The sequence below is a fragment of the Amphiura filiformis genome, chromosome 1 (genome assembly GCF_039555335.1).
Source record: "Amphiura filiformis chromosome 1, Afil_fr2py, whole genome shotgun sequence".
Lineage (NCBI taxonomy): Eukaryota > Metazoa > Echinodermata > Ophiuroidea > Amphilepidida > Amphiuridae > Amphiura > Amphiura filiformis.
Window position 1 is genome coordinate 94,758,088 of NC_092628.1, and position 121,332 is coordinate 94,879,419.

The following is a 121,332-nucleotide window of genomic DNA, read 5'->3' on the forward strand; positions in this document are numbered from 1 at the left end:
GATGATATAGCAGCTGAACATGTCTACTTGAAACAGCACTCGGTACTTGCAGATAAAGTGGAGAAACTATGCGTAACTATAAACCAATATGAAATTGAGGATTTGGCGACTGCTCTCCAGTTTAACCCAGGATCCGGTCCAGTGAATTCATCATGGTTTGGTGACCTGGTTGCGTGTGGTACTAGACAACGTGAATTGAAATTTGTTTCAGAATTTGGTGCATTTCAGAAAGCCCAAGGAATTGCTGTAACCCAAACTGGTTTAGTTGCAATAGTTGATGCTGATGCTAAAGAAGTTAACATCTATCGGGATGTCAATGGTGAATACCAACAGCAATTCAGTCTTGGCTCCCCAGCTGATAGTCATGATGATGGGAAAATAACTAACCCATTTGATGTAGCTGTAACATCAGAAGGTAAATTCTTTGTTACCCATAGTGGGAATATTGTAAAGATATTCTCACCATCAGGTAGATATGAGAAGACATTGACAGATGTCGGGAGTAGAGTCACCACCACCCCTGATGACATAATAGTGACCGGTGTTAACGTACAAAGAGCCATCACCGTCCATCAGTCCAATGGAGAGTTGATAAGGACACATCAAATTGACTATGAACATATTGCTGCTATTTCCAGCAATGGAAAGCAGATTGCATTCACAACAGGCAATAAGGGTAATTCAGTTCTTGTGATCGACGTTGTAACAGGTCATGAAGTGTGGAAAGCGGAAATGACAATACCCCGCAGTGTATGCTATGAACCCAAATCCAATATCTTATTGGTAGCAAGCTATAAGAAGGCAAGTCCTCGTGTGATAGAGCAGTACTGTAGCTGCAACACTGGACATCTACTCGCACGTCTTGCCTGTAATCTGCGCAGCCCATTCTCAATGACTGCTTCACGGGACAACAAGATATACGTAGCTGATAAAACTTCTGTTAAAGTGTATAGCGTAGAATAGATGTTACAAGAATAAGCAAAGAGATAGTTATACCTGGACCTTCAGGCTGGTATGCACATAGAAACAAGTTTTATTTTAGTCCTGGTTGAACCTTAAACCCTATGCGCAAAATATTTTTGATTTTCAAGTCTGGATCTATTAACCCTAACACGCCTGAGTACTGCAAAATACTACTTGATATATGCACTGTTCCTGCGTGCATCCCACATGGTGTAATGACGCAATCGCCCTAAGTGATATATAGGTATGGTTTCGCTGGCCAGCGAAGCCCAAGACCCGTGGCAAAGTGTCGCAGAGCCAGTGCTTGGCATGTGGGGGGTCTCGGGTTTGAATCCCACCCAGAGCAAACAACTTCTTTCTTTCTTTTCTCTCTTTATTCCTTCCTTCTTTCCCTTTCCGTCGCCAAAAAGCCCCTGGCGGGTTAGGGTTAGGTGACCACTATCGAAACTCAATATAGGCTCGGTTAACCCTAACACGCCTGAGTACTACAAAATACTACTTGATATATGTGCTGTTCCTGCGTGCATCCCACATGGTGTGATGACACAATCGCCCTAAGTGATATATGGGCTGGTTTTGCTGGAATAAAGTTGAACTTCTGGTTTAGCCCATTTCCACTTGAACAAAATGTTCATGGTGACATTTAATAGCCAAGAATGGGTTATCCATGCATTTCTACAAACATTCAGTTTGATGGGCCAAACTCAAAGCGCCATGGAGTTTATATGGTCTCTCCATATTTAATTCATCCTTATTATTTTTATCTTATTTTTACTAAAACCTTTTTCACATCATATTATTTAATATGATATATTTATTGTAGGGTCTAATTTTGACTCGTTCTTGAGTCTATCGCTGATCTTTTAGCGACCCTGGTTCTTTTCATAATATCACATCGATTTGGTCTGACAAGACTCGGAATGACCCATTTCCCCATCACACGCAAGATTTGCAGATGATAATGACAGGAGTATAAACAACATTGAAGCGATACTTATCGTTCTTGTCCTTTGGCTTTATTTCCTTTCTCCTATCTTCAAACATATATTATCTATCCACTAGACAGAATCTTTACGCTATCTTTCCGCAATCTTTGCGGTAGAAAAGATGTAACTTCCGAGCATTCAAACAACCGGCATGATAACATTCAAGATATTTGCTGATCTCTGCCTGAAGTTATGGTCCAAAATAGAGGCGCCAGCCAGGTAAATTTCAAGTCAGAAGGTGGTGGCTACATACCAGCCCCTTAATTGCCATGTGTCAAACAAGCAAGTCCTAAGCACTTCATTTAATTAACAAACAATAAATTTTGATCCAAAAATGGCAAACTAAATTTGGGCCAAAACATTGCGAAATTTAACAATAATCTTTATCTCCAACTTTACTGATCCTGTTGAAAGCTGAATATAACACTTATTGATTCAACAATGGCGCTTTATGGAGATTATATACTGTCTATAATGATTTCTCCACTAATATAACTAAGTATAATGTAAGAGTTCACACTGTAGCAGCGCTATAGTCACATTTCAGTCATAATATTGTTCAAATGATGCTTTATAGTTCTTTGACTGTGGTATCAAACAATTTAGCAAATTTCACTAAGAATCACTGGTTCCATGAGTTATCTTGAATCCTAATCAATAGTGTTAGTGTCCTAATCACAAATGTCCATTGTCCAAATAACATAATCCACATCGGTTCGGCACTCCAGATGAAACATTGGAAGAAGATCATGCGCTGCTGGCCTACTGCTCCAACGCTGCTCCTTACTGCGGGGTTCCCTGGAATCCGACGGTCCATGATGAACTTGATGAATTACAAACTCGCTGGATCCATTGATCAGCAATTCCGAAGCTCATGCTCCAACATGAGTGGTACAAACGTTTGCTGATCCTCAAATTATGGTCGGTAGTTCCGAAGCAAATGGCTCCATACAGCCATAGGTGGCACAAACGATTACCGACGCTATTACTATACTCAAAAATATATTTTATATTTTTGATTTCTTTTTATTCAATCTTTCTTTCATACAATAATATTTGTTTTTTGTTGGTGTTTATGGGTGTTTCGTGTCAGTATGATTTTTTCTTCTTTTTCTTGAATCAAACCGAACAACGGCGTGGCAACTCAAAAACAACATGGTTGCCAATTACAAGTACAAGTACAAACACAAGGAATGCTCTATTTCCATGTTAGGCAATCAAATGTTCACAGATGACTTCCATCAAAGAATCAAACCTTGAGAATCAATTTCCATTACAAAACATATCCTCTCTTATCAATCCAATGCCTTCCAAAACATTCCACAAACAAATTGCACAACAATTGTCCATGTCCTGGCCAGAATACACAGACAAGGTTGTGCACCATTGGAAAATAGACAAATTCAAAAGCGTTCCATAAAGGCTCTTCACCAAATCCTTAATAATCTTACTCCGACAAACCCATTAGATTTGTGTTACCGTGTTCGCATCTCTTGCGCGAGTGCTGCATCGCGTACTCCACGCACTTTTCTTAAGTGTCTCCTAATGAATAAATTTGTATTGCCTGCACCAGATGTCCTTTGCATTGAAGACCTCGCACTGCAAAGTGTCACCTAGTGAAATCTGTTATCAATAGGCCATGATCTTGATGATTTTTAACAACAAGACACCTGAGACATTCCCTACGGATACATCAAGACAAAGTCAATCTAACAAACATAAAAGACATAGGCTCTGGACTTCAAGTCTCCAGAAACCATGGAAACAGACAGCTTATTCTTCTGCCTCCAACAACAGGCACAACTTGCTGATGGGCCTCCGTAGGTTGGATGACTTGGTTCGCACATCAACCTGTCGCACTCGACCATTCTTGTCTGGCAAGGTTGTGACGTTCTTTCCCATCAACCAGGAATTCCTGGGAGCTGACTCATCTACTATGAGAACAACGTCTCCCGTCTTCAGATTCCTCTGTGGCTGCAGCCAGCGCTGTCTGCGCTGAAGTTCAGGTAAATATTCCTTCAGCCACCTTTGCCAAAACAGATCTGCCAGGTATTGGATCTGACGCGAAAGTCTACGAGCGTAGATGGCCTTCTCGACAAAGCACCCAGGTGGCATGTCCGCCCTCGGTTTCAGCAACAAGAGGTCCCGGGGCGCGATGACATCCAAGTCATCCGGATCATCCGACACTCTTGTGAGTGGCCTGCTGTTCAACGTCGATTCTATCTCACACATGAAGGTATGAAGTTGCTCATCCGACCTGCATGTCTTCAGGTGTTGTTCATTGAGGATGGCACACATTAACTTCCTTACAGTACGAATTTGTCTTTCCCATACTCCACCGTGGTGGGAGGCTGCTGGTGGATTGTATCGCCATTCAAATGTGTGGGATGTTGAGAAGTTCTGTATTTGGTCTTGGTCTAGTTCTTGCAGAGCGCGCTGTAACTCATTGTCCGCACCGACCAAGTTGCTTCCGTTGTCAGAGTGAATTACTTTGACTGGTCCACGCCTTGCTATAAATCGCCTAATCCCATCAATACAGGAACTAGTGTCCAGGGTGTGAGCGACTTCAATGTGGACTGCTCTGCTATTCATGCACGTGAACAGCATACCGTATCTCTTCCTAGTTACTCTGCCCTGCTTTATATGGAAGGGTCCGAAGTAATCTAATCCAGTGACTGTAAAGGCTGGGTCATCACTCTTTACTCGGTAGGCGGGAAGATCAGCCATCTTCTGTTTGCTAACTGGCATTCGGTGTTTTCTGCAGATTATGCACTTCCCTAAGACTGACTTCACCTTAGCTCGAGCCTTCACAATCCAGTATTTCTGTCGTAATTCGGCGAGAACGTGGTTACTACCCTGGTGATGAATCTCTCCATGAATATGACGGACTATGAGAGTCGCTATGTGATGATCTTTCGAATGATAAGTTGATGCTTCGCATTCTGCGGTATCTTGGCGTTTTTCAGTCTACCGCCTACTCTTACCATCCCATCCATCACCTGTGGGTCCAAATTGGTAAGCTTTGAGTCTAGTTGCAGAGATTTATGTGCATGTTTTATGATTGCACACTCTGCCTCTTCCAACTCCTGCACAGTAAGTGCGTCTGTGAAGTTGTGACTCTGTCTCTGTTTGGTTCTAAGAATCTTCTTAAGTCTCAGCCACCAGGCCGCTGCTCTTCTGAGCCTTGTCCAGCTGGAGTAGTGCTCTATCAGCTGGTCTATAGCATTATCTTGGCTCTGGTCTTCAGCTGTAACAGCGTGGACTTCCACGTCTGTGGACTCTGGAGATTCTTCTGATACTGCCGGTTCTGCACCCGGCCACTCTTCCTCTGGTTCTGACAAGAACGCGGGGCCCTTTATCCAGTCTGGTCTTTCTACCAGCTGCTTGACTGGCAGGCCTCTATCACTCATACGTTTGTTGAACTCAGGGGTCACATAAGACTGGAACTGGGTCTCCATGGTTTCCAGGCTACCTTCTGTTACACTGCAGAAGTAGGTTTGAACTTGCTGGCTGGATCTTCCTGGAATACCGTACACTGCCCATCCCAGGGGTGTGAGTATAGCGTATGGCTCACCAATTTCTCCTGTGGCTAATTCCAGCGGCATGCTGGCTGCGGAGTGTTGCTTCCAATCATCATTGTTACCTCTGGAATACATGGGTACTCGCTTGGTATTACTGGTAACTGTATATCGCAAAGGTGTGCCCATCTTCTCAGATCTTCTTGAGTCGGTGCATCCTTTGCGGAGACTGGAATCTTGTCTTGATATACACCTGTGGTAACGGGATGAAATTCTTCTGATTTAAATCACCCACTAGCAACTTATCCAACACCACCTTTGAGTTCACGGTTTTCTTGAGGTCAAAGTTCCTATTAGCAGTTTTCTTTTTGAGTCCTCAGGTTCATTCGCTGTTGTAGTAGCGAAGAGGCGAAAACCGCATCACAACCGTTGTCCAAGAAAGCATACGTGGCTATGAAACTATCGCTGGCTTCATGCTTCACCAATACTGGTATTATGGTCATTAATGGTGAGGTATCACTACTTGTAGCTGCTGAAGCTAGAGTCTTGGTGCAACCAGTCACTACATTACTGCCACTAGCAGTTACCTCTTCATGTGACTTATTTTGTTTAGGTGATTGAGATTCTTGCTCTCGTTTGTCTCTGTGCATCGCAGTTGGATGTGTTTTCTGACATTTACTGCACTTCAACAGATCCTTACACTGCTTCTTAGGATGTCCTGCTTCCAAACAACCAAAGCACAATTTTTTGTCAAAACAGAAGGCTGATTTCTCCTTAGGTTGCAACTTGGAGAATTTTCTGCATTCCATGATCTTGTGCTTGGTGCCATCTCCACAGTAGGTGCATGACTTGTTTGAAGCTTTCTTCTCTGTGACCTCTTGAGCAGTTGTAGTGAAGGCTTTCTTCTTGTTGCTACTGAAGGATTCTGAGTTCCCTATTCTACCAAACACTGGATTCGCAATTATTCTCGCCTGTCTGTCGACAAAGTGAACAAGATCGCTGAACTTCACTGTATTTCCTTGTTCTTCTTCAATAGCATATACTTTATTTCTCCATAGATTCCTGTGTCGGTATGGCAGTTTCGCAACAAGAATCTTCAGGGTGTTAGAATGATCTAACTCACTTAACGCATCCACTGTCTGCATCATGTTCTTACACTCGGTAAGAAATAGTGAAAAGGCATTTAAGCTTTTATCTTCATCTTTAACTTCTTGCCAGGATTTGGCCTTCTTCAGCATTGCTTGTGCAATTTTATGGCCACTTCAAACTTCTTGGCTAAAGTTTCTTTAGCTTTCTCAAAGCCTTCCTTTGGATCCTCATAATGAAGATAGCTCTCTACATATTTCTTGGCATCTCCATCTGTATGCTGACATAAGAACTCCAGTCTTTCTTTCTCATCATCTGTCTTGTCCTCGACACCAAATGCGAAGGCTCTCATAAATGATGTATACTTTAACGGATCTCCATCGAAAGTCTGGATCTTCGTCTCTGGCAATAAAGCTCGCAACTGCTGTTTTATCAGCAATCTAGTCAATTCACTAAGCTGTTCAGCTTGGTCTGCAGAATGATCTGCCTGTCTTTGCTGTTGAGGCTCTGTTGGTACACTAGTTATTGGAACATGTGGGGGACCAACAGGCTGTGTGGGTACACTAGTTATTGGAACATGTGGGGGGTCAACAGGCTGTGTGGGTACACTAACTGTTGGATAATATGGTGGGCCAAAATATGGCTGTTGCTGTGGTCTATAGTCCATGTAATATGGCATAAACTGATCATACTGATCTACAGGTGCTGGTGCCTGCATGTGTCTATATGGCTTCATAGGAGGTGCATCATCATGCACATGTCTTGGGCGGAATGTATATTCCTCAGCATAACTATCGTCATCAAGCCGTGGCCGGTTCACATCACGTTCAGATCTGTGGTCTTCCAACTTTGGCTGTCTAACTTTCGGCCTGACTACTGGGTCCATATTTCTAGGTTTCAACGAAGCAGGAAGTCTATTTGGTAGCACTGGTACTTTCAAGTTCACCTGTACTTTCTGGTCTGACTCCTGATGATGAGGTACTATATTCCTATCATCACACTGCTTTATATTAGAAGCCAATTCAACATGTACAGTTTCTCCCTGCGGTTCAGGAAGTATGTCTTGTCCAGCTGCCATAGGCCTGTCTACATGTACATCTGATGTAGGCCTTTGCATTCTGACATCAGATTTTTGCACAACTGGTTCCTGAATTTCAACCTTTCCAGGACTATCATCTTGATTATCAAGCCAACTTTGTACAGTTTTTCGGCTGTCTATAGCAGATGGTAGAGTCAAGCTTTCCTGACTACTTTCTGATGTACTGAGATTTTCATAAATTTCTAATTTGGTTTTTTCTAATTCCAATTCTGCATCTATCTCTAAAGACTCCTTTTGCTGTTGCAATTCAAGCTCTTTTTTCTCAATTGCTTGTCTTTTTTGAACTATTGTTTGTTTACTCATTAACTCTGCTTTACGCAGAGCAGCCTTGGCAATAGCACTGCTAATACTACTCTTTGATCTTCTGCTAATTTTGCTAGCATTTTCAATCCGTTCAATATCACCTGGATATTTTGCAGCCATAATGAGTCTATTTACAATAAACTGATTTGTTTACAATCATCAGAGATGATCCCTGAATTAAATTCACCAAACTTGCTTCAACTTTGCTTGTCCAGGGCACTTTCCAGTCAAAACAAAGATTAGACTTATCTAAGTCCAAAACCATGCAAGTTAGACCTAGCCTATTTAGGTCCACTATCAGCATGAACGCAAGTCTTGGCCAAGTCTAGCGCCCAACCTGCTGCAAATAATTTTCCCAGCGTAGAGCTGAGGAGCAGAGATAGCAGAGATTTCAAGATACACACCGGTACGTGTGTATAGCAATGCACTGATACACTACAGTGTATTGTACATGCACATAAACTTTTTGTGAACTTTCTCGAAGCCACTGGCTTTATGTCTTGTGTATAAATCGAGATAACGATCATATACATCCTTTTTCTACTAATGTAGGGTCTAATTTTGACTCGTTCTTGAGTCTATCGCTGATCTTTTAGCGACCCTGGTTCTTTTCATAATATCACATCGATTTGGTCTGACAAGACTCGGAATGACCCATTTCCCCATCACACGCAAGATTTGCAGATGATAATGACAGGAGTATAAACAACATTGAAGCGATACTTATCGTTCTTGTCCTTTGGCTTTATTTCCTTTCTCCTATCTTCAAACATATATTATCTATCCACTAGACAGAATCTTTACGCTATCTTTCCGCAATCTTTGCGGTAGAAAAGATGTAACTTCCGAGCATTCAAACAACCGGCATGATAACATTCAAGATATTTGCTGATCTCTGCCTGAAGTTATGGTCCAAAATAGAGGGCGCCAGCCAGGTAAATTTCCAAGTCAGAAGGTGGTGGCTACATTTATACATTACTATCTTTGTAAGATTGTAAATTATCCTTTTATTTTTGATGATGCATCTTGGATGAGACGCAACACTGTCGCTATCAAAAATAGTAAGTCCAGATGAACATTCAATATTCATTTTATTACTTTTATTTTTGATATTCATATATTTGATTAACATTATTATCAAGATTGTAAAATAATATTTTTTTATTTTTGATATTCATATATTTAATTGTATTATCATTATTACTACTATCATTATTGCCATTATAATAGTTATTATTGCTATTGCAAATATTGCTATTCTATTGTTATGATTGTATACTAAATATTTGTAAAAAGTATGTTTGCATTCATGTCAATACCCTTGAATTGAATACTTCCATGCAACTTACCCGGTGAGTGCAAGAAGTAGTCAAAACTGAAATAATACAATGTAAAATGAAAAACAAATTGTTGTATTTCGATTGCAATTTTCCCAAGTAACTGAAACTGGACATTGTACATGCAAAGTATGTCCAGAAATACCGGTAATACCCATAGAACACGTCACAGCCAAAACAACTCTGACAAAATGATTTTGGCACTTTTGTAACAAAGTGTGTAAAATGATATTTGGGTTAAAAACTAGAAATTTATAAATGTTTCTCCAACTTTGATATGGCTAATGGGAACTTATTAAAACGATATTAATTACATAATTACACAACTGTCTTTTCAATTTGGGCCCCTCACTCCTGACAGGGGAGGCTGGCACTTGCTTAAATTGAGATGTTTTATATAGGGACAGCAAACTAATTAAGGTACCAGTTATGTTCACCCCTGTATATCCTAAACAGACAAATACATGTATGTCAAAATTAAAACAATACATGTATCCTTTAGGTCTGAGTTAAGATCTTTTTTTTAATCAGTTAAGGGATCTTAAATGAGCGTTTATTGCGTTTCGACAGTATTTTTGGTGGGACATGAGAGCACCTCGGACCTATCGAATTGCATTCTGAAAACGAAGCATGTCTTTCTGATATCAAATAATTTTCATTTTTGAAAATCACAATATAATACAAATTTTTTGACGAATTATAAAAATTTGATATTTTTCAAATTTTTGATATATAACAGTCCTCGAAGTAAATTATATAAATCTAATGATATATTCTTCAAGTGTATGTAGCAGGGAGGGAAAAGCCGACGGTCAATTGAAAATTTTGACCTTTCATATTGAAGATATGGATTTTTTCCCAAAAAGACCTAATTTTTTTTTGGTGTTTTGGGAAAAAAATCCATATCTTCAATACAAAAGGTCAAAATTTTCAATTGATCGTCGGCTTTTCATCCCACCTACATACACTTTAAGTATAAATCATCAGATATATAAAGTTTACTTCAAGTACTGTTAAATATCAAAATATCAATTTTAATGATTTGCCATAAAATGTGTATTAAATTGCGAATTTCAAAAATCAAAATTATTTGATATCAGAATGACATTCTTCATATTCAGAATGCAATTCGATATGTCTGATGTGCACTGATGTCCCAAAATAAATACTGTCCAAACGTTCATACCCCAGCCCTTAAGAATTAAAGAAACTGTGATCAAATACCGAAGGAAGGACCAAAATCAAAAGTTGAATTTGAATGTTTTAATCAATGGAAAGCATGGATATACATGCAGCTTTTGGCTGCTTGCTCTAATCATGACATATCTGTCTTTGTTTCGGACATACAGGAGTAAAAATAAGCGGTACCTTCATTCTTTTGCTCTGTATTAATGAAAGCAGGAATGCAGATTATTGTAAATGGAAAAGGAAATTTATAATTTGTCATGGTCTGACAAATTTGTGAGGGCCCTGTGGTAATTGGTGTATGTTTCCTTCCCCCACTGAACTCAAGTACATGAGGGCCCTGTGGTAATTGGTGTATGTTTCCTTCCCCCACTGAACTCAAGTACATGAGGGCCCTGTGGTAATTGGTGTATGTTTCCTTCCCCCACTGAACTCAAGTACATGAGGGCCCTGTGGTAATTGGTGTATGTTTCCTTCCCCCACTGAACTCAAGTACATGAGGGCCCTGTGGTAATTGGTGTATGTTTCCTTCCCCCACTGAACTCAAGTACATAGAATAAAGTTGTGAAAAAAAGATGATTTTGCTACGATTTCATTTTACTTAAGTAGAGAAATTAGCAACATTACACATTATTTGAATGGGGGCTTCAACTTTGTCAATATTGGTGTTTTTTTTGCCAAATATTTCATTGAAAAAAAACACCACAATTTTAATGACTTATCCTTCACTTTTAAGCAATTTATACACAACTTGTAATTTGTTACACTTTCACTGGGATCAATGAATGGGCCTTTAAAGTGACATGACCTTAGTCTCCCGCACAGGTGATGTAGATTTCAAATGGAGTCACCCATTCAGGTAACCTGATTTGATACGCACACCCCCTATGTGGGAGATTAAAGTCATGTCTTCCATAGGGGGTGTATGGATTTCAACTGGAATAGATCAGAATAGAGGATGGTGCTTTAGGTTGACCAAATTAATATTATTTAATTTTTGCCAAATTTCACAAGCTTTTTCTTCAAATCACACTGTAAACAAAGACAAGTCAAAGGAAACTATTAAATTTACAATCTACTTTAATTTGAATACTACTTTTTACATCTGTATTTACAATAAATAGAACTATACAAACAATTAATATTCACCACATTATCGGGGACAATTCACCCATTGCACGGTTCCGCCATATGCATGAATGGGAATTGAACCCTTGATTGAACCAGTCATGTAACATTGCGTAAAGTTACGCAATACTTCCTTTCACATCTATTGCCAGTTCGAGGCTCTCCTCGCATATAGCGAAACCCTGCAATAGGCGAATAATGATTCTCTTCTGTATAATTTCAATAAAGTGTACCGTATAAGTAGTAATTTTGGTGTACATATATTTTTGCGATTTCCAACAGTAGACTTTTGTACATGTTGATATTTACGCGAAATTCATGCCCTACCAATATTATTGTATGATAAATTTTAATCTTTGTGTGTTGTTAAATTTACGATATAATCTCAATTCACAAAAAGTAAAACCCTCACCAAAATGATCGTACAGTAAGTAATAGATCCTCATGAACAGGTCAACCTGCTGAAATTTTAAAAACCTGTAGAACAGAATTATGTGGGAATCAATTCTCCCATGTTTTTGAAACAAATAATAACAAGTAAGATTCTCTTCAAAACCTTTTGCAAGAATCCTAATTTCTGTTTGCAAATATGCATTAAAATTCTCTGGTAGTTATACAAATGATGTGATCTACAATCCGCCACACCTTAGTGCTGAGTTTCATCTACAATTGTTTTTGCAAAACATACACTCTCTCTTGGGCAGTGTTTCCGATAAGGTCCAATGGCGTGCGATTGGCACAGGACTTGCAAGAATTACAGCAATGACTTCCAGGAAGAAAAAGGAAAGAAGGTTTTCAGTCCAATTTGACCATTATTGCTCAATCTCAATAAATGGTCAAATTGGTAAACACCAAAAAATTCTCTAGCAATACTCTATTAGGAATGGATCAACATTATATAATGACTTTCTTTTGTCACTTTTAAGCGGACATAATTTGAGCAAAATTTCAATATTAAATACTTTCAAATACTTCATAAATAATATTCTTAGACATTTGAAACATTGTAACAATATTAACACAATAAAAGAGTTAATTGGTATGTTATGTTGACATAATAACCCTGACTTTCATTCACCAAGTCCATTTTTAAACAGATCGGCAAATCGTCACCTTGCTACGATAATTGCCCAACTCATTTTTTGTAATTTTGAGAACAAGTACAAAATATGGTTCAAGCATGTATCAGTTAAGTAATTACCTAATCATTTCTGATTATTCCATTTAATTGGTCTCAATAACATTTGTTCTTGTGCAAAGATTGGTGAATAAATGTTTGAATGCATACTTGAATCATATTTTGTATTTGTTCTCAAAATTACAAAAAATGAGGTAGCAGGATGATGAAATAATATTGTATGGCTTCTAATAACACTAGATGACATCAATATCATTTTATCGCTCTTTATCTGATTCAAATTGAGTTCATCACATTGACATCACATTTCACCTCATCTTTCAGTTTGATGTTAACATGTATTTTCTGCTGGAGCATATACAATGCATCACACAGGGATGCCAGTTTTCCGGATATTTCCGGAAATCCGGACCGCACGTTTAAAAAAAAAAAAATTCGGTCGGCGGTCGCAAAAAAATCTCCCGTTGGAAGGAAAAAAATCTGAGGAAATCTCCAATTTTAAAATGAAAATTCCTTAGAACCCTGACTGGATGACTCAACTAGATAATGGTACTCATTTTAACATGCATGTGGTCAAATTTTTATATTATTGAGAACACCTTTTCATGCCCAAAATTGATGAATTTTAGTCCATTATCGGACCAGCATATTATACTGAGTGTGTCGGCTTTTGCGTTCAAAAACTCATCTCTTTTTCCTCAACAAATATTACCCAAGTAAGAAGTATGTAATGTGTATTAATGAACGATGACGTTTGAGATGATGCTGGACTGATGATGCTGATGCCGTATAGGCCTATGTATACTCTAATATCAAGTCATGTTTAAGTCTAAATGGAAATGAACTTCGGTCAAAGGTTTGATATGAACCTTTTAGCTGTATCCTTTGGCTTTGTGTAGCCGTCGTTGTGAACATGGGGGTGGGGGGAGGTTGGGTGGGGGTGGTTGAGTGTGTGTAGGCCTATGTATTTCCTTTTTAGGCCTACTATTTTAGTGGATGCCAAGCACAAATTGTTAATTATTGTTTTATTTTTCTACTTCACAACCTTCACAAACGTATCCTACTTCACATATATCAACATCAGCCATATTATTGGTCATGTAATAAAGCCAAAAAACATTTTTTAAGAGTGTCTCTTGTGCATAAAAGTATAGGAAACTCAAAACTTTAAAGCATGTTTTCTGGAAGAAGGAAGCACTTTTTATTAAAAGTGTAGAACAAGCCAGGAGCTTTGAAATGTTCTTTTTACCCTCTGAAATGGCCTTTCCTGTAGTGCTAAATGTGCAGAAACCATCTGGCTTCGGGGGGCTTTGCCCCCTCGACCCCCAACAGGACCCCGCCAGGGGCCCTTAAGCGGGCCCCTGGACCCCACTCCGTGAAGGACGAGAGCTCCGCTCGCTACGCTTCGCATTTAGTAATTTATGACATTTTTTTTTCCTTCCCAACTTCAGGAGGCCACTGGTATCCCTGATCACACATTGTTCATACCATAATATTTTGCAGTAAACCTTTGACAAGAGTGTATTTTAAGCGTACATCGAGTATTTAGTGTGTTGAAATGAATTTGTCTCTGATTGGCTGTTGAGGCGATCTGCTGTTGCCAAGTGGAAATTTATGAATGAACTTTGTTAGCTCCGACTTTGCAACATCACTGTAGTACACGCTCGTCAAAGGTTTACTGCAAAATATTATATAGAAAATCACTCGCACAATGTTGGATCACATTACTGTCTGTAGTGCTCAATGTATGAAAAGGGCATTGCATCTTTCCTTAACCCAATGTTTGCTAGTCACTTATGTAAGCAGAGAAATCAAGGCGTCAAAGAATTTGCTTTGGTCTTCTGTCTTCATTTCGATAACTGCAAGAAAGTAATACCAGAAAGCAAAAAAGTTGGCATAATTTCACAACGCTTGTAGAAATGTTGTTAACAGAGTCTTAGCTAGCCACCTGTCTGCCCATCATTTCATCATCTTTGACAGATGCTATATTATAATTGTAGGTGTTGACAAAGGCTATTGACCTTTTTAGTAGACCAGCTTTGCAAAACAAGGCCATAGCAACATACATTTGAACTCTTTGAACCCCCAATGGGCTGAAGAAGTCTCATAAATGTTTTAAAGGTCAAATTAAGACAGGCATTTTTATTCAAATGATGGGCAAACCTCAAATTCTAACTAAGACCCTGGTTGTTAAGCCTACATAATTCAAATAGGCTAATTAGCACCCCACATGGACCTTTCTAATTTCTACCTGAATATTACAAGCTCCATCAATTCCCACATTCCTCAGGAAGGGGGGGGGGGTGGAAGTACTTGAATAGTGCTTAATGGTTGAGTGGATGAATGAATGAACAAATGAATGAGTAAATAAATGAACAAATTAAAAAGCATTTATCTAGTTTCACTTACTTGAAGGGTCAAATTTGTCATGTAGTGTACGTGAACCAGTCTTTTCCGCAGCTTGTTCAAATGCCCTTCCAAAGAAGCTGTCAAAGAGTACGAGAAAATGATCATTATCAATCTTCCATCAAACTTCCACTCTTAGGGTATTTAGAATAAGTCCACCATTGGGTGATTCCAGTTGAAATCCATACAACCCCTATGGAAGACACTGCATTAATCTTCCACACAGGGAATGTGCATTTCAAATGGTTACCCGAGTGGTGAATCAATTTGTATCTGCACACCCTGTTGGGAGATGAAGGTCATGTTTACCATACGGGGTGTATGGATTTCAACTGGAATAGTGCATTTTAACATAAACTTGGACATGGTCACTGTGCAAGAGGTGTCTATATCATAAGTATAAAAATTATAAGGAATCAAGGAGAATTGTTGTTTTTGCCTTTTCTCTTTTTGTTGAAAGAATCAAACGTTTACACTCCAAACATCAATGCACTGGTTTTTTTTCAACGTTTATGTACACTGGCTGCTCTGAGGAAAGATTAAAATTTGTTCATCCTATCAACCCAGAGAACCAAGTATAATAACTTTCATCAATTTTAGTTGTACTTACTTTTTGGAAGACTGTTCTAGTTCTGGTAGTGGTGGGATCCCTATGACCAGTGATGTTCCCTTGTCTAGATCTAGAGGTGCCGTCATGACTAGGGGCTGAGTCTTGGCTCTTTTACTCTTCACCTTTGACACACACACACAAAAAACATGTTTCACACCAAAAAGACTTCAACGTATTTTAAATTTTACTTGAGAATGGTGTTATTGAATATTTTTGAAAAATGTCCATTCCCGATGTTTGTTATTGGCATATATCAACATTAAGTTAGGAATGCCAAAAGTTGTCAATAATACTTGGCAGGTTGCTGCAGAAAATCATGAGTTCAACATTACGTGTAGTATACAGTTGGTTCCCTTTGGGTCCGACCTCTTTGGAAAATCTCAATATTTTTGTAACAAATTATGTTTTAACTGGACATAATTATTGTGAGTTATAGCACTAGCCTTACCATTTTAACATAGGCTTCCAGAGTGAACCTAGCTAGTAGATTTAGACAGTTGGGTCGACTGAAATGCTGCACATCTGGTGTGCCGTCTTGCACGCAGGCATATAGGAAGGGCCCGGCTGACATCACTTGGGCCATGTCTAGTAGAGTCTGTACCTGGTTAACAAGAGCTTTCATCTGCCGCTTGGATAACTCTAAAGCATGAAGCTGCTTGTCAATGTGACTCCTGGAAATGTGAGAAATAAATCACTAATTAGGGTTATTTTGAGGTTTTTGGATTGTCAGGCAGTCAGAACAGTATAATGATTCTTTTGTTGTCATTGATGCTGGGCTGGGTATCATGCTTACCATATACCAAGACACAATACTGTGCTTTCAAAATGTGAACACAACAAGAGTGGGCTGGGCAAAAATCCAATCAAGAAAGCACATCATTTCTAAAGACTAAGGGCCAAACCAATAATCGTAGTCGTGGGATTAAAATAACTTTGGCTGGCCCTAACTAAAGGAGTTGTATGTTGTGGCTGATGTATTGTATTTTTTGCTGTAATGGGTCACATATTATCATTCATTTTGCATGTATTGCATTCTCTGACTATGTAGATTGATTTTAATATGTGTAACAATTTTGCATAATCTATTAGATAAATCTCACCTGGATAGGCAATCTAGAGCATGTAAGAAATTTTCCTCTTGAGTCTTGTCTTTCTCCTGAAATTCAATGAAGTAAAACAAGTTAAGGTGGTTAATCGTGTGAAAATGTGTGTCTTTTTCCAAGTTTCTCGTCCCCCCACCCGGGATTGCATAAAAATTGAGATTCTTTTTCTGATAAGCTCATTAAAATTGTATGCCTGAGTTGTTTTGTTTACCAAGGTGCAAACAAAACTGCTAAAAAATGGAGCAACATAACTCAAAATTTGTTAACTGATTGCTTAAACGTAGGCCTTCATGTAAGATAGAAAACACAATATAAAAAAACAGACCACACACCTTAATCACATTAAAAAAATTACACTGTTTCTGGATATACAAATACACACATTTCAAGAACCCCTGCAGACAACCCTATTGCTTTGTTTTCTTTCAAATTTAAAAAAAAATCAAATGACCTACTTTCTTGGTGTCAAGTTTCTCATTGAAAGACCCTTGATTTCATACAGGTGTCTGCACATCCATGTCACTACCAAATGTTGAGTGTCCCCTCAAGGGCATCTTAAGCCTTTTAACACAATAAAGACACTGAAAACATGACTTTGATCCAGGTAATACTTACAACAGCTTCTAATGATGCTCCGATTGTGTAGGCCATATCAAAAGCACAATACTGCAAGGCAAAATGCAGGAAATATTAAATTTCACAGCTCAACACTGTTTGTACAAAACATTTGCTTTGGCATCCCAGTAACATTTTGGGATGTAATTGGAAACTCATTGCTTACTTATCTTACTGGTATGCTGGTAACTACTGGAAATAGGCCTCAAAATTTGAAAAAGAGCATTGTTTTAACCCTGACGCTAAATGTGGTTTTTGGCTATCAGAATGAAAAAGGAGAGAAAATTAACTAATTTTTGACTTGGCACCCCCGGGGTTCGAATCTTAGACCCCTCGGGTGCCACGCACAAGATCAACGACTTGTAGCTAGGGGGGTTTGGCTGGCCCGGTCAGCAAATCCCTGGGTATATGACTTGGGTTGATTTTGTCATGCACAGTGGTTTCCTTTGTAAGATTTTTACGAGTTTGGGTTAATATTGATAATTTAAACTGGAGTTTTGTTTCATCAAACCTTCTGTTTGATGCATGAATCTAAATATCCTGCTTTGATTTCTTATTGAAACATTACTATCACCTAAGTATCAGAAGATCAATTTAATCTACTTTCAATCTCATGAATGTATGATTTAAGTCACACTGAGGGTGAATGGTTGCTTTAAACAGTTACACCTCATTACATCTCCCTTCCAGTTGTAAAACCAGCCACGTGTGAATTCCTTACCTTGTTTTTGAATCCATATTGAACCTGGAAAGAAGGTAAGGTAATGCTGTCTAGCCTGTAAGATAAAGTGAAAGAAAAAAATATGGCAGAAACAAAGATAAGTAAACATGTTATTAAAATAGAAATCATACATATTTACTTATCCTTTACATAATAGGAATAACCTGAAGGAATCAACAATCAAACACATCAGTTTAATAAAGTCTCATGAGTCAAAAAGTTGTTGTGAACATTTGAAAAAAAATGGTTTGAAGACTTGTTTATTTGTTTGTTTCATTTCTTCTTTTGCCTGGGTTACTCATTCAGTGGATGTTTTAAGGGCAGAGTAATGGGAGAGAACATGGACCTTTTTAAGCATCATTATTTCTGAATTGTATCTCCAAAGTATATAAAACTATACATTTTTGGAAAGGAAATGAGTCAAGGAATCCCATGGTGACGCCAGATTTTTCAAAATCTCGAGTTTTTGATAAAATCACAAAAATCACTTTTTACCCCAATTTTTTGTGACAACTTAAAAAAAATCAGTTCGAGTAAAAAAAAATCAGTTAGCTTTTAATGAAGAAGAGACATGAACTTAGGGAAGGTTTTTTTATATTTTTTTGAAATTCGTCTCTTTTTTCGAAATATTGACAAAACATGTGAAAAAAGCAATTTTGTCATTCTATTCAGCTAAAAATTGCACGTAATGGTGTATATTTTTGTTTAAAACAAATATTTTGAAAAAATGAGAAAACCTTCCCTAGACTTTGATGTACTCTAAACAATAGTGCAAAAAGTTTACCTTTTGCTTGCATATTTTTCGAGTTATCTTGTCACAAAAATCGTGCAATATTGTCAAAAGTGAACTATGAGAAATCGACGTTTTAGTAAAAAAATGTCAAAATTATGCACAAAATATCCTTATATTTTAAAACGGCAAGACTTTCACGCTTGTAAAGCTGTACCTGGTGCATGGTCATAATATGCATCTTTTTGCCACATTGAATTTATAATGTCTGCTTTTAGTGCGCCAAAATTCAAAATAATTAAAAAATCTAAGTGGCATTTTGACTGCAAATTTGTGTTTTGTTTACACCGCATTTGCGGCGTTAAAAACATACCGAATGCGCATTGATCTGCGTTGGACATACGCTGCAGAGTTGCGCAGCGTCACGACCGACACGAATCGAGCGCCAGTAATCACAATATTTTCGCATTCACGCATTTCTGACTCATTATTTCCGCCAATTTACTAAGCTGTCTTGAGCCATGTGACTTTTTAAAGTTGAAGAGAGTGAAATAAATCAAGCAAAAATACGTGTAAATATTAACAAGTTGTATTTTATCAGTTTCAAGTAAAAGAATACAGCTTAGTGTTGATAAATATCAAGAAAGCTCAAATTCGGGCGTGGACGAATGTGTCTTCCATTACTCTGGCCTTAAGGTATTTTCTGTTCTTCCATGAGGCCCAGGGGACTTGTAGAAATGTTAAACTACATCAAGTTTATTTAGAAACACACATGGTTTTCAGGTTTTCGGGAAAAAAATCTATATTTTCAATTGATCGTCCGCTTTTCATCCCAGCTACATACACTTAAAGTACATATCATTAGATTTATACAATTTAATTCCAAAATTGTTAAATTTCAAAAATATAAATTTTTAATCATTTGCCATAAAATGTGTATTACAAATTGTTGCGAATTTCAAAAAATCAAAATTATTTGTTATCAGAAGGCCATTCCTCGTTTTTGACATGCTCTCAGGTCCCACAATAAATATGTGAAAATGTTGCTATCCGAGCCCTTAACCCATTCCAAGATATTAATGAAAATGTACCCATCTTACCCAAATTTCTTAGCTGATGCTTCCAGTGTTTCCCTGATGTTATCCTTGAGGCTGACATCCATGGCAGAAAACTTCTGTTTGCACTGTGCTAGAGGTATACCCATGTCAGCCAGGAACTCAAGCAGTCGCTTGTTGCCCTTCAGTGTCCATAACTTCAAACTAGACAAATGCCAACAAAAATGGGGAAATTAAATGGTTGGCAATGAATCAACAGTGGTTATGGTAGTCATAAACTTGTAATTGTCTAGATGTGGTATGCATGAATCTGGAAACTAATTCTTATTTCAAAGTCAATTCCCCTAAATTTTACAGTCTACACAGAAGACACATTGTGGGAATCAATTAATTCCCACAAAATTCTTTTGCAAGAATTCAGATTAATTTTCAAATTATGCAATGAAATTGTAACCCTGCTTTGTATTATTACAAGTTTTGAGTAGAGCTGAAAAGGCATGTTTTTAATGACTTTTAAGTCATTAAAAACATGCCTTTTCAGCTCTACTCATTATCCATATTAAAATATGGATAATGCATAAAATAGCTACCACTGTGCTAGGCCAAGAGCACCATATAATATTATTTAAAGTTCTAAAAAGTTAAGCAATTGATTCATATAACAACTATGCAGCAAACACAGATTTGTCCATTTTATGAACCATGACCAGAACACAATACAGCACTGCACACACTGTCCTGCAGAATTGACGTCTAAATACACAAAATTAAAAATTAAATAAAGAAACCAAAGAAAGTGTTTACTTACTTGCAAGCAGTATATGATGAATGTTTCAGACTGTCAAATAGGGACCAATGTCTGTATAGCACTAATTGTAATCTGATAAAAATTAGGTTAAGAAAAATAGGTGTATTCTGTAAGGAAATGAGGAAATCAGCTTTTTATCACGTAATGTTATCTAATATTTCTCAATACCCTGCTAATTTACACAAAGGAAGAACCAGAAAACAACTCAAGGTCACTTCTTTTATGTTGACGACTTGCTGAAAATTTTTTGAAAATACTACACTACTACCCTATTCTTTTTTGTACAGGACCATCAGAGTAAAATTGCCTGAAATCAGGTCCTCCAGCAGGAAGATACAAGAACTGGTTCTATCTATACTGAATACCAAACACTATATGTAGGTAGAAACATCAGTAAAGAGATTCATTTGGTAGGATTGTTGAAATCATAAACTGAGTATTTTTGTTAGCCAAATCCAAATAGAAATTACTCACGAATCTGAGCTTTACATGCCATCATGGCTGATGGCGATCACAGATGAACTGGTCCTCGCTTTTCCCTGATGACTTGGTTTTTCCGCTAACGGGATGCATCCAACAACCCAAGTCTCGCGGAAAAGCAGTGACCAGTTCATCTGTGATCGCCATCAGCCAAGATGGCGTAAAGCTCAGATTCGTGATAATTTCTATTTGGATTTGGCTAACAAAAATACCAGTTTAGGTAGAAACATGACTATCAGCAAAGATTTCCAACTATCAAAACTGTATGGTGGGTGCATTATGATGCGGAAGTGCACACTACTGTTGTTGATATTGTAAGGGAGCTGCACCATCAGTGTTGGTTGGGAAGACATATTATGATATACCCTTCATGCAAGCCTACACAAAATTAGCCTATTGTCAAAATTTTATTGAAGGATTAAACAACTTTATTCCATAAGCTGTCTAATATCTATCTTGATAGTAAACTTACTCTGTATACTTTATAAGAAGATAATATCTGTACTATGTAATTTAGTGGTTTAAATTAGGGGTTCATTCATATATTTTCATGACCACACACCACACTCAAAATATCTGGGTTCCTTGTCCAGAATTTGAACTTTGTCCAAGTCTATGTGATGGCCGGGAGACTCGATGTGGATGTGTTGGGAGGCCATTTATATCAGAGTGAACCAGCCATCGCTGAACAGAGACGGGGCCGATACAAGCTACCTAGAGTCTACGACCCGATTTTGGGGTCAAGTGTCCAAAAGGTTGCTGACTAAATTGGGTTGCCAGTCTGCTGATGAAAGTCGAAGTGTCGACTGAAAATTCCAGATACGCAAGTTTTGTGTTGTGATCATAGGTCTGGTTTAAACCACTAAATTATGTCTACTACCAACACAGATTAACTTTCATTCTAAACTGTACTATGATTATGATTAGTATCACTGGTGATGCAATGCAAAGTGTCAAATAATCAAGACAAATTCTGCTGCATGACTTTTTAAAAGCTTATCTATAACTTAAGGTGAAAACTACTCATGGCATAAAAACCAGATGAGCGTTAATGAGGCAAAGGATACTCTGGTGTGAATGATATCCTCATAGAGTTGATTGACACCGTGTCTTCTTCCTCCTCTCCACGGTGATTATGTCTTGATACATGCCTATTCAGCTCAGTCACGTCAGACACATACTTTTCTCTAGATAGTATCAAACACACATAAAGAAATTCAAAATCAAACACATAGTAACTTTATCAATTTTGTGATAAATCAAGTCAAGAGAAAGATAACGAGCGAGACAAAAAGAAACAGATGAAAAGATTTTTGTGCTATTAGTGAACAATTAATACTGAACATCATTTCTCTTTCATCATCAACCAAGCAAATAGGTCTTGGCAATTATAGCCCTGTGGAAACGGAAAAAATGACTCAAATGATTCAAAGACTTTTCAATTATGTTTAATATATTCCAGTACATGGATGTTGCAGACATACCTGTCTATCTTCTTTGAAAGCAGTTGATCCGTTAGTCCAACAATTGCCCACCTAAAGACAGAGAACATAACTTTGTGAAATCTTTATAGACAGAAATATCTGAACTCTTCAATCATTTTAGTTATTACAATGTAAATAACTCAAACATTATTAAGAATGTTTGCCAAGATATGAAACAGCCCAGTTCATTGGGCATACATCCAGTTTGGCATATAAAGTTGACCTTACAAATTTATACCCTATTTTGTGATTAGCTGTACATAAGAATTAAAGTTATAAACTTATTATTATCATCATTGCTGTTGTGCAAATTAAGAATTACAACACCCCCCCCCCACACACACACACAAAAGAAAGGAAAACGTTCCCCAGACATACTTGGTAGTCTGAGCATTTAGTTTGGCTATCTCTAATCTGACTTTACTATACAATATAGCTAAGCTACAAAAGGTAATCAGTTTGAAATTTGAAATATTAATTTACTCAACTTGTAATATAACGCACTTAGCCACTTACCACAGTAGGTCATTAGTATCTTTGGACATTTTCCAGGCTAGGTTGTGCATCACAACAGCAGACTGAGGGGGAAAATGAGTTTATTGAATACCATGTTACATGTAAGTCAGCAACCACAATGAATTCAAAGTCTTGTATTTACATTGAGAACTTCATTAACCCTAGTGAGGTGACCATCTTTGACAAGGAGAGATGATGGGGAGAGATGTTTGGGTCTGGTGGCACTCACTTGAAATGGTTGGCCACATTGAGCCCATTTTGAAACTACCTCAAATTTCTGATAGTCTCTTAACGAATGACCGTTTTTCTCTCAAATTCACTACAAAAATCCCTTATTGGCAAAATTTTGCCTAGTCTCACAGAAAGACCCACTTTGGGCATTTTCACCCAAATGACCACCTTTTTTGGTGTCAAATCCAGGCCAGGAAATAAGTGAGGGCCAGGGGCCATTTAGCCCCTGGTCTGGTGCTTCTTATTTCCCAGCCTGATTGAGTGAGGTATCAAAATGTACACAACAAATTTTCCCATCCATTAAATAGTCACTGGTTCATTGAAAATAGCCCCTGGTTGCCTGTAAAACCCTGTGAACCAGCGCTTCTTATTTCCCAGCCTGGTCAAATCTCTCACCAAAAAACCTCTAATTTCGAACTGGTTTCCGTACATCCCTGTTGCTTCCAAAGCCAAGTGCAGCTCCCCCCAGGTTTGGGTATCAGCCAGCAGCTTCTAGCATTGGTTTTACTTTCATTTTTTTCCTAAAATATTTGATTTTGTCAAGTTGATTATATCACAAATTCAATCATTGGAATGTAGGGTAACCGGAACAGGATACATTGTACTAACAAATGATGACTGCAAGCACTATTACAAATCCCAGTATTTTTTGTGTACTTACCGAGCTACCATAGTATGAATACTCTGTGTATTCAAACATTATTTTGTTCCTCTTGTCTTCCCACTGCCGTTTCTTCTGACGTCTTTCTATTTGCCTTTCAATAGTAGCCTATGACAATAACAACAAAACAGGATTCAACAAAAACACCAGCAAAACAAGTTATCAACAATGTATTACAGGGAGTAGACATTTATTGTTCTTTCTATCATGATAAGAAACTATGTGAAGAACTAGCGAGTAATTTGTAAACATATGCACAAGTCCCGACTACTGAAAAATGGCATTTCTGATTAAAAGAAACCATGTGAGTTGGCAAAACCAAATTAATTCATTCTTATTTAACTTGGGTGAATCTTTCAATGCGCTTGCACTATTCTCCCAAGGTGACAAGTTGCGTAAAAAGGAATCACCCTCCAGACAGGTTTCAGGCAAGTCTTTTAAGGAGAGCTGTCAATTATTTCCTGCAAGTCTTGGTGAAATGCAAACAAGATGTATATCAGAGGATTTTTTGCTGTTGCCTAATACGAGCTGATCATAGTATAGATATGCAACTTCTTACCTCATCAAATCTTCTCCTCTTTCCAGATGGTTCTGTGCTGTCATCACTTTCTATACCAGATTCATCTCCATCAGACTGAAAAGGCAATTAATTCAATAACTATCTATTGCATTACCATATTTCACTATACCTCCCAATAATAACCCAAAATACTCCAAAGTAAAAAAGAATTATTTCTTCTAAAGCATTATTTATCCATTTAACAAAATCAAAATCCGCAATGACATTATATTTGTAAGAATGGAATCATTAATTCTTGGGGTGAAACCAGAGCTTGTCCTTAAAATTTGGTAAGTGATTATTTTTTGTTCAATTTTGCCTGTACCCATCAGCTTTGATTTTCATTGAAGTATGCTTCTTCCATACATATCTCATATCTGCAACACTTGAACTCTTAATTGAACACAACTGATAATTTTACAACTGTTTTCTATCATTATCTACAAATGAGGCGGATCTTATCAGATGCCAGTATATTGCAATCTCTGCGAAAATGGTCAAACCAAATACACATACGATTGGAGACCAGAACAGCATCTGAAGTTGGTTGTATCGCAAAACCTTTTTTTATGTGTGACTTACTTCTTCATTTCTAAAAACTTCCTCATAAGCTGGAATGTTGTCATCCTCATCTGGTGCCATTAAAAGCCGAATCTGCAATATCAAATCCAATCAAGAATATAAATATATAAAAATACTATATATTTAACAACCAGCAACAAACATAATTGTTTTAATCGTTGTTGACATTTCTTAGTCATTAGTACAAATATTTGCAAGCTTAGACCCCATTGATGTCATAAGTTAGCTCTAACCCTTACTACTTGGCAAGTTTTTGTATGATTAGCTTCCACCATGTAAAGTTGGTGTGTGTTACTGCAGATATAAACATTTGGGATACTGTGTATCAAACATTTATGATATGGACAAATGGAAAGGAAGAGACCAAGATGAAAAAGAAAAGAGGAAAGCTTGATGAACTTAAGGGCTGGGGTATGAACGTTTGGACAGTATTTATTTTGGGACATTAGAGCACATCAGACATATCGAATTGCATTCTAAATACGAAGAATGTCATTCTGATATCAAATAATTTAGATTTTTTGAATTTCACAATTTAATACACATTTATGGCAAATCATTAAAAATTGATATTTTTGATATTTAACAGTACTTGAAGTAAACTTTATAAATCTGATGATTTATACTTAAAGTGTATGTAGGTGGGATGAAAAGCCGACGATCAATTGAAAATTTTGACCTTTCATTATTGAAGATTAGGGTGCATCAGAAGCCCCTCATGTCAACCATATTTTTTCTACCTAGTGTCAAACTGTGCCATTTAAATAGAAAATCATCCCTCGAAATTTAAATTCAATCAGAGGTCGGAAGGGGTCCACCGTGAGCTTAAAATTCGGACAGAGGCAACCAGTAAAAGTTCGGCGGCAGCTATTGAATTATATATACAGTTATACATACATATTAATAGCTGCCTTTAGTGAATGTTTTTATATTACCTCATATCTCAGACAATACTCAATAAAATGCAAATCCATTTGAACTAAGCAAAAAGGCAGCTATTTTCAGACATATTTGAAGTTATAATAATAGCTGCCATGTGCATGTTTCTCTATTTACAGCCATTTCTGCATGGAAAATGGGTCCATTGTGTGCTGCGAGCTTAAAGTTTGTGCATTATAGGTGTCTTTTACTAATGACAAAACAATCAGGCAGCTATTTAGTTTTCATTACTTTATACTGAATATCACTGTGGCTGCCATATGAATAACAATCATGACAATGTAATAAATGTACTACTATGTTGCTTATCAGTCCATATGATATTGGCAAATTAGGTAGCATCATTCAGTTTATGCTCTCTCAGATTAGGTGTCTGTTTTCTATCTTGCTCCACCACTTGCAAGACATTTTGATTATGTTCCTCACTCTGGGAGGAGCTAGGAAATCTGCACTGAGTTTCACGCCACGTTCTACTGCATCATTTACCACACTGACGGCTCTAACATTGCTAAGCAATTGCAGATAAACTGAGGACTCGGGCCAAGTGTCAACATTGTCTGCTAGGAATTTGTTATTGATCTGCAGGATGTTCATAGTGAACATTGCCTGCAAATCAGCTTGGACGACTGTTGACTAAGTGATATTCTCAGGGTCAGGGAACTTTGGCTTTCCAAAGCCTGCGCTAAGTGAATACATGGCTTTAGTGCTGCTGCATCAGGTTTAAGATGAAGTAGCCTTCTCGCTAAAGCTTGTCTCTATTGTACTGGTATCTTTCCACTGAAGACAGCAAGTGGTGCCATCTCTTCGGTGAGATACATGTACCACAGATGTCTGTTCAGGGCTTTGTGGGTTTGCGAGCACTTGTTGCAACACCGTAATTGATATCGGCATACTGCAGGAGGTGCTTGTACAACTGAAGATCGTTCCATGGCGGGTCAGAAGCAACACTGCATGTTATCCAGCAGGAACTTTAGATTATTGTTGCAAATACAACAAATTCACATATCTTTAGTAGCTGGTGCTTTGTTGTCACAGTGCCTTGCGGAAGCTGTTCAATGTGATTCTGCATTAGAGAGATTTTACTATACAACAGTTTGGACATACATGACTGCTTGAAAGTAATTGATTGGCCCGAGTCCGTAGCTTTACTGCTATTGCTTAGCAATGTTAGAGCCGTCAATGTGGTAAATGATGCAGCAGTAAAGTGTTGTGAAACTCATACAGATATCCTAGCTACTGCCTAGAGTGAGGAACATAATCAAATGTCTTGCAAGTGGTGGAGCAAGACAGAAAACAGACACCTAATCTGAGAGCATTATCATATGGACTGATAAATATTAAGCAATTTATTACATTGTACATTGTTATTCATATGGCAGCCATAGTGATGTGCAGTATAAAGTAATGAAAACTAAATAGCTGCCTGATTGATTTATCATTTAGTTAAAGGCACCTATCATACACAAACTTTAAGCTTGTAGCGTGTGATGGATCCATTTTCCATGCAGAAACAGCTGTAAATAGAGAAACATGCACATGGCAGCTATTATTATGACCTCAAATATGTCTGAAAATAGCTGCCTTTTTGCTTAGTTCAAATGGATTTGCATTTTATTGAGTATTGTCTGAGATAATATGAGGTACTATAAAAACATTCACTAAAGGCAGCTATTAATATGTATGTATAACTGTATATATAATTCAATAGCTGCCGCCGAACTTTTACTGGTTGCCTCTGTCCTAACTTTAAGCTCATGGTGGACCCCTTCCCACCTCCGATTGAATTTAAATTTGGAGGATGATTTTCTATTTAAATGGGACAGTTTGACACTAGGTAGAAAAAATATGGTTGACATGAGGGGCTTTTGATGCACCTATTGAAGATATGGATTTTTTTCCCAAAACACCAAAAAAAAAAAAGGGTCTTTTGGGAAAAAATCCATATCTTCAATATGAAAGGTCAAAATTTTCAATTGACCGTCGGCTTTTCCTCCCTGCTACATACACTTTAAGAATATATCATTAGATTTATATAATTTACTTCGAGGACTGTTATATATCACAAATTTGAAAAATATCAATTTTTTATAATTTGTCATAAAATTTGTATTATATTGTGATTTTCAAAAATGAAAATTATTTGATATCAGAAAGACATGCTTCAGATTCAGAATGCAATTCGATAGGTCCGAGGTGCTCTCATGTCCCACAAAAAATACTGTCGAAACACAATAAACGCTCATTTTAGATCCCTTAAGGACAGACAGCCATGTAGAATTTGAGCAGAAGATAGAAAAACAATGCAGAAGTTTGGAGCCACCTGTAATTAAGGTCTACCCCTAAGCAAGCAAGCAATAATAGAAGTGCACCTACCTGTGTATCATTATAGATGTTAAACAAGTCAATAGGCCTATGACTGTCACAGATGAAGAACTGTACGTGTTCCTCTGGTTGCAATACCTCTAGTATATCCATATTGGCACCACAGTTTATCATCACTACATATTTTAACTAAACAAGATATTGGAACAAAGAACAAATCAAGTGTTAAAAATTGGGCTGGGCATCAACTTTCATCAGCTGCCATTTATTTATAAATACCATTTCTTTATATATATTGAGTTTTACTACAGGTCTGTATTCCAGTTGAAATCCATACACCCCCTGTGGAAGAGCATTGACCTTAACCTTCCACACAGGGGGTGTGATTGGGTGACAATATTTGAAATCTACACACCCTGCATGGGAAATTAAGGTCACATCTTGGATTTCAAATGGAATAGCCTCCTATATTTTTGCTATTAAAATCCATCATGGAGAAATGGTTTTGGTCTTATTTTGAAGATAAATTATTAATTTAATGAAATAATAACAAATACAAATGTATTAATTTAAATTAATTACAACAGCTCAATGAAGTTAATTAGTCAGGGGTGGAGCAGGAAGTGGAGGAGCTCTGTGTAATTCCAATAGGAAGTTGGTGTTCATTAATAAAATTTATGTACATGATCATAAATAACCAGGGGCTACTTTGGATGAAGTATGTAGCTTATTGCGAACTTAAGCTTGTTTTGTAATATGCATTGCTCTGCACAAGAATCAAACATACAAACAGGCAAGATTAAATTGTAAAAGAAATGAAGTTTGCCACTTGCACACTTGTGTTTTTCATAGAAGATGGAAGCATTCCTCACCTGTTCCGAGTGTTCTAAATATGCTCTCTCCAGATCTTGCCTGCCTGACACAGGGACCACAGTGTACTGTACATGGTCACACTGAAATAAGGCTTGTAAAATTTTACATGCGCAGATTGCATCCACATCGTATGATACCAGAACCAGAACACGCTACAAATAAAGAAAACATCATGATCAGATTATACATAACCACCTTTGTTTTTTTGAGGATCTGATTGGTGGCCAATGGTCTGATGCTGTGAATACGATCGGTCTGTGACCATTTCGAGGATTTTCAAATCAATCCTAAAATCCTTTGTGACATTGCTGCTGCTGCTGAATAGCAGAATTCCTCTATCTTTAATGCGTAGCAAAATTTGCTTTCATTACTTTTCTCTTGGTACATTCATATACTTCAGTGTGTAAGTCTACATGTATGGCATAAAAATGCTACTCAACTCCAAAATTGTGTTGCAAATTGATAACATTGTGTAGCAGTTTGCTACGCGATACCAACTATTTCCAACGCTGGGCACAAGTCATTTTGAAAATTTTGATCTGAATTCCGAATTTGCTCATTGATAGCTTCGCATTTGAGGCTAGAGTACCAAGCTATCAAAATCTAGTAGAAAATGATGAAGCATGCCAGTTTCATTTAAGCATTTGCCCATGAAGCACTACTCACCAACCTTTGATGGGTCAGTCCATGTCAAATCAACCAGGGGTCCCCAGGTGACCCTCTCAGATTTTGATGAACTTCCATCAGAATAATCTTTTGTGGCCACAATGAACCCATACAAAAATTTGGCCTCATAGGCCATGTTGTTTTTGAGACATGGCCCATTGAAGTTTGGCCCGGACCCCCCATCCCCCTTTTGGCACTGGCGAGTGTCATTGGTGATATTTACCAACTTTAGTGGCTCATAACTTCATTTTCTGGTCAGATATGGAGCTGCAAATTTGCATTCTAGTTTTACATTTTATCATATATATATTCAGAATCTGGCTCTAAATTTCAGATATCTGCTTTGCTTTTTATTCAACCGCAAGTGTGATTTTGTCATTTTGGGGGTCCCCTGGTGCCAAAAATATGTGATCATATGACTCAAATGTCACAGATACATTGTCTACATATCTGAGCTCACAAGCAAATTTGAGCAAATCAAACCATTAATGGAGGAATTGGTGGCATCCAAAGTTGGGTTCGGGTGAAAATTTGCCAGAGACCCCCTCTTTCTGACCAATGGTTGACCTTGTGGAAAGTTAAAACCTGAATTGCCGGGAAGGGGGGGGGGGTCTCTGGCAAATTTTCACCCGAACCCAACTTCGGATACCGCCTATTCCTCCATCAATGGTTTGATTAGCTCAAACTTAATTAATAGAGTACTATTAATAAGCTTTAAAATAATCTTATTAAAAAGACTTCATTCATTGCTGTATAGAAAACCATGATAAACTGATGAGTGCTTGTTTCTCCCATAGATTTTACATGTTGCCGTATCCCAATTTTGCACCATCCTGCGTCTTTGTTTACTTCATTACTTACAATTTTTTTATTTAAAATCTCGACCCTGGTCGAAAATGAGTTTTACATGTTTCTTAAGAGGACATTTCAGAAACTGAAAACCCCATGTTGATACGACTTTTCTTTGCAAAGTTACATCAATTTATCAATCGCAGAAAACAATATATTAAAACAAAAGAATTTAAACACTTTCTTTGCCAATATCTCAAAATCAATATTGGTCGTGCGTCATGAATTGGGGTATAGGAAAAGGTGGTGGTGTTACATTTTTTTTTTTAAATTCAGGACGTTTTGGCCTAGATCTCAAGAATGTAGAGGGCTACTGAACTAGAAATGGTCTCATTTTGTTGCTAATTTACCTACCTAAAACTGTGGAAAGTAAAAACTTCACACTGTATTTACTTTTTGAGATATTGCAATTCAAACAATGCAAAGTCATGGGTGGTGGTGCCTACGGTTGAGGTGTGTGTTAAAGTATAGGGAATATTGATTTTCAGTGCCTCTCAAATTTATTTTTTACTGTAACTTCATAACCCAGCAAGGTATTAGGATGGATTATGTACCATTGTTTTGGTATTACTCCAAGCTAGTTTAATATGTTGTTAATGTGCTGCATTCTGTGTCATGAGTTCTAGGCTTTTCCTATACGTTACTGTACTAACTTGCATTTGTTCTCCGAATTTCCGAAATGTTCTGAATGTCATATTTCTTAAAGAAGTTACCCTACTTTTGTAAAAGTTAACATTTTTTAGAAGGAAATTTGATGAGGAATTCAAATATGCCATTGGTTTTTGTGTAGGACATGAAGGAAAAATGTTTTGAATGATAATGTCATAAAAAATAAAAATCATAAAAATTTATGTACAACTTTTGAACACCCTGTATCTCAGTTAGGCTACATAAATCATCATTACACGTTCACTTTTTTTGAGAGCCTACAATGTTATTAGCACATCTAAAAAGGTTTTAGCAGAACAGGTGTTTATGTTAGTGAGTAAGAAAGGAACAAATATTTTTACTTAAAAGTTGAGCAATTGTCTTCCTTACACTTTCACTTTCAGCTTTATGATGATCAGGGTTCCCGTTAAGGATTTTAAAATGTGCGTCATGTGTGACGCAAGTTTGCTGACAAGGTTGAAAAACTTGCGTCCAGACAGATTTTTGTGCGTCCATCTGAAATTCACGATACCGGGAAACGCCGCGGAATTCCATGATCAGAACGGCAGCCCCTTGTTGCTAATGTAATAATCCTTCATATAAGAAGTACCTGGATAAGATAGGTCGTACATAGTTCAGATTCGGAAGAAAATGATGTGTCGACATTTTAATACTCTTAGCTAAGTCCACGTGTTTTCAGTGCTACTGCCCTCTCCTTTGGAGAATATGCCATTATACACAGACAGTAGAGTGAGAGTTGTGTGTAGCTATTCAACAGAGAATGAGCTAAGACCATCACTGGGAAGTGAGTTGGTAATTAAAGCTGATAGTTAACTATGTAGAAGTTAACAGGTTTCGATATGGCATGATTCTATAGGCAGGAGAAGTACACTGAGAACTCGTCTTATTAAACATTAAGGCTCGGGCCAGGATGATTTGCACATCGATCCTGAATGCCCATCGTTAATAAAAGAGAGGTATCTCGACAGTAATAACAAAATGTTGTCTTAACGTCTTTCGATCAAGTCACACGTTTGTCTATCCAGATCAAGATAACCGAACCTAGATGGATTGTAGGCCCATTCGCGTATCTCTTAAAATAATGAACGTACTTCCATTTCCTACAGGATAAGTGGACGAATACGAATCCCTACAGACTGGTGGCCAATATGGGGCTTATTTTGATTTTGGAGCAGAAGTGTGTATAAAAGTGAGGAATGGAGCAGAAGAAAAAACCAACGCGCAGGGGTGAGTGAATGTATGAAATAATGACAATTAGCAATGAGTATTAGTGGCAAAATTTTTTTCAAAGTGGCATATAAAAAAAAAATATTTCATTTGCAGTTTGGTTGAAGTTGATAGTGTAATGATTATTCCATGATTTTTAAGGTCATTAATAATGCTCAATGTTTTAATTCCGTGTCCTTGGCCACTTCCGTACCAAGGTCAGTTTATTTGGCCAAAATTACAATATAGAACCTCTCGGAACAATGTTGTTTATTGTCGAGTAGATACTCAAGTTCTTTTTACAGTGGTGGATCATACCCATTGTGCATATATATTAGGGTTTTTAGGTGGCAGATGTCAACTAGTCTCATATACTTGTAGTGAAATTCCACTAACAATTCCTGCTGTTTCTAGGCACCAATTGTGTCTCACATATACTACGTCAATAGATATACGCTCCATACCCGGGTTCGAGCCGCCAGAAATTCCAGTTGGTTTGGGTGACGTGGCTCACTCCATCCCTGCCGCTAGTTCCTATCCACGAGGCTCTGTTGGATCGAACCAGCCATCTTCCACCACTGACTAAAAACATGTCTATGCTTTCAGAAATGTCAGTGCAAGAAACGTGGCAATATTTGGACTATGTGTTTTAAACGTTAGTGGACTTTCAAACAGCTACAAAATAAGTGACTAAAATCTTATGCCACCTTTTCTCCAAACATTTGTTATATCTTGTGAAAATGAATTGTCGTTTGGCGCGATCATTCCTACTAACTCACAATTTCTTTAACTTCACTCAAGGTATATAGCTCTCAGCGGTTATAAGTGTTTTTAAGGAAAATCTCTTTTAGTACTGTGAATCAAATGTTACACATACTCTGGAATCTCATGAGTCACTGTGTTTAGTTATTTGTGATATGCGACAATACTGTTTCCACAAAGGTGGTAAAGTTAGAAACTTTTATTATATTTCATTAACAAGAAATGATAATGATGTTTAAGAGATAGACACTTCCACATTATGTATATCGCCTGATTCAGGTGTGGTAGCCTTTTTATATTATAATTAGTTAATTTGACATCTATTGACATCACATTACAATCTATGCGCGTTCAAAAATTGTACACGCTCGGCATCTAACAGGTTTTACTGTAGCGTTAATTAAATTTTGAGGTGAAAATTTTATTCCCTTACAAAACAAATTGTACACGCCGCATCATTTGTTTTGCCTAGTAGCGATTAATTAAGTGACATAGAGATTGTTCATTAATATGTAGATTTCGTCCTCGCTCATGGTCCAAAAGACAGTCCCATCTTTACATTGTATAGCGGTTGATTTCATTCATGCTTCTGATTAATCACATGTGATAAATGTCAATAGATGTCTACTTTTGTCTTCTATTGTAACCAAGTATAGCTCACGGCGTTTTAATTTTTTGCCATTCTCAATACTAACACCGTATGGTTTGAAAAGACCCAACACGGCAACGCCAACGTGGGTGCCATCAGCTGTTTTTGATTCTTACTATATTATATGATTTGGTCATTTGGGGTTCTTATTATAACCAATATTACTAGTATGTTCGTCATACATGCTATGCGTGTAGAGTATTTGCACCCAGTTTAAAGGATAATTGACATTTATTGTTGTCTAGTACTTTATATGTGAATAGGCATTCGCCGTTTAAGGCATATCCTTTATACATCTTTCTTAACTATGGCGAACAATTGGCAATTTCATTTTCAATTGCCAGATAGGTTTCAAGGAACTCCTGGCGAAGTTATCGATCCGTGGTTTGATCGTTTAGAACATGCATTGAGAGCTGTAAATCAAGATATAACCGATCAAGAATTAGCAGATCGTATGTGTGCAGTAATCCCACATAGATTATCGGGTGCAGCTTATCGAGTTTATACAAGTTTATCTCAAGACACACACGATGATTATGAATCACTTAGAACGGAATTGTCCAGAGTGTTCAATAATGATGCTTTCCTATCAGCTTTTAGGGAGTCATTGACAGCGCGATCTAGGGCCCCGAACGAAAACATTGAGGTCTATGTTGCAGAGTTACGTAATTTAACTAGACAAAGTTTTCCAACTTTTACAGAGGCTCAACTACGCGCTGAAGTATTACGCCGCTTAATTGCGGGTTTAGATCCTATTACAAGGGGTCGCGTACACGCAATTAGGCGCGAGATACTATCCGAAGGGTAGTCAATGTCGTCGGGAATATAGAAAAGGCTCACATTGATTACCAACGCGCGGTTATCTTTTGCCATACGGCCCATATTTGCCTTCAGCACAGAGCTTAGCTACGCCTCGGCTCAAGTGGCGAAAATTGATAGTATAACACCCCTTCAATTTCAAAATCTAATCCAATCATGCAAGATATATTACAAGAGTTAAAGAAACTTAATGTGAATTCAACAAAAGTCAGGCTGATACAGTCGACGGCCAGATTCTGCACAGCGCAAACCACGACAACGCCCAGGTTTGTGCTATCAGTGCAGAAGACGGGCCACCTGGCGAGAGATTGTCCCCAATTTTAAAACATTGTGGTGATTAATTAATATTCCAGCATACAATTTGATACAAAACTAGGCATTATGTGGAAGGAATGAGGAACAGCCAAAGTAATCATAGTCATAAAAAAGGCTGTGTGTCCCTCCCTCATGAGATAAGAGCAGAAGTGTGTCCCTCTTGTTTGTCAGTCACCTCATGTGGTTTCATTTATAACTAAGTATTACTTTGTTGTGCAGTATATTCCTTTTAACATCTGCCTTTTTGCGTGACCAGTTTGTTAGCGTGGCATATTCAGTTTAATTCTGACACCATCTTATGGGTGCTTTTTTTTTTTTTTTTGTCATGTTCCTCCAAGTTTCAAAACCCTACTCATAACTATTTATCATATCGCTTACCTAACTACATTGTCTTTGTTGGTCGCATCTTTTGTGTCATATAGGCCTACACAGTCACTGTTCCTTTTAAAATCATAATCGGCCACCAATATGTGCGATTTTTAATTGTTGTAATACGCATAATTCATTCTTTCCAATCGAATTACAAATTGCTAAACAAAACACATCGTTAGCAGGTTATAATGTATACCACATGTCACTGGATAAAACACCAGTACATGCCCCCCCCCACCCCCTCTTCTTCTTTCATAAAACAATTTGCTGTGACATTTCCAAATGTTCATCCAACATTTTGTTTTATAAATTGTTACGAAAGGTACCATACATCAGTAGAGCACATAAATAATGAAAGGTTCTTATCAATGCTCTGTATAATGCTGTTAACAATGCAGCTAATATTCTTATACTTACTGTCTATTGTATAGATAGACAAATTTTGTGTTTTCTCGACACTATTATGTCTTAAAAGGTGATTACTTTCTCCTAAAACCCTACTGTCAACATGTTTCAAAATCCATAGTTCTACATTACTGTATTGTATCCCGTTAAACTTAGGATATAACCTAGGAAGGTTGAAAATTTCAAATGGGGAAATTCTTAGCTATATGGCCTCTTTGCCGACAATGGTAACACAAATAGTTTATTGTCAGATAATATTTGGGAATTCAAGACTGATACAAATGAGAACATGTCTAAGAGGTAACTAATCTGTTTCCTAGTACAGAAAGAATTTCTTTCATATTAATTGATATACAAAAATGTTGAGTGCTAAGTACCTTATGGTATTTAACAATGTCTCTAATTCACAGGTTCCTCCATTAGTGACCTACATTTAGTTTCTGTTCTCTAATAGTCATCAGGTTTCCCACAAATCATCTGACATTTCTCCTAAAAGGTCTGTGCAATTTGCCAGAACTCTCAATTTTCAATGTCACCTGTTTGACTGGACATTTATCATTGAAATGCTAACACAGCATCTTTGTTCCCAAATTTCACCCACGCCAACAGCAAATATTCACCTTAAGAACTTTTAACCAATCACTCTCTCTCTCTCTACCTTGGAGAAAAACTCCCAGGTACTTTTAGCAACGTCACAAGTTGTGACACAATATCCAGGGCTCATTTTTACTCACTAATGGAATTGTACATGTGACCCTTGTGGTCAACAAAAATACTTTACCCAGGCCTGTCACCATTCTCACATTGCCTGTTCTAACTTTTTCATTACACAAAGTTTAATAGGGTAATCCATCAAAACGACAGTCTGAGATCCGGTCTGATGTGTTCTACATAGTAACCTAAATCACCATAACCTGATTATAACTTTGTCATTTCTTATCTTTGACCTTTACTGTTGGCAAATTTTAGTTCCCAATATGTGTACAATTCCCAGATGTTGTTTACTGCCAAAAAATGGCTTTGATTGATATAGTTCTTGAATTGTATACATAGAGTTACCCTAAACATCAATACATGTTTTAACATGAATTGGTTCAGTACTACAACATACTTATTCTTTGTAACCATATATAGTTATAAAAAGTACATTAAGTTGTAGTAAGTTAAGTTTTTTTTCTCTCATTATTGCCACAAAAGAAAATTGTCGAGTGCCACACTCTATATTCAAATATACTCATTGCTAGAGTCATTCATTTCATACGTTCACTCCAAGCACAATGTCAATAAAAATGTGCACCCTAAATGTATATGTATGTTGGTACTTATCATTTCTCTTTCCTCAGCGAGTCTACAGGACAACATGAAAGTCCTAAATTATTATCGGCTACAACGTTATACAGCTGTGTGACAATTTCCACAAGATAAACTGTGCCTTCAATAAACAATCTTTTCTTATCTTCTACAAGATTGTCAACAAGACATTCCAGAAACAATGACGACATAGGATAGTTTTTCACATTCCCATGTGACTATGTAAGAAGTCGCTGAAGATGGAACTATGTGTTCATTGTGTAACGGCAATGGTTATTGTCACTCTTTCTTTGTGGTACCATCGGTGTGCTATGTGCTACATACATTATAGTAAAGAAACAATTTTATGTTCAGAGAGGTAATAATTTGTCCATTACCTATCTCAAATGCAACACAGCGGAATCTGTGTCTTCTTCTCTTCCATCATGCCTACCTTCTACGTCAGTTTACAAAAGGAAAACTGTGTACAACACCCAGAACATTAAACAAACTATTTTTAATTGTTGGGTGTATATGTATCCTTGGCTGTTGGTGCCCTTGCTCACAACTTGTTTTGGTGGCATCTTGAACTCTTCGGTCACAAACATTTATTGCCTTATAAGGACAGAAATTGCCTTAATAGTCAACTGTGATCCGCGATGCATTTCTACAATATCAATACAAGCAAAGCTGTGTACGTAAAATGTTTCTTCTTGTCGCGACTTACAGGACTCATGAAAGAGGTCACTGCAGTCAGTCAAACATTATATGAATTGAAATTTCTTCAGTTGGTTTCACGCAAGGACACCGTGTTTATTTATAGTGCTGCAACAGTTCAGCGAACTTTCATAATGTAAACATTGGTTGATAACATTCCTTCGCGTACCCTACACTTGAATTGACCTTTGCAGTCGTGTGCCAGCCACACGTCAGAGATTCTTCAGTAGCAGTCAACCATCATGCAGAAATTGAACTATTTGTTTTTCACATGGTCATACTGTGTTTTCTTTCAGGTGACACACTCAGTGAGTCGAATCTAATTATGTAAAGACAACTGCCAGGTACACCAAATTAATTGATTTTCTTTCCTCTTTTAAATTGGAGGACCAATTTCCTCAGGCCGTGAAGTGATGTAATAATCCTTCATATAAGAAGTACCTGGATAAGATAGGTCGTACATAGTTCAGATTCGGAAGAAAATGATGTGTCGACATTTTAATACTCTTAGCTAAGTCCACGTGTTTTCAGTGCTACTGCCCTCTCCTTTGGAGAATATGCCATTATACACAGACAGTAGAGTGAGAGTTGTGTGTAGCTATTCAACAGAGAATGAGCTAAGACCATCACTGGGAAGTGAGTTGGTAATTAAAGCTGATAGTGAACTATGTAGAAGTTAACAGGTTTCGATATGGCATGATTCTATAGGCAGGAGAAGTACACTGAGAACTCGTCTTATTAAACATTAAGGCTCGGGCCAGGATGATTTGCACATCGATCCTGAATGCCCATCGTTAATAAAAGAGAGGTATCTCGACAGTAATAACAAAATGTTGTCTTAACGCTTTTCGATCAAGTCACACGCTTGTCTATCCAGATCAAGATAACCGAACCTAGATGGATTGTAGGCCCATTCGCGTATCTCTTAAAATAATGAACGTACTTCCATTTCCTACAGGATAAGTGGACGAATACGAATCCCTACACTAACACACATACCTGTACCCCGGGTATTATACACTTCATCAAATTGATAAAATAAAAGTCCATTTTCACCGTGATATTCCATCTCCAATCGCTATTTCTGTGTCAGTTTTGGTCCGAAACGTGCTCAGAAACAGCTGCAAAAACATGCGCAAATTTTCGTACTTTTACTTCCAGGTTTCTTTAATTTTAAAACGTGTTGTTGATGCTATATAAAGCTAAAACACGCGCTGCCACAAATAATACAAAAAAAAGGTTACCATTTGGATTTTGTCTTTAAAATTGCTTTTATTCATCGTAACAATAATATTAATAAAGGAAACGTAGATTATTTATGAGAAAATAAACTTAAAACATTAAAAACTGAATATTGTCAGCTTGTGATAAATAATTAAACAAACATTAACTCACGTTAGGCCAAAAAAAAAAAAAAAAGGTTTGTCTCACGAACATTTGCCAAAAAAGCTAAGTGCTATGCTTTTTTTTTTTTTTTTTTTTTTTGGTTTAGAAGCTATGCTAATGCGGTTTTTTTTTTGTTTTTGTTTTTTTTTAGCCTGAGACACAAAATCACAAGACAGGTATTGGAAAACTACAAGTGGTCTTACAATGAAAGAGAAGCAACAAATTTACAATGTTAATATTCTGCAACTGTATTTTATTTGCCTTCCTAGAGCTTTTATATTGCATCCACTTTGCTTCGTCGGCTTTACGCTCCGTGCCGTTGCAAGGATGGCGTGAAACTAGCGAGACTGAGGCTACGGTGTGGGTTACGGGCTATCTGCAACACTAATGGCATACGCGCTGCCTGACATTTTCGATGGTTTTCTGACATTGAGGAACTCATTTTTACTACGTTGGTCGAACTATCGGGAACCGGAAAAATCGGGGGAAAAAAAAAAACCTTTAAAAAGGCGGTCAGCGCGTGACAAACGCTGCTGTATCGCTTTCACATACTTATGCTTGCAGCTGGTTCGTGAGACAAACCTTTTTTTTTTTTGGCCTTAGCCGCACGTCGTCAGTCCAGCATGCTTTGTAAACAAAGCATCAATGGGGACTTTCCCATCAAACAGCGATCGATCGGAAAGCTTGCAAAAAGTGTATTTTTGTGGCACATGAGAGCACCTCAGACCTATCGAATTGCATTCTGAATACGAAGCATGTCTTTCTGATATCAAATAATTTTCATTTTTTGAAAATCACAATATAATACAAATTTTATGACAAATTATAAAAATTTGATATTTTTCAATTTTGATATATAACAGTCCTCAAGTAAATTATATAAATCTAATGATATATTCTTAAAGACCCATTCCATGTCAACTCCAGGGATGTGCACCGCAGCACCTCTTCAATTTTTTTCTTTTTTTGTGTGGTGGTAGATATTGATGAGAAAGTAAAATTCCGAAAATTTGAGCTTCATACTTCATTTAGTTTTCCGTGGCATCAATTTGAAATTTAGGGGAGATCAATTGTACGTAAAAAACCAATGTTTTTGCCCACCATCAACTTCAGGTATGTTGAAGATATGTCCTGGACAACGTTGGAGGTCCATAAATATATAATAGAGTTGTAACCATTACAACTTTGGAAAGAATGCAAACCTTCTGATGTGTTGAAGCTTATTTGAGTCCCAAAGCAAATCTCATCAGAAATGTTGTCCAAGGACATACTTTCAAATACCTGATTGATGGTGGATCAAAATGCCTGACATTGGTTTTCAGGGGGGTCAAAACTACAAAAGTACAATTGGGGTTTTGCATGGGTAATATCTCAGCTAAAATATTCTAATAGGACTCAATATTGGTTATCAGAGTAATGTCCTACCAAAGGGCTCTGACTAGCAAAAAAATGGACCATAAAATTATTTTTACATTTTTTGTTTTGACCCCCCCAAAGTTGGTCCCGGATGGACAGTTGCATTTTGAGGGCCCTATATCTTTTATGTAAAGGAGTTGTCAAGTTTTCTGATGCCAGATTTGAATTCTGACAAATAAGCCCCAGGATACATACTTTTCAAAGTTGTAAATGGTTTCCTTTATACATTCATGGACCTCCAAACATCGCTTTGCTATGCACACATTTTTACGCTGACCCTCTAAATTTCAAATTGATGCCACGGAAAACGAAATGGAGTATGAAGCTCAAATTTTCGGATTTTACTTTCTCATCAATATCTACCACCACACAAAAAAGAAAAAATTGAAGAGGTGCTGCGGTGCACATCCCTGGAGTTGACATGGAATGGGCCTAAAGTGTATGTAGCAGGGAGGAAAAGCCGACGGTCAATTGAAAATTTTGACCTTTCATATTGAAGATATGGATTTTTTCCCAAATAGACCTAATTTTTTTTGGTGTTTTGGGAAAAAAAAATCCATATCTTCAATACGAAACAGGGTTCGGTTTTTGCCGGCAAAAACCTGTTTTTGCCGGCAAAGTGGCAAAAACCTGGCAAAAACTGTTTTTGCCAGTTTTTGCCTAGTTTAAACCAGAAAAAAAGGAAAAAAATGGCAAAAACTCACATATAGTCACTCAAATATTAAAAAGTGGCACAGAAAGCTCATAAACAGTAACACAAAACTTTTAATGAATTATTCAACATATTTTTTGTCTCATCAAGTCCTTGAAATGAAAAAGTTTTGAATTTTATACATGCCACATTTCGGTTAAATGCACTTGAGCAATGAAAATGCATGCCTTTAATTTCTTAATATATTGCTTATAATTACAAAATCTGGCCTTGTTACACTCGGGAACTTATTTTTGTAACTTAATAATTTGTTTTGAGATGAAAAAACTGAACTATAAATCACTTTTTTAGTTTTTGCCATTTTTGCCGGCAAAAACTGGCAAAAACTGTTTTTGCCAAGTGGTTAAAACCGCGGTTAAAACCACGGTTTTTTCCACCTGCGGCAAAATCCTGCGAACCCTGATACGAAAGGTCAAAATTTTCAATTGATCGTCGGCTTTTCAACCCACCTACATACACTTTAAGTATAAATCATCAGATTTATAAAGTTTACTTCAAGTACTGTTTAAAAATATCAAAAATATCAATTTTTAATGACTTGCCATAAAATGTGTATTAAATTGCGAATTTCAAAATTCAAAATTATTTGATATCAGAATGACATTCTTCGTATTCAGAATGCAATTCGATATGTCTGATGTGCTCTAATGTCCCAAAATAAATACTGTCCAAACGTTCATACCCCAGCCCTTAAAAATATAAAAGAATAAAAATTTCGTATTTTAATTTATCATCAATTGATGATTAGATTTCGAAGTTTTGTCTGCGTCCACATGCATGTGACATGGACGCAAAATACTTGATTAGCCATGTGAACTTGTGTCCAAATTTGTAAAATACGCGTCTGGACGCAAAACCAATGACGCACACTAACGGGAAGCCTGATGATGATATAACAATTGTAGGTTTCTGACAAACATGAGATGAATTATAATCATTTTTGTGTGAAAGCATGAATCCCCCGATTATTTTTCTAATTTTGAGCATGTATCGCATTTGGCCCCCAATTCATGACACACGACCTATTAGAGACTCATTTCCCTTGATCGTGTCACATAATGTCAATGATAATGATATGAATGCATGTGTTTAAAATTAACGTTTTAATTGCAAACTTTTATATTTCGCCCCATTTCATTGAATTTGCTATTTTTTATTGCTAAATAAAGAGAAATCTTTTAAAGAATTTTGGAAATTTCAAAAAAAAATCTATATACTATAATACATGAATAATAATTTTAAAATACATTACATGCCAGACATAGACTTTAAGGTACTAATTTCGAGGAGAATAACAAACACCAATTTGGTGTCGTATGACCTTTGACATGCATGCATTCCCTCATCATGTCCTTTGTCAGGAATTGACATGGTCTTTCAATTCGTGCCGAGTGTCCTTGGCAGACTTGACTTAGACTGCGGAGTGCGGAACTCAGTCCTCAATGATAGTCAGTCATTTATCCTTTGGTCGTTATATGACTATCATTTGAGAGACTGAGTTGTTATAATATATCTTCCGAGGTGCAATTTCAGACAATAGCTGGGGATTAGTGGGGCAGAGGTTATCTATTGAATCCTTTCATGACCACTGAAGCATAGTCAAGTCTGCCAAGGACACTCGGCACAAATTGAAAGACCATGTGAACTCTCGACAAAAGAATGCATGCATGTCAGGTCATCGACACCAATTTGGTGTTTGTTATGACACCAATTTGGTGTTTGTTATGCACCTCGAAATATGTACCTAAGTTAAAGTCTGTGTCTAGACTTGACTATGCTTCAGTGGTCATGAAAGGATTCAATAGATAACCTCTGCCCCACTAATCCCCAGCTATTGTTTGAAATTGCACCTCGGAAGATATATCATAACAACTCAGTCCCCAAATGATAGTCATATAACGACCAAAAGAAAAGGTTGGGTCTGGTCGTCGGAGGTGCAAGACGTGTCTCTCATCTGCTCCGGTATCTCAGCAATTAAAAGCAAAGTTTTGCTTTAACTTTTACAAATTTGAGGGCAAATACACAGTGGATTATTACCCTCGGTATCCTATATCACCTTTAAGAGAAATTTCTTGTGAAGGAGAGAGAATTTTGACGTGTTTTGGACGCCGCACTTGTGTCGTGGAGAGAAAGGATCAGAATTCAACAACTGGGTACAACGGCGGGAAAATTTGAAAGGGGAGACCAGAAGTGGTTCTTATCATATTTTACCAATCAAGCCATCATTTTCTACCATCGTTCTACCATACATGTAGTTTAAGAAGAGTATATGTTTTAAATTAAACCAGTCTGGAGGAATTTAGAGAGAAGATAGAGGAATTTACATCGCAAATACGGGAAAAGAAGTGGGCGTGGCACTGAGAAGAAATCAACCAGTGGATCTCCGGGAGTGGACCCAGCTCATCAAACACGCTAAGTGGCAATATTATTAAACTTTATATTTGTATCTTCATGTTTTAACTTATTTATGATGTATGGCATTTGTGCAATATTTGATGTTAGCAACAATTCAATTTAAAAACAAAGCAAATCTTCATTATTAGCATCAGCGCCATCTTATTGACGTCATAGACTTGCGAAAATTACCGAGAGTGCCGAAGAGCCGAATTTACACCAGGGCCCGGATTGAGAAGTACGTGAGCCGATGTCAACAAAGTGGACACGTGACAAGAGCGCCGGTAAAACAGCTGTAAAGTGTTGTATTCAAGTAAATCATTGACTCGCAGTTTGATATAATTGTTGTGCAGCGTAAATCAAAAGCCTCAGTTTATCAAACAGAAAAGTGAAGTTGTTGTTGATGTAAAGTGATGAAGTGCACGAAGTAGTAGTGAATAGTGATTGTAACTTTTTGATATTGATGTGCATGTAGCTGTAGCAGCATCCGGCAGAACGGAAAGAAGGAATTGGAAGAAGTGAGTAATTGTGTTTGTAATTTGATGTTGACATTGAGATGAAGTAGTCATGTTGTGAAAATTGATGTGCATCGGTACTAACCTAACAGCAGCATTGGAGGAACCAACAGAAGTGGCGTCAAAATTTTATTGATACATGTGTTCGTGAATTAGATGTACAAGTAGTGCAGTGACCTTTTCTAGCTATTGTTTGCAGGGACTACAGAGGAAATAATTATATGTGAACTTGATGTGGTGCAATCTGTGATTTATTGTTTAAATGTATACGGAGCAGAAGTAAAGGTGTTTATTTTGTGAAGACAGTGCAAAATCTATGTGAACTTATTGGTGCAGTGAATAGTTGTTGACATTGACGCTCATGAGTAAAATTAGATGTATTGGAGGTACAGAAGAACAGAAGGACTAGTTCCAGAGTAGCAGTATATACATCAGCAGAAAGCAGCTCGTTAGATTACATGGTGGGTGCAATTGTGAATTTGATGTAGCACAGCAGAATAAATTTTACTGCGAAAAGTAGTGTTTCGTTTACATAGTGAGTAGTATAGAAAGTGCAATAAACATTTCCGATACTTGTGTTTTGATGTGCACATTCAGCAGTGAAGTGTATGTAGCAGACGACAAGCAGAAAACGACTGTAGCAGTATAAAACAACAGGAAGGAGCAGATATTGAACTTGATGTTAAGTGTATGTTTTATGAAGACAGTGCAAAATTAATGTGAAACTGGTGCAGTGAATATTTGTGAATATTTGGCGTCCATGAGTAAAATTAGATGTATTGGCGGTGCAGAAGAACAACAGGACCCGTTCCAGAGTAGCAGTATATGTATTCGTGGACATTACGAGTACATGCAGTGCAGATATTGAGTAATCGTGATCAACTTTTATTGTTTACATTCGATGTCAATGTGTAGAAATAGTAGAACGCCAAACAAAAATTAAGTGAGTGCAATCACTGGAGTGCTTGCATCATCGGAGGATACCAGAAGCAGTGCAATTTATTGAACTAGAAATTACCAGTGTGTTTGATGGTTTTAACTTTTAACTTTTTAATATTGATGTGTATGCAGTTAGCGGAACTATTTATGGATGTGATATTTTATAAACAGTGCTCTTTGTGTTTGGTGCAACAGTGAAGTCAAATTGATGTTTTTATAAAAAATACATGTGCAGCTGAGTGCTCTCTACTACGTAGTGGAATACCAAACTGAAGTGGAGAATTAACTTTGGAATTTCGGGTGAAGAGAGCTTTTTTATTGAAGTACGTAATTTATTTTGTGACTTTGTTTGTGATAAATATAAAAACATAGCTGATCACCCAACAGTATCTACCGTCACTGGTATTGGATTTCAACCAAAGACTTTTACATAAGTCATCAGACCATCTACCAGATTAAATAGATTGTTGCCTACAACCAAGTATGAAGGTGCAAAGAGTGGTGAGTTACTTCATCTTGTTAGTCTTGCTTGTGAAACGGACAGAAGGAAGAGGGGAGAAAGAGAAATTGGGTATTGGTATTGGTTTGGTTCTTCAAACAGAATTCAACAGTCTAAGGGTAGATTGTGAGGATCATGCATCCTTGTTTGTGAATATGACAGGTTTGAAATATAACTATAGGAGAGCAAAAATGCTACCGAAAGCCAAAAGTCATTTGGGACTTTTCATAATCATCATCTTGGCAGGAGATATTAGTGTAAACCCAGGGCCTACAGATTACTGCTGTCAGATTTGCAATAGCGGAGGTATGGATAAGAAATTAAGAGTACAATGTAGCCATTGCAGAGAATGGACGCATATCAACTGCATTGGAATGTCGGTGAAAGATTACCAACTGTGGAGGTGTAATGAGAAAGACTGGTATTGCAGCAACTGCGCAATTCCGCGCACAAAGAGTCAAGATCCAGATACAACAATACAAAAAGAAGTGGGTAGTGACTACTTTTGCCAAATTTGCAATAGAGGAGGAACAGATAGAAAACTGAGAGTTCAGTGTAGTGACTGCAGATATTGGACGATATTACCTGCATTGCAATGCCGATGAAGGATTACAAACAGTGGAGGTGTAGTGAGAAAGAATGGTATTGCAACAACTGTGCAGCCCGTGTACTATGTGCCAAGACCCAGTTCTAAATGGCCAAAGAGGCATGGATTGTTATAAGTGTGGCTCCTGGACACACAATCATTGTGGTGGAATTGACAATATGGACTATGACAGACTTATGGGTACCACATTTGCTTATGTGTGCCCAATTTGTGACTATATTGAAACAAAAGATAACAGCCCTGACACCTCTGGTTGCAGCTCGAGCGAAGCAGATAGCAGCTTAGGTTCACCAAGTCGTGAAAGTGGAGGAAATCAGACTAATCGGACTTGTTCCTCACCAACAAAAGTGAGGAAGAATCAAAACAATCTGAAGTTCCTTACAATCAATTTTCAGAGCATAAAAAACAAGATTGCTGAATGGTATGCAATAGTTGAGGATTACAAACCGGACATCATAGTTGGTACCGAAACATGGTTAAATGGAAATATCCTAAACACAGAAATAGTGCCACAAGGTTATATGATCTTGAGACGTGACAGAAAAGGGGACAGTCATGGAGGAGTTCTGCTTGTATACAGGAAAGACCTTGCAGTTTCTAGAAAGTTAGATCTAGAAAGTGAAGGGGAAAACCTATGGTGTCAAGTTAACATTAAAGGGAGGAGACCAATAATATTTGGTGTTATTTATAAACCAAATCACTCGGACATAACACAGATTGATGGCATGAGGGAAGCTATTGAAAAGATTAATGCAAAACCAAGGACTTGTGACATAATAGTGACAGGAGACTTTAACCAAGGTAACATTGATTGGGAAACAAATACAGTGATACCAGATCACTATGCATCTAAAGCAGCTGCAGAGAAGTTGTTGGATCTGTCAGTGCAATACAATATGCAGCAGATGGTTACAGAACCAACTAGGGGAGACAGCATCCTAGACTTAGTTTTCACAAATAATACCAACATTGTCAATCACACCAAAGTGGAACCTGGTGTGGGAGATCATGACATGGTAAGCACTGTTCTGAACCTTGTTATTAAACGGCCCAAACAACCCAGGAGAAGAATTTACATCAGGAAAAAAGCCAATGAAGAGAAGATCAGACAAGAAATGGGAGAATACCAAAAGACCTTTGCAGATCTTGATGACTTGACGGTGCAGGACAAATGGAATCATCTTGAAAAGGAAATCAAAAGAACGGTGGAAGAAAATGTTCCTACTAAAGTGAAATCAACAAGAAATGATCTGCCATGGTTTGACAGAAAGAGTCGGAGAAGAACAAGAAGGAAACAGAGGCTGTACAACAAGGCAAAGCAAAGTGGCCAAGCAAAAGATTGGGAGACATACAGGGAGTACAAAAAGGAATGTAGAAGAGCTCTCAATAAGACAAGATGGGAGTATATCAATAATGATCTGGGGTCAGCGGTCAAGGAAGATCCTAAGGCTTTCTGGACTTTCATAAAAGTTTGAGGAAAGAAGATAATGGAGTGGCAGACCTGAAGGTTGACAACAAACTTTTAACAGACAGCAAGGAAAAGGCGGAAGCACTCAACAACCAGTTCTGCAGTGTATTCACGCAAGAGGATAAAAGTCACATCCGTCACTTGGGAAAGCAACATAACAAATATCCCGAATTTGGTCATTCATGAGGAAGGAGTCAAGAAGCAACTGCTGAAACTCAAACCAAATAAAGCACCGGGTCCAGATGGAATATTCCCGTGGATGTTGAGAATGATGGCAGAGCAACTGGCTCCGGTTCTCACCAAATTATTTCAGCAGTCTATAGATGAGGGTTTTCTTCCAACACAGTGGAGACAGGCAGACATATGTCCTATAATTAAAAAAAAGGTGACAGGGCTAAACCAAGTAACTATAGACCTGTCTCCTTAACAAGTGTTGTGTGCAAAATATTAGAGCACATAGTGCATTCGCACATCATGGATCATCTGGAGAGCATAATATTCTAGTTGATAACCAGCATGGTTTCGGGCCAAGCATTCAACAGAGACCCAGTTAATACTGACATTGAATGATCTGACAAAAAGTATGGAAGAGGGAGAAACTGTACACATGGCTATTCTAGATTTCAAAAAGGCATTCGATAAAGTGCCGCACGAACGTCTGCTTAGTAAGCTAGATTTCTACGGAATCCGAGGGAATCTGCAAAATGGATTCGCTACTTTTTAACAGAAAGAACACAAAGAGTTGTTTGCGATGGGATCACATCTGAAACCAAGCAAGTCACTTCCAGCGCACCACAAGGTACAGTCACAGGACCACTGGATTTTTGATCTATATAAATGATCTTCCAGATAACCTTGCAAACAAGGCAAGAATGTTCATGGATGACTGTGTCATCTACACAGCAGCAAAAAACACAGCAGGACCTTCAAACTCTTCAAGATGACTTGAGAAAGCTTGAAGAATGGCAGAATAGATGGGGAATGTCCTTTAATGCAGCAAAATGCTACATAATGAAAATTAGCAACAAGATGCAACCTCCGGATATGGATTATACTTTTTTTTTTTTTTTACTGCAAGAAGTGTCATCGCACCCATACCTGGGAATAGAAATTGATAACAAGCTCAATTGGAATACACAGAGGAAAAACACAATTTCTAAAGCAAACAGGGTGCTTGGTTGTCTCAGAAGAAACCTATGGTTCTGCACCAAGGAAGTTAAAGAAACTGCATATATGGCTTTAGTGCGACCAATACTCGAATATGCAAGCACAGTCTGGGGCCATACCAGGATGGAGCAATAAATCAACTTGAAGCCGTGCAGCAGCGTAGGCTGCCAGATTTTGCATGGGGACTTCAAGCAAAGAAGTAGTGTGACCAAGATGATACAGGAGTTAGGATGGGATTTATTGGAAGATAGAAGGAAGCAAGCAAGACTAGCAATGATGTATAAGATAACAAACAACATGGTGGGCATAAACAAGAACGACCATATGGAGCTAATAAAAGAAACAAGAACCAGGAAGAAGAACAGCAGCAATTATAAACCAATTTATGCAAGACTCAACACATACAAGTACAGCTATTTTCCAAGAGCAATTAGGGAGTGGAACGCAACAGGAGAAGAAACAATCAAGGCAAGCACAATTGACAGCTTCAAGAACCGCTCAACAGTACAACCAAACAGAACAATTAGATAGAGACACCGTCAGACACGCACCATATATCCGCGACCATGACCCAAAAAAGTTGGTGAACTGCAGCTAATAATCTGTATCTACCGACTCAACCAAGAAGAAGAAGAAGAAGAAAGATAAATGACTGACTATCATTGAGGACTGAGTTCCGCAGTCTAATTACATGCAACACTAACAGTTTTTTCCTGCACTGCTGTTAGAAATTTGATAAATAGGTCATTTTTTACACTGCAGCTTCATCATGACACTATTGTGGTTTTTATCCGATCACCACACATATAAGTCATGTAAGTTCATTCATTATATTATCAGAAGACAAAAATTTCACAGAAAAATGAATGAAAGCTTAAATTTTAAGTAAGCTTACTACTTGAAACCGGTCTGTTTTCACTTTCAATACACTGTTAAAGAAATATATGCACACTTACACTGTGTAATACTTTGTCGTAGAACTGATCTCGAATATCATCCACAAACATACTGAAAATTAAGAAATATTGAGTGTTTCTTCAATCCCAATTTAACAACAACATCGACTTGTTTTGAGTTTGGCGCGGGTATGTGCCTTAGGATCACATCTCATAAAAGACGATTCACGATTGGTCAAATACTGAAAACTGATTTTCTTAGTGAAATATGCACCAATTAAAATACGTTTTATAGAGATCATGGTTTACTTGTGTTTATTCCTTCAAAAGTTTTTGCAACTAAAGTATAACCTGATAAAATTGAATGAAATACTTCTAAAACTAATTTTCTTTGACAAATTATAGAAATTAAGTATTTCACAATATGGTGAAAGTGATGTATGACGATTGAAAGAGGATTTTGCAATAATAAATGTTCAGCATTAATGTCATTTTAGGGAAAATTAAGGTAGTCTAGAAAAACCGGAAATTAATGAGTTAACAAAAACATTGCAAGCGAACAGCTGATTTCTTTACACAGGAAATTTATTTCTTTGCAGAATATACCCCAGTTGAAGATCACGAACTGCGGCACTAAAAAGATGGTAAGGGACCGATCGTTATTTACGGCAGGGGGGGGGAATGGGTGTTTTGGCAAAAATATCGGCAAAAAATTTCACGTTCCCCCCTCGCGTCCGCTCAAAATTTTCGCGTTCCCCCTTGTTTTCCCAATTTTCTCCATTTAAAATTTAACAATCCCCCCTCCTGGTTCAGCTAAAAATTTCAGGTTCCCCCCTCAAGATCACAAAAAAATTTCGTGTTCCCCCTAAATTTACCCATTCCCCCCTGCCATAAATAACGATCGCTCCCTAAAAATACAACACATCATTGACTCATTTCTTACATTCCTTATGGCTAATATTGTTGATTAGTTTCAGATAACATAATTATTAAGCATGCTGATAACATCAATCATCATGAATAAATAAATGTACATCATGATCATATAAAACTAAAACATGATGATGTGGATTGATTGTCTATTTCATGAGGTTTAAAAATCATGAAATGATTTCATGATTGATTTAAAAATCATGAAATACATGAATAATTAGGGGTTCATTCATATATTTTCATGACTAAATGATTGTTTATGCCCGAGGGCTTTAGCCCGAGGGCATAAACAACGCTTAGTCATGAAAATATATGAATGAACCCCGCTCATACATACGTAACATTCTGCTTGCTGTTATTTTCCTTCAAAACTAAAAATACCATCATTTTAAACTAAAAACAACCAGTTCCTTATCATTTTTTAACAGTTTCTCCATCGCTAATTGTAAGAAAACGTTTACTTGCTCAGTCCATCGTGCTTGGACGCGCGCGAACATCGCGTACATCACTCGCGCTTTGGTTTGCGTAAATAGCTCGCGAACATAGACGCCTAATATCCTACTCGCGGCGCGTCCATCAGTTCTCGCTACGGCTTGTTTATGATCGAACGCCGGGCATAAACGTTGTTTATGCCCGCCTATCGACCAATCACGCATGCTGTTATATAGCGAGTATGTATGAACATGCAATGAATGATGCATGTCATGCATCATCTTACAGTTACACAAGAACTCGAGTTTCAAATTTGCACACGCACGATACATGTATAACTATATAATTAAATTAAGAATTTCTTGGCCAAACTGGAACACTGTGAACGCTAGTCTTGGATAAACACTCGCGCACATAGCGCGGTACAGAAGAAAGTATGCACGCGCCTTACACTGCGTACACGCTTAGTACACTACATAGACGTAACGCGCATGTTCCAGTTTGGCCAAGAAATACTTAATTTGATTATAGTTGCATGCAAACGCATTCGATGCAAGATCAGTTGGACCACCTTCAATAAGACCGCCTGAAACGATACCAGCGAATGAAATGTTTCTAGATGATTTCAAGAACACCGTGTCTGAGCCTTCATCTATGAAGTTGACAGTAATTTGGAGGAAGAAAAGAAGACCACCGCACATGCGTAAAAAGACCTTTTTAGCCTAGTATAAGCCTACGTCTCGTAGATACTATCGGATCGTTGAACAAGAAAACCTCATCGCGAATTCACTTACCTTCCTACTAGTACAACACCAGTTGAAATAAAACTCAAAACTTCCTGTGTTATTCCTCAAAACAACATGTAACTTCAATAATAAAAAAATTGATATCCTAGCCTAGGCAAAATAACAATTCTCGATCATGAGACATCAACTAGATCAAGCATGTACATAGTTGTAGTAACTACAAATTATCTCAAACGTTAAATTGAGGACATGTTCTTCCAGAAGTTGCATAATGTGCATGGTCCACATTGGCATCTTTTTGTCATGATACAATATGCAACCATGAATGTAATCATGTAATTTTTCCACTTATTACATTTTTCCAGTTTGGTTTTGGAGCATTCGGTGGGCAGTTTCCCAACCAGTTCAAAACTCAGTACAGATGTTATTCTGTGTCTATGTTGGCTGGCACTGACAGGCAAGATGTTGATAGAGGAGGGAAAAGTAAGTTGACATTCAAAGAAGGACAAGATTCTCCCTTTAACCAGTTCATATATTTTGGTTTACAACCCTACTGTTCCACTGATAATCAGGAGACAATTTCAAGGTTTGAAGTCAGCCATGAAGTTGTCTGAAAGACATTCAAATAATGATTAAATAGATAATGATTTTTGATTAAAATTCATAAGTTTTTTTCATTAAGCATTAAAAAAATCCTGAACATTCTCAGTCCTGACTTTCTCAGCTGACTACAAGAAACAAGACTGTGATTATCATTTTAGTTGGTGTACATGTATATCTTAAAATGTGTTCAAAAGTTGATGTATATCTCTTATGTGCAGCCAAGGAGGGGTGGCAGCTGCACCCAGCCACCCACCCCTCTGGCCTCTGGAAATGTTTAGTTTTTAGGCCTTTGTTTACCATTTTTGACAATTTTCATCAATATTTTTTGCCCTGAAAGTCACCATGCCACCCACTTTGACCCCACTCGGACAGAATCTGCTAAAATGTGTATCTGGTTTATTTTTCTTTACAGTTATCATGCCACCTTCAGCCTTAGATCAACTCAGTAAGTATTATATTGTGCAAAGACATGAATTGTATATATAGGCATGCATTTAAAAAATTGGGTTCAAATTATCAAAAATTCATTATGATAAGAGCTTTCTAAAATGCATAAAAAACTTCATATTGTAATTTTTGAAATTCTGTTGCAAAGGACTATTTGTTTTAAAAGTACATCTGTGCTTCTGGAAAGAGCTTTTTTCAAACAGGACCAAGAAATTCTGGTAAAGTTTAATTGGCCTATGTGAAAATAATTATGTCCACCTGGTGTGCTTTTTCTAACATGCCAAATAACTTTTCTTTCAGCTCGCCTTAACATTGTCTATCCTATGCTGTTTAAACTAACAAACAAGAAGACAGACAGAATGAGCCATTGTGGTGTATTAGAATTTGTAGCAGATGAAGGCAAAGTATACCTGCCATACTGGGTAAGTTTGGGGTTTGGGCTTCACAGGATATGTAATCAGTTGAGTGTTTTCCTTAACAATCATGTGGAAATTATTCTATAATATGAAGCTTTTATCTATATACCATATGTCTGTTTTAATACTTGACAGTTTATTTCTGTGCAATATTTTCTAATTCTGCACCTTTTGTATTGATGCTTGCAACTAGCATTGTGTGACTTACATGTAGTAGTACAACCCCCGGGGGGGCCACTCAATACATATGTGTTGTCATCACCGAGCAGAAATCCACGGGAAAGGGTACTTTTTTTTCACGCATAGTCGCGGGCCGCGAATAGGGTAGCTATTTCATGCTATTTTGGGAAAAAGGGTATACATTTCAACACAGGTCAGCGTTTAGGGTATGGATTTCACGGACATGAGGTCAGCGATTGAAGGTATGGATTTGGAGGACATGAAGGGCCGGTTTATTGACCACCTTTTCTGGCATTTCTGGTCAGTGAAAAGGGTACCTTTTTATGGTGGTCGGTGAAAAGAGTGCCTAAATATAAGTGGTCAGTGAAAAGCCTCCTTTTTTACAAGAAGGTCAGTGATTAGGGTAGGTATTTTCACATGCTCGAGATCCGTGTTTAGGGTGTTAAATTTGAGGGTCTGCTTGATGATGACAACACATAAAAGCTTATAAGTGGCCCCCCTGGGGTACAACCCTGGGAGAGGCCAACACAGCACATAATTTGTTGAATTGTGCAGTTTGTTACGTTGTACTGTCTCAAGCATGATTAAAATATTTTTTATTTTGCCACTCTAAAGCAATGAAAAACCTTCATATGTGATGCGATCAAGCAAAATCAGTCGTTATTCAGAAATATTAAATTTTCAGCTTCTTATAGGATAGTTAAAAGCATTTGCAATTTGGATTTTGCAGTAAACCCAATTGAAATTGAAAAACCAGTTCCAAAGATATGAGCAATCAAAGAGTTTCCAATACAACAGGAAACAAAGGGAAATATTTCCTTTGTTTGGCTATATCTCAAAATCAATATTTTGAAGTTCCGACTGATTTTGCTTGATTGCATCACATATTATTTATTCTTGTACAGGCCTGGAAATAAGTCGGTCTGAACCAGGAGCCAAACATTTGGAAAAGCGGCTCCTGGTCCTGTAATTTTCTAGTGAACCAGGAGCCATTTTTGAAGAGCCAGGAGTCATTTTTCTTAAAGTATCAAAATGCTTATTTTTGTTATTTCTACAGCTTTCGATGCTCACCTGAGACTTTTAGATCCATGTTATTTGTTATTTAACTTATTATATTATTAATTATTGTCACAAGTTAACAAATAACAAGTTATACAATGAATGTTATTATATATCTGAACAGACCAGTTGAGTCTTATTTTATTATTTTTTTAATTTTTTTAAATTATTTATTTTATTTTATTTTATTTTATTTTATTTTATTTTATTTTATTTTATTTTATTTTATTTTATTTTATTTTTAATTTTAATTTTTTTTTTATTTTTTTTTTTTATTATTTTTTTTTTTTATTTTTTTTTTTTTTTTTTTTTTTTTTTTTTTTTTTTATTTTTTTTTAATATCAAGGAAAATTGGTGAAATATTAGGTAAAAGATAAGATTTGGCACTGCATTTTGTTGAAAATACATTGAAATGGCCAATATTTTGAGCGAAATGAACTTGCCTGACGGTTTTACTGGGCCATTTCCTGAGCACTGATACCGGGCGCAAAATACAGATTTTCTCTGGCGCCTGGGCGTGTAATTTTGGTTGGATCCAGGCGTTAAAACTCAGTAACCGTAGGGTAAAAATCGCTCGGCGCCTGCTTGTTTCCAGGCTTGTTCTTGTATCACATTCACAGAGCTGCCAACTCTCCCTCTTTTCGCAGGAGACTCCCTACTTTTAAACCTTCAGAACCCTTAATTTTGGTCATCTCCTGAAAAGGAAATGGTTTCATCCATTAAGATGTACACATTTTTACAAATCTCCCTGATTGCAACAGGAAATCTCCCTTTTTTCAAGATTCAAATGTTGGCAGCTCTGCATTCAAAGTTGACAGATATAAGTATTATGCAATTCTGTTTTAGACAATTGTGAGGGTAGGGCTTGAGAATGAAGGTTATACATGCATCCCCCCTCGTGCATACTTCTTAAATCAAGTATTTTTTGATACCCTAAAAATACCTAATTTGCAAATGTGTCATCTTTGATAGCTACCCTTTATAAGTTTACCATGCAGGCAGACACACATGTACCACTTGTGTGACACACACACATTATGTATAGTATGTATACATTACCTAAATCCATGTATTATTTATCTTCACTCTACAGATGATGCAGAATTTACTGTTACAAGAAGGTGATTTACTACAAGTTGAAAGTACTAGTCTACAAGTAGCATCATACTCAAAGTTTCAACCACAGTCTACAGAATTTCTAGACATCTCAAATCCTAAAGCTGTGTATCCTTTGTGATTTTGTATTAATGTACCTGGTCAATGCTTAGTTTTGAAACACCAACCGGTTAAACTTTATTGGGTGTTGAGGCATCAACACACAGTGTCTATGGGGTGCACTTGAGTGAGAGGGGTGTTGATGCATCAACACACAATGTCTATGGGGTCCACTTGAGTGAGAGGGGTGTTGATGCATCAACACACAATGTCTATGGGGTGCACTTAGTGAGAGGGGTGTTGAGGCACCAACACACGCACAGTGTCTATGTGGTGCACTTGAGTGAGAGTGGTGATGAGGCACCAACACACACAGTGTCTACGAGGTGCACTTGAGTGAGGGGAGTTGATGCATCAACACACACAATGTCTATGGGGTGCACTTGAGTGAGAGGGGTGTTGAGGCATCAGCACACACAATGTCTGGGGTGCACTTGAGTGAGAGGGGTGTTGAGGCATCGACACACACAATGTCTCTGGGGTCCACTTGAGTGAGAGGGGTGTTGATGCATCAACACACACAATGTCTATGAGGTGCACTTGAGTGAGAGGGGTGTTGATGCATCAACACACACAATGCCTATTGGATGCACTTGTGTGACAGGGGTGTTGAGGCATCAACACACACAATGTCTCTGGGGTCCAATTGAGTGAGAGGGGTGTTGAGGCATCAACACACACAATGTCTCTGGGGTCCACTTAAGTGAGAGGGATGCTGAGGCATCAACACACACTCCCCCTTGAGTGAGAGGGGTGTTGAGGCATCAACACACACAATGTCTCTGGTTCACTTGAGTGAGAGGGGTGTTGAGGCATCAACACACACAATGCCTATTGGATGCACTTGAGTGAGAAGGGTGTTCTCACTCAAGTGGAACTGGTGGGTGTATGGAACATTATTGAACATGTGCACATTATTCTATGTTTGCCATCCAGACGATTATTATGTCACTCTCTACAATACTGTTTCATATTTGCTTTGATCCTTAATTTGGTTACCTCAGATTAGAAAATATACTGCGTGGATTTGCGTGTCTAACCAAGAATGACATGATTGCAATAAAGTATAACGATAGGGTAAGTAGATCAAATCAAATTGATTTTGAATTTTCGATGAAAAAGTGAATTTACCTCAAGAACATACAATTTTAACTTTATTGATGGCAAAGAGTTTGTATAAAAATTTTGAAAATACAATTTTAATGTGGTCACTTGACTTTAAAATAGACTCGGCATATAATATAAGAAATAACGTGCTAAAGTAATATTAATTAAAGAATAAGACCATTGTTCTCTATGCATGCAGGATTGTTTTGGTGGAAAATTTACTGCATTTTCACTATATTTTTGGGAAAGGATTGATGAAAGGAATTCAACTTTATCTTTGAAATTTTCACAAAAATCACCAATTTTTGAAAATGGTCCAAAGTTCCCACGAAATATTCTCAGCTATTATTCAGTTATTTTACAAAGTAATATCTTGTGAAAAACTAGCACTGTGCTATCGTTTGGAATATAAAGTAAGCTTGTATAATTCAAATGTTGTTTACAGATATACGAATTACAGGTATTAGAAACCAAGCCTTCTGATGCTGTGTGTATTATAGAATGTGATATGAATGTAAGTATTATCTTGCTTGTACACCTCACACGAAAGTATATTTATACTTGTAAAAGAGCCCATAATTTTAAAACAAAACTATAATTGGGTATATTTATGTTTAATGTTTATGCAATATCTTATTATTCTGCACATTTTGATACCTCTTTTAACAATCTACTGTGACCTCCACAAGCAAAGTTGCAATGATTTGAATGGGTGTTGGTCAAATTCTAAAGAAGACCTGAAACAAAAGTTCTTCTGAAAACTGAAACAAAAAAACTATAACATGTTTACCAATTATTATTTCGTTTTAAAATTATGGGCTTGCTTTCTAAGTGAACAGATGCTTTTTGTGTGCAGTTTATAAATCCATGCCAATTCTGATTATCATATGCTCTAGCTGTAAGCATGGCTGGAAATCAGCCAAAATCTTTTTTAGTTGTGTGAGTGCATGCCAGAATGTCTTATGTGTACAGTACCTGCCACCATTGGGCTATTCCAGTTGAAATCCGTACACCCTATGGAAGATATGACCTTAATCTTCCATACAGGGAGTGTAAATTTCAATTCACGCTCCCTATGTGGAAGACTAGGGTAAAGTCTTCCATAGTGGATTGGGAGTGTAAATTTCAATTCACGCTCCCTATGTGGAAGACTAGGGTAAAGTCTTCCATAGTGGATTTATGGATTTCAACCGAAGAGCCCAATGTCAAAATAACAACTTGGGGTTATTGCATGAGGAATGAATGCAATACAGAATATCAATGTCTTACAATATGCTCCACAAAGAATGCATTTTACATAAAGCAGCTAGTCAACTCTACAGGTTTGAGTCTTTGGTACCAAACATTCTGGCCTTGCAGAAATTGGAACTGAAATTGCACTAAGTAGAAACTTCAGAGTATTAACAGTAATATCAGGAATGTCAGAATAAGGGGGGAAGGGTTGATGAAAGTGAAAGTTTGAAGGGCTTAATTTAGAGGACAGGTGTCAGTCAAACAGGATGTGTTCTGGAGGCCCTTTGTGATTTTCAATGGTATTGGGTCAAGAGGGACCTGCCTTATTTCAAGATCATTGCTATGTACAAAAAGTGATAACGTAGGACAAACTTTTCAGTACAAAGTATCCAGTGTGGAAGTATCCTGTCCAGGTCAAAGGTGATACTAAATGCATGTTTATTATTACCATACATTAATGTTAGAGGAAAGAAGTCGGGAACTGGAAAGTGAAGGGATCCTTTTTGGTGCAAATATTTTTCTTAAATTTCTAACGAAGCTAAGTAATTGGTAAGAAGAAATCCTAAAATGGATTTTGCTGGAAATGTAACTCTGTGTTTACATATTTTGTTAAAACTGTGTAAACTATGAATGTGTTGTCATTACAGGTCGAGTTTGCACCACCAGTAGGATATGTGGAACCAGGAAGGCCTAGGCCACAAGAGCAAGAACCAGAGGTAGGCTTATTCACTAACTAAACACTATAATATTTTGCAGTAAACCTTTGATGAGAGCGTATTTTAAGCGTACATCACATATTTACTACGTTGAAACACACTTGTCTCTGATTGGCTGCTGAGGCGATCTGCTGTTGCCAAGTGAAAATTATGAATGAACATTGCGCCGCACACGTTGTTAGCTCTGACTTTGCAACATCACGGTAGTACGCACTTGTCAAAGGTTTACTGCAAAATATTATATAACAGAACGTCCTTGACTGGTACAAATTAATATGTCTTTTTCAAACATCAGCAAGCTGTATTCAAGGCTTTCAACCAGATTTGTAGTATGACTTCTTGGGAAGATTAAATTTTACATACGTTTAATGAAAGTAGTTCAAATCCCAGATTTGTAGTACATGTATGTACAGCTCATATGCAAACAGGTACTTGTAGCAGGGAGTAAATAAGATTGGGAAGTGTCACTCTATATAAAAAGTAATAAAACTATGGAAGCCGCCATTAACTTGCCATCGCGTAGGCCTGGAACACTACAGCGCTTTCTACCGGCTGCATCGCGTCCGTGCTCCGTGATTAAGTAATGAAAATTACCCGTAAAATCGCGGCTTGCTGCATCCACGGTTAGACTTTATCAAGCCTGCTACTGTGCATTTTTTTCAAATGTTGGACAGCTGTTTTTAATACTTTTAATAATATTATTAGCGCATCCAAGAACTTAATTTAATAATACATCAAATCGACCAACAATCCCACTATCCAGGCCAATATTTATACAAGAAAAATACTGTTTCAATCATGAAAATTAACCTTAATTTCGCGCCAACACGTAAGACTTGGCGATAGTCCATTTAGATAATCATTGTCAAGCTCGAGGTGATTGACCCCCGATGATTGACAGTTTGGAACGCGTACTGTACGCGTAGCCATGGTAGTGTTAGCACCCGTTAGCACCCCATGGCGGCCTCCATACGTGTGTCAAATTTTGTGGTTCGCAGCAACTTTTGTACAGCATACCGTAGCGTGCAAATTTGGCGAAATTTGGAGGATCTGCAAATCACTGTCAACCCCCTGCTTGTACCCTAGGTTATGAATCGTCTGACCAAATCTCCATATGTAGGATAATACTCGCTCCTTACCAATTCCTGTACTTTGGCATATGGAGTAATGTCTAAAACTGTGGTTGTGCCTGTGGACTAAAACTCGCTTATCACCTGTACAATACAAGGACCATTGTAATCCATAAATTAATCATACCAAAGTAATAACAATGAACTCATCTGTCACCTTCTTTCCACAGAGCATGCAAGTAGACGATGCTGACTACTCACAGTATATAGACACAAATCAATTCATGGTAAGCTTGTGTTTTTGAAATTATTATACTTAATAGTTTTCAGCAGAGAACTTCAGCGGTCTGTAAATTTGGTGCAGTTTATGGCGTATAGGGAAGTGGGATTCTGATTTGCTAATTGAATCACATCATTATCACATCGGCACCTTATTCGCTGGTCAAGCTGCGTAGCAACGTATGACCTTGTTCTTTTTACACGATAATCAGACAGGGCAGACGGACACCAATGAAGTAATTTGCTGAATGGTATAGTTCTCTGGGTTGAAAGGATGAACAAATTTTAATCTTTACCCAGAGCAGCCAGCGCACATAAACATTAAAATTTGTTCAGCTTGTGTTTATTTTCAGTATTCCAAGATGAAATAAAAGTCAATAATTAAGTCATACCGCTGAAGGTAGGCATGTTGCCTATGGGGGTCGGCGATAAGTGTGGGGTGCATAAGTGAACTCAAAAATAGTGTAAATAGCGTGTGCGTACACAAAAGAGAGTCCGCACGTAAACGCTGACATGTTGACTGCTCCATGCTCAAATGAGCTCTGTACTGGTGTCAGCTTAGAGGGCACAGGCATGGAACATTCTAATCTTTGTGTTTAATAATCTATGTGTACATCTTACTATAATTTGCCTAATGTTGTATGCGTGTATGTATGTATGTGTGTGTGCTAAAGGCTCCGTCAGTTTTGATCCGAGCCTCGCCAAATTCGCACAGGGGATGCAGAAAAATACGGGGAGTGTCGTAAGCTACCTTCGGTCGAAGGTTAAAGGTCAAATTTTAAACTTGGTCCGATTTGGGCTGTAATTCATATGGGAGATCAAGGAAAATATGGGGAGTGTCCTAAGCTACTTTCGGTCGAATGCGGGGATCACATTTGGTTGCGATCGGTCAAGAATTGGGCTCAAAATCCGCGAAAATGTGAATTATCAAAAAAACCACAGTGCCCAAGTCAGTGACCATCTATACTAATAAAATAATAGGCGGTCTCTGTCTGTCTGTCTATCTGTCTGTCCGGCTATGCGTTTCGCCGTGCTTCGACGCATCGCGCTGAAATTTTGCATATAGATAGGTATCGGGAAAAGCATGTTGGCCATGTGGTTTTGAAGGTCATCGGAGGTCAAGGTCAAAGGTCAAAATTTCAAACTTTGTCCGATCGGGCCCAAACTTGGTGGGTGGCATCCTTGATGCGAGGGGAATATAATGCGTGAAATAAAATCGAGGTCGATCGAGGTCAAAGGTCATTACGGAGGGGTCAAATTTCAAACTTTGTCCGATCGGGCTCAAACTTGGTGGGTCGAAACCTTCATATGAGGGGAGCATGAAAAACATTATATGGAGGTCATCCGAGGTCACAGGTCAAAGGTCATGGATTTCAAACTTTGTCCTATCGGGCTCAAACTTGGTGGGTGGAATCCTTGATGCGAGGGGAATATATCATAAAACAAAATTGAGGTCAACCAAGGTCAAAGGTCACGTAGGGGCTAAATTTAAACTTTGCCCTATTGGGCTTAAACTTGATAGGTGGAATCCTTTGTATGAGGGGGGCATGAAAACAATTACACCGAGGTCATAGGTCATCTGGGTCAAACAGTATCGCTATCATGCCAGTGCTCTCACAGCATCAGGGCTCTCACAGCTACAGGTGCACTAGTGGTATAAACAATTGCACTTGCTGCCTGTGTTCTATAAATAGCTCTGATGCATTCTGATACATGTATATACTTGAACTTGGTAAAATCTATATTAAGGCAATGTCTTCCACTGTGGGTTTTGAAGGAAGAAAGAAAGAGTAGTCAGTAAAACAAGTAAATATATAAATTAATTAATTTAATTAACTACCCGTAATTAAGTAATGTCATCTGAGGTCACAGGTCATCCAACAGGTCATCTGCGGTCAAAGGTCATATGGGGTGAAACAGTATCCTATCAGCTGGATTGGGCTTAAACTTGGTACAATAAATTGGAGGAATCGGTCTCAATAAAAGTCCCAATAGCATTAGGCCTATACCATTTTTATAGCAAGATACCGCCATAGCTTAATAATCATTTACGCATACGGGTATAGCTCTAGTTATGATAATGATCTTTATGTGGTTTACTCTCCTTCTCAGTATTTCCAGGGTGCAGGTTACAGGCTAGATGGTAAACAGAAGAAGAATGTGGATGCTAAACCTGTTCCTCTCAGTTCAGATTTGCCAAAAAGGTAATGTACATACAATGTGGAAAAGTAAAGTTAATCCATCTGGTCCTCTCCTCCAGAAATTACCATTTATATAATGTCATTATTATGTAGTCCAAAGGAAAATCCCATATGGCATCACAAGTTGTATGTCAGTCAGTCTGCGTATCTGTCAGTTAGTCGGTCGGGGTGTGTCAGTCAGTCTGTGTGTCAACAATTATGTAAGGCTCATATGAACAACCTTTGTGTATATTGGTAGTGTTCAAGGTCATATACTGAGGTCAAAGGTCATATGAGGTCATCTTGTAAAATACCATTATGTAAGACTATTGGTTAAAATTTGGTCTCATACAAATGAAGTTCTGTACTTCCTCAGTAAATGGCATCACAATTTTGGTATAAAAACAACTAGGAATATTATGATTACAGGTAAAGTTAAACTAATTCACACAAGCAAAGTTTCTACTCGCAAACATTTCCGATCGCATCTGTGAAACTCTATTAATATTATGATGTGCATTTTTGTTACAGAGGTATTCCAAACTATGAGCACAAGAAGGGCACAATCACATTCATTAGGAGTATCAAACCAGTGGTAGCAAATGGCAATACTATGGTAAGAACACATTGGTGTACTCTTAGTGAGCTAGTAGGGCTGTAATTAGCAGGAGGTACATGTAGGGGCCCTGGGTGGGGCAGTAAAATAAGTTTTGGTGACAAAAGGAGGGGAAAGAGTGAAATATTTAGTCAAATCGGCTCCTTTTGGACCGGGTCAAATTTCTCAATTACGAAAGAATATATATAATACAAAATAAGTTGAATACTATTATTGGGTATAGACTCTATCGAATAAACCAACCAGAACTGCATACCAATTGAAATGGCAGCCATGTAGGACAGTCTAAGATGACAGAGGGACAGGTCTCAAGTTTGATTCCACAACCTGTCATACCTATCACTTGTTTTGTTATTATCTTGCGAATAGTCCTGGTGCAATATCACTGCACTGCTCATGATTATGAAAACAATATGTGATGTTTTGAGTCTATTTGGGACTGCTTGTATTTGTGCAATGCCTTTTTGTAAATTATCTAGAATGTTTTCAGTCTATGAGTTTTGAATGAATGAATGTTTATTTATACACTTGACCTCTTTCTTTACACTTTTTTCTCTCCATTTTAGGATCCTGCTGACAAGTTTGAAGCTTTCTCTGGTTCTGGACAAACATTACGGCAAAAAAAGAAGTGACAACTGTATAGTTCCTATCCTATTTAATTGTACATACTGTTAGGAAATACTTAAAGGCATATTGCCTTTAGGCTTACTGTGCAAAAGTTTCTTAATATATAATACAATTTTATACATTATAGCATTTTGCTCTGAAACAAGTATTTCATTCAAGAGATTAAATATTTTCAAAGCTGAAGTATTGGGCTATTCCAGTTGAAATCCATACACCCGTATGGAAGACACCATCTTAATCTTCCACACATAGTGTAAATTTCAAATATGGTTATCTGAATGGGTGACTCCATTTGAAATCTTCACCCATGCATGGGAGATCAGTGTCATGTCTTCCATAGGAGGTGTATGGATTTCAACTAGAATAGCCCATGTTGCTTTATTCTATGTTTGATCAAGGTCAAAGAGGATAGACTAAGAGAGTTAAGACTCTGCCCATGTTTGAGAGTCGGTCATTGGAAGGTAAATAGTGCACTGGATTAACCATGTATCCGGCTAATTGATTTTGATTCCAATAGTGTGCCCTACGCACTTAATGTGCAAACCCTTGTAATTGTCATACTTTTCATGCTATTCAATTTTGGGGCTTTGCCTGAAAATCACATGCCTGATAATCCAATATGGCAGATTCCCCATAGCATTACACACAAGGCTGTATGGAGTTAGTACTCTGCTTGTCTAACCTCTTTGGTTGAGATACATATGTGTCATATTTCCTCTCCAGTTTACTTCAGCATTTGTGTATTTGTTTGATAGTCTTATTTGTTTGTCAGTAAATTTCAATTATTCTTTCCCATTACATCTCTCAACTTGTAGTTAATGTTGTCAAAAAGTACATTGGATTGCATGATACCAGGGGAGGAGGCACTTGGCTTTTAGGTGTACACACATGACCAAAAAATGAATGAAAAGGAGTGGTTTTTGTGTGTGGAAGCACATAGAACACACATTTAATGGTCTTCAGAAGTTTATTGCAAGAAAAATGGGTGTTTTCTACTCTAGCTATTTGAACAGGTAAACCTGTTTGTAAATCATATTTTGGTTCTTAGTTGTTTAGGGGTCGCATTTGGTGGAAAAAAATCTTTGTTTATGAATTATGTGTTATTTTTGGCAAAAAGAGTCTTTTTTTCTAAAATTGATTTTGATTTTTAAAGTTTGATTCTTTCTGTAAAAATCAAGAATTTCATGCAAAGCTTTTCCAAATACGCAAATACATTTCTGGCACAGAGACCATATCCAGGTTATGACTTAAATAATGGACCAAATCCTAGTATAAGTACAACTTGTATATTTGTGTATAAAATGTCTGTGCACATGTAAGATACTGTAATGTGTTTTATGGATTGTTATAGATGAGGGAACAAACCAAATGAAATCCTATGAACGAAACTAGTTTTGTTACAAAGAGAAGGGGTTAAAAATGTTGATTACCTTTCTCATATCAATTATTATTGGAAGTTATTTTGACCAATTTCCTGTTTCATTACAGACAGGGAGGGAGGGGTTGGCTATAAAACAAAAGTAGTTATGTTTTAGGACTTGGTCAATCTTTTGGTTTGTTTCTTAATGGGGAGAGAAAAAGTGAAAAGATTTGTAGTCGTTTATGTTGTTGCTATAATCTAGCAGGACTTATAGTCGTCAAGGAAGACATGAGAAAATGAGAGAAGACACAAAACATGAGGTGGTTGGTACTCTGGGACCATTGGGGACGGAGGTTTAAGGGAAAGTAGCTTCTTCATGTTGGCTAGTAGTAATGGCCTCCACACTAGACTGGTATACAGAACCCAGGGTCAAAGTAGGGGATATTTGACCTCTGGGCCAGTAACTGGACTTTATGACACACAAAGGTCAAAAGTTACCCGATTTCAAAATGGACAACTTTGGATGACCACTGTACTGTGATGTAAAACTACTAATTTCTTGGGTACTTTGCACACATTTCCCAAACCATGGGCTGTCTTTTGATTTATGTTCTATTATTCTATTGACACTGAATTATCACATGCCCCTGCAGAAGTAGTTTATTAGTAATATTACATGTAAGTTTATATCATATGCATATAACCAGGACTTTGTCTGAATAGGGAAGGGGGAAAGGCAAATTTCAAGGGGAAGCTTTGACAAAAATGGGCTAAAACATCAGGGTGACTATAGCACTGTTACTGAAGGTCAATGCAATAAACATCCAAGTCAAATTTCTGGCTCCATGTGTCAAAACCAGAAATTCTCTTCTGATTTCACATAAATACTGCGGTCAAACCTGAGTTATTTGTCGCAAGAAAATAAACAAAATAAAAATTACTGTTTTCTGTGACCTGAGATTTTGAGTATGTTGTCAATGTGCAAAAATGTTAAATGGGCTCTCTGAGATTTCATGAAACTTATGCAAAAAACTACCTTAATGTGTCAGCCATGATATAAACCTCCTTTCATTAGATCCAGCTCAAATCATTTATTTATTATTGGCTTGACCCTTAGTTTTTAGAAATGATGTACTTTATAGATTTATTTTTGCCCCGGCCCATGCCTGTTGCGGTCATGTTTTGAAAAGGACAGGATTTTGTCTTGTTATATGTGAGCTTGATAGCAGATGCTAATAAAATGACAAAAACAACAACTGTTATGACTATCTGGTATCTGTGGAAAGGTTATTGGAAATGATGTGTATGTTGTGGTCGACTTGCTCCCAGTTCCTGAAAAATAGCATTTTTTTTTTAATTAAAAAATAAATCCTGTTTTGCCAAATGCAACATAGCTAAATCTTAATCCTTTAGTTTTTGTCAAGAAAAGTCAAATTGTAATTTGCAATTTGAGGGGAAATGTTCAAAAAATGTGCAGTTTTGCATGGTTTCTTACAATTTGAGTCACAATCAATATTTAAAGACCTGCCACAAGTCGTAAGCCTTCAAAATTTGGAGTATAGGCTGTAAGTTTGCTCATATTTTGTGTTAATTAGAAAATGTGTTTTACAAAAATCAAAATGCATAAAGCTGAAATTTGGCTTAGCACAGACAAAAAACACCACAAAAATGCATGTTTGTTGTGGCCCTTTAGATTTCCAAAAATTATGACTTATCACCGGTTAGAACAAATTGTAGGATTTTGCTGTGTTTCATATGGCAAAACAATTTATTTTTTCTATCCCAAATAATTAGTGCTGTATTTTCTGGAATCCGTAGTAAGGTTTCTTTTGTTGTAACAGGTCGCATCAAATTAAGGATGAGCACATTTATTCAAATGACATGCAAACATCAATTTCTAGCTAAGACATGGCACTGGTCTGTGGATTAAATCAAATTCTTTCAGGAAGCCATGTGAATATTTTACTTTTTACCATTTTCTTTATTTTGGGGACTTCTTCAGAAAGGTAAACCAACTTATCATCTTCATTGAGATATGAATTGAATATGATATTATCACTTGATTCTAACAAGCTCATGATTTGAGATCTCATCTGAAAAAAAAAAATTTAAAGTCCCATTCAGTGATTCCAGTGAAAGTGTAAAAAATTAAAACTGATTACAAATTGCTTAAAAGTGAAGGATAAGTCATTCAAATTGTCATTTGGTATTTTTAAAATGAAAAATTTGACAAAAAACAAAGAAAAAACCCAGCAGTATTGGCGAAGTTGAAGCCCCATTCAAATACATGCAGCTAATTTATATACTGTCAGAATATGGGCAATTCCAAGCGTTGCGGAATGATGCAAACTGCCTTTGTACGAATTTCTTTTTGATGCAGCAGCCAAATATGTATTAACAGCACAAGGTGAATAGCATAATGTTAAAGTATTTTTGGTTAGTGAATGATTAAGGTAGGAGAAACTTTTCCAAACCACCCTAATTTCCTAATTTGCATATGCAAAGTTCAAGGTTAGCTATGGAATGATGCACAGGACCAGTATTTTTGCACTAAAACATTTTTGACAAACTCTGTGAGTTTAGTAATCTGAGATATTAAATTTGCCACTTAATCTAAAGCTTAGGATGTAAACTGACAATTGTCAGTATCGATTTAAAAAAATTTGGGCATCGCCTCTTTATGCCAAATTTTCCGACACTAGGTCACGCTATGAATGATGCAAGGAGCGCTATGGAATGATGCTGTGTGTAAATCCCATAGAAAATGAAAAGCAGTCCATGTTTGAAAATAAAAATAAATAGATCAATAAATTTGAGTAAATTGTGTTTTATATACTTGGCTACTTATGTTAGCTGACAAATATCAATATTTATCCAAAAATATTTATCACTGATTTTTTTTAATCAGATAACTTGTGTTGCATGGTCACATTTTGAAACTAAAATTATGTCAACATTTTGCTGGTCTAAAATTCTTGGAAGTGAAATTTAGCACTGGGTATTAGCCATAGGATGTAACATAACAACTATCACCATCTATCAAGAAATAATCATCACTGTTTTTATTTTATCGTAAATTTAAAGAAAAAATCCTTGCAATCCATGAATCCTTATGGCGTTGCAGAATGATGCAGGGGGTTTTGTGGAGTTATGTCACTTACAATGGTTCAGGCAATGCTGAAACATCAATTACTGTAAAGATAATTCTGTGCAATGCATTTCAGAAAGTTCTAACCCAAAATTGTGAATATTTTTTTTTTTCAAACGGGCACATTATGAGGATTATGCATCATTCCGCAACGCTATGGAATGATGCAACTTTAATTGGTCATTACCGGCGCATATAAGACTTTTTGAAAATTATTTTTGGGTCATTGGATAGGGATGAATAAATTTGCTTTGCATTCTAGTTTCAATGAAAATCAACCTTATTTTAAAATTGCAGTGGTAATAAATGATACTTTTATGCTATGGAATGATGCTTTTAATCGTAAAATTGGTACTCAAACAATGCTGACGAAGCTACACATTATAAAATTTGAAAATTTCTGGTGTTTATATTTTGAGCTGCTTATAAACTTTATATTCACATGCATAATTTGTTTCCAAAATTTTACAGTACAGAGCAGTTGCTGTGTTTTTAGTTTTGCTGCTTTTACCAGTCAAGAATATGCAAATTTATGCAAATTAGGATGTTTTTCTAACAATGGACACCATTTCCTCCTAAAAAAGTATGTTTTCAGAAAATATAGCTTTTTAGCTACAATATGAGACCAAAATCACATACTTGACTTGATTTTTAAATTTTGACAATTTGGGCGAGGTTGCTTGGAATTGACCATATACAGCTTTCCACTGAACCACTAACAGGCATGGGTGTCAATCCTGGGGCCGGGGGGATGTGCCCCACACCTTTTGACAAAATGACCCATTGTTCTTTTCAGCTACTTTTTAACAAATTAGGCAGTTTGTTCCCCCACATTTCAAGCCCGATTGGCGCTAATGCTAGGAAACTATGTTAGCACATCTATGACAATGACAAAGTATCAAAATCTGATTTTTACAATCTTCCGGATGAGCATATCACTGAATGGGCCTTAAATAATTAGCTTGGAACACAAAGTAATGGTTTTCTTTATTACACATTATAATGTCAATAATTATAATTATGTGAACATTTCTTTTCCGGTGGTTCAATAAACTTGCAACAGGTCAGGTGATACTTTGTCAAATGTGATTTAATGTAATTAAAGAAATCAATTTAGTGTAGCAGGGTATTTTGAGGGAGTCAAATTGGATTGAGAAAAATATGCAAGAGGAAAGTGACAAAAAATGAAACAAAATCGGGAAGACAAAGGAAAAATGATAATTCATTCCGATCATGAGCCAAAATAGTGTAAAATACCAAATCTTTTAGTTTCACAATAAAGCCCATTTTTGGAAGCTCAAAGACATTTCATGTAGTATCTTGACAAACAAATCTGTATACTACATTAGTCCTACAGATATGTATTGGGCCAAAATGATGCAACTGGGAAATTGTTGTTTTTGCTCCCAAATTTGAATCTTGAAAGCAAACCACTTAGATAGAATTCACTCCCACACAACCGTAACCACAATAACTTTTGTTTCTTTTGTACCTTTCATTAGGGGCTATGTGATAATAAAAATTCCAAACGGTGTGCCAAAAAATGCCTGCCCCCTTTCAGCCTGCCCACATGCCAAACATTAGCGATACCAATTTGCAAACCTGAAATATTTAAAAGGTTTCCGTTATGCCTTTTTAGAGTGTTTTATTGAAAATGACCCCAATGTGTGCCAAAATTGCTCCCCACCCCCCACCCCCCTCAGTTTTCCCAAAATTGCTTCCCCAAACACAAATTCTTGCATCCACAATTTTACCTACTCCCACAGGGCTCATAATTATTGCACAGCCCCTTAATCTCCAAAGAAGTTGAAAATCTTCTGGGGGCTGTAATTTTCTTTGGAAGGGGTCATGTATACAATAATGTGCACTCCATGCACCTCATTAAAGTTTCGACAAGGAATAATTTGTTCTGAGTCAGACTGGGTGGAATTGGGTTATAAAATTATCAATTTGTAGGGGGTCATAAAAAGTTGAATCAGGTCAGCGACATTATAGTTTACCCCCCCCCCCCCACCTTCCAAAGAAAATGGGAGCCACCCTTTATATCCTTTGAACTTTTAGGGACCGTTCACAAACGCTTGTAAGGGGGGGGGGGGGCCTGATGCAAAAAGAGGTACCCTGAAAATTTTTGACCCTCCTAAGGGGGGCCCTGAAAAAAATGACCACAAATTTTCCTGGAAAAATTGAGTTTATATGCTTTTCTATGGGGTTGACCCATAATTTTCATGTCAAAAAGGGGGCCCTGAAATTTTTGAGGTCTGTAAAGGGGAGGCCCCGAAAAATTTTCACAATAAAATTTTTTTTGCATCAGCCCCCCCCCCTTTAATATTACATGAGGCAAATTTCAGTAAATTAATTTTGCATAGCATTGTACATTGACCCATTGGGGAAAAAAAGAAGGAAAAGTAAGAAATAAAATATTTGTATTGTTTTTGAAGGTGAAATAGGGAGTTACCAATAACAAAACAAGGGGAAGAAAAAAATCTGCAACCCTTTTTCGTGCCAGAGCACTCCACTCTGCCGTGACCAGGATTCGAACCTGGGTTATTACGGCCACAACGTAATGTCCTAACCTCTAGACGATCACGGCACGCTACCTGGGCTGCGTGTCTCTGCTGGTAGTAAAAATTATATATATACTATGTACGTATAATAATTTATTTTAATTACATAAAATATTGGAAAAAAGCAATATTTCTTTTTTATTATCATTGAATAAAATATTTCTTATATTAAATTAGTCTCATACTTAGATTTTGTATATTTTAATTTACTTAAAACGTAAATTTACAATAAATAAAAGTCAATTGAAATGGAATCGCCTTGACATATTGACTTGACGTTATATAAGTGGAGATCGCATAAAGGGGTGGCACATGATAATTTGACAATTGAATTGTAAAAATATATAAACATTTGAACCATAATGGAAACTTAATTGTTATAAGAACAACTATTGAATTTTTCTTAATATAGAATACTTCAGATATAAACGGAAATAAATCAAGTAATCATTAGATTTAATGTAATGAAATATCATAAGTAGCAGCCACCCCTACTCAAAATGGACAAATCCAAATGTCCAAAATGGCGACGTAAACAGTGAGTGATGGCATGCTCCATGTACAGCTGGTGATGAATTCTGATAGTTGGTGGCGGGTTATTCAACTTATTTTCGACATTTCAGCCATTGTGCCACTTCCTAGGAGCTAGCTGTGTGAAACCTGAGTTGTAGTAGGAGGAGGGGAAACGGGAGATGGCCGAAAAATGGGAGGTAAGTGAACGCCCCCTTCGCCAATTTCGGTTCCATTCATTTCATGCATTCAAGTTTCAGCCATTCACTATCTATAGTAGGAATTCCAATTGAATGAACGCAGCTTTCAACAGCTGTACTCGATCCATTCGCGATTGTATATCGCGTATTTCAAACTACAGCGCGAACGCACGACCTTGGATACAATGCCAACCAATCACGAGTGCGTTGGCATGGTTGGATTCACTTCGCGTTACATTGACGCACAGTCGCTGCACGCTGGCGTACATCGCACAGTGTACGCAAATGTTCGTCACGCTATTGAAAGCTGCGTTCATTCAATTGGAATTCCCACTATAGTATGATTCAACACACGTCCAGTCGTCCACATCATCCACTCTGTCCCAATAATCCCAAGCTATTGTCTGAAATTGCTCCTCAGAAGATGTACCATAAGAACCCAGTCTTCAAATGATAGTCATATAACGACCAATTATGTCTGGTTCCATACTTTTGGTAAGATCACAACTAGAATTTGGTAAGATCACAACTCATGAACTAGAATACGCCTCCACTATTTGGTAGGTATCACAGGGAAACCTCAGTTAACACATTTGTTAGTCAGTCAAAATGGCCTAAACTGGCAATACAAATTTACATTGAAATTAAAAAGAAGCTTTTTAAGAAGGAAACCTTCATAAATATGTTGTCTATACTTCACTTGACCCAATATATGATTTTTTTTGGTGATGAGAGACCCGCAGATGGAATTTCAGAGAGATTTTGATAGCAGTTCCATTAAAAAAGGTGCTATCGTCATGAGACTAAGATCTAGAAACACCCCGTAATGCTGTTTTGGGGAATTTTGCTAGCAGAATCTTTTTGATGAAAGTCAATCTTTGACAAGATGTAACTTTGCTACAGAAAGTGCTATGACAAAAAGGTTTTCAGTGTTGGCTTTCTTTACTTTAGGGCTTTAATTTGATATATAAAATGATGCAGTTTGATGGCAAATTTGAATTCACCTGGCATACCTATATTTGGGACCCATACAGACAAAACCAAATAGATCAACTTGAACAGATTCAACACAGGGCAATCCGTTTCATATGCGGAAACTACCAACGCAAAGCCAGCGTCACCACCATGAGATTAGATCTGGGAATCCCCACCTTGGAGGAGAGACGCAGGCAAGCCCGCTTGACCACATTCTACAAGGCAATCAACAACCAAATAGCCATACCAATTCCAGTCTACATCAAACCAAGACAACGCACAACTCGCCAGCAACATCAGCAAAGGTTCATGCGGCTTGGTTCTAGCTCAGACAACTACAGGCAAAGCTTCTTCCCAAGAACTCTGTGTGACTTCTTCTTCTTCTTCTTCTTCTTCGTCTTCCAAGTTTTCACTCCCGAGTATTGTCGTACTGTGTGCGGTGCAAAGGGTGCGAGCGGAAACACGAATTTCACTGAGTGCAGATAAACTTGAGCAGTGCTGATGTGCGAGTAAAAACGGCCCTCTTCCAGTCTAGCGAAGCGTCAGTGGATTCAGCCGGCTTCGGAAGATCTCCAAAGATGTGGCAGATACGACTGAGGCTGGTAGTGTGTTCCACAGACAAATGACGCTCGGGAAGTAGGAAAACTGGTAGGACTGGATTCTGCAGTGTTGTTGTCTAAACTGCATGTGGTGACCTCTAGTTGTGTTAGGAGCTGGAAAGAAGTAGGGTGGACCACTTGGAATGGCGACTAGACCGTGAACAATCCGGTATAACATGGTGACTTTGTTGTGTGCATGGCGTTCATTTAAAGACTGCCATTGGAGATCGCTAAGCATCTGGCTCACACTGTGTCTAGGATGGTAATCAGATTCAACAAACCTAGCAGCACGTCTTTGTACCATGTCTAATTGAGAAACCATATCCTTGGTATGAGGATCCCCTACCCTTTCTTACCAACATCCTAAAGGCAATGTAGTTTGTTTTTTCCTGCCAGTCATTTTTTGATATTGTTCCAAATCCAGTCAAGTGCAATTATAATGTGTTCCTATTTATTTTTATGTTTTTAAATGTTTGAGTGTTTTAATTATAATGTATGTATTTTTCATAATGCTATTTTTAATGTAAATGTCATGCAATTCAGCCGTTGGCTGCTATGTGATTTCTAATAAATATACAATACAATATAAAAGGAGGCGAACTCAAGCGTTGGTCGAACATACGTCTTGTAAGCCTGTTCCTTGATTTTTGGTGGGAACTTCCGTAGGTTTCTGCGTACATGTAGGAAGCCCAGGGTGCTATTTGATTTCTTGGTGATGTTATTTACATGTGGTTTCCAGTTGAGGTTGCTCAGAATAGTGACTCCCAGATACTTAGCTTCGTCGACAATGCGTAGCGAAGACCCGTGGGATGGTATAATTGGCTTGGATGATGTTTTTCCTTTTGTTGGTAACTCTTCTTCTTCTTCTTCCTTCCTTATAAGTGCCTCCCTCATGTATGAGTATTATCGCACTGCGTACAGACAAGCTGTACTTATTTTTTTACTCTGGAACCTAGAGTAGATGAGTGTATTTTGAAGTACAGTCAACATGACCGGATGATCCCCTGCTCTTTTCGAATAGCCTGTGGCGTTCTTTAACGTGCACGCACACTACATTAATGTGAGAAAATATGCATGTACACGGACCGACAGCTTAAAGTGCCCTCCGAAGCACTAAGCAAGTAGAGTGAAGTGTCTTGATCAAGGACACAAAGAGCCAGACCTGGGATTTGAACCCTTGACCCTTGGGTTCACAGTCCTATGCCTTAAACGCTAGGCCACGCTCTCCTCCTCTTAACGCGGCTGTGTACTCTAGACATTGTTTCTTTCGCAAAATTGAGTTTTTTTGATATGTTTGTACTTTGTTATGTTTTTTTATAAATACAAGGAATAAAAATCCAGATTTGTTAACTCCAACTGTAATATTTTAAGGATTTTATTTCCCTATTCCACTCGTGTTTGAAATTGAAAAGGAAAGAAAATCTTTGTTGTACCAGCAGGGTACACGCGCGCAAAACGCATCGCGAAATTTGTTAACGCACAAATACGCTACACATACGCCGACGCTTATCTGCATGCGCCGGCGCATCTTATGGAAACACCACGGAAGCACTGATTTCACAAAAACCTAGTGGTCAAATGGCTCCTTTTAGCTGTTAAAATGTGGGTTTTTTCAAGTTCTTTCACCCGATTTAAATATCAAGTTATGAATGGATTTCGCTCAAACTTCTCAGGGGCTGTGGATTAACCCGATGTTCCCGTAATATAAGGTAGAAAAACAAAAACTGCCGCATTCTCCTGCGAGATTCGATGAAATTGCAAAATGTGACCACTTTAAACTTCAACGGCCATTATTTCAATGTTCATTTTCTCGGTAAAATGACGATTTAGGTACACGATAACTCAATAAATACAGCATCTATAGGTAAGCAAACATGATCATCGTAAAAAGCATGATCGACTCAAGAAACGGTTTTCTCATTTTTTATACATTTATTTTGGTCTATTTCCGATTTTAGGCATCATTTTGTGCAAATAGGCGTTTGTGAATTTCAAAAAGTTCAATTTGATGCCTTATATGGTCAATATCTCAAAAAATAAGGCCAATATCAAAAAAATTAAAAAACTGTTTTTGGAATGGAGCCTACAGATTGAGCTAAAAACAAAATAAAATATTTTGGAAAGAGTATTTTTTTGTTATTATGTACCTAACAAATATTGCCAAAAACTCACTTTTTTGTGTTTTTCTTCATAATTGTTGTTTTTACCCCAAATCTGTACGTATATTAAGATTTATTGATGTCTTGCCCTTATAAAAATGTATACTTTTATATGTCTTGCGCTAATAATTACAAAGTTATTGCACTTTTACTACAAGCATGTCTGAGAGTACACAGCTGCCTTAACACTTCGCACTTGTCAGGGTTAAAAGACATCAACCATTTACTCTCCCATACTTGATGATTGGCAAGGTCATCCTGAAGTGCAGTGACATCCGCTTGAGATTTAATTGGGCGGTACAGAAGACAATCATCAGTGAAGATTCTGATGTCAGATGTGACGAAGTCCGGTAAGTCATTTATGAAGACCAAGAAAAGAAGCGGTCCTAGGACCGTTCCTTGGGGCATGCCTGAGGTGACATTTGCCAGGTTGCTTTTCTTTCCTTCCAAGATGACTCGTTGAGTATGATCAGTTAGGAAATCACGGATCCATGATAGCAGGGGACCACGAATACCATAGTAGTGGAGTTTCAGGAGGAGACGCTGATGCGGTACCCTGTCGAACGCCTTTGAGAAGTCCAGGATGGCATCGATCTGTTCTTTATCTCGTAGCCCTCTAGCAAGGTCGTGGACAGTCAGAAAGAGTTGTGATTCGCACGAGTGTTTCTTCCTGAATCCAAACTGTCTCTCCGTAAGAAGTCCATGGGTATCCAGGTGGTTGATGATCTGACTATGGATGATGTGTTCCATGATCTTGCATACAATTGATGTAAGAGATATGGGCTGGTAATTTGCTGGCTTGTGGTTATCGCCCTTTTTGAAGATTGGTGTCACATCTGCTGACTTCCATTCGTGTGGTATTCTGCCCTGATGTAGAGTGGCGTGGAATAGAAGTGTAAAGACCGGAGCCAGTTCCTCGGAGCCTTCTTTCAATAGATATGCGGGAAGATTATCTGGTCCGGATGCAGTGTGTGGCTTGATTTTAGATAAAAGCTTTTGGACACCTTCGCTACGTATCTCAAACAGAGGAACATCAGGATGAGGACTTTGACCAAGATCAGGCAAGTCTTCAGATGTAAAAACTGATACAAACTGGTCATTCAACAGGTTGTATGCAACAATTTGGACCACAAAAATCATTTTGGGACCCGCAAATTTCAACTATAAAAATGGGATCTGAATGGGTCCAGCATAAAAAAGTGGACCCGGTTATTTGAGAGCAAACTGTGAACCCTGCCGCTGTATCTAGCGAGTAGAAAATACGAGTCGAGTTCAGTTGACCAAAATGGTAGCTCCTGGTCACCTCAGATTCATATCACGCATGCGTAATGACGTCAGTATCAAGCTGCTCATTAAATATTCATGAACCCGACAACGTGGTCACAATCGGTGCATCGGAGTGGTTGGAATTAACGCGATGTGGTTGACCTTACAGGGGTCAGAGATATGCATACATGTATTCATGTTTGAATGGCTGCTGGCTAAACAGCGGTGTGGATATAGTATTCATCACCGGGACTGAAAAATGCGCCATTTTCGATGTTTGTACCAGGGATTTTCAGACACAGAGACTTCTACAAATTTGTCCAAAGTTAACCAAAGGGTTGGGGATTGCATTTTTAACTATCACTAAATGTTTCGAATTGAGTTCAGCTAAAAAGTAGACCATTTCGGGGACTGTAATTGGTGTACATGTCACATTTTGAACAGTAAGCGACAAGTGACCAACTTGGCTGTCAGCACAAGTATTGGGCCTTGCTCAGAATAAGTAGATAAATGATTGACTAAATCATTGAAGAGGGGAGCATGGGCCGAGCGGTTGAATTGAGGCATTGTCGGCGTTGTTGGGCTGTGACGTCCTGAAAGGATCCTGCTGAGTATCGACGTAGACGTAAACGTAAACGTGGGTCCGAGGGTCCCGGGTTTCAAAATCTGAGTGGATCCACTTGGCGCTTGAGCTAAGCTTGCTCTTTGTGTCCTTGAGCAAGGCACTTTACTCTTCTTGCTTAGTGCTTCGGAGGGCACTTTAAAAAGCTGTCGGGCCTGTGTACATGTATTTTCTCATATTAATGCAGTGTGCAGCCCTCGAATTAACCCATGGCACCCACGGCATAATGCCGTGGGTGCCCATCCCCACTGCCGTAATGCCCTCAAAATATGTCCTTTACCGACGGCAGTCACTTGCTGTGCCCTCTAATGAAGTTGCCGTCGGTGCCCCAGCCCTACCCCTTCATTATAAAATCATCTATCAGACTGTTTGTGTGTGTTTTCTTTGCTTTTGAGAAATTGCCTTGGTGCCCTTCTCAAATTTTCAACAGTTGCCATGATGCCCTCTTGAAATATTACAAACTGTCGTGCTGCCGTGCCTTTTCAGTGAAAATCCTTCATCTTCTGTCTAACAACTTATTTGAATTCACAAAGTATAAATTTAGATTTACTTGGTGCTGCTATCTTCAGTAGATATCAATGTATTTTAAGTCATCCTGTTGGTGCAGTGATGTTGAATATTTATATTATGTAGATAGCAACTTACTTGATTCACATGTAGAATATAAAAGCAATATAGTTTGCTTTACTTGGTGCTGCTATCTTCAGTAGATAGTAATGTATATGAATTTATATCCTGTTGGGGATGTTGAATAAAGTTTATATTCTGTAGATAGAAACTTATTTGATTCACATGTAGAATATAATAGCAACATAGTTTGTTTTGCTTGCCATCTACAAATATTCAACATCCCCAACAGGATGAATTCAAATACATTGCTATCTACTGAAGATAGCAGCACCAAGCAAAACAAACTTTGTTGCTTTTATATTCTACATGTGAATCAAATAAGTTGCTATCTACAGAATACAAATATTCAACATCCCCAACAGGATGAATTCAAATAAATTGCTATCTACTGAAGATAAGATAGCAACTTGCCGAATTTTGCACCCGGATCGTCACAACATTTGCCAGGTTTGTGGGACGATTTGGGGGGTTATTAATTAGGCCTGATTGTCGACAGTTGTCGACGTCGGCTTTTTAATTTTGTCGATTGTCGACAATGAAAATGCTTGCCGATACCAGCGCTAGTTGAATATAAATTTATATTCTGTAGACTATAGCAATTTTTTTAATCCATGTGTAGCAAAAAAGGTAATTAATTTCTCTTGATGGTGCTGTCTGTCCTCAGTAGATAGTAATTAATTTGAATTCACATCAAGTAATTAAAACTTGATGCTTATATGTCTTTGATAGATATTAATTGATTTGAATTAATCCTTCTTCTTCTTTCCATTACTGTGCATAAACCTCCTAGGAGTATATTTGCACAAATGGTGGCACGCTCTCTCACACGACAGGCATGAGACTCAAAGGCGTAAAAAGTTATTATAATTATACAAGTTAAAAACAGCCTGGAAGGTGGCTTTGCTGAAGACGACGTCCTTGACCCTGGTCTTGAAGATGTTGACAGATGGTGAATCAATTGTTCAATGATGTTGAATTTGTTTTATTTTGAATTCACATAAATTTGTAGTAACATTAACATTGTTACTCTACATGCTAATGTCTTCAGTAGATAGCAATTTTTTTAATTAATTATGTTCACTGACAGTAAATATAGATCTTCAGTACTGTAGATACATGTAGTAACTTACTTGAATTCACATTTACTTTATATATTCCACAATATTGTCCAAACACTTGTAAATTTGCCATTCACATGATAATCTAGAAATAAGAACCTCAGTTATTAAAGATCTAAAGATATATGTACCCTAATTAAAAGTGGATGATGTACTTTGTGTACTCTGAACAACCTTGTATGGCTTACCATATTCCATCCCCATTAGGCACGCTTTATATCGATGTGTCATTTTATTTTGATACTAAAGTACATGTAGTACTTTAGTACAAGCTTAAGGAACTGGAATGAGCATTTTGAGCGTTCGACAGCATTTTTGTGGGACATGAGAGCACATCAGACCTATCGAATTGCATTCTGAATACGAAGAATGTCTTTCTGATATCAAATAATTTTCATTTTATGAAATTCACGATATAATACAAATTTTATGACAAATTATTAAAATTTGATATTTTTCACATTTTGAGATATAACAGTCCTCAAGTAAATTTTATAAATTTAATGATATAGTCTTAAAGTGTATGTAGCTGGGAGGAAAAGCCGACGATCAATTGAAAATTTTGACCTTTCATATTGAAGATATGGATTTTTCCCCAAAAAGACCTAATTTTTTTTTGGTGTTTTGGGAAAAAAATCCATATCTTCAATATAAAAGGTCAAAATTTTCAATTGATCGTCGGTTTTCATCCCACCTACATACACTTTCGTAGAAATCATCAGATTTATAAAGTTTACTTGAGTACTGTTAAATATCAAAAATATCAATTTTGAATGATTTGCCATAAAATGTGTATTACATTGCGAATTTCAAAAATCAAAATTATTTGATATCAGAAGGCCATTCTTCGTATTCAGAATGCAATTCGATATGTCTGATGTGCTCTAATGTCCCACAATAAATACTGTCCAAACGTTCATACCCCTTCCCTTAACTCCATTTACATTCAACTATGCACATGCACTAAAGGTATTGGAAACTCTAAGTAAGCCTTCAGGTATTGGAAACTCTAAGTAAGCCTACACTCTGAATCGTCATAATGCTTCTCATATTTCATCCACATTATGCATGCTTTGTATCCATGTTTCATTTATTAAATCAATGCTAACTACATGTAGTACGATTTTAACACACTTCATGGTTAACTAAGCAAGACAATTTTACGTTGACGTAGGAGAAGATCAATTACAATATCAGATTTAAAAAGATGTTATAAATCAGGTTCCAAAAAGAAACAGACAACAACAGCAAAGAAACAACTGCAGTTTCAACTTAGGAGTAGATAATATATCAAAAACAGGGGTTTTTTAATCTGTCTTTTATCATATTTTCCAAAACATTTTGTTCTGTGTCTCAAGAATGGCGCTCTAAGGGTTATTGAACTAGTTTTGGTCTAATTTTATACATTTAGATAATTTATCTAGCAAATGTCATTATGTGGAAAGGTAAAAGATCAAAGTGGGAGAGTAGGCAGTCATGACTACTTGTAGACTTACCCATGTATTGTTTTTTGCTGTAGCTAATTGCATTGCTTTTTCATATGACCGGTAATCGTGAGGCCTGGGGTTCAATCCCTCTTAATGTATGCAACAAAACACCATAATGAAACAATCAGATTATCTACCTTTAAATGCAAAAACAAAAATGTAATAGTGTGTAATAGAACTAAATAAAGACATGTTTTCTTGTTCTCTTCTGAATGTAATTGTATGATAAGGGGAAATTGTGTGATATTAAGGAGAGGGAGGTTTACATGGTACTAAAGATATAACCTAAAATTTACAGCAACTATACATTGTTAAATTTTATTTGAGTTTTCAGCACTGTCGGAAGAAATTTCCATAATGACCCTGTGTTCACTTCTGGTAGTACCTGTGTAGGCTTCCTCTGCAGAGTGTTCTGCCCAAATAATGCTTTGAAGGAACAAGCTTTCAAATGATACCAAATTCATTATTGTGCTACAAAGTACCTTGTTGTACGAACTTTTTGACCGCCCCTCGTAACTTCAACCTGTGAAATGATTAACAGTTGGAGTGTTTCATGTAACAGTTTACAACCAAACTGGATAAAAATAAGGCTGCTTTAAAATCATTAAAAATTACTTAATCTGTTACATCTGTGGTACACGTATGCAGAAAACATTACTAATTGTGACCCATAAAATTTTGCCAAAGTTATGCAAATGCATTTTAATGCTTAATTAATGCCATTAATTTTTTTATAGAATTTAAACAGGAGTAAATTAAGGGCACTAAACCATATATCTATTTGGTTGTGTGAAATCATATAGACCTCTTCATTTTGTTGTTTGGCTCTTAAGACACAGAAGGAGAGTAGGCAGTCATGACTAGTTGAGATTACCAGTGTGTCAGCTATGAATTCAGGTACTACACTGGTAAAGTTTTCACAGATTACCGCAAGGTCTGGTGTCTAATCCTAATTAAGTCCTGATTTTGTCTCTCTCAGATTAATTTCAGTTTGCACTTGTCTCATAAAATCATTTAAATCATAATTTTTGGGCAGGAATCATTTATTTACTTTTGTCACATATATTAATTGTTTCTCACATTGTCTTGCGCTCTGCTTAGGTATTTTGACCTTGGTGAAAATAAATTGAAACTGAAACTAAAAAAAGCATATGCCGCTTCATTTCATCATATTTGATACAAATTGGAATACATTGGAATTTGTAGAAATTTGACTAAATAAATTCAATGTTATGTGTGAATTGCTTTCTACAGGTGATAGCATTATTGCTTGATTGCTTGCTCACTAGCTTATTTTGGATGAATAAAGATCGCTAGCTGACAGCTAAATAAAAAAAGCTTTTTTTGGGTGGTTTTCCCAAACCACAACAGCTCGACATATATTCGTTCTCCTGCTTGAGCACATCTACATATAAGGAAGGTGTGGTATCATCATTGACTAAAAAAGACAAATTCATTTACATGCACATCTCTGAATATAAATTCAAATAATTAGCTGCTATCTACAGGAGCTGCAAACAGTATTACACATGATATTCTATATTGATTTAAGGGGTACTACACCCTTCGATAAATTGTGACTATTTTTTGCACTTTTCTCAAAACTAATAACACACTGGTAACAAAAGTTATGTATATATTATAGGGGCAAGGAATCCAGTTACTACACTGAAATTTCAGTGACCCAAGACAAACGGTTCGTTATTTATGATACGAAATGAGGTACCGCTAGGATGTACCTCATTTCCTATCATATTTACTGAACAACTTGTCTTGAGTCACTGAAATTTCAGTGTAGTAATTGGATTCCTAATTGCCCCAATAATATACATAACTTTTGTTACCAGTGTGATATTAGTTTTTGAGAAAAATACAAAAATAGTCACAAATTTACCACAGGGGTGTAGTACCCCCTTAATTTGCTATTAGATCTATATAGAAGATAATATAGAAGCGCAAAATTAGTAAACAAGTTTGTGATGGATTCATTCCTTCAAGACAACAATGAAGTTGGCATAACGGAGATAACGGTAGCCGTATTATTTTCTCATTCAAAAATATAATTTTTGTGATAAAATAGTATTTAAACTGATCAAGAATGATGACGAATAATGAAGGATGATGTTTTTAATTTTGTAAGGCGCTTTGGCTTTTTGTTGAAAAGGCGCCCAATAAATGAGCTTTATATAATAATAATAATAATAATAATAATACACGCAAACAGACAAAAACTTGGCATTCATGTATGTATATGTACTAGAAATACTGGAGTTGCATCACAACACAAACACACAACACACAACACACAAAATAATTTTATAGCATGCAATGACAGGTCGGTTCAACTGCAATTGTGAAGAATTACCCCCAAAAAAAGGTAATGTAGAATATCTCAAAGAGTGCCCCATGGAACAGCTTTGTAGTGCAGAATGTCCCATATAGAGCCCCATCAACCTAGAAAAACATTGCCTCAGTACACAAGTTTTATCCGGAAAATTCCCTGTGTAAATTATGATACACCTCTAAGCACCTCTCTGAAGAGAGACATAAAATAAACCATCATATATAGAAACACTGTCAAAGTAAATTACGTGCACTACAACTCTGTTTGCCGAGTTTTAGATCCAGTCTAGTTTGGACTCAGCTGTTGTGATAGCAGGTCTATGAAGTAAAGTGTTTTAGATATGTACAGCAGCTTGCGTAGTTCCCAGCATATGGGAATAAAATGTGCATGTGGCAGTGGAGCCTCTTCACATTAGTAAGCTATGACTACCTGCTAAATAACGCACTCTATGCTGCTTTGATTTCTGTGTGAATCCAGCAGCGTATAAATTACTGATTTTTAACTTTATACGGCAGAAGAACAAAAAATTAGGGATTGGTCAGTGAATATTGATGAAAGTGATAATGATTGGCTGATGATTTTGTGTGCTTTTCACTTAAACTTGATGTGCAGTATAAACATATGTCAGTGTTAAGAGTTAAAATATTTCCTGGTGGCTGTATTGTGTGTACGTAAAGTTGAATGCATAATTTCACCACTCCAGTATGGTTTAACTGAACACCTGACTTGGTGTGTTTATATTCAACACAAGAACCATGCTGACTTTTTATTATGCGCTGAGCTAATTATCTAGTTCAGTGTAGCTAGCGACTGAATCAAGCCTTTACAAGGCACTCGGAAGTAAGCACTGACCTTGGGGACATTTGTGTACAATGTAATGCCGGGAGTCAATCTGGTATTTATAGCTCATCACCTTGTAACATATTCAATATTTCAACATCACTGTAAAGTGACAAGATAGCATCATCTTCATCTGTGAATACATTGGGATGACATTATTGGTGAGACTAAACTGAAACAGATGGATTTATCACAGTGGTAATCGCATCACTGCAGCTGATATCGACACTGATCGTATTAATAGAAATGCCGACACTGTAATTGGAAATAAACAAGATTCTTGCTGGAAACGTCCTCTATAATAGCATATTGTACGGTAGATAGGTAGCATCGTTGGCAACCAGTTTGACAGCGGTGCTGGCACATGTGTAAATACACTTTTATTGCCAGAATGTTATCAATCAAGATGTGATCAGATGAGCACATGGTGCAGTTGTTTACCAAACCATTTATATTGATATTCAGAGGATCAGTGCATCATATTCAAGTGCGCTGGTATGGAGAAGATAAATATGATTGTCATCTGAATTTGTTATTCTTATTGGTTTAATTTGTTGACAAAACACAGCGATGTAACAAAGAGAAAGATATTTCAACAAGATATTGTAATACTCGAGCAAATTTGTGTGCAATATGTTATGAGAAAGAATTGATGAGACAACATTTGGTGAGATATTAAAGCATGGCATCAGGTAGTAGCTCAACACAGTACCAGGCCTTGTCTGAAGTGGCTGCAGCAAAGGCGTCAGAGAGTGCTTTGGCAAAGGTGATTAGCATATTGTATAATATGTAATACTAATGGTTTTGTCCTTGCACTTAGTTAGCGAAGAATCATGTATGATATTATAGATGTTTGGGACTGGGTTATTGCTTTTAATTGTTATCTCTTACTATGTATTGGCATCTGAAAATGAAAAGGTAAAATTGACAAATCATAATAGTCATTGTAGAATAGTCTTCCTTTAAGGTGGTACTACGCCCCTTGATAAATTTGTGACTATTTTTGCATTTTTCTCAAAAAATAATAACACACTGGTTACAAAAGTTATGTATATTATAGGGGCAAAGAATCCAGTTACTACACTAGAATTTTAGTGACTCAAGACAAGTCGTACGTTATTTATGATAAGAAAAGAGGTACCGCTAGGATGTACCTGCTGGGATATTGACTTGGAAAAAAAAAAGTCTGAAATTAATTGGCAACATCTGTAGATTAAATTCAGACTTCCGCTCTCCCATGGTTCATTTAGAATTGGGTAAATGAATCATGAAAGTACTCCGCCCTTCGGAGGGGACGTTAAGCCGTCGGTCCCGTGTGCAGAGAGTCATACCTGTACATGTATCTCGCAGCCAGTTTCGAAAAGAGTAGGGTGTTAAACCCTGTCTGTTCCCAATCTGTCCCGGTGTTCAAAATGGACCCCAATGGAAATAAGCTTCAATAGAGGCTTTCTTGGGTTATCCAGGGTTGTCAAAACCCGAACAAATCAAATCAAATCAAAACCTTTTTTCTTAACATATATAATGAACTACTTGAATCACTAAAATTTCACTGAAGTAATTGGATTCCTTGCCCCTATATACATAACTTAGCAGTGTGTAGTTATTTTTTGAGAAAAATGCAAAATTAGTCCCAACATTTATCAGAGGGTACTGTAGTACCATGTTAACCAAGCTAAAAAAAGAAGTTTGCTTATACATGGTCAGATGAGATCTACTTTTATATCTCATAAGATTTCTTGATGCCTCATTTCCTTTCCAGTCAGAAAAGGTCCATGTTCTCTTCCATTACTCTGCCCTTAAATGTTGTTTCCTTCTATATTACTCTTACTAACTTGGACCTTATTTTTTAATAATTTGGCAAGGCCAGAAAATGACAATGTTTTTAACTAGTTTACAGTAAGCTTTAAAATGATACCAAAATTATATATATAGCATCAATACTTTTCAAGAAATGGATAATTAAATGATACCTTGATATTTTTGCTTATTGCTATTCTGAGTAATGGGCCAATTAGTTTCCTGCCTTACACAGAATTGAATAGGGATTATCATAGTTCTACTGTTAATTATTGATAAAATAAACCTCTTTTTAAAAAGTACTTACAAGGATTTGAAGGTCCAAAATTTGATTTTTTTTTTAAAATGGGAATGTCATCTTTAAAGGCCTATATATAACTTAAAAACATGTCTGGCGAGTGGCGACTTGTTCCGGGTTTTGTTGGAGCTGGTCACATATGTGCAAATTCTCTAAACGGATTACCTTTTATGAGCAGAAAATTTCCACCATATGGGCTTGCAGGTTAGACTCACTCAGCACTTGTTAGATTGATGTCCTGAGTGGGGACAAATCATTCCATTAAATGACAATTAATGCAAATGTATGCATTGGGTGTATTATATTGTACTGGCATGGATAGAATGCTGACCAGGTGTAACAGGTGCAGTAATTGTATCTCTGCTACAGTCATCTAAGCACTACAGGCTAAAAATGCTCTCATTGAAATGGTCAAGTTCAATACCTTCCATCCAACTATCATGCATCAAGAATTGAACTTTAAGTTTTGGAGTATGAGTTTTTGTACTCAAATGTCATGCTTTGGATGTTCAAAGATGGTTACAGAATGGAGTGATTTATCCTTGATATCCATCAATGTTGATGTTTATTGAAAAGTCTGCCTCTTCCAAATGCAAAATGATACCATACTCTTGAAAGGTCCAGAATGTATGAGAAGAAAATAAGAATAAAATACTGGACTGACCTTTCGATTTTTCATCCAATCTCATTGGACTTCATCTGGCAACTGCAAAGATGCTCTGGTATTGATCGTAATTGGAGACTGGTCATGTGTCAGTTGGCAAGGCATATTGACAATTGATGAATCCCATGCATTTGAAAGTTGGAATCTCAGACCCCTCTTTTTTGATGGATGGCTTCTCCAATAATATACATCAACAGTCCAGAATGTATATTTTATGACTATACAATACACATATTATGTTGCAAAAGTACTTCATCAGCTATCAGCTATCTACTCCTGATAGCAAACTACTTCAACAACAATCTACTCCTGATAACAAACTATTTCATGAGCTATCTACTCCTGATAACAAACTACTTCATCAGCTATCTACTCCTGATAGCAAACTACTTCATCAGCTATCTACTCCTGATAGCAAACTACTTCATCAGCTATCTACTCCTGAGAGCAAACTGCATCATAGGCTATCTACTCCTGATAGCAAACTACTACACCAGCTATCTACTCCTGATAGCAAATTACTTCATCAACTATCTACACATATTAAATTTGGATTTTATTTGGCTTTCAAAAGTTGGGGGCCACAACTTCACAAGTCTCAATTCCCCTGATTTTGGTTGGCTTTGCTCCTGGTTTACCCTGACTGGCTGACAAAAGTCCTCCCCCTCAATTGCATGCATGACCTGCACTGTGTAATACAAATAAATATGCAGAGTTTAGTCTTCCCTTCAAGATAGGGGCTAATCTAAAACATGGACACTCTGTATGGGTTAATATATTTTTTAATGAAACTCTATTATAAAGCAGCATTTTAAAATAGAAAAGGCAACCTTGAATTTTTTAATTGATTCCATTAATTTCAATGATTTTAGTGGTTTTTTTGTCTGGAGTGATACATGTTCATTGGTAAATGTACAGTACTTTGTTAAATATGTTTAGTGATACAGAAAAGGGACTATGTTACACACAAATGTCATTTAAAGTGCAGTGTTGCAGTCAGGATTATATCCTTTTTTTGCCAAATGGTGCGCAAAATTGAAATTTAATTACTATTTAATGGTTGCTGTTTAAATGGCTTCTATGGTTAATGAGCAGTAACTGCACCTAGTACAGTTGTATACATTTATTTTACATTTGTATGTATTTTGATATTTTCAGCACACTGTCATTAAATGATTTTTTTTATTGTGTGTATGGATACATGTATATTTCCTGTTTCATAAATTGTGTTTAATGATATATTATTGTAAATTCATTCAGTGGTACAATATGATACAATCAGGAAAGTGTTGTGACGAGTGAAACTGACAACATTCACCATGTGTCACTAATGGATAGGACAATAGTTTACATTGTTCCCCAATGCATCCAGCCACATTATATACAATTTTGCATTGTGTGTATGTGGGAGGGGGACAAGGGGCAGGGACTTAAGTTTTTAATTTTGTAAGGCAGTAATATTACCACCGCCCCCCCCCCAAAAATATCATACATTTGACCAAAGATACTCCAATATTAATCAAATTGATACATGTTCATCAGCAATTAGAATTGTTGACACAAATGCAAAACACCTGTTGTGCTAGTATGTTTTATGTTTGTAATAATTACCTAGGGCAGGAAATGCAATATGAAAATATTATCATTTGTAGACCATCCAAAGGGATGCCTTATGGCAGCATGATTTGTGTGTGTGGGAGGGATATCTGTCACACCATAGGTATCTACTTCAGGGGAGGCTAGCAATGTGAGTCCTAACAATGCAATAGAGATTCAAATAAATTGATGTCTACAGAAGATAGCAGCTTCAATACAAATTACATTGTATGTGGGGAGGGGTGGGGTGCATGTGTACAAGTATGGGTGCAGTTGTACATTATAGGGTGTACACGTATGTAGGGTGTGTGTGTGTGCACTGTGCAGGGGGGCATATTGGCTACAATATAGACTGTTTTTGTCTTTTATTATATAAACGTGTTTATGTTTTGTCTTACTAGCTTTTTAAAAGTGCTCTTTTTTTTTGCATTTATTCTTTTGTCTTATCCAATTTTATTTTGCTGAATATATTGCAAAACTTAACAAGGACTCAGTAAAAGTGTATCTTAATAAAAACTAACAGCTTCATAAACATAATTTTAAAGACACCTACCTGTAGATCAACCATCATATACAGATACAGCCAACACATCCCCCTGGCACTGACATCACAATATATTGCAGGAGAGTATTGAGATATATCTAATTTACTTGACATTATAAAGTGGATGATAGAAAAAGGCATTGAAGGACGTTTGGGAGATGACAACCTTGAACTTTCACAATTGTCAGATATTGGGTAATCTACATGAGATATTAAGTCTGCATTGATATGGTTCATCCCAAAACCAGATCAATGTAACTTTGTGTAGCACATGCTTTTGGACTCAGTTTTGTTCATGGTGCACATTTCATGAAGCCAGAGCAGGGCATATTAAATCTGCATCAATGTGGTTCATCCCAAAACCAGATCAATGTGAACTTATGTATGTAATAGGCTTTGGGGAGGAGTCAGGCTGTAATTGGCCAAGGGGTGTGTGCATATGTGTGGTTGGAGGGGATCCACTAAAAAGGTCCATTTTGTTGAAAATGTATGTTAAAATTGATTTGTTAGTAAATTAAAAACGGCCCTTAAAGGAGGATTTCGTGATCCTAGCATCCTCCTTTTATGACATTTTTCAGTAGATATCTAAACAATGTCCTCATATTTCTTTTCAGAATAAAGTGTGTGTACAATGTGCTAAATGCATACAAATTTATGATAATTATTATGGAATAAAGCTAAATATTTCACATATTCAGCTTTATTTTTGATGAAAATGAAAAGTGAATTGCCCAGGGTGAATAGTTTAACAGTGATAGCTGTCTAAAATAAAAGAGTGAACCAAAATAATATATTTAATATATAGTAATTCATGGCTGTCCAAAAGAGTAAACCAAGATGACATCATTTAATTGTATCATTTGTTAGTTTATATGAATTATGGTATTCCAAATATTATAATGTAAATATGTATGTTTTTGTCTTCAGTGCCTGTTTATGCCTTGTTTTTGGTGCAGCAAGCGCCCACAGGCATGACGGTGGATATGTGACTGCATGGTGTAATTCTGTATTGTGTATATATCACTTTTCTTTACCTTCATTTATGTTTTTATCACCACCGGTATCATTGTAATAATTAATTATGGTTATTATTTTGTTTCTACATTCTATAAAAACACTGACAACTGCCATTTGCAAACTGGAATTTTGTATAAGAAGACGGATAAGACAGTAACTTTTTTAAACCACTTTTTCTGATTTATATACTTTGTTCAATGTATAAATGGCAAAAATTATTATCAATTAAATCCCAACTTACACTCGCATAAATTCACATAAGCATGTGTCAGTCACACATTATGCAAAGCACAACTAACATCTGCGGCAAACAGTGAGCATGTGGATATCAATCCACTATGTGATTCTTGCCATTTTTATGTAGAACAAAGTAGAGCATGATCAAATTAGGCTATACCACCTGAAATCCATACACCCCTATGGAAGACATGACTTTAATCCTGTGAATGGGGTTACCTGGGTGACTCCATTTGAAATCTGCACCCCTGTGTTTAAGATTAGGGTCATGTATTCCATAAGGAGTGTATTTCAATAGGAATAGCGTATTTTGTTTTTTTAAGCACCTTTGCCGGTTTACTTAGGCTACTCTCGCACAATTGGATGGCATGTTTGAATGCTGGCACTTTACGGGCTTTACTTTACCTCTTCACCTCGTTTTGGTGCCAAATCACAATCTCCTATATCAAAAGATCCATGTTTTTGATTTGCTGACTGCAGATCCCCTTCAAACCCAAAATTGAGTGCCCCCATGAGCCACTCTCTAAGGTGGGAATGCAGCAACCTGGACTTTGCCTAGTCGTCTAAATCTATATCACATGACCGACTATGGAAGTTTTAGGGGAATAAGGCAAAGATCCATGTTATTGCAGTAAAGACACTCTATTTTCAGACCGGTAGGTAGGAATAATTTTGTTGGGTGCAGAAATTAGAAGCCCAAATTGAAGCCATTTCTACTGCCAAATTCGTGAATGATTAGCCCTCTCAAAACATTTCTTTTAAAATTGAATTTGTCAAAATTGTAAAGACGGTTGCTATGTTCCCTCCAGGTAGCCTCACTTTGTAATGGACGGATATCCCTCATTGTGTAGTGTTTGGGAGCCGTTAGCAAACCAACAGCAAAGGCTGTATAACAAGCCGTCAGGATAGCTGTATAAATGCAACATATCAAATATCACAGTTGCCAAGAGAGTGAAATTTTATCCATTACCCTAAACTGGTTTTGTGCTTCATTTTGTCTCATCTTACCAAATGATCTGTTTACCATGCAGAGGGATATTTCTAATGGTAGGGGCTCCGCTAGCTAGCAGAACTTGCATGACAATATTCTTCTTATTTTTTGCTTATGGTGGTACTCTTTAGTTTAAGTCACTTTCGCTTATACAATTCTTATGAAAGTAAGTGAAATGTTGTTTTTCTTTGTGCAGTAAAGTCAACCATGATAAAAGGCTATTCCAGTTGAAATCTGTACACCCCCTGTGGAAGACATAACCTTAATCTCCCACATATGGGGTGTAGATTTCAAATGGAGTCACCCATTCAAGAAACCCCATTTGAAATTCATACTCCATGTGTGGAAGTTTATAAGGTCATGTCTTCCATATGGGATTTATGGATTTTAAATGAAATATCTCAATTATGTGTATGTCAAGTTTCGGAATCTGAGGAGCTCCGAGGTACAATTATGTGTATATTTTGCTGAAAATGGCAAAATGTAAAAAGAGTTAAAGAAATTGGATTTAGTCCGGGGCATGCCCTAAATACCTTCATCTACTGGGGACTCTGGGGCTACAAGGCTGATTTTGCATGGTTTACAGAAAAAACTGGTTGGTGGGGAACTGAAGCTTTCTTACGTCACTTACAAACAACTTATTCTTCTTGATAGCGCTGCTGTTATCCTTCACATTAATGTTATTTACTCTTCCTTCACAGTTCTTTAATACATTGCATATTGAACCATAGATTAAGTTATTAAGTTAAGGGGTAATTGTGTGGACTTTGAAACCCACATCAAGGTATAGTAAGTAGAATGTGGAGACAGACAGTGCAACTGTCTGAAAGTGTTTTAATGTAACACTGACAAAAACTCATGTAGAGATCACACCACTAAATCGGGTCCTACCCTATCTGACTAAAGAAATAAGAACTAGTGATTAATTCACTGACCATACCAGGAACATTAAAATGGAAAAAAAAGTTTGAAATGAAGGCTGATATGCCAATTTTTTGGTGATAGTTGTGCTCTGTGGATGTTTTTCTAATCATCTGAGCATAAAAAGATGAAAAATACTACAATTCTAAAATATTTTGAAGGTTTTTTGGTTCCATGGACCAACTCCCGGACCAACTGATGTCACAACATAGAGGCGCTGAGCTGTAGAGTTTGCACCACTGCGAAAAATCGAGCCGCTCATGCTGGTTCTAGAGTAGAATATATCATAAACTTTTGGAAAAATGGTGTTTTGACTGAACGATGACATTATAACCATGAGAAAATGACGTTTTCTTGGGTGACTTTTAACACATAAAAGAATAGGAACTTGATTTAGTGGTGTGATCCCTTAAAATCCACTATTTCAGGAATGAAAATGTTAAAAGTCAATTCAGAATCTCTAGTCATCCTACTACTTGGTGACAATAAACCACATTATGCATAGTTGGTGCTCTAATTTCAAACAAAATCTGCTGATCCCTTACCAGTGTAGACATACTAGACAAAAACACAGAAACATTCCACATAACACATACGGTATGTTAGGTAGCTTGTGAACATCAGCACCTGTGGCACACATGTATGATGTGTGCATGCATAATGGCAAGTCTAGTCTACTGTGAGACATTTTGGAGAGCGAAAAAAAATTGATATGCAACCCAGGGGTATTCAATTTCATTTGTACCCATTTTCCGCATTGCATAACATCAACATTGAATTTGTAGCTGTGACTCAATGTTTTTTCTTGTGTTTTTGTGTTGCAGCCATTAATAGAAGGCTCTGAACCTAGTACAGATGCTCAGGCAATCAAGGAATCAGAATATCTAGCAGGTGGTATCAATTGGTAAGCATTATTGTGTCTACGCTCTATTTCAAAATAACTAAGAATTAAATTTTCAAGGTTAGTAAAATTGAAAGATTTGATTTTGCAATAGGCCTATTGCATATAGCATTGGCGATTAACCCTTTACGTTAGGCTTTAGTTTGAGTCATCTAGGAATGAAAGTTTCATTTCAAATTTTTCAAAAATCAGTTCCATTGTTTAAAAACCTGTTTAAAAAATGGGTTGTTGAAACCCTTATTTTACACATTTTTTAGCAACAACAATCATACAATTCAAAGACTTGACATAAGTCTAAGCATTTCAAATAAAATGAGCTCTTTGCGATTTTCAGGGAGGAGATTGCAGACCGTACCTTTTTGCAGTATGTGATGAGTCAAAAACAACAAAAATGCTGTCTTATGATTGCAAATATTGATGAAGGTCGGCAACTTTGTAAGATTGTTATTTTCATTTTGCAATATTGTCATTGTTTTCTCTTCTTTGTTCTTCCCAACAATAGGTGGTGGCAGCATCCGACAATAAGACAAAATTGGAAAGCTGTTTTAGCATGTATACTGCTTCTTGTTGTAGGAATAGGTAAGAATTATATGAAACAAACATCAATACAACACCCACAGACATGGACACAATCCCATACATCAATTACAATGCAATGCAATGAGGTCTGTGAAAAACAAAGAAGAGTAGGCTCAATTCACAAACTAGGACAAACAGTGTCAACCTTGAGTGCATGGAAACTCATCAAAATTGGATTTCTGTCAATGTTCCTTTCTTAAAAAAGATTTTTGATTAAAATGTACATACGTTTAGACACAATAACCAGATTGGACCGTAAGCGAGCCGAAAATTAATCTAAGATGTCGCCAACTGTCTATGTGTGTTAAGAGACAGAATTAATTAGGGGTCTGATCCAATTCCATGATACGTTTGCACACAAAGGGGTACTTAAACATTAAACAGGTGTATAGCAGAAAAATCTACAGAGGGCACTAATTAAGGAAGGGGAGCACATCAGGTTGACTAAAGTGTGTGCTTATACAGTTAGTGCACAAAAATGTACTCATTATCAATGCAAAATGTCATGAATTGTTTTAGCAATATAATCAAAGAAGTATGCAGTTGCTTGTACACAGTAGCTGACTACAAGTAATAAAAAAGCAACTCGTTTTCATTTCCAATGCTGTGGTGATTGTTTTTGGTTTCTAAGCGCTTGCATGATGTCAAGGATTTTACTTGGAATATTACTATTAGATTTGTTCTTGACATTTTGTATGTAGCATATTTATTTAAGCAGTCAGTCCGGGCGGACACACACTTGGGTCTTAGTGGAGTGAGGCTCAAACAAATAGCACAAGCCAAACTTTAAAGCCAAAGCTTATACATGCTGACCTGTATGGAGAGAGAGAAAAAAAATTATTGAAAAAAAGAGCAGGGAAAAGAAAGGACATTCCCAATAAATCATGTGAACAATTTTGCTCTTAGCCCTTGGATGGATATCTAAGAAATTTGAAATCTTATTCCATACCCTGATACAAGTGATTAATGAATTATTACATGATAAATGCCATATTAAGATGAGTGGTTTGGGTAAACATTAACCCTTAAGTGATGTCATATTATTGCCAAATCAAAACATATGCCTTACAAACTATCTTGATGTCTTAATAATTGAGTCAAGAGAAGAATAAATTGCCATACAACCCTGGGAGTCATCACAACAGAGACATATGCTAGCCTGGTTGGCCTAGATCAAGTCCTTACAACCTGTAGTACTAACCATGTCATGTCTAAGTAAATGTTTATCAAAAATGCATTGAGGCTTAAGTATGGTGAGCCTCAGTGTCATAGAGTGAGGTTTGCCTGGATGCCTTACATAGGAAGTAATTTGATATGTGTCTGAGTTGGACGAAACCATGGCAACAGGTGTAATGAGTAATTCACCATTTGACAAAGGCATTCATTTCGCCAGTCCCAGGAGCGTTTTCCCTGTACTGTCCTAAATGACTACATAGCCTTTAATATCAATCTCAAAAGTCCATACGCAACATTAGTAGAAGCAAATAGACAATGAAAGATAAAACAACATTTTGCAAATTTTGGTGAGACAAAAAGTTCCTTTTAGTCATTTCATTGTCCTCTTGTGTGTTATGACAGTATTAGGCTATTCCAGGTAAAATCCATACATCTCCTATGGAAGACATGAACCTAATCTCTCACACAGATATGGTGTAAATTTCAAGTGGAGAAACCCATTAAGGTAATCAGGAAATTCACACTCCCTGTGTGGAAGATTAAGGCCATGTCTTCCATAGGGGATGTACAGTATCAATTTCAACTGGAAAAGCCCATTGGAGTTTTGTCATATGCTTGTATTTATTTCATGTTATTTATAGTCATAAAATACAAAGGGTTCATTGCAACACTGCCTTATCTCATTTTTGGCAAAAATGAGATGTTGGTATAATGTCAGAACAAAAATGGGCTTTCCACTGACATCAAAGACTTACGTCCATTTCTAAACCCTAATAAAGCCACAGTCCAGTAAAACATGGTCTTATCGCCAATAGGCCCAAGTTGCTAATTAATGGAACAAGACATACTCAAATGGGACATGAGATTTAAATGGAGATGATGTTACACAGAATCCTCAACATGTACTGCACCAATTGAACCTAATCAGTCACCAGACACCTTAGTAATTTCAAGAGGATACTTGATATTTATTGTGTTATGAAAGTCAAACTGGACATTTCCCATATGCAAAACATTGTGTAATTCATGATACAAAACAGGATATTAAAACTGGTTACTACTATTGAACAAATGTCATAGCCAGTGCATCTCAATGCCCAAATGATTTCCAGGATTAGAATATAAAATTTTGTCAAAAATCTGTGAATCGATTCTCACAAAGATTGAAGTTGATTTTCAAAAGTTTTCAGAAGTCTATGTAATTAGTTCTCCAGAATCAAAATAATGATTCTACTTCCCACAATATTCTTAATTGGCAATGACATGCTAACCTTCTTTTCCTCCTGTTTTCATGTGACTTCAGAGAGGTCAGAACTTGAGAAGGGAGCATAAATATAAATGTGATAATTGGCTTCCTTGACTCATTTCAAATCAATGTATTACGTACAAGGCAGTTTTTTAGCTAAATGGCAAAAACTGGATAGATACTGCTCCTACCATCCCACTTGTCTTGAGTACATTGAACCTAATTTTATACTTACATGTACGTGCACTGAAATGGGAACATTAATGGCAAGTGTAAATTAGAAAAGTCAATAGGGGTACTAAGACACCCAACCATACTTATTGTGCTATCATGATAGATAGCAAACCGCACTATACAATACATTATGTGTTATCAGGGGTAGATAGCAACACATACTGTACAATACATTATGTGTTTTCAGGGGTAGATAGCAACACATACTGTACCATACATTCTGTGCTATCACAGGTAGATAGCAACTCATACTGTACAATAAATTATGTGTTATCAGGGGTAGATAGCAACACATACTGTACAATACATTGTATGTTATAATTTTTTCCAAGGTTCCTTTCAGCGTTAACAATCGCGTATACGCGTGCGACGTCAAGCGTGTGCATTGGACCTTGTGTAAAATAATACGCGCAGGACGGCTAGCAGTACGCTTAATTTGTTAAAGGAAATCTGAATAACAGTATATCAGGAGTAGATAGCAACACACACTGTGCAATACTTTATGTGTTATCAGGGGTAGATAGCAACAAATACTGTACAATACATTCTGTGTTATCAGGGGTAGATAGCAACACACACTATACAATGTGTTTTCAGGGGTAGATAGCAACACATACTGTACAATACATTCTGTGTTATCAGGGGTGGATAGCAACACACACTGTACAATACATTATGTGTTATCAGGGGTACAACACATACTGTACAATACATTATGTGTTATCAGGGGTAGATAGCAACACACACTGTACAATACATTATGTGTTTTCAGGGTAGATAGTAACACATACTGTATGTACCATACATATGTTATCAGGGGTAGATTGCGGCACACACTGTTCCATACATTATGTGTTATCAGGGGTAGATAGCAACACACAATGTACAATACATTATGTGTTACCAGGGGTAGATAACAACACATACTGTACAATACATTATGTGTTATCAGGGGTAGATAGCAACACACTTGGTACCATACATACTATGCTATTAGGGGTAGATAGCAACACACACTGTACCTTACATACTGTGCTATCAGGGGTAGATAGCAACACATACTGTAAAATACATTTTGTGCTATCAGGGGTAGATAGCAATACACACTGTACCATATTATATATATTGTGCTATTAGGGGTAGAGAGCAACATACACAATATGTATGGCGTGTGTGTGTTGTAAATAATGCCCATACTTAATACAGTATACAAATGTAAAAAAGAACCCAATTTGATTATTACACACAACTTGTTTTTATACTAATCTTTTTATTTGAAGTTTTGCATATATGTGTATCAATAATATATTTTTACTAAAAATATTCTATGACAGGCAATATCCATGCTTGCAAAACCCAGATTATTCTCATCATAAATGAACATTAATTTCAAAATTAATATGCAAGGTGTGCGGAAGGAGTCATAACAAGGGATTGATTGCTGCAAGCTATATTTATGAGTTTGGTATATTGTTTAAGTAAATTGGAATAAATTGGAAAACTCTCTGGCTTATAGACGAGGCAAATCCTGCAGGAGCCTTTACTTGATTAATCAGCCAATTCATGCAAGTTGTACTACAATCTCATGCATACACATAATCTGACATTTATTTACACAAAATTGTACACTATTAAGTGAAATTTTCTATACTTGTAGTTGCACATTGCTTATTAATAATATCTGAGACAATTATACGTACATGGATAAGAGGGGAACCCACAATCAATTGTTAACAGCTCAACCGCATTACCAATCCGTGGCAATTTATCGATTTGACCAGTGGCAGTGCTTTTAGTTATATTAAGTCTCAGGTGCTACAATCAAATTTGAGTTTGATTTCTCATAAACAAGCAATATGCCCAATTTTATGTTGCAATTCATTACCTAGCCAGAATAAATCCATATTTGCAACTAGCTCAAATTAATACTTTACTTGGTTTTACCATATAACATCTTCATTTTCAGAAGACATTTATGCCAAAGTCCAAAATGAGATTCATATTTCACCAATCAATACTCATTTTTGTCCCCAAAATTGTTTCAACTCATTGTGAAATCAAAACACAACTTGTGGTTCGATATAATTTGAAGCTGTTTCTCTTCTAATTTCTCATGTAATAATCAAGGAAAGATTATAGTTTGTTCAGCTCATAATCGGCAGGAAATGTTAGGTTCTTAAGTAGACCCACGTTAAGAGTGCTATAGTTGACATGTCTGGTCTATATTTTGTGTGCAAAAGAAAGTAGATAAAGTATTTGACTTGAATTAATTGTGATGCTTCTGGCGAGATGTCAAAAGACAATTCTCAAAATCAAATATGTTGATATTAATCTGCGATGTTATAAGGCCCACCGATTACAAGCTGATCAAACTATAAGTGGGAGACAGTAAAACCTAAAACAGCCCTGGTTCCTGGTAACCAGTGCAGCCTGAACCAGGAGCAAACTATTTTAACAGAAAAGTGACTTTGGCTGTTAACCTGTTGATCTATCATAATTTCATCACCTTAAAATTGATTATTAGACAGTGTCCATTAATGAACAAAACATTTCCTTTTATGAATTAAGTAAGTTTAATTTGATCAGTTTTGAGTAAAAATATATGGTGTGTGCCACTTTTGGTAACTAATATTTGAATAGAATTTTGAATTGGGCTGGCTCGAAGCTCCTGGTTCACATGAAATCCCTGTGAATCAGGCAATACTTCAGGTGAAAATGGCTCCTGGTTGAGACGTTTTTATTCTCACACAGGCCTTGGTAATATTGAATGTTAGTTTACTTAAAGGTGTGTATTACTAATTGCAAGCAAATACTGCCTTTACTTTGGAGCAGACTGATATGGAAACATTCAAAATATCAGCTTCTCAAATCAAACAGACAGTATTTGTTTGATGTTGAATCTGCCACTACGAAATCCAACATGGTGTTACTCTCAACTTTTTTTCAGTATTCGAGCAGAAGGATCCAAAAGCACCTGCCTCCTTGCCTATTAAACACAACACACAGTACATTCAATGTTATTTATGTCCCGATGCATTGTGTTCACTTGCATGGTCATACATTTGTAACCGAGTTTCATGTCAATTCAGTGTATATGTTGTTCTTATTACATAATTTTGTGTGTTTGTTTTTCAGTTCTTATAGTAGCTGGAATCTTAGTAGAAGCAGTACAAAGAGGTAAGACAAAAACATTTTTTTTTTCTGTTTTTTTTCTTCTTTATTCATCAGACACGGTAGTGAAATCATGTAACCTATATGAAGACAAATTAGTCAATACAAGTAAACTGATTTGTCTTCATGGGTTGAGTACAGACATGATGGAAATATAAGAGTTTGAAAAAAGTGCAATCAATTGGTAGAATTAGAGATGGTTGAACCATGAAGGTACTACCTTCATGGATGAACCTGGGTCCTCTGATCGCAGATGGAAGTGTTTGTATTGAGCATCTATGCAGAAAGGGTGGGAGAAAGGGTAGATTACTTGAAATACAACAAGGAAATGTGCAGAAACAAGGAACTCTCACATCCTTGCATCAAGTGCACATTGGCTTCTTAGAAGTGGAATTTTTGGTTTGAAAAGTGACAAGAAATAAGTATACTTTGCTTTGGAGCCTCATCTGAAACAACTTCCAGCAGCACACTCGGTTCACCCAGGGTATGATAACTATCTATAATTCACCCTTAATATCATGTTATTACAGTGAAACAAATTTAATACATGAAATTTCAATGTTGAAAAGCGTTATTTTAAAAGACAACAACAACTTCAATTTGATCATACCATATGGAAGTGAGTTTTTCATACATTGATGTATGAGGTTAAAAAGCCAATAATGAGATAAGATGATTTGTAAGTTAAGCGTGATAGATGATAGCATAAGACGTTCACTGGATACATTAGTGTGTTAAGGAGAGTGGGGCCAAGTGATGATCAATCAAAAACAAAGGGTTTACTCTCAATGCATGTGATATGGTATGTGTGCATAATGGTGCTCTTTTACTGTGCCTGTATTATGTATTGACATGGTTGCTAATGCCATTGGGAACTTGTATCGCAATATTTTATACTTCGTACTGTCTGATGGAAAAAGGGAAACTTTTAAAGCTGTCTTCCTGCATTCTGTGGCTGTAAGTGATGGTTTCATAGGCCCAATAAATTAGGCAGCTTAAATTAAGCTAGAGCTACTTAGCATAAAAACAAATAAACATAAAAACACAGTGAAATTCATTTATTTGAATTTTGATTTTTAATAGGCTTCACACATATTTGTTATTTCAATGAAAATTACCTCGTGCAAAATGTCATCAAAGCTTCATTACTCGGTAGACACTACATTATATGACGATGTGATCCATGTAATATTTAAAAACTCATCTTCTGTTCATCCAACTTTAGTGTTAAGATATGAAGGGTCTGAATTGCTAAAAGAATCTTGACACAGATATTAATGGTTAGACTAAAAAATAATTGAACGTCCCTTTAAGATTTACATTTCTTATAATTGATGATGTCGGCATGAATTGTCTGTGACTTGTATATATGGCTGTCATCGCTATTATACCCAGAGCAGTGAGTATGTAGCATGACATTTAGCCAATGTTGTGCATCATGTATGTGAAGGTGTTTTTAAATTGAAAGATATGCTAAATCGATTATTATACGGAAGTTTTGTTAGGAGTCTCAGCCCTTCGTGAAAATGTATTATTAATTTGATGGTTTTTATTGTTAGAATATACTTTGTAAAGTCAAAATTGTATTCAGCTGATGTGTAATGATTTGATGAATAAGAAATGTAATTTCTGCACTTCATGATTTTAACATTGGTTTCCTTTTAAGTTAATTACACATTTAAAAATTTATTTTTAATTATTTGGTGTAAACATTTGATACCTGATTGCAATTTTACATATTCTAATAATATCTATAACTTTCTGTATTATCCTTTTATGTGTGCATATGCAGGGCATATATGACCAGTATCGCATCGCATTTTGCTACACAATCTAGCCAAATTGCTATGAAATCACACAAACATATGTCATTGCCATACATAATTATTGCTATGCAAATAAAATGTTGTCACAATTTTGCTATGTAAAATTTTGACACTAAATTATGCCCTGTGCATATGTTTATTCTGTTCTGTACATAATATTCTGAAAGTTAGATAATATTCATTTTGTGAAAAAATGAATGATTTTAGATGTAGATACCGGTGTTGTTGCCACTGCCAACCACGCAGACGATCCCTAATTTTTGCCTGTCAGTGCAAGAGCAGGGAATGTCTAGATTTATCAAATACACTCATATTTTGCAATAAAGAGGTAATTTAATTATTTAATTCTTGACATCAAATACCCTCTCCTGCATCTTGAAAATGCTTACTTACCCCTAACGGTCCTGCTGCTTTTTGGCGAAGGGAAAGGAAAGAAGGAAGGAAAAAAGAAAGAAGATTTTGGTTTTAAATCGCCAGCCCTTCTGGTACAGATAAAGGACTGGGGATAGCTGGCCATGAGTATGAAAGCTGCTTGGCCAACGTTTTTGTGTGTATATGTGATTTTGGCATCGGATCATTTTGGGATGCTTGGTCTTGCAGTCGTTTGTAGAATAATATTTTGTAGTATTGAGGTCGGTTAGGGCTAATTATAAGGCATGATGAAGGGAAAGTTAGGCTTAAAGTTAAATTTTTATTACTTCTGTGTGTGCCGAGTGTACACGAGCATAAACACAGAAGTGATAAACAATAATGCTGATTGTCTGATCAATGGTCTTGCTATAGTTGGTATAGCATTGTACGTACAAGTTCACTGAAGGATACAGGTTGAGAGTCTGGATGGTCAGTGGGTTTTGGGGTAGGTTTTTCTGGTTGATGGCTATCATTCATATTTTTTAGAAGGATCCATGTTTTATGGTTAACATGTGTAAACTCAAAGATCTTAAACCAGTTGTTATTTTGTTGTACATTTACAGAGCATGCAGCAGCAGCAATATTTCTCGTAGTAGGCTTCCTGTTTTTCATTCCTGGATGTAAGTATACACAATGTCATAGATTATTTCCCCATTTCAAATATATGCATATTGGGCTGTTCCATTTGATCAGTGGCATCATATGGGGGGACCATGATTGGGGGCTCCAGGTCTGATTGAACGGCACAAGCCGTTTTGGGGCAATTTTACTAAGGGATTTTCTACATTTTCAGATCGATTGGGGGGCACTTTCCCCTGTACCCCTATGACGGTACTCCACTGTATTTGATATCCATGTACCCCATATTGAAGATATCACCTTAATTTGCCACACAGGGAGTGTGGATTTCAAATGAAGTCACCCATTTCATGTAGTCCCATTTGAAATTCTCACTCCCTGTGTGGAAGAATAAGGTCATGTCTTCCATAGGGGAAGTATGGGCTTCAACTGGAATAGCCTTTTTGCACCTGTTTGTGAGATATAAGTCTCTTTGTGCAGATAATTTACTCATTTTGAATTTGAGAAGCATTTGCACACATGCTCATGAATACACATAGTCACAAGTCTTCAAAAATTAGAATGAACTATCCCTGGAACTATCCTGAAATATTGAGTGGTGTTTCAGACCACCCGATTATATTTTACTTCAGTACATGCAACATATTTTTTAAGTTGAATAAATATATCAAATATGTAGCACCTGAATAATATGAAAGTTCCAACAGGAAAAAAAACATTACATACTTGGATGTCTAATGTTGGTGATGACATCAATTGCAATGGTGGTACTTATAATGTAAACAATGATTAGGAGGGGGAAGAGGAGGAAGGAGAGGAGGAAAAAGAGGAGCAGGGATATGATTAACAATATAGTTAACAAGATTGGGCTATTGATGCTATTCCAGTTGAAATCCATACACCCCCTATGGAAGACATGACATTAATCTCCCATTCGGGGTGTAGATATCAAATGGAGTCACCCATTCAGTTAACCTCTCTTGAAATTCACACTCCCTGTGTGGGAGATTTTAAAAGGTCATGTCTTCCATACAGGGTATATGGATTTCAACTGGAATAGCTATTAATAACAACAACTAAGGTATTTAAAATCTAATTTATACCTCTCATAATCTCATAATTTCTTGTTTTTGCCGACTCTGTACACAATTCACCATAATGTATTTTCAAACACTGCTAAATTATTTGTTGCTTTAATTTGCATTTTTATAACTTAAGATGGGTTCTTTGTATGTTTTTATGTTTTTGTGTATAATTAATGTTTTGATTATTTAATGTACAATTATAATTATATGTTATAAGGTGGTACATCGTTTTCAGGTCTCTTGGCCTTGTGATGTACCTGCCTTCATCAATACTTGTTAATGTGCAATAATTTAATTTACCTCTGTTGTTACATTGTATGCTTTATGAGATTGATGAAAAATAAAAGATTGATTGAACTAAGATGCCAACTAGGACTGATTTCTAGTATTTTGCACTGATTTGGAAAAATACTGAAAATGGTTGAGAATACTGTAAATACCTTCGCAGCAACAACAATAGTAACTATAACAATATTGATAACAATATTAATAGTTTAATCTGTTGCAAAGTTCCTTTTATGCGTTAACCATCACGTATATGCACACAACGTCAAGCGTGTGCATAGGACCTTGTGGAAAATAGGCGGATAGCAGTTCGCTTAATTTGTAAAAAAAATTATGATGATGATGATGACAATAAATAATAATGATATAATTAAAATAATACTCAATTAAAGTGTAAAATGATCAATTTGTAAGGCGTGCATAGTAGTTATCATTGCTAATTCTATTGATTGATGGCCTTCAAATCCCATCTAATTGACCAAATTATTGCAAGCTCAAAAAGTTGTACACACAATATACAGCAGCAGTTGATCAATTGCAATAACAGAAATGAACATAAATATTGTTTTATTGATATATTGTTGCAATTTACTGGTTTATTAAAATTGACCACCGATAGATTGTATTTGTTATCAGGCTAAAATCCATATGAAAGGATATAATTATATTTAATCAACAATTATAATTAATTCATGTAATACTATTGATTACACAGTCTGTTGTGCATGTTGATTTCTGTATAGCAATTATATGTCTTTGGATGGGTGAAATGATGGTAGCTGTTTTTTTTAAATTAAACCAATATCAACAAAACAAGCAAAAGGAAAACATATTAAACAAACAAACGAACAAATATGAAGTGACCAAATTGGTTTTCAAAGTGTCAGTTGACATGACAATGATGACATGAAAGAGAGTGGTGCTCCAGTGGTTATGGTCTTTGACTCTGGTGCGAGAGGTCCCATGTTTGATCCAAGGTGGAAGCAAAATTCATATTCAATTATAAGTTTAACAAATTCCCCATGTCCTATTATTGCAATATCATGTCAGATCTTTGAAGGAATGAACTTCTTATATTATATTTAGTTAGGTTTCATAAAACCATAGCTGTGATAGTGATAAACATAACAAGGATTTGTCATTTAAAAATGTATGTCAAAATTAAACATTTTTCACTATTTGTACTTATTACAGGTTAAAATGTATGGGGTATGATTTAACTAATATTTATGTTTGTTTGTTTGTTTTATTTTCTCCAGTGTATCACACAGGTTATGCATACTTTGCTGCCAAAGGTTACAGAGGTTTTGACATGAACAAACTGTCTATTTTTACAACGATAAGATGAAACTATGGATCAAAGTACTTTGTGGGTAAAACTCTAGGTGCACCACACTAACACTATATATATAGTGCATGACTGTAGAACTATATGCACCACTGAGGTAGATACAGGTAATTTGTTGAATACTATGAGGCAAGTGTGGTAGATTTAGTTAGATCGGAGCCGATTTGAAATGTGGGAAAATGAAATGGCAGATCAGATTCAAATTAGTATGGGAATCAAGAAATTGAATCATAAAATGGAAAAGGATAGGGCATGGTCAGCAGAACAAGAATGAAAGTTAACTGCCAGCTAGTATTCCAATTTAAGCAGTCACTGGAAGATTGGAAGGAATCCAAAGTCTGCAGAGTAGCAGTCCAGAATGGTTATCTATTTAGAGGGTTCTATCAGTGTCTACATGGTTGTGTTCCAGCTACTGGTATTTCAACTCATAAGCTCCTGAGGATATCTCCAACAATGGCAAACTTGTCTTAACATCCACTGCATCATATTTTGTCCTTGATATGTTTTATACAAAGGTATTAGATTATAGTAGTTTGGACACCACCATATTTGCACATTGCTCATTATGGCCAAAAATAGTGTACCTCCTGATGCACCTGGCAAACTTTGACCCCGTTTACACAGAGAGAAGTCTACTTCAATTGCGACATCGAATTTACATCGAATTTACATCGGGTGTTTTCACTGTAGTCGAGTTCAAAACAAATTGTGAATTCAACTTTTATGCCATCATTTGCTCGTGCTTCAAATTACTGTTTTGAAGTCGACTTCATATTACGTGTTCGTTTACACTGCATAAGTCGAGTTTGAAGTCGACTTTGAATTCGATAAATGTTGCTCCGGGTCATCATTTGAAGTCAACTTCTAAAGTCGAGTTCAAAACATGGCGACCCTGTTTACACATAAATGAAGTCGAGTTCAAAGTTGACTTTCAGACTCTGTGTAAATGGGATCTTTGACTTAAAGGGTGTGCTTGTTTGTATTCTATGCGTAATGGTTGGTGGCAATAATGAGAGCTAAGCACAACCTTTTGTTACAATGAAGTTCAAAGATGCCAATTATTGTTTGATTTTTGGGCCTTTGCTGATAGATGCTTGAGGTGCACTGTTTTGGTTCCTGTGCCTAACAATCCAATAAGGCTGATATGCCATAGGGTTACACACTGTGCTATTTGGTGTTCAGACTCTCTATTCTAATATCCTTGGTTATTACAAGACAACAAATGCCATAAGTCTCAAGGTTTGTTAGAATTTTCGGCAAGGTTCTTCAGCAGCCTGCCGATTTGGCACTGTTTACAGCACAATCATAACCAAATGGGATTATGATTGACTAATTGAATCAAATCATCATCACATCGGCAGCTCATTTGCCGATGATTCTGCATAGCGTTGCAAGTTCAGAAGTTCTTTTTATGCATAATCAGGATGAGCAGTTGGGCACTTTCGAAGAACCTTGCCGAATACTACAGTCCGGAAGATATAAGTCAAGCGTGAATACAATAATTCTCTTTATATTAGGTTTGTAAAACAAAAACATTTTTTCCTTCAAAAATTTGTATTGAAAGGGAAATACTGGATATGGACTACTAAACTGTTGGGCTAACAAACTATCAAAACAGAACCAATTAGTAGTAAACTTTGGTTGTATAATGCATGCTTTTGTTAGATGTTTGAAATCAGCCCAGTAGTAGGGCAGTAGTTAGGAGGTAGCAAATGAAAATAAGGTGCAACATTATAAACATAATGATGATGGCTTGTATTGCCATGAGATCATCTTCACAAATGATTTGCCAAATGAATTTTGTGGTTACATTTCATGAAATGTGATCAAATAAAATGAGGAATTTGTTCAGTCAAATACTTTTTTGGTCATTTTTTAAAAATCTAATTTGATCTGGCAGATTTGAGATATCAATAGCTTCATTTTGCTGCATGTGCTATTCCAGGCAAAATCCATATACCCGCTATGGAAAACATGACCTTAATCTCTCACACAGGGTGTCTAGTTCAAATCACCCATTCAGGTAACTCCATTTGAGTTGAGATTCACACTCCTTGTGTGGACGATTAAGGTCATGTCTTCCATGGGGGTGTATTACATGTCCCCCTTTGCTGACCTGGTTGCCATGCCTGCAAAGTAAAAGTTGTTGAAAATTGGATAGCATTCCAGGATGCCTGACCCTTCAAATCACATTGTAGGGACATAAAACTCATTTTGCTTGTTCACATCACATATGATTACCTGTTAATGTCACAACTCTAGTCTCAAAGCTAGTATTGACATAAAATGAAATAAAACATTCCACATTCCACATTTGGTATTCAATTTTTGACCAGCTTTTTAAAAATTGATCAAGTTGATATGGCCCTGTGTTGTCTTTGTGAGTACATCAAATTTATATTTATCAGCAATTTGATATTTTGTATTCTTATCAAATGCATAAGGTCTTTGTGTAGTGATTTTGAATATGGTGTATGAGACAACTCATTTGTTGAATGCCAGGAGGTAGTAAGTGCAGAGTAATAACCAAATGAAGAGCTTATTTCCAAACCGTGTTAAGGTAGGAGCATCGGATAATAGGCCCATGCAGGAAAATAGCCACTATTTCAAATCAGAATTATGTATCCATTTCAAATATATAACCAATTGAAGATAAGTCTTTACTCCACTGATTTTTAATGTTTCATGAAAATTTAAACAATTCTTATGTTTTTCTTTATTTTTTGAAAATTCCCTAATTTTTTCTACAAATAATTATTGCTAGCCTAGAGGGAATGTGATATGGGTTCCATAGTTTGTGGGGTGGTTAATAAGCCTAATATCTAAATTCTCTCGCCAGATTTTTTTGATCAAGTGTTCATTTTTTGAGAAAAATCATTTTTTCTATTTTTAAAGTAGGGAAATCTAGAAACACCCATAACTTAAAATAGAAACACTTTATTAAAAAAAGCTGGCGAGAAAAGTTTCTAAATTTAATAACCTTTCACATGACACCTTGTTTGTTAAAATTGGCCCTATGGTTAGCTCAGACAATAATTATGAAATTGGGTCATTCAGTGTTTCTAGATCAAATCAAGAAAATTTGAGCAAGAACTAACATTACCTTTAAATATCCCCTATATTACTGACCAATATATTGGAATAAAGTCACTAATATTATTTGGTAACATTTTTGTAATAAAAAGATCCAAAAAGCAGTTCTATAAATGGGATAGAAAGGAGAAAAAATAATATTTAAACATAGTATCCATTTTCAAACTTTTACCAATTTTAGTGAACGAGGCTTAGTGTCAAAACCACTTTATGTACAAAGTCAATGGGGTTTTCTAATGATAAAAAATGGCATAACTCAAAAACGCTTTGTTGGCAAAAATTAAAACTTGGCAGGCAAGTTTATCTCACCCAACTACACATCCTGTATCATTTTAAACCAAATCTGTGCATGACACCGTAGCCGATGTTTCTACCTTAAGTCCACAAACACATGTTTCTGATTTAACTGTGTGATATTGCAATGGCTTGTGATGCTAAAGGTATTATAATTTCAGTTGGATGTACCATTACAAAGCGAACAATGGATGGATGCACAATAACAATACTGTGTGAGGCCTTGATTCCCAAATGAGAATAGTCTGCATATTGTTAACCAGCATTGTTGTGGTAAATACTGGCTTGTTGGTGGTACAACTCATTGTTGCTAATGTCAAACTTGTCACAGTAATTGTGATTGTATCACACAAGTAAATGAGAAACATGTGGTTGTGGACTTAACACAGTTGGGAAATAAGCTCTTCAAATACTTATTGCCTTCTTGTATTCAACTGATACAATGTACATAATTGAAAGCAAAAAGGTCATAAGTGCATAGTAATAACAAAGCACTTATAACCTTCTTGTATTCAACTGACAAACTGTTCCTTGTCAAACTGTCACAAGAACCAAACAAAGAATCTGAACCAAAAAAGGTCATTGGGACAGGAAGATGGTAGAAATTGTGGTAACATTTTTTTAAAGTTACCGAATTGGGATATCTAAATGGCAGGATTTGCAACTCTGTATTCAATATGTAGAAACTTGTACACAGTACTAGAAGATTTTGACCCTATTTGTTTACCATTTGTATTATATCTGTGATATTTGTTTACATGTCAACTACATGTAATTCAGTTGTTCCATTGTTTTTAGGCCACACTTGTTTGTAATTGAGTTAGTGAATGTTAATGATTGTGGTGTTATTATTATGAAGGTAATGTGCAATGTAATTGTAGGTTTGTCATTGAATAGATTGAAATGGAAGGAGTTATAGTCTGTTTAGTATAAGGTGGAACATGACCAACATCAAAATGCATTGATCTGACTCAAATAAAGCAGAGGTCATGTTGCCAACTATGATATAAAATTGGATCGATTGAGCCCATATTTATTGGTCAAGCTATGAGTTTTAAAATATTGGACGAGACGTAGTTGAGTCCAATATTTTAAAACTCATAGCGAGACCAATAAATATTGGGCGTAAAGCATCCAATTTTATCATTATTATGCTTGGGATCCAATACAATATTTTCACACACTTGGATTCAACAAAACATAATAATGGTTAATATACTTAAGTTTTAAGAGATCATTTAGAGAAAGATGGAGCATGACTGGACATGGTGTATGAGATAACAATGGTTAATGGATGAGGTCATGTTCTACAATATATTGGACAGACTATATGAACATATGAAGAGTTAGTAAGTTTTTAGCGGGTTCGTCGTCAGACAAGCTTAGAACTGCCAAGCTTTCATCAGGAGTAGCTCTGACTTCTTCAGGACTTAGAATGAGACATGTAGGCTACCCTTGTCTACTGATGGCTCTGAAAAGAGCTGTTCACTGAAGACTGTCCCTTGTCAACAGAGAACAAGCAGACCTCATCTATCTGCTAATGTAAAAGGTTTGGTGGCTGTGAAGAGTTCATGTGCAAAATATGATACAGGTTATGTGTTGTCAATAATTATTGTTATTGATGATAGCAGTGTATATGACACTGAATATGAAACAATCAGTGGGTACATCTATTTTATTTCTTGAACTATTGTGTATTTATCATACTTAGTAATTTGGGCCCTGTCTATTTCGCAATTAAAAAATATTTATTTCATAATATAAGTAAATAATGAATACAAAAATACATACGGCTGCTGCTGAAAATAGATTGTTTTGTATGTGAACTCTCCATATATATAATGGATCAAACAAGGAAGGGCAATTGTTGACTTTCAAGATGTCTTGTATTAATTAAGGAGTTCAAAGTTGATTTCCATTAGGGACTACATAAAAATGAACAGGGACTCAACTTGTTTTTGCCCAAAGGTGACCTGTTAGAAAGAAACTGTTATTTTCACCTTGCTCATCTGACATGGGTAATATATTTGATACAAATTGTTATTGTTAACTATTATATAGTAGGTCAAATCAATACAACATGGGTAGTTGTAAAGTGTGTGTTATGATACTACAGAAAAACTTATTCCTGCAGTTTTGGACTTGTTTCAATTCTTAACCTAAATTTGTACTTTGCTTTTGCAGAAAGGCAATTCTTATGCACAATCTATATTTTCAGGAGTAGAAGTGGAGCTGATTGATGGTTATTGCTTTATTGACCAAGCCACTGTCTAATATACTAATTGGTAGACTATTGGTTTGCACATATCAGCCATCTTGCCACCAAAACAAGGTTCTCCATGCAAATACATGCATAAAAGGCTATTTTTGATATTTTGCCCTTTTCATAAGCGCACTTATGCCAGATTATTTTCACATGGTGTACAATTAAAGGGATGCATATGCAAGGAGTACAACAAAATTTATAACATGCACTTTGCAGGTATGGAGAACTCGTTTTGAGATGACAGTGGAAAGGGTCAATATGCGCAAATCTTTACAGCACTCATATTTTCTAAATTTGGACTTTTGCTAAAATTGCAGGGGCTACTTTTTTGGGCACATTGGTGCTTGGCCACTTATCTTGGTGGCTTAGCATATTGCACGTTGAGTTATACAAAGCCCGCCATATAGAGTTATACAAAGCCCGCCTACTCCTAAATTCCTGAATTATTATGTATTGATATTTCATAACAATATTATGTGTAAATAGATTCACTGGTGTATATATCAGAACAAATTATCACAATCTAGGATTATATATGTCATAACACAATTATTGAAAATAAAGATATTTTAAAGAAACAATCACACTATCATATGATTTTGTTTTGTAAACAATAGTTCTGTTCATTGTATTTTCCCTTTATATTTGCAGTTGCTTATAACTACCAAATTCGAATAAAATCAAACAATTTTTTAGTTGGTTTTAAGCATTTCAGAGCGATATTTCCATACTATGTATCTGTAAAGCTGCTTCATTTTGCAGGACTTAATAATTTCACAGATTGAAGGATTAGTGCAAGAAGCCCTGTTAGCAATAGCTGCCTTATAGATATTTGACAATATCTGCATTTTAATAAAATATGACATATGGCAGCTATTGCATATGGCACCTTCTTTCAGTAATCCCACAAAATTACTTAAAAGACTGTAATCCCAGTGTTACTTCCAAACTGGGCTCCTGGCGATGTTTGTGAAATTAAACCTTGCACAATTAAGAAGTTTCAGAGACAACCTTAATAGTTTTATAACATAAACACCTCAGAAATCAATTCTTAAATATTTGTTAAAATCTTGAATATTTCAGCACTCTGCCAATATCTCATATTGTTTTGCATGCAAATATATTCTATAATAATACTTCTGTTGATATATGCATGCATGATAGATATAGACAACAACTTCAAGAGATCTCCAAGTATTTTGACTGCTTAGAGCGCAAAACTAATTGCTAAGGTTGTTTGAAGGACAGAAATGTTAACATCCTTTGTATGACATTAAAGAAGCCTTAACAATGAACAGTTTTGTGCTACAAGCAGTCAATATTCAACTTGTATAAAATACCAAAGATGTACATTTGTACACATATGTTCTAGTGAGTCAATTGTCTTAAAATATGTGGTTTTATACGGTTTGTTTAATAATTAATGTCAGTGGGATTCAATTTATTTGTGGAGACACAGTGTAATTGAATCTACATTGGGTTTAGGCACTAAAATGTTATTAAGATAAACACCTTTGCATACGTTGGTGCCATTTATCAACCAAATTAAAACACTTGATATTTCACCCTACCTACATGTCACAAGGCACAGTGCAACACTACCTCAACTCCAGTTTGGCCATTTTTAGTAAATTGCATTTAAAGAATTCTGGCTTTATAGGGTTTTTGGATAAAGGATATATTTCACTGGTATGTGGTTTTATTGAGGTTGGAAATGGACATAAGTCTTTGTTGTCACTGTGGAAAGCCCATTATTTTGTGAAAAGTTTGGTACCAAAATCTTATTATTTTCTCCCAAAATGGAGATGAGACAGAAAGTTTCAGGGAGATGGCATTGTGCTGAGCCCTCAATGTGAGCAATTGCTTCTGGATTAAAGTCTACTAGTGCTTTAGGGTTAGGTTTATGTCAGTGTTTAGGGTTAAAGTGATGAAATAGCTAATGAGAAGAGGATGTAGAGCTGGAATGAGCTATAAGCATATTTTTGAATTTCAAAGGTGACAGTTATTTGAGATATCAGTTTGTGATATTAAAAGTACAGGCGTCATTAGCATGATTAGTGCAGTTGTTGTCATAGTCGACTATTATCATGTTATTGTCGAGAGTCACAACTATTGCTAATAGTCACAACTACTGGTGACATAGTCGTGCAACTCTATTACTTACACCTTTAAGTCTTGATGTTAGATTCATTGTACAAAAAGATCTCACTCAAAAAAAGAACTCAAAATCTATTGTCTACTACCTACATTTAGAAATATTGATACAAATATGTTTCAATTTTTAATATATATGTTAAGAGGTGCTACCATAGATCGCTGGCATGAGTGAGATCTTATAAATGAAAAGGTTTACAAAGTTTTGTTTCTTTACCATATGTGTACTGCCAAATCCCAAGTTATTTGTGGTTAAATATGTCTCAAGGAACAAATGTTTACTTGTCAAATCACACACAAAGTAATTGAAAGTTGGGGAAAATGGGAAAATCTCATCTAGTACTTCAAAATACAATTGTGTAACAAAAGTAGCTGCGAACAATTCATATGTGTGCAGTGTGCATGAAATAGGCTTTATCTTTACATCACATGTATTAATGTTGGGGACAAGTTGCAAAGTTAACAACAATACCATCGGATCATTTTGAAGACAGTTATGTGTTTACTAGATAATATTATAGGGGTTAATTTGTGTGTGTAGCTGTGTGTGACTGACACATTAAAGCCTTACTCAAGAGATTGCAGACCAAGAAAGGTATTGGGAGGGTGTATGTTTGTATACTGGTCCAGTACCCATGATCAATCCAAGATCCAGGACCTTGCAAACACCATATCAAAATCAGTGTATGAGTCCATGATAGGTCTGCGTTCTGCGTGTAACATGTTATGCCAAAACTGTTCACTAAGCACAGAATGTACAAACCTATGTGATGCCCACCCAAGCTTAAACATGCATATTGTCATTCAATTTTGGGCTCTTGCTGAAAATACCACACTTTTTGTCCTCCAATGGTGTCCTCTGTGAGTGGCAAACCAAAATGGCCATTTGACCATAGTGTTACCCACAAGCAGTTTTGTGTCAGTACTTTTTGGGTAGGCCTTTAATCTCTTATCATCTGGACAATTTCCAAAAATCTCATTGAGCATGGCCTAATTAACAGTAACTACACATTACAAGGTATTACTGTCATGTGATTAGGTTGTAAATAGTTTTTTATATGAAGTTGTGATTGTTTCACAGTATATATGATGAAAGAGCAACTAGTCTGCAATCATTTATTTGATCTTTTCCACTTGTAATCAGTGTTGAAGTATACAGGGCTTGCTGAGGTGGTTCATTTTTACAGAAAATCCTCAGACATGGATCCATGTTATAAACAAATCAACCCAAAGCAGCAAAAAAATGGGTGTTTCCTTAGACATGGGTCTATGTTTAAAAAAAATAGCCATAAAATAGCAAAATATTGCCGTTTTGTGGTTAATCATATTTCCCCTAGAAATGGGGTAGAGCTTTGACGCTCGGGTGACCCTCTGTGTCAAACAATACTTCTTCAAGTACCCCATCGGTGGCATCTAAAGAGAACTCATATTTTTCTCATCATTTTGTTCAGAAATTTTAGCTATGAAATTATATTTACTTGAAATTGAAAATATGAATTATGTTACAATAATTGCTTTAGTTAAGAAAACAGTAATGCCTTCAAAGCTGAAGTGTCTTGTAATTAATTGTGTATTTATTTAATCTTATTGCTTAGTTACATATGTGCATAGAAAAACTTACCAAAACCAAGTTGAGAAGTGTAACACTTTTCAGTGTTAATAGGCTAGATGATATGTGTGGCTATCGTGAACCTCTGTGTCAGATAGTACCTACTATAACAAAGGAAGTAGTGCACCTATTTATCATATTTTGGCTTCTTGTGGACATTGATATGTTAATAAGAAAACAAGTAACATGTTCACTGCTAAGTTAATGAATTTTTATCACAACAGCTTACTTTTAAAAAGAAATTTGTTTCCAGAAGTTGGGTTTTTAATTATGATATTATAATTTGATTTCATTCTATAATTTGGTTGTCTGTTTTATTTTCAAGTAGCCTTTAAAATGACATTTTAGATATTTTTCTTTCTGAACCTCTTTTTTTCAAAGAAAGTTTCTTGAGGTTTTTTTTAAACAGAAACGTTATTAAGGATTTGGATGAATCTTCTGAAGTATAAAATTTTGCTAAAAGAAACCTGAGTTTAATCTTCAAAATGCTACCAAAAATGAAATGCTCTGCAGTAAATGCTGGAATCTGTTCCAGTTAAAAGCAAATGATCCTGGCAAATGATTTAGTAATCCATAAAGTTGTGTAATTTGGATGTATACATAAAATCGGAGCAATAAAAATTCATTACTTTTCACCATGTAATAATCTGTTATTTAAAGAAGATCATGGTAATGATTTAGATTGACGTTGTTTGCAAACATAAATGCGTCACCCCTCAAGTTTGATTGTTTTGGGTCATACATATCACGTTGATGGCCAATGTTTTATGTACAAAAAATGACAAAAATTATTTTCAGTACGGTAGTAATTCTGACCAATAAAATATCAAATTTACAACCCCCTATTTTTAATTACACTCAATCCTATGAAATAATTTCAATGAAAGTTTCTTCACATAGAAATGAACCATGAAAGTATGTATAAAATCCTTCCAAAATGATATTTAAACTTTTCTAGTAAATACTGAATCTTGGATGTACAGTATTTGTAAACTTGCTAGGGGAAACAAATGACTATATAGGCCCTAATTTTCAAAGCAAGACACTGGGTAGGTTTAATGGTTCTTTCTCTATTTTATACATCTTGTCATTAAGATTCATTTAGTTCTCTCATGAAATATTTTGTCTTGACTGCGTTATTCCAGTTGAAATCACCCACATAGGATGGAGTCACCCATTCAGGTAACCCCCTGCAAAATTCACACTCCCCATGTGGCAGATTAATATCATTTCTTCCACAGGTGGTGTATGGATTTCAACTGGAATAGCCAATTCATGAAAGATAAACAAATCGTAATTATGAAACTCATTTACATGGCATAATCAACTCTTAACACTATGTCTAATTGTATTGTAGATATATTGTTAACCAAATGTAAATATCATAGATTTTTTTGTAGCTATTAAATATGAATATATATGTCATCAATGAACATAATCATTTTATGTTTGAATTATTTCAGTGTGAATTTGTATTTTGGTAGACAAGTAAACATACAAAACAAACACAACAGTAAAAAACAGCAAACTTACATTAAAAAAATGTGTCTTCCAGCTAATGCACATGGACGATTTCTGTCAAATTTTAGTTCTCCTTAGTTTTTTTCTACTGAAACATACCATAAAAAGAGGATGCTGGAATCAAGCTCTATTGGGAATTTAATATTGTAATTGCAGTTGTCAAAATTGCTCTGTTATGCTAAACACAACACATTGAAAAACTGTGACATCATTAGGGGCCATTAGTGACAGAAAAATGTGACAATTTTCTTTTAGGGGATAGACCTAGACCACATAGATCTTTGCATAGTTGGTATAATATTAGAAGCAAAGAGTTAATGTTGAAGGTCACTGGAAGGATATTTTTGGGGTGGAAGAGTTCTTGATTTAAAAAGACACGTAAAATAAAAGTGTTAGGCACAGGGGCAGATCCACCCGAGGTTCACAAAATGGTCAAATACCAGAGTATGGGTAGACTATGCCATAGTCGAATTTTATTAAAAATATGCTATTATTAGTCATGATGAACCCATTTCGTTGAACTCAAAATTATACTGATGTTTATTAAAATTAAAGTATTCAATAGTAAAATGGTCATAAAGAGTTAAAAATATCAGATAATTAGTGACAATAAAAGTATCTGAATGCAACATTATCTTGCATAATTATAATTTCTCACTTTAAATACTGAACAATTCTGATTTTGGAATCTACCAGTTTATTGATAGCGAACCCCGAAAAATCCGACTATGGACTTTGAATTTTAAGCAGAACTTTACCCCGGGACTTTGCTCTCTAAAAACACACAGTCAATCATACTTATTTATCAGTCCATTAACCACAAGTACCAAGCATGGTATAGTACAAGACGCGCTAGATGTTTGATGAGAGATTAACTTTGGCGTCAACACAAAAGCGCCGCAACCACATATAGTTGTGTACGGTGTAGTTAATGGTAATGGCGCGGGCCCGGAAGATTTAAACAATAGCGAGATATGGGCGACCAATCACAAGGCAGATCCATTTAAAGATGCATTACATCATGGCCAATTTTAGTTAGGCCAGAAATTGGCCTAACTCTCCATAGAGTCCCGTGTTAAAAATCTTAACCGCAAGGCAAAGTCAGTAGTCCACTTGGGAAGCTAACAAACAGAGGGAGTGCGGTGACTGAAAAGCTCAGATACAGATGTGAAAATATATCAGTTGCACACAAATCAATATAAATCAGAGTAGGTTTTATGCTTAAATGTAATGGCCAGAGTATGCAAAATGGGCAAGTGGACTACGGAGAAGTCTAGAGTATGGGAGACTCAACTAAGTCAACTTGGCCGAGTTTGCACGAGTTTGTCAACGGGGCTTGCACAGGTTTGTTTTTTTATCAAATTTTTCTATATTTTAGATTTTTTCAAGTATCAAAAACTCGGCCTTTTCAACTTTTTAGGTCTCATCCATTTATCAACACCAACATTCTGCTTTTCAGGAATTTTTGGGCCTCGTCGAACTTTTTAACACCAACATTTGGGTTTTTAAACTTAAAAAAAAAAACCGTTTCTGTATTCTATATACACACCACATCGAAAGTGCTATCTTGAGTAGATAGCAAAAACAAACAAACACACCTCAACATGATCATTTATACCAAAAGACTTGCTTGAAGTTACACGTTCTGTTTTTTCTCTAGTTGTAAGGCCCTAAATAAATGCTATCTTCAGTAGATAACGACAAAATATAAAACATCTACTATATACCAAAAGACTCCTAATACGGGTATAGCTGGGCGTGCGTTCAGAATATAAAGTCGAAAAAAAGAGATTCAGGTCGTAACTAGGCTACAATAAAAGACCAATAGGCTAAATTTATGAATTGTTTCTATATTTTATAGATTTTCAACTAAGTTTCTCAACTATTAAAGCCATAATGTACGATCTTTTAAAAATGAATTGTTTTCAAAAATGATTTTATGGCATATTTGTAATGTTTGCACATGTACCAGCTTACACCAATTGGATTCAGCCAAATTCATGGTGTTTTTAGGACAACAGGTCAAGTTTGAATTAGCTTTTTGCAACCTTTTTTGTATTATTTTTACACGCCCGATGCGCAGAAAATGATATCTTGAGTAGATAGCGATAATAATGCTAAATGTATGAATTATCTTCAACGTTTTTGAACTTTTCATATTTTACAACTTGTTCACAAATTTTTGAGCCTCTCCTCAAATCTTTTTCAACACCAAAATTTTGAACTTTTTAAAGGTGTTTCACATTGGTCCATAGAACGGTATGTGCGGTATACCACAATTTGGGATGAGGTTATCACTTTTTCATTCATAACATCTAAATGAAATATAATTTAGGCCTAAAATTTCACAGGGATTATGAGACAAATATGAGCTTTGTTCTGATGCCAAAATCTCCAATAGGAGAATGTTCAGAAATACTTTGGTGGTGGTGGGGGTGGGGGGTGACTGGGCACTTGGAAAACTTTTGACACCCACCCACCCCCCTCTTTAGACATACACAACTTTTTTGACCCCCCTTCAAAGAGGTTAGAAAATAACTATCTCCATTGTGCAGTAACGAACTCAATCACAATTATAACAAGTAGCCTATACATGTTTGTTATACATTTATTTATTTATTTATATAGGCATAGCCTATTTTCTACAAACTTGCAAATTTAGGGTGTTTTTCACATGATGTTACTTGTATGAAGTTTAAATTTAAATTTAAATTTATCATTGCATTTTAATTTTTTATATTTCATTCTTATAACCAATAATTAAATAAATAAAAGTAACACAAAAAAGGGAAATTGAGAGCAACATCTGTCCACATAGGCCTACTCATGATTTTTTTTATTAAGACTTGTTTATCAGGGACGTAGCCAGCTTTCTTGGTCGGGGGTGGGTGGTCGTGGGGGATATAATTTTCGGGGCAAAGACACAAAAAAGTCATTTTGACCTGGTATTATCAGCTCAGTGGGATATATACATATTTTCTTATAGAGACTGTACAATACATGTAAAGTCTTCAAACTTCCAAAAAGGCTTTATTGGGATAATGTGCGCACGTAGCGGGCAAAAAAAATTGTATTTAGGCTACACTATTTTTGCCCATGATCAGGTAAAAAGGGCTTTATTGGTAGGCCTACAATGTGCGTGTAGGCCTACAGCGTGCAAAAAGTTTTGTACCTTTGGTATTTTCTTGTTAAAAACTTTTTTGATTCCCCCCCCCCCCACTCTAAGGAGCAACCCCCTTTTGGAGACCTGAAACTTTTTGACCCCTCCATTTTGCCCAGCTCCCCCCCCCTCCCCACCAAAGTGAGTGATGAGGCTGTTGATCGGATCATCCATCTTTAATTTTACCGTCGCCGTAAATGATATCTTGAGTAGATCATAAAAAAAACATAGGCCTAAACATTCAGATATACCAGAAGACATTCCTAACACGCATTCTGATAACTTAGGCTTATAGGCCTATATGAATTATTTCCTGTATTTATTAGGCCCTGAATGATATCTTCAGTAGCAAACAAAAAATGAAACATCAACTATAATACTAAAAGACTTTTCAAATACGCGCCAGGCCTATAGCTGGACGTGAGTTCAGAAAAATAGTCATGAAGATGCAGATGCTATAAAATAATGTTTATAATAATTATCTTTTGTACTTATAGGGCATATGGGGTTCTTTTTTCAATGTTTTTAAGGTTTAAAGTTTTTCAACTATCAACAACCAAAATCCAGCTTTTTTTAAAAATATTCAACGATAAAAAAACTATCAAATTAAAAAAAAACATGAATATATAGGCCTATTCGGTACCACTATAATACCAGAAGACTAACACGGCGTGCTGCTATCATATATGTTTTCTTTAGTTGGACTCTAAAATGTTATTTTCATGAACATTTTTGAGGAGCATGTTCTTTTGAATTTGTTAAATGTAAATAAATAATAAATAAATAAGTTTTGGATTTATAAATTAATTTTGGATTTATTAATGTATGTGAATTATTATACAGGAAATAATAGCGATTTCCTGATGAGAACGTTAAGTGAAATGTCGCATTTTCATTTTGCCGTAAAGGTGCAATTCCTGTATCCTGTATGGGAGATCCCGCCTTTTGTTCAGGCGCACCGCTGATATAGCGTAAAAAGTTACATGTAGAACAACAATTAACAATTGTCACTGGTTTCACCACAGTTCACCGACCACCACCATTAAACATTCAATTGTTAGGCTCACTGCACACCTCCAGGCAAGGGAAAGTTCAGGTGAGGAGCAATAATGCTGATGCAACGGACGAGTATGAGTTTACATGTATGATAATATTGAGCATCTGATTAGGGTCATGCAAAAATGTGAGTTTGTGAGAGCCCTTGCAAGGGGCATGCATTATTGTGGATGCCTAACTGCAATACAACATGTATGTCAATGGGATTATGAAAAAGCACAATAGTACAAACACTGGCACACTTTAGGGGATACAATAAATACCATATAACGTGCTGGGGTGCATGAATAAACACAGGAACCACAATTATATAAATATAAATATGAGTCAGTACATGGCAAAGAATTATACAATGAACCTTATTCATGTAAACATGAAAAAACATACATAGAAATATAAGTTCAGCAAACATTAGAATACACAATGGGTCAAATTGGGTGTCAGGAAACATAGGTCTCCAGACTTTAAAAACGATGCATATAAGAACACTAAGGTTTAGACAGGTTCTCCAAGAGCATGCTACGTTGTCTGTGGAGCGCCAAGCACAGCTTCCTGCTAATAGGTTCCACAATTTCAGCAAGTTGAAACTCTGAAGTCATGGCCCTTCTAATAACTTGATGGGAGCAGTCCAGAATGAGCTGGAGCAGAAGATTCTGGTTGCTGAAGACTGTGTCAACTTCACTTTGAGAGCAGATCATGAGCAGCTCGTGCTTAAGCAGTTTCATGTAGTAAGATCTCTGTTGGTTGAGTTCGGTGCATCTGATAAGAAAGTGACATCTGTCTTCGGGTTCTATCTCACACATCAGACAAGTGTCATTGGTCTTGTACTGGTTGAACTTAGCTCTGTTGCACTGGAGCACATATGTATTGGTAAGCAGTCTGGCTTTGATGCTGGCATGAGTCGCCTCACGGGGTTAGTGGAAAGAGCTGTCCATACTTGGTGTGGGTGGCCTATTTGAAAGTTGCTAGTGTTAATATGGTTAAGAGATGATTTCATCTGTGCTTCACTTTGCATGTTTTCATTCCAAACAGCACTGATAGCTCCACTGGTTTGAGAAGTCCACTTGTTTTTCTCAGGGGGGTTAGCAATGACATCATAGATTGATGGTAAATGATACTTGTTAAGCACTTTCCTCACCTTCATAAACCATGACCTGCTGTTGAATGATTTAACAGCAAGTTGCCTGATAGCAAGTTCTCTTTCAGTGCAGCTCATATCTCTAGCAATGCTTCCAAAAAGTGAAAGAATGGCAGCATCAACACAGGCTTCGACTGGTTTTGCACCTAGTAGGCCATAGACGGCAGCATTCGCAGGGGCTGGTGACTTTGGCAAAAATTGAAGTTGCCGTAGTATCTTACGCTGAAACTTCTCAAGTTTGTCGATATCGGCCTGCTTGTAGCAAATGGCATCTAGACCGTACAACACTCTAGGTAGG

At 36.5% G+C, this 121,332-nt stretch overlaps 5 protein-coding genes, 1 long non-coding RNA gene and 1 other non-coding gene across 8 annotated transcripts; 4 read left to right on the forward strand and 3 right to left on the reverse strand.

The window, feature by feature from the left end:
- Nucleotides 1–3,722: 3,722 nt before the first annotated feature.
- Nucleotides 3,723–4,697, reverse strand: LOC140164494 (uncharacterized). Its single transcript, XM_072187789.1, has one exon. The coding sequence runs from the start codon at nucleotides 4,695–4,697 to the stop codon at nucleotides 3,723–3,725; it is 975 nt and encodes a 324-aa protein (XP_072043890.1).
- A 9,526-nt stretch (nucleotides 4,698–14,223) lies between these two features.
- Nucleotides 14,224–28,746, reverse strand: LOC140158460 (cell division control protein 45 homolog). Its single transcript, XM_072181557.1, has 16 exons — nucleotides 28,617–28,746; nucleotides 25,305–25,376; nucleotides 24,723–24,797; nucleotides 24,164–24,271; nucleotides 23,272–23,333; nucleotides 22,756–22,806; nucleotides 22,339–22,458; nucleotides 20,792–20,863; nucleotides 20,029–20,187; nucleotides 18,199–18,253; nucleotides 17,478–17,528; nucleotides 16,860–16,915; nucleotides 16,208–16,430; nucleotides 15,760–15,881; nucleotides 15,153–15,229; nucleotides 14,224–14,602 (listed from the first exon to the last, which is right to left on the reverse strand). The coding sequence occupies exons 1-16, from the start codon at nucleotides 28,737–28,739 to the stop codon at nucleotides 14,538–14,540; spliced, it is 1,491 nt and encodes a 496-aa protein (XP_072037658.1). The 5' UTR covers nucleotides 28,740–28,746; the 3' UTR covers nucleotides 14,224–14,537.
- Nucleotides 28,747–46,657: 17,911 nt separating this feature from the next.
- Nucleotides 46,658–48,100, forward strand: LOC140164503 (uncharacterized). The gene has a single exon (XM_072187801.1). It carries the CDS (start codon nucleotides 46,658–46,660, stop codon nucleotides 48,098–48,100), a length of 1,443 nt encoding a protein of 480 aa, XP_072043902.1.
- A 2,584-nt stretch (nucleotides 48,101–50,684) lies between these two features.
- On the forward strand, nucleotides 50,685–65,796 carry LOC140158476 (ubiquitin recognition factor in ER-associated degradation protein 1-like). The gene is made up of 12 exons (XM_072181575.1): nucleotides 50,685–50,800; nucleotides 52,633–52,750; nucleotides 53,283–53,315; nucleotides 53,618–53,739; nucleotides 56,066–56,196; nucleotides 57,192–57,264; nucleotides 57,740–57,808; nucleotides 59,175–59,243; nucleotides 60,544–60,600; nucleotides 62,705–62,796; nucleotides 63,304–63,388; nucleotides 63,955–65,796. The coding sequence occupies exons 1-12, from the start codon at nucleotides 50,798–50,800 to the stop codon at nucleotides 64,018–64,020; spliced, it is 918 nt and encodes a 305-aa protein (XP_072037676.1). The 5' UTR covers nucleotides 50,685–50,797; the 3' UTR covers nucleotides 64,021–65,796.
- Nucleotides 65,797–71,041: 5,245 nt separating this feature from the next.
- Nucleotides 71,042–71,113, reverse strand: Trnah-gug (transfer RNA histidin (anticodon GUG)). Its single transcript has one exon. It is a non-coding gene; the product is annotated as a tRNA-His (tRNA).
- A 492-nt stretch (nucleotides 71,114–71,605) lies between these two features.
- Nucleotides 71,606–105,401, forward strand: LOC140158505 (transmembrane protein 134-like). 2 transcript variants are annotated; one of them, XM_072181618.1, is made up of 6 exons: nucleotides 71,606–71,797; nucleotides 92,727–92,806; nucleotides 93,306–93,382; nucleotides 99,174–99,215; nucleotides 102,010–102,066; nucleotides 104,655–105,401. In XM_072181618.1, exons 1-6 carry the CDS (start codon nucleotides 71,780–71,782, stop codon nucleotides 104,741–104,743), a joined length of 363 nt encoding a protein of 120 aa, XP_072037719.1. In that variant the 5' UTR covers nucleotides 71,606–71,779; the 3' UTR covers nucleotides 104,744–105,401. The 2 variants fall into 2 exon arrangements, with proteins under 2 accessions (XP_072037719.1, XP_072037709.1); XM_072181608.1 differs by lacking the exon at nucleotides 71,606–71,797 and adding an exon at nucleotides 84,364–84,603.
- Nucleotides 105,402–106,634: 1,233 nt separating this feature from the next.
- LOC140158513 (uncharacterized) lies at nucleotides 106,635–110,974 on the forward strand. Its single transcript, XR_011859791.1, has 2 exons — nucleotides 106,635–107,303; nucleotides 108,217–110,974. It is a non-coding gene; the product is annotated as an uncharacterized lncRNA (long non-coding RNA).
- Nucleotides 110,975–121,332: the final 10,358 nt, after the last annotated feature.

Excerpts from the sequence above, each read along its gene's own strand:
- LOC140164494 (XM_072187789.1), bottom strand. The coding sequence starts at position 4,697 with ATGCCAGTTAGCAAACAGAAGATGGCTGATCTTCCCGCCTACCGAGTA.
- LOC140158460 (XM_072181557.1), bottom strand. The coding sequence starts at position 28,739 with ATGATAAACTGTGGTGCCAATATGGATATACTAGAGGTATTGCAACCA. Across the intron at positions 22,807-23,271 it reads GATACTAATGACCTACTGTG|GTGGGCAATTGTTGGACTAA; the intron begins GTAAGTGGCTAA and ends CTCTGTCTTTAG. Across the intron at positions 16,916-17,477 it reads GAGCATCATTAGAAGCTGTT|GAGAAAGACAAGACTCAAGA; the intron begins GTAAGTATTACC and ends ATTGAATTTCAG.
- LOC140164503 (XM_072187801.1), top strand. The coding sequence starts at position 46,658 with ATGGTATTGCAACAACTGTGCAGCCCGTGTACTATGTGCCAAGACCCA.
- LOC140158476 (XM_072181575.1), top strand. Across the intron at positions 57,809-59,174 it reads TTATAGAATGTGATATGAAT|GTCGAGTTTGCACCACCAGT; the intron begins GTAAGTATTATC and ends TTGTCATTACAG. Across the intron at positions 60,601-62,704 it reads TAGACACAAATCAATTCATG|TATTTCCAGGGTGCAGGTTA; the intron begins GTAAGCTTGTGT and ends TCTCCTTCTCAG.
- LOC140158505 (XM_072181608.1), top strand. The coding sequence starts at position 84,520 with ATGGCATCAGGTAGTAGCTCAACACAGTACCAGGCCTTGTCTGAAGTG. Across the intron at positions 93,383-99,173 it reads GCTTCTTGTTGTAGGAATAG|TTCTTATAGTAGCTGGAATC; the intron begins GTAAGAATTATA and ends TTTGTTTTTCAG. Across the intron at positions 99,216-102,009 it reads AGTAGAAGCAGTACAAAGAG|AGCATGCAGCAGCAGCAATA; the intron begins GTAAGACAAAAA and ends GTACATTTACAG.